This window comes from Topomyia yanbarensis, chromosome 2 (genome assembly GCF_030247195.1).
Source record: "Topomyia yanbarensis strain Yona2022 chromosome 2, ASM3024719v1, whole genome shotgun sequence".
NCBI classification, from domain to species: Eukaryota; Metazoa; Arthropoda; class Insecta; order Diptera; family Culicidae; genus Topomyia; species Topomyia yanbarensis.
This window is the reverse complement of record NC_080671.1, coordinates 462,047,084-462,166,144: the sequence shown is the minus strand read 5'-3', so window position 1 is coordinate 462,166,144 and position 119,061 is coordinate 462,047,084. Positions and strand designations below refer to the sequence as shown.

The window sequence follows — 119,061 nt, the reverse complement described above, 5'->3', positions numbered from 1 at the left end:
TTAAATTCGTCTATTTTACACGGCTCATAGCGGTAGCTTAACGGAGCCGTGGATCTTTTGTATATTTACAATATGTAAAAATAAAAATACAAACACAGGTCGGACTCGATTATCCGGGGATTCGATTATCCGGGGATTCGATTATCCGTGGTTCGATTATTCGGGGAAAATGATTCGATTATCCGGGTGTTTTGAAAAAAATCAAATTTCAATTATAATGTCTTATTATAGTGCTAATTCGATCATTGCAGTCCCTAGAACATTTCTTCGGGCAATTTGGGGGTCTAAGGTTAACCTCCTCTCAAATTTTAACCTGCTTCAAAAATAGCTTATATATGGGTTATTCCGCGCAAAGTGACCTAAAAAACAAAACTTGGAATCGACCTTCATGGATTGGAACCAGTTTTGAAGAAATTGTTCATTTAGAGCCAATATATAATAACCTAAATTGTTGTGTCGTTTAAACAGCCCCTCAGTCCATGGGAACACTCTTAACTGTTATATGTCCGACGCGGTACCCGCGGTTACAAATAATGAAATTCCGATGTTTTATCCGTAGCTGGAAATTGAAACTTTGTGACATCTTAGAACTTCACTAAGTCAAGCTTTTGGGGTAATAATATTTTTGATGTAGTAAGAAGGGAGTGAGGAGAGGCTCCTGAATTTTTTACTACGTCACAGGCCGACGTGGATACCTGGGTACCCCCAAAATTGAAATGCCAATAACTAAGGTAATTTCCAATCGATTTTGATACTTTTGGGTGTTTTGGATTCAAGAACTCATCCACTTTTAGACTTGCTAAAAATGAATCGGGTTATTTCAACCGGTTCCCGGGAATCCGGATTTCCGGAAGCATGTTCCAGTGCTTGTATACTATTTGTGAATTTCAATGGAATACTAGCAATATGGGTATCAAAATTCTTGGCATAGCATCAATAGGCTATATCTCGTCGTATTGGAGCCATTTGATGATTTCACCACGGAACGGACATTCCGGAGCAGGTTCCCGTAGGGCCGTGAATGTCCATTCCATTCCAATTCCATTTTTCAAACTACCATAGGGTCCCGTAACAATAAATAATAGACTTCCGAGACAATTTGAAGAGTTTTGCTAGGGCATGATTTAAATTTACAAGTCATACCCTAGTACTGAAACATTACTCCGGAAAATTCGGATTACCAAGAACCAGATCCATTCATCCGGTTCAATGTTACAGAGCCTAAAAGTGGACGAGTTCCTGAATATAAAACATCTAGAAGTATCACAATCGGTTAAAGGAAGCCATAGTTATGAGCATTTTAATTTGTGGGTACCCGGGTACCCTCGTTGGCCTGTTATAGGTGTTTTTTGTTGGACACATAAAGGTTAATTTTAACAAATTGTTTAAAAAATGTTTTTCATCGGATTATATCTCTGGTACTGTTTGCACTAGAATCAATCAGCGAGATATTTTTTTTAAGATTTGTTTAGGGATTCCAAAAAAATTAAAAGTTTAATGCCAATATTGCCAAATATGCAACTTTTTAATTTTACACTAAAAGTACATTTTTCTCGTAATACATTGGTTACTGTAGGCCACATAAAACGTCATTATACCTACATTGCTCGGTCGGTTTCTGGCTATCTCTTGGGATAATGATAAAATGCTTCTCAGGATTCTGTTTGAATACTTTTCAAAATTCTGTTCGAAGTTTTCTTAGCATCCCAATGGAATCTATAGAAATATATTTTAGAACTTCGATTCAATATTTATCCGCATTTCTACGGTTCTTTCTCTGAATTTTGATGCAGGATTGTAGAGAAAAGCTTCTTAAATGTCTAGTGGAATATTTCTGCAGATAGAATTCTGCTGAAGATTATGCTTTATTCCAGATACTGACAGAATCATGGTCCTAAACGGCGAACACGAAATTATTGCGACACCGAAAATGGCATGCCAATTTTCTTATAATGTTTAAAATCAAACCAAAATTTTAGGGTAGTTTTATACATATATTTACTTCAAGAATAAAAAGAAAAGTTAATCGATGGAGCCTTGAGTGTAAAATTGAACGCTTGATGCCCTCCATCAAAGTCTTTACAGTGTCATCCGGTACCAGTTTCTCAGTTTTTTTTCCATTTTCTTAACATGTCCTTCTCGTCTTTGACTGTCTTCTTGCTCTTCCGAAGTTCCCGCTTCATCATTGCCCAGTACTGCTCCACCGAGTGCAGCTACAGACAGTTTGGCGGATTCATGTCCTTTGGAACAAAATGGACAGAATTGGCCTCATACCACTCCAGGACACTTTTAGAATAGTGGCATGATGCCAAATCTTGCCAAAATAGCGGAGCTTCGTCGTGCTGCTGCAAGAACGGCAAAAGGCGCTTCTCGAGGCACTCAGATTTGTAGATCTTGCCATTTACTGTGCCCTTTGTCACGAAAGGCTCACTCCTCAGTCCGCAAGAGCAGATGTCCTGCCAAATGCGATATTTGGAGGCGAACTTCGACATTTTCTTCTTCTTAAATTTGTCGTCCACATAGAACTTGTTCTTGCCGGTGAAAAACTCCAGCCCCGGAATTTGCTTAAAATCGGCTTTTATATACGTTTCGTCGTCCATCACACAGCAGCCATATTTTGTCAGCATCTTCTCGTAGAGCTTCCGTGCCCGAGTTTTAGCCGTCGATTGTTGCCGCTCATCGCGGTTTGGGAAGTTCTGTACCTTGTATGTATGTAGTCCAGCTCTCTTCTTTGCATTCTGGACGTAGCTCTGCGACATGCCGATCTTTTTAGCCAAATCACGGCTTGAGACGTTGGGATTTGCTTTAATCATCCGCTTCTTTTTGTTCTCCGGTCTCGGTTTTCTTCCAGCTCCTTTGCCGTGGTCCAACGTCAACCGCTCCTGGAACCGCTTCAACACTCTGGAGACGGTTGAATGGTGAATGTTCAACAACGTTGGTTCACCTCCATTTTCGTTGAATCGAAAAACACGACTTCGAGTTTGACAGCATGTAAACAATACACATCAATGAGAAAGTGTGCAAAATTTGGTTGACTTTTACCCAATGGTAAAAAAGTTATGCCCTGTTAAATGTGTCGCAATAATTTCGTGTTCGCCTTTAATATCATTGGAATCCGGTGTAATGTTCTGATGAATATCCTGCTTTGAGTTCCAGTGGACTTTGACACAAACAATATTTGTCTTCTCCCATTATCCCCTTCAATAAGTGATTCCTGCTCAGAATTCCAATAGCATATTTCTAGAGAAAATTTTCAATAGGACGTAAGTAACAATGAGAGATTCTCTTTGGGGTCTTTCTCTTCTGTTCATTACTCTGCTATTTCAACATTTACTACTCTACTCTTTGCATAATATTCTAGTAAAAACCGTCGACTTTCGATATGTACTGGAAAATTAGTTCAAAGTGTTGTAATGACGTCGTAATAAACGAAAGAGAAAGTAAACAAAGAGAGGCTCTCAACGTTACTTACGTCCTATTGAAAATTTTCTCTAGATTTAACCCGTTCGTGCCCTTCTGGTTGATGAACAACCATGTTTCTATATGACTATAACTTTTGGTTTACACGTCAACGTCAAGTAAGGCTAATAACTGCGACTAAGATCTTTCATTTGAGCACTAAAAGTTATAAATATTAGCATTAGAACAGAAGTTATTACAATTAATCTGATTGGGTTCCGCTGAAGCAGTGCTGCCAGGGATAGTTTAGGGTAGTTTAGATAGCAGTGCTGCCAGGGATAGATAGCAGTGCTGCCAGGGACTTTCTAATTTAGATTGCCCTCAATTACCTTTTTCATGCAATTGGACTACATCGGAAGGTAAATATTGAGCAGCTGCAAAAGAAGCACCTATCTTTTTTAAACCAGGTTTTTCGTGTTTCTTGACGCCGTCAGTTTTAAGGAAAAATAGTTTTGGGACCCTATACGCGGTCGAAAAAAAAGTTGGTCAAGAAATGGTTAACGAGATTCTGAAAAGAGACCCGGCCGTCACTGGAGGTGATTTCAATTCTTGGGTAGCTCAAGCAAAGATGGATGATAGGCTATGTAAAGAGGGCGCCAGCAGTACTTCTCGCTGAGGCACCCGGGAACCTGGTAGTCCTTCGCTAGTGACAAGTATGAGTGGGAAAGTTTGCGAAGACTAGTAGTTATTACCTGACAATCCAGTATTGGTCAACTAAATGATGCTACAAGGACAAGGATCTCTTTGTGGGTGCGCAACACGCACTCTTCTAATTAGAATGACTAGACATGTTAGCTGTGATATGTGACACTCCACGTAAATTAAACTGGAGCCAAGAAACAGACGACCCCCAGTTTACTTACTAACTTTATTTTTTCTGGTATTCGAGTAATCGAATCAGTTACCTCGGAAAATCTAAGCCCTGGGTAATCGAGTTTGACTTGTATTGCAAAAGACCTTATTAAAAAGTTTATCTTAGAATTCTTGTACAAATAGCTATAAACAACTGATACATATCGTTAACTCGTTACCAATATGAATAATAAATGAAAACCAACTGAAAATACAAATCACACCCTGAAAGTCTGAAAAATCGACTAGGGCCAAAATAGGTACATTCATATTTACCATAATAGGAAAATGGTCATTTTATTTCCAATTTCTCCACGAATGAAGCTAAAATTCATGAAATAACCCAAAAAAAGTTTTATTCGATTATCCGGGGTGAGATTTTTTTCAAATCCACGGATAATCGCGTTCGACCTGTAAATATTATAGTACAAATATTGAATCTCATGTGCGCAACATTTTATTGCGAGCGGAGACCTTCTTTCACGGGGACAAAAAATTTGTCTGTTGGCATACTGCGTCAGGGTGGTCATTTAATTCTCTGTTACGTTTTGATTCAGTGTATCATAGTATAGCCCATCCCAGTCAAAAAGGGCAAGTTGCTGGCTAACGGGGGGCTATTGGCCAACTCGGATGCGCTAATTGCACTTCAATTTGCCAGCAAATTGCTGGCAATTAGGGGGCTATTTCAAATGCAACATTTGGGCGATTTGCCGCCGTCATTTTTAAGCCGCTCTACCCGCCCTTAAATCGCCCCCAAATCGCCCAGGGAACGCGCCATTTAATCGCCCTTAATTGCCTAATATGAAAATTACAAATATTTCTTATTTTAGGAATATCTCTACACCAGGTAATCACCACCAAACTATAGGAAGAATCAATGGTTAAATTGGCATTGCACACCAAAACTTACCACAATCTGACTTTTATTAAGAGTTTAGGTCAGATATCTTGTTCCACTCTATTTACACACCATTCCACAATTGCCCACATTTGTTGTCTAAATGAAGTGCACTAGACAAACAAAATACAAGCGAGAACATGCCAATCGTTTAAAAAAACAATTTTAAGCATAAGCCAAACATGAACCGCCAAAGCCAAACATGTTTGAAAAACGCAAATACAACCAAGTCCTGTTCAGCCGCCAGAAAATTTGTCTAAGTGTTGAAATTGCCTTTAAATCGCATTCACAAATTGCATTTGTTCCTAGGGGCAATTAGCACAGGCGAGTTGAGTTAAACGTCAAACTGTTTAAGTCGCCTGACCCAAAGAGAATAGGGAAAGAGACGAATAGTGTGAAGCCAAAAATACCTTATTGAGCAGACCAATCGTGCAATGTAAATAAACATTACTCATGCCTGAGTTGGAGGAGATAAGTATTGTACTTCTATCAAAAAAGAAATTTGAATTTTCATCAGAATTTAGTTCAATCGTGATTGTAAGGTGCATTCTAGAGTATATGTATGAGTAAAAATAAGCTTTAGAATTATTTCATCTCTTTGTTTCGAAATGCACATCGTTTGATAAACAAATCCATCGATCGACATACGGTTTGTTTTCAAAATATAATAGGAGTCATTTAAAGTGCTGCCTATAGAAGCGGTTGCCAAAATTCTAGTGTTGAAATCATCATAAAGGGCGTGTTGCCGTTTTGACTGATTTTCACTCTTCGTCTCTTTCCCTATTCTCTTTGGCCTGACCATGTTCGTCCGCATTTTTTTTGACAGAGATATAGCAGAATAAGCCAAGCACTAAAAAGCTGATTTGCGTGTAAACACCAAGTGAGTCCGTCGCTTGAAAATCAAGCAACACTTCTCTATCTTGAAAATCGGCAGATGTCAGCCCAGCTTCCGCCGAAACAAATAAAAGCAGAAAGTCGTACCAGCAGTACCTTGAGCAACAACGTTTTGAAACAACGCCTCCACTTTGACACAACCGGTAGTAAAAGTTTGCCCAAAGATCCGCCACAGAAGGCCTAGGACAACTTGTAATCGCAGCAAGAAGCTGTCGTGATGCAAGGAACGGGATTGGACTTCTGAAAACCGTAGGTAAATCTCCGGAAAAGCTAGTAGCATCATTGGCCGTGCCCGAGAAGAAACGCACGTGGTGCTGGCCAATAGAACATAGCCTACAACGGGCACGCCGTTTTCAGGACGAGAGAAACCGATACAGCGAGCGTAGCAGCTCCAGTTGCTGATAAAACGTCGCGTGTTGATGAAATACGACCAGCAACATCAGCCCGAAGGAATACCACCGGACAAACTGACGATAAAAATCATTTCGGTGGATACTCAAGCCCAGAACGGTTGGAACTCTCCTACGAAAAGCCGGGGAACGTCGGTTGGAGAAGCATACAAAAAGACCCTGAATAACGGGGTTCTTTTTCAGTTTTCTTTTCTTGGACGTTTCTTCTCGGGATTCGCTTTCGGAATTTGTTTTCTGGAGCACGGCTGTCGGTCAGACCAAACAACACAGTCGGGAGAGAAAGAAGTGCATCGCAATCGTTACCAGCGGTGCAGCTTGAGTGATGGACGCGAAAGGTCGGTGGTGGAAATGCACAGAACGCGTGAACTCGAAGGGTCTGACAGCCAGTCCACGATAAGGTGGTATACATCGCTCCAGCATCTCATCCGCTTAGTGATTATGTCCGTGCCAAGGCGACGGGCAGGTTCGACAAAAAATTCAAGTAAGGTAGATTTAAGTATGCCAGCTTCGACGAGGATTGTTGCCGTCGAGAGAGGAGATAGAGAATAGAGAGAAGCTCTAGGTAGAGTGGAATGAAGATCGAAGAAAAAAGGGCGATGCTGGAACAATAAAGTTTATGTTTGTGAAAATTTACGTTGTGGATCTTAGCTCCTTCAGTTTTGTGTGCTTTTTAGGAGCTTTCCGGGGCTGATCGAGGTTTTCATTTCGACCTCGACAGTCGCAAATGTAACATCTCTCTTGGTTTTAACGTCCAGGTCGAAGCTGGCTTGGTGTCCGCGATCAGATGTTCTTCCCTGCTTCTTGCACTTATTGTTGATTAGTGTAAATCCGTCGTCATTGTTATTACCACAGATAACAGACGTTTAGGCTCGATTTGAATCGTGTGTAAATACCCGCTGCTGAAATTCCGAATAAATCAGACATCTGAAACATGTTTGGCAAACGTTTGCAGATGGCGCAGTGATCACTACAATGCAGTTAGAGTGCATATGTCAAACACGTGTAGCAAACAGTTGCGCAGATGGCAATAGTGAAACACGGATTTTCAACGTATATCAATTTGAAAGTTTACACAGGTTTTTGAAGAAATTTTGTTCTAGCCTAAACGTCTGTTATCTGTGTTATTACCTTCCTTGTCGGTATTGCTGACAGTTGATTTTGGGGTGCTGAATGCATTTTTTTGCGTTTGCCATTATGGTCTCAACAGCTGCCACAAATTTGAAAACTCTGTTTTGGGTTGGTTTACCAACCGGAGGTCTCAGAGGACGACAGCTGGCACGCCTCGACAAAAAAGCTAACCCAACTATCGCCAAGCCCATCCCCGAGATGCTCGGGGTACCCAACCGCTTCCAGCGCAGAAAGCCTTCTCTCCTACCCCGGTTGTGGATGTGCCTGACACCTTCGACGAACCTTTCGGCAGCTCCCAACCCTATTCCAGGAAACGAACCATCAGCCAACACCCGGACCACCATCCTCCCTGGATGAAAACTTATCCGCGCTGACCCATCGTCACACTCACCGCGATCACTGGAAGGGCAGGCCGCCGGTCCATCACGCCTGCTACTCCAAAAAAGGCAAACGATAGGACCCGACACGACAATCAACAAGGTCAGGGAAAAAACCTTGTCTCCTGCACCGGTCCGGTCAGCAGACGTCCCGGCCCTCCTCCGCCGAGTCTTCGGCGGCTGCCGGTGTTGAGACAAACCTCCGGGTAATTCAACCCATATGCCGAGAACGGCGCAGCGCCTCCAACTTCTTTGAAGACAACGAAGCAGCAATCAATACACGTGCGACACCGCGCCTCCGAAAACAGATCTCCCCCCACCAAAAACAGATTCTATCGGAATTCAGTAGGAAACGAGCAACACTCGGCAACGCGGCCCCTCTGCCAACCCCCCCCCCCCCCCCCCCCCGAGGGGTCACTGGTAAGGCAGTACGCTAGCCCCTCTAGCAACCAACCCGAACAAGAAAGACTCGCTCCTAGAGGACCGGACCCGTGGTCCGCTAGTCCAGTGGCTGGTTGCTTCTGGCACCCTGCAACCTTCCGACGAGAGTACAAAGCGACACCTCCAAGACCAACGGCCCAATAAATGGCACGAAAACCAAAGCACGGAGGAGCGTTAGGGAAAAAGCTTTCTCCGCTGCACTGGCCCTGACCGCAGATGTACCGGCCCATACCGATGAGCCTTCGGCAGTTACTGGTGCAGGAAGCCCGGTTGTACAGCTCCGAACCGTAACAGGTAGCCTATCTCAGAGCCTACCCAGCACTCTGAACTTCGACAACACCGGGCCTGAGACCCCATCTTGGGGCAACCATCAAGCCCGACATCACACAACAGGCGCCCATCGCTGGAACGACGGAGCACAAAAATACGCGGACCCGATCAATATCAACCACCAACTCCAACACCGACCACTCCCTCGACCCGCAGTTCGCTAGCGCTTCTATGAAACGCCAACGGGCTAAGACAGAACCTGGAAGACCTCCTGGTCATCATCGGCCGACCTAAGCTCTTTGTACTGGCCATACAGGAAACCCATACCCCGAAAGCACTGACGACTCCCGGTGGATTGGGAGCTGCTACACATGGGAGTTCCGGACTGGAGATAATATATTCCAAACCATAGGAATGGCCAATCGAGACGGTATTCTCGGAGAAGGAATTCGGCTGGATACCGAGCTGCCAGCATTCGCGGATAGCATCCGCATATCTGTCCTGTGCACCATTGTTTCATTATACATTCCCCAAGAGGTTGGTAAGAAGTCAAACTACTTGATGCTATAGATTCCGCCCCCGTTTCTGATAATGGGCCACTTCAACGCACTCCACCCCACCTGGGAATCATTCCGCCCTAGCCATCGCTGCAACGAAATTCTGGAAGCCGAGAGCAACTGGGTCGGATTATCACTCGAGAAACTGTCCTGTCGCAGACTTTATAATCTGCTCTAGTTACTTGGCGGCAGACTGTCTCAGCTCCGTCCTGTCGGACTCATGCAGCAGCGATCACCACCCCATCATAATCACCCACAACGAAGCCCTCGCCCGACCACTTCCCGGCGGCGACGGTGGCTGTATAAAGAGGCTTATTGGTCCAATTTCGGACAACCACGACCCACAAAAGACCTACACGCCGGATGAGCTCGTGGGGACCATCCAACACGCCGCTGACACCAGTATCCCTCGGATCAGAGCCCCCTTCCCGCGGAGGGCGGTCTGCTGGTGCTTCTCCGAGGTCGCAAACACTATCAGAAATCGATGACGAGCACTCCGGAAAGCGCTGATCGACAGCCCGTTCTGGGTCACCAGATCGAACCTTTTCCACTAGCTCCGGAACGATGAACGGAAAGCAGTCGCCGAGGCCAAATGCACAAGTTGGAATGTAGATATGTGCGGAATCGACGCCGACTCGCCCAGAGGAAATATGGCGACGAGTAAACACGCCTAGTGGGAAAAGGCGCCATACCGGATTCTCGCTAGAAATCGGAGGGGTTGAGACCCCTGAGGCATGCAAAATTGCTGATGAACTGGGACGAAGTTTTTCTTCCCTCTCTGCGACCGCTTCACTGCCACCCAAGTCCCAGGCCCCCGATTCATCGCCCGGGTGGAACAAACGCTTCTCCGGACGAGACACCCTTAGCCAGGGGCGAGGAAAGGCCACGGGCATCGACAACATCGGATACCCACTTCCAAGGAATCGGCGGGTGAAAGAGCCTTTCTCCAATGCTGCAACCGAATCTGGGAAGGCGACTCTCCCGGAGTCACGGCACACGGTCCTTGTTGTTTTGATCCCCAAAAGGGCTCAGGTGGCCCAGATGGCCAAAGACTTTCGGCCCATTAGCCTACTCCTCTGCACCAGAAAGACCTTGATCGTATGGTCAACAGAAGGCTACTCAACCCTTGAATAACGCCAGCTACTGAACTACCAGCAACACGCCTTCCGAAAAGGCAAGGGCGCAGGGTCCTACATAGAATCTCTGGGAGAAGCCCTAGACCAGGCATTGCATAATGGTCTACACACCGACATCGCCGCACTAGACATACGGCCCTATTCTGCGCGGCGAGTGAGGTGAGACGCCAAAACTCACTTCACTGTCACATGACTTTTGTCACCCTATTCTTGGAGTCGAGTCGGGTGACGTGAGAGGTTCATTTCATGGTGAGTGACAAAATGAACCACAGGTGACTTCGTATTCATTTTGCGAAATGTCAAATCAAATACCGACAGAAGGGGCAGAAGCGAATCGTTTTACAAAATTAGGATTTGGTGCATGAAGAAATTGTATTTATGGTGCAAAGGGAAGGAAGAGCTCAGCGTCAGTACCGGAACTTCTCTATCGTGTGCCGTGAATAATAATTATTAATGTTTTCTCTTTTCCCTGTACTCTACAGTCTTGTTTCGGCGAATATCTTGGCCGATCTGCTGTCGAAGATCATGTAGAAAATAGTTCCGCTGAAAGTTTGGACCATGTATATACATAGCAGGAAGAACTGCTAGTCTGGTGCTATTTACATTCATCACATTAGTGCTTACTGAAGAGGAGTTGTTCTGATTACTTTCTAATCAACTGGACCCGCCACCACAATCGTCTGAACTCTCGATCGAAGCAGATCGTTTTCTTGTGCTGTGCATAGAGTGGATCAATATAAATATATACATTGTGAAGGCCAGTCATTGTTTGCGGCAGGCTTTGTTCGCCGGTGCCTAGGTTGGTGAAGTGAATAGTTCAATAACCGGACAAGCCGCTATATAAGCTAAGTATCTTTTTTTTCTCATTTCCCTTTCCCCCGATCTGTCGCTACTTCTTAGATCCCTTTCCCCTGAATATAAGTTTCATCTCTCGTTTACACCACGTGCTATCCTCGTGCCTAAATGGCCGAGGGCGAAGTACCATTGGATGGGAATGATATTCCCATGGATATACCGGATAAACCCGAAATTACTCCCTCCCCTGATTCCCCCAGTCCTCCTCGTATTAAAACATACCCACCCAGTTCAACTGGGCCCTGGGTGGTCTATTTCCGGCCCATTACGAAATCGCTTAATATTTTAGAGATCTCACGGGAGCTGACTGCTAACTACCCGGCCGTAGCTCAGATAACACGTGTTAGAGCTAATAAGATACGCATATTAGTGAATGACCTCGACCAGGCAAACCAGATTGCTCGCAGCGAGCGCTTTACAAAGCAATTTAAGGTGTATATACCTTGTTTGGCAGTGGAGATCGACGGGGTCGTTGCCGAACCGGGTTTGAAGTGCGAAGACGTGTTGAAGTATGGAGTTGGTTGCTTTAAGGACCCCTCACTTGAACATGTGAAGATTCTGGAATGCAAGCAATTGTATTCAGCAAAAACTGAGAATAATAAGACAACTTATTCATTGTCAGACTCGATTCGGGTGACTTTCTCCGGGTCTTCCCTCCCCAACTATGTCCTCCTGGATAAGGTTCGTCTACCGGTTCGCCTGTTTGTACCGCGGGTAATGAACTGCAGCAATTGCAAGCAGCTGGGCCACACAGCCACCTATTGTGGCAATAAGAAAAGGTGCGGCAAATGCGAGGGAGAACATGAGGATGACACTTGCAGTGGAGAAACTGAGAAGTGCATTTACTGCGGGGGCCTTCCGCATGATCTTAAATCATGCCCCGCGTACAAACAGCGCGGGGATAAAATTAAGCGCTCCCTTAAGGAACGCTTGAAGCGCTCTTATGCAGAAATTCTTAAGAATGCTTCGCCATCTGTCCCTTCCGAAAATTCCTTTGCTCTTTTGGCTGGCGTTGAGCAAGAATCTGACGACCCACAAGAGGGAACATCTTTGGTTAACCCAGGGGAGTCCAGGAAGAGGAAAAATCAAGCTTCCCCTAGATTGCCTCGTAAGGGTGCCAAGGTGTCGTCCACTCAGAGTGCGCCAACTACAATCAATAAATCCAACGGAAGTGATGCACTAAAGCCGAAGCAATTTGCTCCAGGACTTGGAAATTTTAATTCTAACAAGGAGTATCCACCACTTCCAGGGACGCCAAAAACCCCAAGTGTTCCCTTTTTTCAAACAAATACTCAGTCCAGTAGCGGACTAATGAAATTTTCTGACATAGTGGACTTAATTTTCACAGCTTTCAATGTTACTGATCCTCTTAAAAGCATTTTGATACATTTTCTCCCTATGGTGCAAACATTTTTGAAACAGTTGACTGCTAAATGGCCCCTCCTTGCAGCGATCGTATCCTTCGATGGCTAAGTCATCAAACGAGGTCACTGATTCGATCAATGTCCTACAGTGGAATTGCAGAAGTATCCTCCCGAAAATCGATTCCTTCAAATTCTTACTAAACAGTTTAAAATGTGATGTTTTCGCATTATGTGAAACTTGGTTAACTTCCGATATAAATCTCAACTTCCACGACTTTAATATAATCCGTCTGGATCGAGAAAACCCTTATGGAGGAGTACTTTTGGGGATCAAAAAGTGCTATTCTTTCAACCGAATTAACCTCCCTTCGACACCAGGCATTGAAATTGTCGCTTGTCAAGTTCTAATCAAAGGTAAAGACCTTTGCATTGCTTCCATCTACATTCCTCCTAGAGCCTCGGTAGGGCACCGAACGCTTTGTAATATCACGGAATCCTTACCGGCACCGCGGCTAGTTCTGGGAGACTTTAACTCGCACGGTACGGTATGGGGCTGTCTTCATGACGATAATAGATCAACATTAATCCAAGATCTTTGCGACAATTTCAACATGACCATCTTAAACACGGGAGAAATGACGCGGATTCCTACACCACCAGCACGCGCAAGCGCGTTGGATTTATCGCTATGCTCGACATCGCTACAGTTAGATTGCATGTGGAAGGTGATCCCTGATCCCCACGGTAGCGACCATTTGCCTATCGTGATTTCAATTGCTAACGGTTCAAGACCATCGGAAACAATCAATGTCTCGTATGACCTCACACGGAACATTGATTGGAAGAGTTACGCGACCGCGATATCCGTTAAAATCGAATCCACTCAAGAACTTCCTCTGGAGGAAGAGTACAGGTTTTTGGCTGGCTTGATTCTCGACAGTGCGAATCAAGCTCAGACTAAACCAGTACCCAGCGCGAATACCCATGGACGGTCTCCCACCCTGTGGTGGGATAAAGAGTGCTCAGAGCTGTACGCGGAAAAGTCCACTGCATATAAGGCCTTCCGGGAAGACGGGTTACCCGCTAGCTATCAACAGTACGCGTCGTTAGAAAGGCGAATGAAGAGTCTAATGAAAGCCAAAAAACGCAGTTATTGGCGCCGGTTCGTCGACGAGTTAACGAGAGAAACAGCGATGAGCACTCTTTGGGGTACGGCTCGACGTATGCGTAACCGTAATAGTACCAACGAGAATGTGGAATATTCAAACCGTTGGATATTCGCTTTCGCCAAGAAGATCTGTCCGGACTCTGTCCCGGTACAGAAAACGTGCCGCGCCGCGTCTCCTCCCGATACCGCGAACGAAACACCGTTTTCGATAGTGGAGCTCTCACTTGCTCTCTTATCATGCAACAATAACGCCCCAGGGTTAGACAGAATCAAATTCAACTTGCTGAAGAATCTGCCTGACACTGCAAAAAGGCGCTTGTTGAATTTATTTAACAAGTTTCTTGAGGGTAACATTGTCCCTCATGACTGGAGGCAAGTGAAGGTCATCGCCATCCAAAAACCAGGAAAACCAGCCTCCGACCACAACTCGTATCGGCCGATTGCAATGCTGTCCTGTATTCGGAAGTTGTTCGAGAAAATGATCTTGTATCGCCTCGACAATTGGGTTGAAGCAAATGGCTTACTGTCAGATACACAATTTGGCTTCCGCAAAGGCAAAGGGACGAACGATTGCCTTGCGTTGCTTTCTACAGAAATCCAAATGGCCTATGCTAACAAAGAGCAGATGGCATGAGTCTTCTTGGATATTAAGGGGGCTTTTGACTCAGTTTCTATCAACATTCTGTCAGAGAAGCTGCACCAGCATGGTCTTTCGCCAATTTTAAATAACTTTTTGCTAAACCTGTTGTCTGAAAAGCACATGCACTTTTCGCATGGCGATTTAACAACATCGCGATTTAGCTACATGGGTCTTCCCCAGGGCTCATGTCTAAGTCCCCTGCTCTACAATTTCTACGTGAATGACATTGACGATTGTCTTGCCAATTCATGCACGCTAAGGCAACTTGCAGACGACGGCGTGGTCTCTGTTACAGGGCCCAAAGCTGCCGACTTGCAAGGACCATTACAAAATACCTTGGACAATTTGTCTGCTTGGGCTCTTCAGCTGGGTATTGAGTTCTCCACGGAGAAAACTGAGTTGGTTGTTTTTTCTAGGAAGCGTGAGCCGGCGCAACTCCAGCTTCTATTAATGGGTGTAACGATCAATCAGGTTTTCACATTTAAATATCTCGGGGTATGGTTCGACTCTAAAGGTACCTGGGGATGTCACATTAGGTATCTGAAACAGAAATGCCAACAAAGGATCAATTTTCTCCGAACAATAACTGGAACATGGTGGGGTGCCCACCCAGGAGACCTGATCAGGTTATACCAAACAACGATATTGTCGGTGATGGAGTACGGGTGTTTCAGTTTCCGCTCCGCTGCGAACATACACTTCATCAAACTGGAGAGAATCCAGTATCGTTGCTTGCGCATTGCCTTGGGTTGCATGCACTCGACCCATACGATGAGTCTCGAAGTGCTGGCGGGCGTTCTTCCGCTAAAAAATCGATTTTGGGAACTCTCATATCGATTGCTCATCCGATGCGACATTCTGAACCCGTTGGTGATTGAAAACTTCGAGAGGCTCGTCGAGCTTAATTCTCAAACCCGATTTATGGCCTTGTACTTCGACTACATGGCACAGAGCATTAATCTTTCTTCATATACTCCCAGCCGTGTTCGTTTCCTAGATACTTCTGATTCTACTGTATTCTTCGACACATCCATGAAGGAAGAGATTCGTGGAATCCCGGACCATATACGCCCGCAAGTGATCCCCAATATATTTTATAATAAATTCCGAGAAGTCGACTGTGACAAAATGTTCTACACTGACGGATCAAATCTCGATGGGTCCACTGGCTTCGGTATCTTCAACAATACTATCACCGCTTCATTCAAGCTCAATGATCCCGCTTCCGTTTACGTCGCAGAGTTAGCTGCAATTCAGTACACCCTTGGGATCATCGACACTCTGCCCACAGATCACTACTTCATCATTTCGGACAGCCTCAGCTCCATCGAGGCTATTCGTGCGATGAAGCCCAAAAAGCAATTCCCATATTTCCTGGGGAAGATACGGGAGTCCTTGTGTACGTTATCTGAAAAATCTTATCAAATTACCTTTGTTTGGGTCCCCTCTCATTGTTCTATCCCGGGAAATGAAAAGGCCGACTCATTAGCAAAGGTGGGCGCATTAAATGGTGACATATACGAAAGACCAATCTGCTTCAACGAATTTTTTAGTATTTGTCGTCAGAGGACACTCAACAGTTGGCAAACCTCGTGGAGCAATGGGGAACTTGGACGATGGCTACATTCCATTATCCCAAAGGTATCAACGAAGCCTTGGTTCAGGGGGATGGATGTGGGTCGGGATTTTATTCGTGTAATGTCCCGACTTATGTCCAACCACTACACCTTGGATGCGCATTTGCGGCGTATTGGGCTTGCGGAGAGTAGTCTGTGCGCTTGTGACGAGGGCTATCACGACATCGAGCACGTTGTCTGGGTATGCGCCGGGTATTTGGACGCCAGGTCTCAGTTAAAGGATTCCCTTCGGGCCCGAGGTAGACCACCCAATGTCCCAGTCCGAGATATGCTGGCAAATCGTGATTTCCCCTATATGTCCTTATTTATACTTTCATAAAAACGATAAATATCCCAATTTAGCCCCTCTCTTTTTATTTCTCGTTTTAGAAGTTTTCTCCTGCCTTTTGGGACCGATCAGCTCCAGACTGCAACTATGTAACCGCCGTCGCACTTACCACTACGGAAACTGAAGCGAGAGCGACTCGAGGTCCGATGACTTTTGAAGGATTCCCCGCGGGTCCGAAGAATACCATCCGCCAATCCGACCTACTAGACTGAGGCGCTAATTTGTCTCGCTGATCTCCCGTTTGCCCGAATGTTGCAAGTTTTGCTCTTCTCTCCCGGTCACCATCTACGCCTTCTCTCCCCTGTTCTTGATACAACTACTTCTACACCGATTTTGGAAATGACCAAGCATAAGTCTCCGATAAAAAATCAAATTTGTATTCCGTATTCCTAGTTTTAAGATAGTTGTAATTTCTACTCTTTGTTAAAACTATTGTCCCCCATCTTGTAAATAGAATTGTATCCCTAGTTTTAAAACACCTGTGAAATTTTTCATAAATATTTGTTCCCCCTTTTGTGTACCAAACTATATTGTTAGTTTTAAGATAACTGTAAATATTTCCTAAAAAACTATTACTATTGAATTCCTTGTTTTAAAATTTTTCATAAAAAAAAATCTTTTGCTCCCTCTCTTGTATATAGAATCTTATTTCTAGTCTTAAGATAGCTGTAAAAATTTTCTTTTAAAAAAAAAATATTTCACCATTGTAACCTCCTAGTTTTAAAATATCCAAAATGTAAAAAAAAATATATCACCATTGTAACCTCCTAGTTTTAAAATATCCAAAATGTAAAAACAAAAGAATTTGGCACCGCCAAGCTAACGCATTTGTGCCTATCAAATAAACGAAATGAATAAAAAAAAACTGGACCCGCCATGAAGAGGTCTTCAAGAATTTATCGGTGTTTATCCCCACATACGGAATTCTTATCATTACAATCATCTGCACAATATTGCGTGGCATGTTGCCAAACATCTGCATAAGACATCCAGAACACTGCACGATAGAATGTTTGCTAAAATAGATGCCACAATGTAACCAATAAAAATTCGTCGGGTCGAATCCTAAACCATTTTTCAAAGTCATGGAAGAAATCGATGAGACAGTTCAAGTGAAAATTGGTCAGCTAATGACAACGTTATACGGAACGGAATTTTACTTTATGATATACACGCATATTTTGACAGCACTTATGTCGATTTTGTTCTCGCTTCTCTAACGGAAACAGAGCTTAATTTGATCGAAAGAAGACACCGGTTGTTAACCTGTGGTGGTATATTTCAAGTATGGGAGATGAGTTGTAGCCTGTCCGTGTGTGGGCAGTTACTGCAAAGTGGTATCTGCATAAATCACTGTTTTAGGATAAAAGCGGTAGTGCATTGGAACCTGCTGCATTGGTTGCTATAGAAGGTTGAGAGCATTTCACTATCGAATGCCTGCTACCCGCTGTCCCGATGCGATTTTTCGACATAAATCACTCAGGTTGAATCCTAAACCGATTTTCTAATCATTATGCTGCTACCGAAACTAATCATAGATGTTGTTCATGTACTACTACTCTTCATGATCAAAATTCTGGTTCTTCTGCTGGTGCTGCTGGCAGCTGTTGTATTTTTAGTGGAACACTCGAACTATACTTCAGACCGCTATAGAATCTTAGACGAAGCAATGATATAAGTAAGACCCAAGTGTGAGACGTTGAATAGAAATAGACCTAACATCGAATTTGTTTTCAAAGTCCTGAGACTTAACACAACCCACAGCTCACAGTGACCACTAGACCAGTAGATCAGCTGCGAATTCGATGTTTTCCAAAACGTACACTCGGTCGTATGGCAATTTATATTTGGTGGCATTGCTGCACTGCCGCTAGAAGCATAATTGTCCCATGTGTATAGGGATTCCCATAGCACATGGGACAATTATGCTTCTAGCGGCAGTGCAATGGGTGGTTAAATTGCCTGAGCACTGCTTTCCTAGTGTATGTTACGTTCAGTGACCCTTAACCTGTGTCGAGCATGAAACTTCATGGTTTAGAAAAGCACAAACAGCTACCCGATTTCACAGTGTGTAACATAAGATTAAATTTGTTTATCTCTTTAACTAAATAGAGTCTGTATAATAGCAGTAAAATTTAGTTGCATAGACAACATTATTTAAAAAAAATATGTGGGAAATGCAGCTTTATTTTTAAATTTGATGGAAAATACAATTTTATATCTCATGGGTATTATGCTTGGTTGGTGGTCTTGATGTGTATGAGACGCTGGTCTCTTAAACCGTCATATGCTCATGGTCTGACCAGGAAAGATTTTTGGTCTCGGTATGATTATTTCAGTAGATTCGTTATTCCTATACCTGAAAGTATGCCAAAACTAAATTTCGAAATTCCAGGGAATTGTAGTACGTGCAAGACTCTGCTTGGTCGTTGTCATTTTAATGATAGTGTGGATGTGTTAAGTACTTCGGTTTCGTTTATTGTGCAGCTAGCTAGCTAGAATAAGGTTTTCTGATTTGTGGTGGTACGGATTTAGTATGGGAATAGCAGACGATAATAAACTTATCTGCCGCAATATCCCAAACTTTTAAACGCTTCAAAAAAATTCAACGGTAGCGTTTTGTTGGCGGTGTCGGCTATTGGTTTCGAAGCATCAAGCACGATCGAGATTTATTGGGTTTTCTTCGTAATACTTGGATGAATGGCGATTTTCGTGGGTGTATGAGCAACAGTGAGTCTAGCTTATGCTGCTTATGCTAGGCTGGTTGGTGGTCCCGGCTTTGGATCGTATACATTTGGTGCAACACCAACTCGTATTCGACAATTTTCACGCTGCCACCCGCATCCCGGCTTGGTACGGCCAAACTGGTGTTGAAGGGTGTCAATTAGGGTTGCCTGGCGTATTCTTGTTGGTCATATCATTAGCGTTTCTGCAAAGAATCAGGAGCAAGACTAATACCTCTGTCCCATCCCAGGAGGACCAAAGGAGTGACATTAACCCTCTTAACCGTCACTCCCAACGATTTATAAAACCCCCATCAAATTGAAATTGTCGATGTTCCTTATTTAAATTTCGAAATGATTCGTTGATTAAATTCTTCTTTAAATAATTTGATTGCCGCATAGTTTCGAATCATCTTCATTTTGTACGCTGCACAGTTGGCCTGCCACAAACATTAATAGATTTGTTCCAGTACCAGGAAAAACAAGGTACTCCGGAGAAAACCGTTCCTGTACTCTCTTCTCATCTTTTTTCCTCGTCTGGTAGCAAATCGGAGAGAAAAGAGCAAGTATTTTTTGCTCCTGTTTGCTCTGGAGCAATGTCCGTATACTGCAACAAACCTAATATTGCCAAGAAAAATTGTAGGCGAACGTCTTCAATTTTCCAGGATCCCTTGTATTGGCTGTGTTTGTGTAGACTAGACTAGACTAGGATGTCGCTTTTAATATTGTTGAAGTTGGATATTTCTCACATTCTTTCGGTGGAGGTTTTTTTGTGAAGCTGGAGAATGCCTTCCAAATCTAGCTACTCGGCACAAAGGTTATAGAAAATAATCTTAGCACCTCTATTCATCTCACCCATTTGAACACATTAGCTTAGTGCAGGGTCTGCTATCTCTATTCAACGCATTAGTTCAAATGGTACGATGAATAATGGTGCATTGTACTCGACTTTTCGCTTCGCTCAAACGCGAATATTTTACATTTTCCAAGTCAGATTATTTATTGATCTGCTTCTTAGAAACGAAGCAAACATGTTAATACCTATTTAAGTGCAATCCAATCGCTGTAAGCCGAGTTTTTTTTTCAGTTCGTTTATTTGATCCGGCACGTTTGGTGCCGCACGTTTGTCCTTAATGGTGCCAAACTCTTTGCTTAAAATACATTTCAAAATTTTTATGATACAGAATTACAGTTTGGATAATATGTGTTATATATAAACTAAGAGGGACTATTTACGTTAAGCCGAGTTATCTGCGAAATAGTGTGACATCGTGACTAATGAGATGATTAAGGGCTCGTCTACCCTACAACCACAGCAGGGAATTAGGTAATCTTTTAGTAGAGAAGTAGTCAAAAGTTATGTTTTTGATAGTGTTTTCTTATATTTTCTAAAAAATATGAACATAAGAATTAGTATGCATTTTCCAAAAATTAGTTCCAAACCGATCTACAATTCGCTGGAGCTTTTACAGTAGCCCCACCTAAACAGCCTATAATCGGAAGTCAGTCCCATGTAGATATGGAATTCCATAGAACATGGGACTGACTTGCGATTATGAGTAGTAAACGTCTTAGCTTTACTTCTTTATGTTATAGTTATTTTCCGTCGACCTTTTTCCGCTGCGAGATCAAATACCGACGCCAGAGAGTGTAACCGTCGGTTACGATGAGCAATTGATGGCTCCGCCACAATAAATATCAATCCTTGAGCGGTTCAATATTTTGCCCTCCCAGCATGCAAATCCAACTCTGCCTTTTCCTGCTACGAGCTCCACTGCCACCCAAATGGTACCCACATCATTTCACAGTACTTATTTACAGCGGTACCTGTCTCATTTGGCTGCCGCTACACGCCACGGGTAGAGTAGCCAGTAAAAGGGTTAGCAAACGGATATAGCCGAGCTGTCAAACTTCGGAGGTGTTCGGTTCATCTCCGGTGCCGACTTACGAATACGTCACCGTTTTAGGCTCAGCTCCAGGCCCTGATCCTTCTTTCTGCTCTGACAATCAAAGGAATAAGAAGTGCGCGCGGTGTTCTTAATTTTCCAAAGTAATTTTTGTTAAGTGTTAAAAGTGATGCAGGTTAATTGATTTAATGCTTTTTTATAGTTACAGTTAGTAAAAGTCCAAACACAAAAGGACTGATTAATGGACTAGAGTAATAGAGTTTAAAAGGTATTTGTAAAATATTCATGTTAAGTTGATTGTCGTTAAAATATTTATCTAAAATTTAGTGGTACGCAAAGTAAAATAACGGTGAGAAGACGGTTCACAGACAAATTAAAATACCGGAAAAAAAAGGTAAAAATTGGGTACAAAAAAGTAGACGGGAAGGTGGTAGCGGGTACCACATGGTTGTATGGCTATGTAACTAATACCTCTGGGTAGGTCCCCAGAGGACCTTTTATTCTTGGATCCAGATTGTCATCTGGAACCTATTCCTTCGCAGAACGGGACCAAGAACAGGAACGGAAACTACCGCCAACATACGGCTCTCTGTCCGTCGCCACGTGCCGAGACCCCCCGGAAACAATCCCGGCAGCCACCACGCCATTCTTCTGCCTGCCGGCAACCCTGAAAACCGGCAACCACAAGCCGCAGGTCGAATCGACTCCCGAGAGCAGAAAATACCACTGTCCGGGCGAAGGACGCACGCCATACACGCTCCGACGGCTAACCGTTGGACCAGAGTCCCAGTTATAACCGACGCACCGCCACTGCCGCCATACACAGCCATTGTCACCGTAAACCACCAACATGTCACCCAGTCGACGATCCGGCCATCTTCCGTCTACACCCGTAAAACCAAACCGCAAGTAGCAAGTGACGTCACTTAGAATTAGGTTATTTATAAGTAATAAATAGAGTTAAGATGTTTAATGATGAAGATTAGTGATATTGTAACTTAACTGAGCCTTGGTTTAGTGAACTTGCATCACGTTTCGATTTTGCTCGAATTTCGGACTCAAAAGGAGTCGCCAGCCCTCGTCGTTGGTTGTCGTCCAGTAAGTCTTATCAGGTCGTAGCTTTTGAGCATCCCCTACGTAAGTACACCCGTTTGCTGGTCCTCGTCTGGTTGCATTGTCTGTGATATTACCGAAGGCAAATGGGTCACCCTCTAAATGAGTGCATATGATGGTGGGTGACATTTATATTCACCACCGACAAGCATAATTTCTCCTACCCTGAGCAGCTCGAGGTAACATATTGGCGCCCAACTTCAAAAACCCCACTTTTCAAATAAAATTTGTCTATCCCACGCGGGGAGGTAAAAATCAGTACGCTGATTTAGATTTCGCTTCATCCTCCAAACGAAGCAGATTTTGGTGTAGTAGAACTGTTCAACTTTCATTTACAAAATGGATGTAGAATTCGACATGCAATATAAAAGTCTTTTAGTCCACCACTTAGTCAGGGAAGAAATCGAACATGAACTAGCAATTCGGGGAATCGAGTTTACTGAAACGGAAACACGCGCTGCTCTCGCCAGACGTTTAAGAGAGCAAATCAAAGTAGAAAAAGAACAGGGTCATGCGGATTTAGATTTCAATAGATTAGATACCAGTGTCGACGCGGAAATTTCAATAATTGATACTAAAGTTAAGGAAATCAAAGATTTTCTCGGAAATTATAAACGACATGAAGGGACGAAGGAAAGCTTAAAAACGCGATTGGTTCATTGTTTCGCGCGCGTTAGACGCATTATGGAAAACGCTGAAGAGGAGAACGATCTCTCGGATATTGACGCTTTATGCACGTGCATTCGTCAAACTTATAACCAATATTTTTCTTTTTTCTCGCCGCTGGGTCAACAAGAAATGGAGAAACAAATCAATCAGAGTATGTCTAAATTAGCGATCGGAAATCAAAACCAGAACAATGGGAATAAATCGTCGGGGCTATCTAGTCAAGAAGACGGAAATGTATTCGTTACGCCAGGTCGATACCTAAAAAGGAATTTACAATCAGTAGATAATAATCAATCAAGTCAATTCCCAATACAGAACAATTTACTTCCATTCTTCATGCAGGCTGGGGCATACCCATGGATGTTCGGGCCCCCACAAATGCAAATGGGGGCACAGAGAATGCTTCAGTTTAGCTCAATTGATAACGCACATAGTAAGGTTGAGTCTTTCGGTGATCCTGAAAATTCAAATAAAGCAGATCGAGACAGTAAAAAGGCTAGGGTTCCGTCGCGACAACAACAGAAACAATCGCGTAATATCAGGTCGAGTTCAAATGCTTCTTCCGGCACGGAGTCCGGATGGTCGTCGGATAGATCGCGTCCGCAACCTAGGCACAGGGTTTATCGCCGGTCGGGTAAAGGAAGACCAGTCTCGGACTGGAAGCTAAAGTACGATGGCACCGATAATGGCCAAACGTTGATGAAGTTTATAAGGGAAGTAGAATTTTACGCGAAATCGGAGAATATGTCTAACAGAGAAGTATTTAGGTCGGCTATTCATTTGTTCAGTGGGGCCGCGAAAACTTGGTTCATGACAGGGGTGGAAAACGACGATTTCACCTCCTGGAACGAGTTAAAGGAGGAGCTCAAGCGTGAGTTTCTCAGTCCAGACCACGACCATACCAGTGAAATACGCGCGATATCGAGGAAACAGGGTCCCCGCGAAAAGTTTCAAGATTATTTTATGGAAATGCAGAAAATTTTCAACTCGCTGACCAAACCAATGACCGAGCGAAAAAAATTTGAAATCGTGTTTCGAAATCTACGCGCGGATTACAAGGGTCACGCGGTATCTTCCGAGATCGATAATTTAGCGGACCTTAAAAAGTTCGGGCGACGATTAGATGCTACTTTCTGGTACAAATACCAAACGTCGGGAAACGATACTAATTCACGGGGCAAAAACGTCCAGGTGAACGAAATGGATACAGGGGCGAAGCCCAAATTTCGGCAGAAATTCGAGAACGACCAATTTAAATCGCGAAATTTTTATAACTCCAAATCACGTGCCCATGTATCGGATGAGGAAGGGAAAAACTCGCGTAGAACCGATAGAGAGGATCAGGGTCAGGATTCACAGAAAGGTCTCAATGCGTTACTGAGAAATTATCAACCGCCAAAGGACGGTACGTGCTTTAATTGCCGGCTTCATGGTCACCACGCTCGTGAGTGTGACAGACCTAGGCATAGGTTCTGCCAAAGATGTGGGTTTTATAACGTAGATACGAATTCTTGTCCATTTTGCGAAAAAAACGCGTCAAAGACTGTCCCCGAGGGCCGACAAGTCGAGCGTTCATAAAGCCCCTCTCTAATATAGAACAACTAAAGGCTTTGCAAACCTATGGGTTTGAAAAAGTACTCCAGACCGATTATTTTCATTCTTCCCTATATGAAATTAATGAAACAATCATACACCTAGAGAATGACGAGAGACCATTCGTTGAAATAACCATTTTCGGTAGTTCTTTAGTAGGTCTACTCGATAGCGGAGCCCACCTGAGTATTCTCGGGATTGGCTCACTAAAGCTGATTGAACGATATAAATTACAACTTTTTCCCTCTGAGGTGTGTCTAAGAACAGCCAATGGAGAGGAGTTACACGTGAGGGGAACAGTGTTCCTACCAGTCACGTTTAATGGCGAGACAAAAATAATTGAAGCCCTAGTCGTACCTAGCCTCAGAAGACGAATTCTTCTGGGTATGAATTTTTGGAAATCGTTTCAAATTCGACCGACGATTTGCCACGCTGATGTTGAAAATATAGAAATAAATGAAGAGTCAGAAAATTACCATGCGAAAGACGAACGGAGATCTAAATTGAGTGAAGAACAACTAATAGAACTAGAGAATATTAAAAAGCATTTCAAAGTAGCAGAGGAAGGTATATTAGACACTACTAACTGGTTGAGTCACAGAATTGAATTAACTGATGAAGCAAAGCAACTCCCCCCCGCTCGAATTAATCCGTTCCCAACGTCACCGAGGAGACAAGAACAGATTAATGTCGAATTGGACAAGATGCTTCAGGCTAAAATAATAGAGCGTTCCTACAGCGATTGGGCCTTACGCCTTGTTCCTGTGGACAAACAAGATGGCACAGTACGTCTATGCTTGGATGCGCGAAAATTAAATGACCGAACCGTTAGGGACTCCTACCCTCTCCCACATGCAGACAGAATTTTGAGTCGGTTAGGAGCAGCACAGTACATTTCGACTATCGATTTATCGAAAGCATTCTTACAGGTTCCATTGCACCCAAGATCGCGTAAATTTACAGCCTTCTCCGTTTTGGGACGAGGTTTGTTCCAGTTCACCCGAATGCCGTTTGGCTTGGTCAACAGTCCTGCTACACTGTCACGGCTAATGGACCGAGTCCTGGGTGCGGGCGAACTGGAGCCAAACGTATTCGTCTACTTAGACGATATAATTATCATCAGCAATACGTTTGAGGAACATTTAACTCTGTTGGCTGAAGTAGCAAAGCGACTTAGATCAGCCAACTTATCAATTAATTTGCAGAAATCACAGTTCTGTGTACCTGAAGTACCGTATCTGGGTTACATTTTAGGACACGGAGGCCTTAAACCCAACCCAGACCGCGTATCAGCCATCGTTAACTATGAACGACCCACATCTCTTCGAGCACTCCGAAGGTTTCTGGGAATGTGTAACTATTATAGAAGATTCCTCATCGACTATAGCGAAGTTACACATCCCTTGACCGACCTCCTCAGAAACAAACCAAAAACCGTACATTGGAACGACCAGGCAGAAACAGCTTTCATCAAAATCAAAAATCTTTTGATTAGTGCACCTATACTTACGAATCCCGATTTTTCGCTCCCCTTTTCCATTCACTGCGACGCCAGTGATGCTGCAATAGCAGGTATTCTTACACAAACCCACGAAGGTGTAGAAAAACCAATTGCATACTTTTCCCAAAAATTAACGACAACTCAACAAAGGTACTTTGCGACTGAGAAAGAAGGCCTTGCCGTTCTCAAGTCGATAGAAAAGTTTCGGTGCTATGTGGAGGGCACCAAATTTACTGTATATACAGATGCCTCCGCATTGACTTACATCATGCGAAGTAGTTGGAGAACTTCCTCCCGTTTATGTCGGTGGAGTTTAGACCTTCAACGCCACGACATGATTATTCTGCACAGAAAAGGAGCGGATAATCTGATAGCAGATGCTTTATCGAGATCCGTAGAAGAACTAAATATAACAGAGGGGTGGTATGTGGATATGATGAGGAAAGTTGCAAAAATGCCTGAAAAATACAAGGATTTTAAAGTGGAAAAGGGAACACTAAAAAAACTGATTTCTGTTTCAGATGATCTCCTTGATTATCGGTTTTCATGGAAAACCTGTGTACCAGAAGCCCTTAGAGCAAAAATTCTAGTAGAAGAACATGACGATAGTTTACATTTAGGTAGTGATAAAACTTTAGCAAAGATAAGGCAAAAATATTTCTGGCCGAAAATGGCAGAAGATGTCCGAGAGCACATCCGTAAATGCTCTATCTGTAGACAAAACAAACCTGCCAATCGCTCTCAGATCCCCGAGCCCGGCAAACAACGTTTAACTACAAAACCGTTTCAGATTATCGCGCTAGATTTTATTCAATCCCTTCCGCGTAGTAAAACAGGTCATGCGCATCTCCTGGTAATTATGGATCTGTTTTCGAAGTGGTGTCTCCTAGTACCGGTAAAACGAATCTCCGCACCGCAAGTTACAAAAATCCTAGAAGAAGCTTGGTTTAGGCGTTACTCTGTCCCCGAATACTTAATCTCAGACAATGCGAGTACATTTCTCTCAAAAGAATTCAAATCTCTTATAACCCAATACGGCATACAGCATTGGACTAATTCCAGGCACCACAGCCAATCTAACCCGGTCGAACGATTGAACCGTACGATTAACTCATGCATTCGGTCATACGTAAAGCAAGATCAGCGACTTTGGGACACGCGGGTGTCCGAGATCGAATTCTGTTTGAATAGCACTCCCCATTCTGCCACCGGATACTCCCCATATCGCATTCTGTTCGGACACGAAATAGTAGGGAAAGGAGGAGAGCACAGGATGGACAGGGACAAGGAAGACATGTCGGAGGAGGAACGGGTGGAAAGGAAAAGGGAAATAGATCAAAAAATTTATTCCATAGTAGTGAAAAATTTGAAGAACGCTCACAATAAGAATATAAATACTTATAACCTTCGTTGTAAAAATTCAGCGCCGGTGTATTCCATAGGCCAACGGGTTTTCAAAAGGAATTTCCGCCAATCCTCGGCGGGGGACGCGTACAACGCTAAACTTGATGCACTATATGTGCCATGCAAAATTTTGGCCAGAATTGGCACCAGTTCTTACGAGTTGGCAGATGCGGATGGGAAACCAATCGGAGTATTTTCCGCCGTGGATCTGAAACCCGAATCCTAAGAAGAAGCACATCTTCAAAACTGAAGTTTTGAACATAGATTCCTTATCCATTGATGGTCCGGACATCAGTGGGTTTGCACCTGTTTGTATTAAGAAAGGGACAAAGTTAAATCAACAAATTACTTCGATCGCTCCATACATACGTTTAACAAAAGTAGACGACAGTACAATTGCCTCCTCCGGCAGAATCTTTCCTTTCGGTGGGGACGAATAAACCGTTTAGTGCCAGGAAAACCGATTATTGCCTCGAAACTCCACTGTAACCAGCGCGCGCGGAAACTTTCTGGTGGACAGACACAATTGATAGATCAATCGTTGAATAGTAAACGCGAAATTAACAATTTTTGCGGCAAAAATAATCTCGCGAGTTTACCACGCGGAAAAAAAAAATGTCGAATGTAAATAACCGAGTGAAAATGAAATGTTGACAGTTCTCAACACATTCGCATGTGTTGGTATGTAGGGGTACACTCATGAGTTCTTGCCTCCTTCACTGAGTGAAGGATGGGCACAGATAACTACTAGAGAATCACCAACCACTATTTCTGAAGTTAATTAGATATTTATGCTAGTCGATTTCCAGATAAGAATCTTATCAAATCGTTATGTTAATTTCCCTATTAGTCGAAAAAAATACAATTCTATAATTTTTCGGAAGAACGATGGGGCATTGTAACCGTCGGTTACGATGAGCAATTGATGGCTCCGCCACAATAAATATCAATCCTTGAGCGGTTCAATATTTTGCCCTCCCAGCATGCAAATCCAACTCTGCCTTTTCCTGCTACGAGCTCCACTGCCACCCAAATGGTACCCACATCATTTCACAGTACTTATTTACAGCGGTACCTGTCTCATTTGGCTGCCGCTACACGCCACGGGTAGAGTAGCCAGTAAAAGGGTTAGCAAACGGATATAGCCGAGCTGTCAAACTTCGGAGGTGTTCGGTTCATCTCCGGTGCCGACTTACGAATACGTCACCGTTTTAGGCTCAGCTCCAGGCCCTGATCCTTCTTTCTGCTCTGACAATCAAAGGAATAAGAAGTGCGCGCGGTGTTCTTAATTTTCCAAAGTAATTTTTGTTAAGTGTTAAAAGTGATGCAGGTTAATTGATTTAATGCTTTTTTATAGTTACAGTTAGTAAAAGTCCAAACACAAAAGGACTGATTAATGGACTAGAGTAATAGAGTTTAAAAGGTATTTGTAAAATATTCATGTTAAGTTGATTGTCGTTAAAATATTTATCTAAAATTTAGTGGTACGCAAAGTAAAATAACGGTGAGAAGACGGTTCACAGACAAATTAAAATACCGGAAAAAAAAGGTAAAAATTGGGTACAAAAAAGTAGACGGGAAGGTGGTAGCGGGTACCACATGGTTGTATGGCTATGTAACTAATACCTCTGGGTAGGTCCCCAGAGGACCTTTTATTCTTGGATCCAGATTGTCATCTGGAACCTATTCCTTCGCAGAACGGGACCAAGAACAGGAACGGAAACTACCGCCAACATACGGCTCTCTGTCCGTCGCCACGTGCCGAGACCCCCCGGAAACAATCCCGGCAGCCACCACGCCATTCTTCTGCCTGCCGGCAACCCTGAAAACCGGCAACCACAAGCCGCAGGTCGAATCGACTCCCGAGAGCAGAAAATACCACTGTCCGGGCGAAGGACGCACGCCATACACGCTCCGACGGCTAACCGTTGGACCAGAGTCCCAGTTATAACCGACGCACCGCCACTGCCGCCATACACAGCCATTGTCACCGTAAACCACCAACATGTCACCCAGTCGACGATCCGGCCATCTTCCGTCTACACCCGTAAAACCAAACCGCAAGTAGCAAGTGACGTCACTTAGAATTAGGTTATTTATAAGTAATAAATAGAGTTAAGATGTTTAATGATGAAGATTAGTGATATTGTAACTTAACTGAGCCTTGGTTTAGTGAACTTGCATCACGTTTCGATTTTGCTCGAATTTCGGACTCAAAAGGAGTCGCCAGCCCTCGTCGTTGGTTGTCGTCCAGTAAGTCTTATCAGGTCGTAGCTTTTGAGCATCCCCTACGTAAGTACACCCGTTTGCTGGTCCTCGTCTGGTTGCATTGTCTGTGATATTACCGAAGGCAAATGGGTCACCCTCTAAATGAGTGCATATGATGGTGGGTGACATTTATATTCACCACCGACAAGCATAATTTCTCCTACCCTGAGCAGCTCGAGGTAACAAGAGGTGACTCCACTATCTGGACTAGATATCGACCCATCAACTCATGACCGGCGACCAACGGCTTTATTTCCCTTCCGAAGGAAAGCGTCACCACAGATTTTTTTCACATCAGAAAAATCTCAACGACCTTGGCCGGGATTGAACCCAGACCAACTGGGGCGAGGAAAAATGGTTTCTTCGCAAAGGGACCGTACACAAATGATGCAGCTATTTTCGACCCCTCCCTCCCCCTTCGTAGCACTTGGTCACAAAATAGAAACCTCCCCCTTGTATATAACGTAGCTTTTACCAACGCCCCACCACCCCACAGCCGGCATGGTGATGAACAAAGTTAAATCTTGAGCGTTTTTTCCTGTTACCTGTTACATGTGTATAATTTAGGTCAAAAAAGTTACATGTTTTAATGCTAACAGGTGGAGAATCTCAAAATCACAAATCCAGTGCATTGCATTGTTTAGTTTGCTTAAGGCAGCTTTAAAGGAAGAAATGGTTGGTTTCATTTTAATCGAGAGCGGGAGGGCATCCTACAGAGATGCGTTGTATATCAGCACGCTCTTCCGCATAACGCTGGTGTGTGGTGGATTAGTTAAAAAACTGGAGCCATCATTTGTCCTCACTGTAGATTCTGGAGAAGGTAGTCCGGAAGTTCCTGCTGATATGCACCATGGATGAAGCAGCAAAAGCGTCAACAAATATTCCAACTGTTTCTGGTTCGTAAATTTCGACCTGGAATGTAATAGAAAAATATAACTTTATATTTAGAAAACGAAAATAATTTGCCAACCTTTTCGCCTCCATTATGCCATCTGCTATCCCGACCGATAAAGTAACAACTTCCTTTATTATTCCTAGGCCTGAAAAACATTTTTACTACCAGGTTCTACACTAATAAAATTAAAAATTGCAAAACAACTTCGACAAACAAATTTAAATTTTTCTTCACCCCGGCACTTGTGTCACTTGACTCATAGGTAGCGACTCGAAAAGTCACGGCGCATCGACTCTTGTCACTCAGTTGCGACTGCAAGAATAAGGTGAGAGTTCATCGGTGTTCATCCGAAGTGACTTCGCTCACTGCATTCGCCTGTCAGAATAGCACGACTCAAGTGACTCTCCGCGAGTCACCTCACTCGCCGCGCAGAATAGGGCCGATAGACAAGGTATACAACACCGTATGGCGAGAGAACGTGCACCGGCAGCTCGACCTTTGGGGCATCCGTGGAAACCTCGGTCATAACATACAACGTTTTCTCGGAATCCGGAATATTCTCATAGGAAAACAGAGTACCCTAGGGATCTATTCTAGCGATAACCCTTACTCATATTTATTACCGTGCATGCAACTGGGAGGACCAAATGCTGTACCCGCATAAAGTTGAAAACTGCAGTTAACGCCGTAAGCAGATGGACAACCTTCGTCGGCTTCCAAACAACAACCTTTAAGCCACCGATCGGCCCATCCGGATAGCGGACACCTGAATCTACTGCAAAAAGGAGCCGAAGATAATCGGGGTCACAGTGGACAGGAAATCCTCCTTCGCCCCTCACTTCCGGTATCTAAAGACCAACTGCGTCGACCAGAAAAGGCCAGACGATATGCGCCCGGAACCCGAGGTGCAACCGGAATATGGTACTCACCATCAGCCAGCCGCTAATTCATAGTCGGCTTTCTTACGGCATAGAGATCACAGAACGGAGCCTCGCAGGAACGAACAGCATATCGGACCCTCTGTACCACGCGTCCATTAGGACGGCAACTAAAGTACTACCCAGTACACCAGCCTAAATCGCCTGCTTTGAGGCCGGCGTCCTTCGATTTCAGTGCAAGACCGCCATGGTGGCCCTCCGGAGGGCACGTTAATTTGGTCTGACCCGACGCCAAGGAGCATTACTCACCTATTTGATTGAATTAACTATTTATCGATTTATCACAAGTTCCGGATTATACGGTGGCTGTAAATAGTAATGCGCGTAAACGGTGAATGCGCATTTTAACCGGTAAACACAAAACGCTCGCAAAGATCGCAGTTGATCATATTGGAGGCTCGAGATCAGTTTGCGGGATAGACTCGTTCTATTTCGCATCAACTTTCAATCAAGCCACACCCGTCGCCAACCCGTCCTTCCGGAATTCACCGAAGAAGAGCGACCGTGAGTGTCCGAGTGTGATTGCGTGCTCGGAGAGAACAGAGATCCGCGCGTCCAATGGCAGTAAACCTCTCTAAGGCAGTAGTTTAGGGAGCCCTCGAGAGAGTCGAAGGTGAGTCAGCAAGCTCTTATAAGTAAGAGAACCCTAACTTACACCCTACTATCTCCAGCCAGACTGCACCGGGTATGGTCTCGACCAAGGAACGCCAGATCCCTCCAGAAAGACACAAGCCTGTACCAGACGATCCGGGCTGAAGGAGCCCCTGAAATCATGAGTTCAGCTTACAATTAACTAGTGGAGCGGTGATTCTCGAATCATACTCTTATGGATCTACACCGACAGATCCAGGACGGATGGTGATGTCGGAGTCGAAGTCCGCGACGGCGGGATAGGCTCCCCGAGTAGCAATCTTTGTTGCCGAAACTACTTCATAACTAGTTCGCAACAAATGTTCTATACAATTCTTGTTGCAAACTGGTTATGAGGTGGTGGCCGAAACAAAAATTGCTACTCGGGTCATTCCTCCGCCTCCCGGCAGTGCTTGGTCTTTTCGCCGAAGCCGCAGCCTTCGCTCACTTCGGCATACAGAGGAACATCAAATCATACCACCTGCCAGTGCTGGGTCGAAGAAGCAGGAGGACTCTAACAAAGGAAGAACCAGCCATTCGGCACTTCGTCGAAGTCTTTAACAATAACTTGATCGACCACTGGCAAGCGTCCCAGGAACATATGTAGAAAATTAAAGGTATACTCGTAAACTGGGACGACCACCCGGATTGGAAGGAACAGAAAGTCCTGCGCCTATTGTGTACCGGACACACGAAAATCATGCACTTCCACACAATATCGAATGTATCACTTCCTATCTGCGCCACAATGCGCGACCAGGACAACAGTGTAACGTATCCTCTCCAACTATCTCGAGCTTGTAAGTGCCCGGCGGACCCTTCTTTTCAGGGCGGCCTAGGTGCCTCTACAAAATTTCGGATTTTCGTATAAAACAAATAAATTTTACCGTGTTTATTTCACTCCTACTCTCCACTGCTGCTGATGCGGGATCCCAATGCTGGTGGTGAGAGGAGGGCGGGAGGTCTCCTTCCGGTTTAGCTAGAGAAACCTTTGTCCGCCTTGTTTCATTCTCCTTGGCAATTAACTGTGGAGGAGCTTGGCTCGTTTGACTGATTCTCCACAGTGAGAACGGACGATGCTGCGGATCTTTAACAATTAGCCGAGAAGGCAAGTGGCTCCTTCACGATTAGCGTTCCAGTACGGCGATCCTACACCACACTTGTAACCGGACCATGGGCCGGCACTTTCGCCGGGCTTAATTGGCCGTCTCTCACGCGGACTTCACACTCGGTTACTGTGACGGAAAACTGTCCCGAAAAAAAGATTGTTTATTCTCGGCGTCTTCCTACTACCGTGGTCCGTCACTATCTAACTCCTCGATGGTTGCCTTCCTCACGACCAAAAAAGACGTTTAAACACTTCGCCTCATAACTGCCTTTCCGATCTGCAGCATAGTCCACACACTTTTTGCAGCAGAAAGAGAGCGGTGGCCTATCTAAGCCCTATGTTATTTATACACAAATCTTCAACAAAAATTACTACACCTATCTGTACAACCAAAACCGTTCACAAGTGCGAAGCTATATAAAAATTTACAAATTAAGCGTGAACGGTACAAAACAGCGGTGAGCATAATATTACGTAAACAATACACTCTACGGAGAGAGTACGCACGAATAGGTGTATTTCCACCCAGTGCCAAATTGTTACCCTGACGGGTTACAAGCTCCAGGACCTCCGTGTAAGACACGATACCCCGCCCTCAATTCACGACGCCTTGGCCAACGATCCCGTAAGGGAGGAAATTGTCCTAAGCTTCTTTAAAGATGCCGGTCTTCGACATCTAAAGCAGGAATCCATCACGACCGCACTAGCAATGGGCCCTCACCCGGTCTGAAGGTATCTTCCATGGCTCAATAAGACCAAACAAAAGGAACCGCAATCCAAGACCCACTGGCAGCCCCACCCACCCTCTTCCGTGATGCACCAAATAAAACCAGCAATTGTCCCTTTGCCACTTTCTTCCGGTGCCGGAGAGTTCGGCAATGGCCCGACACTATCAACGGCGGACCAGATGTTTACCCTGCGACAGCTCCTGGAATAATTGGTTGGCATACAACTTGCGACCTCACCTTCTGGTTGTGGATTTCAAGGCAGCGTGCGATTCAGTGCAACGAAACGAACTGTGGCAGATATTGCTTGAACATGGCTTTCCGACAAAACTGACAATGAATGGATCAAAATCAAGCATTAGAAAAGCCGAAGAGACCGCTCCGTTTATGAAGTTAAATAGATTAAAGCATTTTCTACCTCGTTATTCAACATAGCACTCGTAGATGCAATACAAATATGCCGCTTGGTTTCCCGAATGACACTGACATCATTGGAGATGATCCCAAAGCAGCGTACAAGGAAACTGGCAGACTGGCTTTCCAAGATCGAGCAATATGGAAGTATGAAATACATTTGGTTATGATTCGGAACATCCGGATTGTTCGGCCATGATAAAAATGATGACGATCCAATACATTGACAACATGAACGTCAATACTAGGTTTATTATTTGGCCGCAGAAAGAGAGTAATACCGTATACAGATCGCTAGTAAGAGCAACACCAAAAGATTTTTATGAAATTTATCGTCTACTCAGGCAGACACTAGAAGCGGCACGCTTTGAGCTTCCGTAACATTTCCTTCACCTCCCCGGGATCGGCTTGCTGGAGCGATTTGGTGAAAATTTTTCTTTTCAATGCTTCCGCTTCGACCGTTTTGGAGAGCTGTAGGGTAAAATGCAATTTGCTAGATTAACTTTAAAGAAACAGTACCCCGCGCATACTTACCTCATGAGCTCGTTTGATAATGCAAGCTGGCATGTCGGCTAATTTGGCTGCGTTGAAACCGTACGATTTGGGGCAAGCTCCGTCCGCGTATTTGTAAAGGAATGTGACCGTTTCCTGGGTGGGATCTTCATCGTCTTCGTTTTCTACCATACAAGCCTATCGGAATTTTTAAACCACGAAAAAAATTATGTTTTATTTTTAGAGAGAAAATAATTCAACTTACCATGTGACCCAAACTGATTCGTTTGTCTTCATTAAAATTGTCTACCAGGTTGTGATAGTGAGTGGAAAACATGGACCGACATTTCAGATCCGCTAGAAAATTAACGACAGCTCCTGCGATCGATGTGCCATCATAGGTGGCAGTTCCTCGGCCAAGTTCATCCAACAGAACTAAACTCTTCTCGGTAGCGTGTTTCAAAATGGTCGATGTTTCGTTCAGTTCCACCAGGAAAGTACTATGTCCTGCCATGATGTCGTCATTCGCTCCCAAACGGGTAAAGATTCGATCGATTAGTGTCATGCGGCAGCTTGTCGCTGGAATCCTGGATCCGATTTGGGCCATTACCGCCAGAATGCCAACCTGTCTCATGAGCGTGCTTTTACCACCCATGTTGGGACCGGTCAAAAGAACCAGGCGTGCTCCATTTGCGCCAAGACTGACACCGTTTGGAATGTAGTTTTCCAAGTCACTGGCACAGGGGTGAATTCCATCTTCAATTTCCAGAATTTGACCGTGTTCGTCACTGAGAATCTCCGGTACACACGTATTGCCCTCACTGCGGGCATATTCTGTTAGGGCTGTCAGCACATCCAGCGTCGCAGTTAATTCGATACAAGTTTTCCACATATCGTAACGTTTGGAAAACTTCTCAAAAATTCTCCGAGCTAAATCCTTCAAAACCAATTTACGCTTGTCTTCAGCTTGCATCATTCGTTTCAGAAAATCTCGCGTTTCTTCTGTGTGGTACCGTTTCGTTCCATTTTTACCCTTCTTCTGTCCTTCCAAAGTATATCCGCTGTTGGCCTTCTTCGCAGATTCTTCCGGGATTTCCAGCTGAAAACGTTTCTTATCCGTTCCGAAGTAATTTACTTTACAGCCAAAATACTTTTCCTGATCGTGCTTGTACTCCTCCAGCTCTTCCTGGATGTCCTTAATTTCTTGTTCGATGGCATCGTACTCGGCATCCAGACCCTTACCTGGAGCAATCAATCCTTCTTTCAGAGCTTCATCATGATCGAAAGCTTCTTCGAAAAAGCGAATTTTCTGCTTCATATCGGGAAATGCTCCGCCTTGTTTTTCGGTTTGAGTCAACCTGATCAGAAGTTTGGACGATACTTTGGAGAACAGATCCGACAGGCTGGTTAACGATTTGAACCCTTTCAGCGTATTGATAAAATCATGTATCTTCTTTTTACCGTAGGCGTTCTCCTCGTACAGAATTGCCCTTCCGTCAGGGTGATCCTTGAGTCGTTCGGCGTTCCCGAAGGTATGGATTTGTGCCAGCATTCGTTCTAAATCTGGTAACTGGCCGAGGATTTGCCGCACATCTTGAAGCAGACTAACATCCTCCAGCAGTTCCGTTATCGCGTCCTGCCGTTGGACAATTACCTCCAGCTCGCAGCTTGGTGAACATACCCAGTGATGAAGCAATCGCTTACCAAACTTAGTACAGCAATGGTCCAATCGGTCGACCAACGATTGTTCCCCTTCCGAAATTCGTAGATTGTTCAGTGTGACCGAATCCAAAACCATAAATCGGTGCACGTTAGCAATTTTCAAATCCTTTCGCATTTCGACATTATCTGGTGGAAAGTACAGTTCAAAGCTTGCCAACGAAATAATCTGTTGATCCAACAGACATCGCTTCAAGTACCAAATACAGCCTCCGAGGGCTTTCAGTGCCAGCTGAAAGTTATCGTCCGGCGTAAGACCGAGATGATCATTTTTGTCGACCAACGATCGAAAAATCGATGGCCACTTTTCATCGCTGAAGTTTCCGTAGTAGTTCTCCGCCAAGTACTTGAGAGTTTTTTCCGCTGGCCAAAACTGAGAGCCACTGGTAAGAGGTTCCTTTCGAATAGCTGCGAGAACGGTTTTAAAAATTTGCTGAGTTCCTGGTGACGATGCGCAGCGCTCGTGCAGTACTAAAGCCGGTCCATAATGGGACAGAAGAGTTAGCAGCCGCGATGCTTGAATATCATCCTCGAATTCCCCCAGATGAAACTGACCCAATGAAGTGTCTATAAAACAAACACCGAACCGGCTACCTACACCAGTTTTGGCACGCTCCGTTATAGCCAGCATGTATTTCGGTTGATGATGTACCGTCATCTGTACCTGTTGACCAAACACCTCCGTTCCCTTGAGCGTCACCTGACAAATCTCCCGTTTTACCACTTTGTCGTATTTGCTGTTGGATTTGGTACGCTTGCATCGTTCCTGCATCATCTCCGGCGTTTCGGTTTGTTCGACCCGCGCCACCATGTAGCCCTTTTCGATTAACGAAGTGGCCATTCGGTCGTACCCGGTTTCCGGAAAACCGGAATGGGCAAAATCACCTTTCATGTAGGAAAATCCCAGCTCGGTAGCTCCGATCATCGCGTCCATGTGGTACAGCTCGTAAAACTTACCCACCTTGAAGAACAGTATACAATCCATGTGGCGAGATTTGAGCTCCCACCATTGTCGCATTCCCTAAAACAACATATTTTAAAATCCAGAAAAAAATTCGTTAAAAATACTCACTGGTGTCAACGTATTCAGGTATGATTCCGGTACGTACAAAGTTCTCGGATCGTATTTTTCGCTTCCCAATTTGTTTCCATGAATGTCCTTAATTTTCTCAGGCTTCAGAAAATCCAGTTTTTGGTGAGTCCAAATTGTCGGTTCATCTAAAGCCGGTGCACTGGTTTCCTCTTTCTCCGCCAGGTTATCATTCTTTTCCTCCAAACTTTCCGTCTCAAGCTTAATTTTTTTCTGCGCCGGCGAAGCAGCCTCCTCCTTCTCGACCCATTTGAAAGAAGCTAGATCCACAACCTTGGGAGGAGTTCTTTCGTTCTTAGCTTGATTTTCGCTATCCGAATCGTCCGAAGTGTCGTTCATTACAATCCGGCGCCGTTTCATTGGTTGAATTTCTTCATCGTCACTAACTGGCTCCTTTTTGGCCTTCGCTGATGCGGAAGACGACGTTGGTTTTTCTGGTTTCGGAGTTTTATTGCTGTTTCCCACACCGACCGGCGTTCTAGCCGGGCTCGATGAGGGCAAAAGTTTTGCAAGTTTTGGAGTTCCCGGTGATTTGGCGAAATAATGTAGCAGCGTGTTCGAGCTGTTCAATTTGTCTTTGTTTTTATTCATGATAGTAGCAATGTAACAAACGAAAACAATCACTAATTAACAGTAAAAACTATTGACACTCTTCGAGATTACCGAAGACAAAAATTATGAATAAAACATAGCGTTCAGTATCGTCGAAATGTATTTAAAAACAAACACGCGCGCGCAATGTTTGCTTGACAGACGAACGTCGATGGCTGCGTGCTGTAATATTGTCGTGCAACGGTATGAAACGGTATACATGAGCACACCGAAAAACCTTTTATTAGCGCATTTACCCAAAATCCCACACGGCCAAAAAAGTCGGATCGCAGCAATCATCCGGCCAGCGTAGCAAGCAGAAAGTTAGCAAAAGTTGAGCAAAGCGAAATTGATGCTGGCAGAGTTTCTGCGAGGATTTTGCGCGATTTGTGCGAGAATTCTGGCAACAAATTCGCTCAAATGCAACAACCGTTTCTGACAGAAGCGATTAAACCAAACGATGCAGCCTAGGATGCACCAAAGAGAATAGGGAAAGAGACGAAGAGTGAAAATCAGTCAAAACGGCAACACGCCCTTTATGATGATTTCAACACTAGAATTTTGGCAACCGCTTCTATAGGCAGCACTTTAAATGACTCCTATTATATTTTGAAAACAAACCGTATGTCGATCGATGGATTTGTTTATCAAACGATGTGCATTTCGAAACAAAGAGATGAAATAATTCTAAAGCTTATTTTTACTCATACATATACTCTAGAATGCACCTTACAATCACGATTGAACTAAATTCTGATGAAAATACAAATTTCTTTTTTGATAGAAGTACAATACTTATCTCCTCCAACTCAGGCATGAGTAATGTTTATTTACATTGCACGATTGGTCTGCTCAATAAGGTATTTTTGGCTTCACACTATTCGTCTCTTTCCATATTCTCTTTGGGATGCACCTCACTTTTATCCGGAATCCAGCCAGAAATGTATGGCATCTTTGTCAGATGTTTTGCTCGATTCGTTTTAAATTCTACCAGGTAGGAATTGCCAGGATCTTTGCACAGTTTATGTCCGAGTTATGTCAGGATTTTGCTCGGTTCCTGTCAAAATTTGCCAGAAAACGCGAGCGAAACCGAGTTCGCCCTAACTCAACTAACCCGACAGGATACGCGCAGAAATCTGACAGGGCTGCCAAACCAAGACCTACAGAAATCTAGCAGCACGGTCTCTGCCAGAAAATTTGCTCAAGGGGCATCTACTGCGGACGCAAGTAATTTTCGCTATTCGTGAAAAATTTAGTTGTTATCGTCTTTCAATTGTGAATTTTTGATATTTTGGACCTTTTGTGGTTGTCCCGATTAAATAATAGAATCTGCCATTCCAAATTCTGTTTCATCGTAGTAAGCAGAGTTAAAAATATTCAAATTCATTGAATGAAAATTGACCATATTCAGCCGCATTCATTTTCAATATTCAGTGACGCAGCTGAAAACGTCAAACAAACAAACAGCCCATTCATCCATGCAGATTTTTGCTGATTTCGTTTTTAAATCAGAGTTGCTCTAGGTTCGCTCGGAGCTGTCACTTTTATATGGAAACTGTAAACATTAGAGCGAACCTAGGGCGACTCGATTCTAAAACCGAAAACAGCATTTCATTCGTCTCCTATTATTACACGAAGCGACCGTGCAGCAACGAATCAAACGCATCAAAGTAGGCCCTGGCACAATGTAAGCGATGATGATTGTTGTTTCATATGCTTTACCGGCATTTGAAAACATTTTCCTACATAATTAGTGCAATGAATATATTGTACGAGATTCAACTGAATGAATAACATGGATATTTGAATGAATTTTTTTTCTATTCACCGCGAGCAGTGATGCCACAAGTACAGATTTATCTAGAAAGGTATAGATTTTTGAGGCATTTTTGGTACAGATTCTGTACGGTACAGATTACAGATTTTTCTAATAAAGTACAGATTTTTTTACACGACAGCAAGGCAAAATAATTTAACCCTGCGATGCATCCCAGTAAACAACAGGTAAACGTTGACATTACCCAGTCAAACTCAAGTCTGCAAATTCGAAGACTTAATTTAAGCAGCAGATTTTTTCGATGACGCAAATATTTGCAGATTTTTTAGTTTGGTTGCAGATATTTACAGATTTTTTAATATAAAGGCTATTGAAAACAGTAGTTTTTAATATTTTAGTTACACTAGCTTTCCTGATATTTTTTGTTCTTCCCAGACTTTTAAAATTATTATTGCAGACATTTGAAAAAAGTATCTGGCATCTCGGTCTGGTAGTAAGATTCGCTTCGCAGTACGAAGTCAAGCGAAAGCTGCGTTCCAGTTATCAAATCGAGTTGCAGAGAGAGAGAGGGAAAGCGACGTAGAAAGTATTTTTGCAGTACACAGAATATAGAAATGATCTTCGCATACTGGATACCGGTGAGACCGTTTCTTTTACCTTTTCCACGTTTTTTAAATATCATTGCTATATGGCCTGTACTAAGCAATAACATTTTTCAGAGATTTGTATGATTTGAATTTATATAACCTAAACCTAACATTTATTTCGCCTTTTGATATCTCCGTCATCTATGAAAACTGTTTCGGTTCCGAGCGTTTTCCTTAAGTAGATGGTAGAATTATTATAATATAAAAACTGAGATAAAAATATTATGCTGTCAAACTGAGTGATAGCCCGCCAAGTCTGACGTTTCGTCTGGGACGGAGGGGTAACTTACGCAAGAATGCTCACAGATAGACGTTAGGGATACCACTTCCAATGGTTTGGCGTTGCAACTAATAGAAGGGTTGCCAATAATATCCTCTATGTCATAGCACTGAGAACTGACATACAAGTAAAGTTTTCAACTTGTGTAAGAAATTAAACTGTCGCTTTGGAATGACAACAGTAAATAGCAAGTTACCACCGGTCGGCGCTATGATCGGCCAGCAATCGCTATACGGGACTTGTATGCAAACTTGGATACAATGGTGACTCACGCATGCAAAACTGTATGCGATGGTGATTTTCAACGTATTTTCATTTAAATATTTACACAGGTTTTTCGGGAAAATTTGTTCTAGCTTATATGTCTGTTCTCTGAGGTCATAGGTCGTGTTAAATACGTATTAGTATTCTTTGTTTTTTTAGAAATAGCTTAGCAAAGGATTGGATCGACCTTTTTCTGTTCGCAACCGCCCAATGAGATTGAAGTGCGCGTTAAAGTAGTGTCTATAGAGCAAATGTGTGTAAGCGTTAATATGGTGTGTCATTGTAGGCATAGGAAAAGCTAAATGGAGTGAAGATCAGAAAGTGAAACTAGGATTAAAAAGTAAAGTTTGATGGTAAGAGATAAGAGGAAACGCAAAAATAGTGTTAAGTTATTTTAATAGATGAAAGCTGAAAATAAAAAAAAAACTCGTTAGATAAATATATTAGATAAGCACAATCCAGGCGAAAAGGTAATTTAATTAATCGGCTCAAGAGTATATATTTTCCTGAAAAGATGGCGTCACTGGTACTAATTCGCTGGGAAGGTCCTCCAGCGGACCTTTTTTTGTTTGGGCCGGACCACGTTCCGGAGAATTTCTTTCTCAGATCGCCATCGCCCCGATAGGCCTCTCGTCGGCCATTTTGGCCATAGCAGCTGCCATTTTATCGGGTGTGAGTCAGCAATGCCAAGAAGATGTGCCACCATACCATTGTGAACCAAAAAGGGACAATCCAAAACCAATCGGAGTCGTTCGTCGTAATACCAGATCTTTCAGAACCGAAAAACATCGTATCCAGCCATGATAGCCACCACTATCGTTACCAGCCAGCAGCATTACCAACCACTCCGGGTACCCGTCGCAGCCATCGCAACCGTAATCGCCAAACCGCAAGTACATCTGTGACGTCACGCCTAGATAGAAGCCTTGTAGGGGGAATAAAAATGTAATTTGTATCGAATTTGGTAGTTTACTTCAACTACAGTGAGCCCAATTTAACTCATATCCACGTGTTTTTCTGTCTCTCATATTTCCGTACTCGTTAAAGGAATTTCAAGGTGGCGAGAAACTGGTCGTTCCGAAATCGACAATTTATCTGTAATATTAGAGTCTTTAATTTAGCATTTCTTCTTCTCGGTTGAGAGCGACAGTCAATGGACCCGTTTCCACCTGTTCCCATTGGCGAGTGAGCTACCTGGTGAGTATCATAGTCTATAGGGACCATCCATAGATGACGTAGCATTTTTTGAGTAATTTTTAACACCCCTCTCCCCCATCGTAGCATTTCGTCATAAACCTCTAAATACCCCCTGGTAATTACATAGCTTGACGGAAACTCTCCCACTTTCCTTGTATTTTTTTTTTAAATAAAGAACGATGTTGGTTATTCCCCTTTAACAAAGCTACGTAGCCTGACATGACTGCCTACCCCACCGTCGTCACACATCATCACAAAATGCAAAACTCCCCCCTCCCCCATATAATGCTACGTCATTTATGGGTGATCCCATAGAGAACAGTTGCGCAAAGAGTGAAGTCAAAAATCCAACACAATTGGAATCCATCTCTGATACCTCTGCAGCAAGGTTGGATTCTAATTTTGCTCGATAGGTAGACTTTTTGCGGCTTCACTTTCTGCACACTCTTTGCGTACCTTTATACTAAGACCTTTGGTGAGTATGTATGAAGCATTGTATCGATACACAACAGCAATAATCATATTTTCCCTTCCAACATCCACTGAGAAAGTCGAAGGGTTACAATCAGTGCTACGAAAATTCAAAATCAGCTACCTATTTCTGCTTGCATTTACTGAAACCGACATTCAGATTCAACGCCTCCCTCATTCATTCACTTTCCAACTGACTGAAATTTCATGCAGAATCGAACGCTTGAGTGCAGAGGAAATATAAATTCATTCACCAACCAAAGCATTCATTTGTTATTATGTCGACAGTTTGAAGGCAGAAGTTACCATCTTCTACATTTTCGAGCATAAGTGAACTGCGTAATCTATATCTGGTGCACTTTTGCTCAATAATCCCTTTCAGAGCTAGCATAGAAATAAAATTCACTTTGCTTCTGAAATCGAACATGTCCGTACCTGAAAGCGCTGCGTCGGGAGAACGAATGACGATGGAAACGAATAAAAAAATTCATTCATCGCAGCGGGCATGAATTGAATTTCGTTTTCTTTCAAGTTCATGCAGCGATGTCAATTTTTTTGAGCTCTGGTTACAATTGTGACGAAATTCTGATGTGGCAATGGAAATGCTCAATTCTGCAACCCCATCTACGATTTGTGCAGGTGTTCATGCTATGCTATGGTATGCTATGCTATTTACTCAAAATTCCACGCGGCCTTTCCCGATCTGTCATAATATCGCCTATTTGCATAACGAAGGGCTGAATGAGAACACAAGTAATTCTAAAAATCAACCCTACGTTATGCAACGTTTTTTTACAGGTTGAGTATTATACTGGTATAATACCAGTAGCAAGTGGTGCCAAATTTACCACGTTCAGTAAAGATTAAGATTCTTTTAAGATTACAGAATTGATAAAATTGGTTTAATGAGCTATACTTATCAACCAAGCTCTATTTTAAATTTTTTCCTTGTGTTTAAACATAAATGGGAAGCTTATTACTACCGCAAATAGCAAATACAAGTACTAGCTTCACCAAAAACTTGCTGGCACCTTAGTGCTACCTTTAGTAAGCAGTTGGTGCGGCGTATACGTTTCGGCGAATGTCTCAGTATTTTACTTTAACACTTATTGTCTATCCCGAGATAAATTAGCGTTTCGTTGAATCGTTGCGGTAAACGCATCTGAGGATCCGGCAACCCTGACCACCGATAACAGTCAGCTCGCCAATCTATAGTGAAGGGACTTTAGCAAACGTGCATTTTGCTGCTAAAACCATTACATTCTGTAAAACATAACTTTAAAACACCTAAACTTAAACTAATTTGGTTTCTTTATAACATATAAATTTTCTAAGCTAAAATTTAGAACACCTCGTTTAATAGACCGTAGGAACAGTGAGGCCACTGAAAAGTATGTATATTAAAATGTTATTTTTTTTTTTTTGCATTTTAACGACATTCAATTAGCTAGAGATTACTGTGTAGGGAAAGTTATGAAAATTAGAGCCATAGTACTCAAGTGAGAGCAAGGATGTGAAGAAAACAGATCGGAAAACTAGCAGTGGCAGGGTCATTAGAACAGGCTTTATATCGTACGGACTTAATCTTTGTCTTCTGCTAATGAGGGTCGAGCTTAGGTAGTATAACTACGAATCACCCGAGTTCACTAACATGTGTCCTGGTATCGATAGACGTGTCCATAAAGATACGGCTCTCAAAAATCGGTGCTACGCTTTTTACTGGTCTACAACAAATAATAGTTGGTAGATTACGGTCGGGTCTACACGAAATATTACTGCACGGTTTCCTACTGCGCGATACCCGCGTAGTAGGAATCCCACAGCTTATGGGATTTTGACTAATTGGGGCTGTGTCCCACCAGGCGGCGCTAGCACAGACTTCAGCATCGCCCATGTTGAAAACAGTAGTTTTTAAAATGTTAGTGTGCAGGAACGCCACACTTAGTATGGCGTGGCTACGGCGCATTCTTAGAAGCCTCGACAATTGGGTTGAAGCAAATGGCTTACTGTCAGATATACAATTTGGCTGCCGCAAAAGCAAAGGGACGAACGATTGCCTTGCGTTGCTCTCAACAGAAATCCACATGGCCTATGCTAACAAAGAGCAGATGGCATCAGTTTTCTTGGATATTAGCGGGGCTTTTCACTCAGTTTCTATCTACATTCTGTCAGAGAAGCTGCACCAGCATGGTCTTTCACCAATTTTAAATAACTTTTTGCAAAACCTGTTGTCTGAAAAGCACATGCACTTTTCGCATGGCGATTTAACAACATCGCGATTTAGCTACATGGGTCTTCCCCAGGGCTCATGTCTAAGTCCCCTGCTCTACAATTTCTACGTGAATGACATTGACGATTGTCTTGCCAATTCATGCACGCTAAGGCAACTTGCAGACGACGGGGTGGTCTCTGTTACCGGGCCCAAAGCTGCCGACTCGCAAGGACCATTACAAGATACCTTGGACAATTTGTCTGCTTGGGCTCTTCAGCTGGGTATCGAGTTCTCCACGGAGAAAACTGAGTTGGTTGTTTTTTCTAGGAAGCGTGAGCCGGCGCAACTCCAGCTTCTATTAATGGGTGTAACGATCAATCAGGTCTTATCATTTAAATATCTTGGGGTCTGGTTCGACTCTAAATGTATCAGGGGATGTCACGTTAGGTATCTGAATCACTATCGTTGCTTGCGCATTGCCTTGGGTTGCATGCACTCGACCCATACGATGAGTCTCGAAGTGCTGGCGGGCGTTCTTCCGCAAAAAAAAAACGATTTTGGGAACTCTCATATCGATTGCTCATCCGATGCGACATTCTGAACCCGTTGAAAATTTCGAGAGGCTCGTCGAGCTTAATTCTCAAACCCGATTTATGTCCTTGTACTACGACTACATGGCACAGAGCATTAATCCTTCTTCGTATACTCCCAACCGTGTTCGTCTCCAAAATACTTCTGATTCTACTATATTCTTCGACACATTAATGAAGGAAGAGATTCGTGGAATCCCGGACCATATACGCCCGCAAGTGATCCCCAATATATTTTATAATAAATTCCGAGAAGTCGACTGTGACAAAATGTTTTACACTGACGGATCAAATCTCGATGGGTCCACTGGCTTCGGTATCTTCAACAATACTATCACCGCTTCTTTAAAGCTCAATGATCCCGCTTCAGTTTACATTGCAGAGTTAGCTGCAATTCAGTACACCCTTGGGATCATCGACACACTGCCCACAGATCATTACTTCATCATTTCGGACAGCCTCAGTTCTATCGAGGCTCTTCGTGCGGTGAAGCCTGAAAAGCAATTTCCGTATTTTCTGGGGAAGATACGGGAGTCCTTGTGTACGTTATCTGAAAAATCTTATCAGATTATCTTTGTTTGGGTCCCCTCTCATTGCTCTATCCCGGGCAATGAAAAGGCTGACTCATTAGCAAAAGTGGGCGCATTAAATGGTGACATATACGAAAGACCAATCTGCTTCAACGAATTTTTTAGTATTTGTCATCAGAGGACACTCAACAGCTGGCAAACCTCGTGGAGCAATGGTGAACTTGGACGATGGCTACATTCGATTATCCCAAAGGTATCAACGAAGCCTTGGTTATGGGGGATGGATGTGGGTCGGGATTTTATTCGTGTAATGTCCCGACTTATGTCCAACCACTACACCTTAGATGCGCATTTTCGGTGTATTGGGCTTGCGGAGAGTAGTCTGTGCGCTTGTGGCGAGGGCTATCACGACATCGAGCACGTTGTCTGTTTATGCGCCGGGTATGGTGAAGCCAGGTCTCAGTTAAAGGATTCCCTTCGGACCCGAGGTAGACCACTCAATGTCCCAGTCCGAGATATGCTGGCAAATCGTGATTTTCCCTATATGTCTCTTATTTATACTTTCATAAAAACGATAAATATCCCAATTTAGCCCCTCTCTTTTTATTTCTCGTTTTTAGAGTTTCCTCCCGCCTTGTGGAACCGATCAGCTCCAGAGTGCCACTATGTAACCGCCGTCGCCCTTACCACTACGCCTGCATTGAAGGAAACTGAAGCGAGAGCGACTCGAGGTCCGATGACTTTTGAAGGATTCCTCGCGGGTCCGAAGAATACCATCCGCCAATCCGGTACTCGACGACTTACTAGACTGAGGCGCAAATTTGTTTCGCTGATACCCCCCCCCCCCCTTTTGAGCGAAAGTTGCAAGTTTTGCTCTTCTTTCCCTGTCACCATACGCCTTCTCTCCCCTGTCCTTGATACAACTGCTGCTACACTGATGTGGAAATAAGCCACCCTCTGAATATCTTGACCAAGCAAAAGTTTTCGTTAAAAAATCAAATTAGTATTCTGTATTTCTAGTTTTAAGATAGCTATAATTTTTACTCTTTATTGAACTCTTGTCCTCCATCTTGTAAATAGAATTTTATCCCTAGTTTTAATAGGGTGACCATATCAAGCGAGTAAACAACCAGGACACTTCAGCGAGTAAAAAACCAGGACAATCACCTCTGTAACAAGTGGTTTAGTTTCGTCCAAGACTGTTGAGATTTTTGCGTTTCGTAATTTTTGTGTTTATTTGTGTATAGTGAGTGTCAAGAAAATAAATGTAAAATCTAACGGTAAGCAGCCCACCCAACACCCACATAGCACGCAGCCATCCATCACATGCAGCAGTTTCCACCACCCACCACTGGTAGCGCATATCGAAGGAAGTAGGCGGCCATGGAGGGTGGCGATAACCATACAACTATAAGGACAGAATGGGGCGGAATATGTGGACGACTGAGGGGTCAACGGTTGAGGTTCGAGGTGAACGACCAGGACTAAAAAACGCCATTAGCCTGGTAACCACCTAGCAAAGCGGTACGAAAAGTTGAAGTGGAAGATAAAGTTTTGAGCAGTGATTACATTTAAGTGACGAAAGAGGAAGCGAATAAGGAGAAGACAACCAGGTAATGGCCCTTCCAAGTAGAACTTCCCATACCAACCCGACCGTACCCACTGCAATATTTAAAGTCCTACCCCAACTGTTCCAACAGGACCCTTCGGTTTTACCCTAGGAAACCTCCAGAGCGTGCTAGACCGCCGGAGTTTCCCGACCCGTCAACCAGCATAAAAGCGCGATATAGTTGCGACCGCCATCGCGGAGTCAAGGCCGACGCCATTCCTATCGGCCTCCTAAAAGCTGCCTGGATACGTTACCACATTCAGGCCATCACAGCAGGGTTACCAAGGTCCTTCTGCAGGCAACGAGACGCCGTTAATAACCAGCGTAGATTCCGTGGCCGCCCCGCGAGCTACGACGGAAACTGTGAACACCACTGAGCACGACAGCGAAGCAGCAGTAGCAGAAGGGGCCCCGAAACAACAGCAGGTGTAGTGCCACCATCGGCACCCGAGGTAGGAGTAGCTTAAGAAAGTGGGAAAAGTGCTCAACCAACAGAAGAATAAAAAAGTGACATCGATATCCGGAAATATAGCGGGTTTTTTACTTGAAGGTCAAACAAGTGTTTTCTTGGCAATAGTTCGCGATCGCAAGCCTTCCCTGAGAAGTGTAGAGGGGGGGTCTCATAAGTGCTGGGAGTAACGACCCCGCCAGGTTACACCTCTTAATAGATTGTGCCTTCTTCCCAGATTTTCGGCAGCTAAAAAGTTCTAGGTTCTGGTCTGCCTGGCAGAACCTAGAGCTTTTTAGCTGCTGAAAGTCTGAGGAGAAAACACAGTAGTAAAACAGTTCTGGGGTCTGGCAGGCATAGCTCAGCCAAAAAGTCTTCCATGAGAATTCGATCACCGAGCTCTCTTTTGCGGATTTACACACACGCAGTTCTTGCTTCATAGCCATCAGCGAAGGCTACATGATGTTGTTGGGAAAGTCCGCAATCATGAGTTTAGCAGATGAGACGAAATATTTTGAAATCATCTGTGCAGGAGCGACGAGGAGTTATCAGCACTAAACACGTCATTGAAGTAAAGCAGAAACATAAATGGTCCCAAGTAGGTTCCCTACAATATTCCTGTTTTAAAAATAAGTACCTGGCAATCTCCAATGACAATCATTATATCTGGATCTAAGAGCTTGGATCGAAACAGCTGCAAAAACTACCATTGATTACAAGTTTTATCGATTGTTATATGAAAAACAGCGAATAGGTTGGTGTAAATAATATCAGTTTGAGTGGGACCTTCCATATCCGCTGTTATGTAGGATGGTAAACTCGGCAGGTTAGTCGCTGTTCACCGTCCAGCCGTGAAGCCATGTTAATCGTGGATTAGGTACTGTTTTCATTGACCCTGAAGTGGTTCCATAATCACCAAACAGAGAGAGAGCACTCAATGAACTTATTCCACGATAGTTATTCATGTTTCGTCATTTACCTTTCCTTGGATTGCAAAAATGTTCACGGATTTCCAGTAAGACTAAAAAATGCCACTGGAAAGAGAACTCAAGTAGAAGCAAAATCACCAAAACTTCGATTTGTCTTCTTAGCGGCATCGAAAGGAATTCTTCGGGTCCCGGATTGAAAGACGATTTAAGCCGGGAAGAATCTTTGGAAATCATTGCTTCATTGCCATTGATAGCGGGCAGTGTTTTGTCGACAACTGGAATCATTGAGAGGTTAAAAAAGACATCGGATGGTACAATTGAGGGAATCGAACGTATTAAACTTTGTGTGACGTATTCGTTGGAGTTATGGTTGCGATCGGTCGTAACTGCGATCTGAACCAGACGAAATAAAGCGAAGACTCAATTAAAATAAATACTATAGGCTTACAGGACAAAAACCAGGACAATTCAAGCATTTTGCTCGACTTCCCAGGACATCAGGACGATCAGTGAAAAATCAGGACTTGTCCTGGGAAACCAGGACGTATGGTCACCCTAGTTTTAAGATATCTGTGAAATTTCTCATAAATATTTGTTCCCCCTTTTGTGTACTAAACTATATTGTTAGTTTTAAGATAACTGTAAAATATTTCGTAAAATACTATTACTCCCCCCTCTTGTATATCAAACTGAATCCCTTGTTTTAAAATTTTTCATAAAAAAGTCTTTTGGCCCTCTTTTGTATATTGAATCTTATTTCTAGTCTTAAGATAGCTGTAAACTTTATTTTCTTTTGTAAAAAAAATATTTCAACATTGTAACCTCCTAGTTTTAAGATATCCAAAATGTAAAAACAAAAGAATTTGGCACCGCCAAGCTAACGCATTTGTGGCTATCAAATAAACGAAATGAATAAAAAAAACCCTTTCTTAACCAACTTTTTTCTACTGCGTATAGGGTTCCAAAGCTATTTTTCCTTAGAACTGTTGGCGTCATGAAACCAGAAAAATCTGGTTTAATAAAGATATGTGCTTGTTTCGCGGTGCTAGAAGCTGCTTAATATTTACCTTACGATCTAGTTCAATTACATGAAAAAGGTTGTTGCATGCAGTCTAAATTAGAACATTTTATTAGTTTTCTGCCACGCTACGAAAATATTCCAAAATTTCATTTTCACCATTAACCCTCAAAAAGGCAAGCTAAAATTGTGACTTCAAGAAGCATCGCTCCTAAGACCCAATAAATAGACGTTTCTTGTCAAAACATTTTATTTGCTAAAATGCTTCCTTTGTTATCCCTGAGTCGAAATTTCATATTGCCGCGAGTTTTAAGTGCCTCTAACTATTGAAAAAATATAAAAATCTGCGAACTGCTCATTTCACCCCATATGCTGATGACCTATCTTGCCTCATTTCCCCATATTTTTACACCATTTGGATGAATTTCAAGTGGGGAATGAAAAAAAAGATGCCACATCTCTAAATTTATCAGCAAATCTGCAGTTGTTTCAATTACACTGCAGATTTTTGCAGACTTCAAATATTTCCTAATACAAAGCCTTTATCATTAAATTTCAACAAGCATTTAACATTTTGGATTATTTAAACAATCATCGCACTTCTTTCCTCCCTCAAGTATCTTGCAGAAATTTGCAGACTTTGCAGATTTATACTGCATGCTATTGCATAAATCGTTCTGGCAACCGCGATACCACAATAATTCATTCAACACTGTCAAAACATCAGTCCTCAAACAGGAGAGTGTTGTGAATCGAGACGGTCAACACTCGGTTTCTCGTGCAGTTGTCGTAGAGTGTAGATAGCTGTAGCAAATTGACGTGAGTATTTTTTTAATTTGTGTGCTCAATATTTTGTAATAGTAGTCTATTTTCCCGCATATCCGTTTCTATTTTGTTTTGCTTCAAGTAGGACCCATTCGCGTTTTTCGACGGAACCGAGGAAATATACTAGTCGGTAAAGCAAGTTTTGCAGCTTTCGGACGGTAAGATGAATGTTTTTTCAACCAAGTAGAAGACGAAAGATGGTCATCCTTTTATTATTGCAGAATTTAATCCAATCAACCTGCTAACACGCTGCTGAGAAGGTAAAAAGAAAAACGTCTACTTTTGCGCAGATAATGAATACATCTAGCTTGGGGTGTTCGTTCAGTGTGACAAACGGAACAGATTGTTCGTCTTCTGCTTGGCCCACGAATGTCTCGGTAGTATAATCAGCTTCATCGGGAATGAAAGACGAGTGTCCATCGGAAAGGACGATCCGATCAAACTGCTGTCTTATAGCCCGACGAATCCACCGGTACTAGATGCGTTGAGCGAAACCTGTCATAAGGAGGTTGAAAATGTAGGTAGATAGTTTTAGATGTGCTTTTTGTTTTTATTAAATTTGAGCTTATTTTAGAACCAGGTAGCTCTATGCTGCAGTACAGAGCGGAAGACGGTTTGAGGATGAACATCGTTGATTGGCGTGTTGGGGCGTACGTCGATCACCACGACATGGTACACATGCTGCGGATGTGTCAAGATATGAACTGGCAGAGTGGACGAAAAATTAAAGGCGTTTTTGCTTGACCCCGAAACTGAGTCAGGTTCTGACCTCAACCGGTGTCAGTTCATACATTTTGACAACAGTTGGGGTTAGAACATGACTCAGTTTCGCTTCAAGCAAGAATAACGTAAGACTGTGTTCTATTCGCAAAGAAAAAAAGTTTGAGGAACGAAAGGAAGCTAACTGGATCAGATGACTTAACGATTCCGTTGTATACCTTTTGGAGACCGCTTAACATGTTTAATGTTTATGTTCTTTAAACAACATAATTTCCAAAATGAATAAATATATAGAAATCCATTCGAAATTGTTTAATATGGGTGCGGGCTAGCTGGCATACACTTATTTAGCATATCGGGCATTTAAAATAGTTTCGATAAGTGATTCTGTAGGTAGGTGAATGGACAACAATAACTTTAGCTAAGCAGTAGAGTATGCTAGCTAGGCTGAATGACGGGTTCTAGAGAACTTTGCCTTACAGTTTTGGAGCAGCATCGGATGTTGTAAATTGTTATAAACTCCTATTCGATTGTTTTCATGACGGTTCGGTAAAACCAAATCGTTGCTGAAGCCGATCAATCAAGATTGTCCAATTAAATGTCTCCGAAACCGACGATTTTTGTAATTGCGCCAGAACCCACACGGTACGATAATCCGGAACCGACGTGTGGAAGGTATCGCTATAAACCTTATGTTTTATAACATTTCTGATATCGTACGCATCCTCGTCCGTATCACCGACGTAGTTCTTTCCTTGATTTGAAAAACAGTTTTCACTATCAGGTACTCGTTAACACTAATAAAATTACGATGTAGCCCAGCTTTGTGTACATGTCGATTGCCACCTTATTGTTAACTTCTGGGTATTGTTGACAGCTTGATATAGATTTTTTATAAAATTCGTTAAGATAAATGTATTGAGAATTTTATTGTCTGTTTGCTACTAAATTATTTTGCAAGGCAACATGAAAGACGATTCACATGATACATCAGGCTTCCGTCACCGGTACAGAACGTCAAGATTAGTTACATGCAGTTAAATGGAGGTATTCACACACAATATGAACGGTACGGAACGTTTTGACGTACGGCACGTGTGAACGGGCACACGAGAAACGCAATTAACTTATCCTGACGGAACGGTGACGTTCCGTTGACGTTGACGTAAGCTGATGTATCGTCTGAATCGTGCTTAAAAAGCTGTTTTAACCTTCCGGCAGTCGCGCTAGTGCACTGAGTGCACGCTGCTTTGAAAATTTAGTGAAATCGTCTTCGGGCATCAGCGGCTGCTCGTCCAGTGGGCCATAGGCGCGACTTCCAGAGGGTTCAACAATATTGATAAACGTTTATATACGGCATATGAACATGGTGACCAGATCAAACAAGCAAAACCTGGACCTGGACTGTCCCAGTCCACCCACCATACCTCGTTCTTTTCAATTTTCATGTAAGAAAAGGAAATTGATAAGACATTACGAGGTTTCATTGTGAGATAGAACAGCTCATCCGATAGATTGGTCAATTCCAACCCCACTGAGAAAAGCCAATGAACCATGCAACCGGTATATTAACGAATGGGACTAACGATATGCGTGTAAACAGTACATGTTTTTCGGCTGCTGCAAGAATCATTGGCTTGGCTTCCCTCAGAAAGAATTGCGTAGGTTTGAGTCGAATAAACGATGACCTGAAGCGATCGATTCTCATAAACAATCCGAGGCATTATCATGTTTGGCAATCAGTCCATAATACATAAAAATGATGGCGTAATATGGTTTCGAATCAAATCTCGGTCTACGCACGACACCTGAAGCGATTACTGTTGGAAGCGCGTAGTGTATGCAATTATAGCCAGGAGAAGGCTAAGATATTTGGCTATGTAAATATGTCCCGTCATTTTTTTTAGAAAAAATGCACAATTAGTTTTTTCGGTTCGTTCTATGAGGATTAAATTTGATACAATCATGGAAAAAGCCAAAAAACAAAATTTGACAGTTTGAGATTTACTCTATTTGTCTCGATTCACTAGTGAATGTTGTACCGCATTTCACCACTTCATTTGCAGTGTTGCCGATAATATCATCAGAATATTATGCTATAGTGCTGCCGAAACGGATATTTGATATCCTACCATTCTTGATTTGGTGAGAAAGATATTCAACATTCTTGCATTTTTCAATTTTTAAAAAATCATAAAGAAATCAAGAAAGGTTCTAAAAAGCTGTTTCCAACAAAGTTGTTCTTAAAAATGAGAGCTCTTTTGATAAAAAATAAGAAAAATGGTGGTTAGGTCTGACAAGAAAGGTCTATTCAAAAGCTTCTTTTTTGTCGTTTTATCAGTGAGAGAATCGAAAGCCCGAAACGCCCAATCATTTGTATACCAAATTTCAAGTTCATTGAAACTGGAGAACTGTAACTAGCCAGACCTCTGAGACCCCAGCCATTTTGAGAATAAACAGGAACTATCCCTGGCAGCACTGCTTCAGTGGAACCCGATCAGATCAATTGTAATAACTTCTGTTCTACTGACAATATTTATAATCGTTAGTGCTCAAATGAAAGTCCCAGATATTAGCCGCCTTACTTGGCGTTGTAAATATATGTTGTATAAACCAAAATAGTCGTTTAGAAACGTGGTTGTTTATCAACAACATGGGCATGAAAGGAAAGGATGCCATTGGAATTGTGAGCTGGAATCAATTGTTGAAGGGGATAATGGGAGAAGAGCAATATTGTGTCAAAGTCCACTGGTACACTGAGCAGGATATTAATGAGAATTTTGTAGCAGATTTAATTGAAAATAGGAACATGATTCTATCAGCATCTTGAATAAGTCAGCAGAATTATATTTTTAGAAAGATTTCACCAGACCTCTAAGAAGCTTTTCTCTAGAATCCTGCACCAAAATTCAGAGAAAAAAAAAACTCGTAGAAATACGGATAAGGACTTAATCGAAATTCTGAAAACATTCCATTGGAATGCTAGGGAAACTTCAATCAGAATCCTCTGTAAAGTATCCAAACAGAATCTTGAGAAGCATGATATCATTATCCCAACAGAAACCGACTGAACAAAGTAGGTATAAAGATATTTTATGTGTCAAAAAGGCCTGCAGTAACCGATATGTGTATTACGAGAAAAACGTACTTTCAGTTTAAAATTAAAAAGTTGCATATTTGGCAACACTGCCGTTAAAAGTTTTTTTTTCTGGATTGCTTGAATAAATCCTTCAAAAATCATCTCGCTGATAATTCAGTATCAGAGATATAATCCGAAGAAAAACAATTTTTTTAAACAATTTGTAAAAGTAAAAGTGTTTCCATGGACCGAGGGGTGGTTCAATTGCCACAGTAATTTAGGTCAATAATTTAGGTCATTGGCTCTAGCTGAACAATTTCTTCGAAACTGGTTCCAATTTGTGAAGGTCGATTTCAAGTTTTAGTTTTTCTTGGGAACTTTGCCCCGCCTAACCCATATATAAGCTATTTTTGAGGTGGGCCAAAATTTGAGAGGAGGTTAACCCTAGACCCCCCACCATTTCCCGAAAAAGTTCTATTGCCTGCAATGATCGAATTACCACTATAATCAGACATTCTAGATGAAATTTGATTATTTTTCAAAACACCCGGATAATCGAATAATTTTCCCCGGATAATCGAATCACGGATAATCGAGTCCGACCTGTATTGTAATGTCGAATAACGAGGCAATGTTTAAAATTACACTTAATAAGAATATTATTTTAATGGAAGACAAATTAGCAAAAGGAAAAGCAACATAAAATTTCGAATGGACAATAAAAAGACTGGAAATCACACTGGGGCTTCAACTAAAAAATATAAATTATTTTCGCGACAAGAATATGAAAAAAAAATTTGAGCGGTGCCAAATTAACTGAACTGAAAACCTTACCTTATTTAAATTAAGTGTTGATTTTTTGTGTTTAGAATTCATCTCGTCAGTAACTAGCACCATCTGGATGTCTAGTTAGACGATGTATCTAAACTAGTACCCAAATTAGCACTACATATGTGAACGTCTAAGCAACTGAACTCTTGTCTTATGGCTAAGGTGCCAAATTAATAACCTTACCTTATTAATAGATTAATTATTACCCAACTACTAGAGAGAAACAAATAGGTTTATCACGAATAAAAAAGAAGAATGATCAGAATTAAACTGCAAAAGCATAAGAGATCGCCCATGTACGCCGCTCTGTTACCAACCAGAAATAAATTACTAATTTAGTACAAAAAACTAGAAGATGAAAGATGCATAAGATGAAGTGTAGAAAGTACTGTTTTTGTCGCTTCTTAGGACTTGGAAGCAGGAAAAACTAAATCACTAAATTGAAACAACAAAGAATCAGGCCCAGAAAATGCGTAAGATGCAAGAAACAAAGAGGCGATTCCTGGTTTTGTCACACATGAACATGTCATATGGTTTACATTGCAATTAATGATATACTGCATATACTACTCAAAACTATATGAAATTACTCAACAAAATGAGAAAAAAAATGTAATGAACATGATTTAACGAACTGAAAGCTAAGTTATTCTTCGTGCTGATATGACCGAAAAAAATTGGTAACTGGTTTTCGATCCTTTTCGCGAATTGTCAATTCTTAAACCTTATAAATGATTGAACTCATGATTCTACTCAGACAAGACCATGCGTATTCCCCACACACATGGAATACCCCGTGGATTAGTGCCCTAGTTGGTCAAATAAACAGTAACAAACATAAAAATTAGTTGCTGAATTTTCATCCCAAAATTTTAGCGTGTACATTCACCGCAACAAACTTAGGAGCTAAATGGTACGCAGAGACACACTAAACAGTTCTACTAGGATAGTTTGGAGTTGATTCGCGTGATGGCTTACAAGAGGAAGGAGACGTCTTCGTCCAAGCTCTGTCACTAGTGGCAAGCATAATGCGAGTGCTGTGGTTTCGGTAGAATCCTAGTGCGGTGTACCACACTTGGAACGGGCAGAGAATAACACTAATAAGGAGCTAAATGGCTAAATGGTCAGCACATACAGATCAGTAGACGACTCAGCCAGCTTCGAAAAATGAACTTCTGAAACTTTTACCGATTTCTAAAGCCAGAATGGTAACCGACTCAATGCAGGCGAAAGCGAAATCGTTTGCTGCAAGCGCTTTAAGCGGGACTATAATGTGTACATACCCGCTCTAAGGGTAGAGATTGAAGGTGTAGTCAACGATGAGAGTTTGACATTGATTGCAAGCGTTAGCATTCAGTATTAGTCGCAGGGGTTCGTCTATCTGATTGTACCGGAAGTCGTGTGGGTGATTCGTGCAGCAAGAATGTTTAGAATTTTACATTATGTGAATAGATCAAACATAATATCTCGATATGTTCAATCTACTCGGGGATGAACTAAAGTACTATTGTAAAAACGATATAAGAGAGTGACCTAATACTGCACTCAGTTTTCCAACAACAAATAATAACAAATGGCGTGTTGATTTCAAAGCCCAAAGTTTTACTTTTATTTCATGTTTAATTCCATAATCTCTATATAAAAATCCAAACATTCCTTACAGATAAACGCTGGAGTAAGGTTAAATGTGTGTCATTTATAAGATAACGTTGCGTTCAATGTCGGTTAATTTCACTAACACAGTGTGAAAAAAGAGTGGCTCTGTAACATCCGTAAACCTTCATACTTACTCTATCATATTTGACCACTTAACACACTATTTTTAAAGAAGATTAGAATATTGTTTAATAATTTAATAAAAAAGAAACAACGAAAACATTCAAATGTCCTACTCGGTACTGTCTTTTTCAAGTTTCACATCTCTTTTTTCACGATAGTATAGTACGTTATTTTTGTTTACTAAAGTTAAGAAATAACTCTCTTTTTGTGCTATCATTATTATCAGCAAATAGAAAGGCACTGGTACACGAAAATTTTTATCTGCTAGGGGTTATCCTCATTCTTAAGGCACTTTGCTTAGTCGAATAGATGGGGACAGTTTGTGTCTTTTACAAGTTTTTGGTCTAAAACAGGTATATTTGTTGATGGGTGCTGTAATTTTGAATCATAATTCCGAAAGCAGTCAAGTGTTAACAGTGGAAATAATCTCAATTTGTTGAAATCTTTTAAACGGTTTGTAGGAGAAGATATAGAATCCAAGGATTGGTATGAATCTGCTTTGAAATTGTTGGTTCAATTCAAGTCTGTACGATTGATTGACTATCACAGCTAGGGAAGTAGATTAATGTAAAAAATAGGGTAGAAACACAAAAATGTCATATGAGGGGTTCAGTTATCTTCACCTGGTTTATCTGTGTGTAAATAGCTTAAACGTTTACTTTAAATTAATGTCTTTTATAAAATTGGTATTGCTTCAAAAAATCTTTCCGCTACTTATGGCTAAAACAGTGACGTTAAAGATGGTATTCCAAGAACATGACTAGTAAAGCATTTCTGTCACGATTTAAGGCATGACTGGTTTGGGCGCGTCATTAGAGTTCGGATGTTCCCCGCCAACAGTCTCCGAGGAACCGTTGTTCACTTTGGCGGTGCATGTTTCCATCGGTGAAGGACTTCTGGCATTGGTATTGTCTGGATCAGTCGAAGATACCTCTTTCGGTTGACGAAACGAGTTGGTCTCCGTGATCGCTGGATGTTGAGACAGGGATGTTGCCAAGGAGGTGGGAATCGGTGATGTGTTGAAAAGCATTGACTTAGTTGAAAAGGCCGATTGCATCGATGCCGCTTGCTGAAGGAAACTAGGAATCGATACTATCGAGTTTGCCTGAGAAGTTAGATTGACTAGAAGTTGATGCTGCTGCTGGGGGCTCATAATCGATGGTGACTGTTGATCATTCAGATTCTCCTGTTTGATCATGTGGCTTATAGCAGCTTGGTCTCCGAACAGCTCTTGCTTGATCATTTGGCCCAGGTTCGCCTTGGAACGTTTCCGCTTGGTGTCCGGATCGCAGGGGCTGGGTGTTCCCGGGTGGCGATACGAGACGTGTTTCCTCAGGGCATCTTTGCTGCGGGACACGTGTGAACAGACGGTGCATGCGTATCTGAGAAAAAAATATGTTTTGTTTTATTGTTTTCACTAGTACATTGTGTACGAAATCTCCACGGGAAAACCATTCAAAAGGATAAAAATCTTGCAACACATCAACAAAATCTAAGCTACCAGTGAAAAGCGGTACTGAAAAAAGGACTCGTGACATATTGTCGACAGTAACTAGTTCGTTTAGTCTAGTGCTCCTTGAAAAAATGGGAAGAATGTGGACAAAAGTGTCAATCTTCAAAACACGTAGTTCTTGCGAATTTCGAAAGCAATATAGCCGATATCAATGAAGCAAAATATACGAGGATAGACCAAAAACGACATGGATTTTCGAACCCGTATGATTGATTGATTCCCCAACCCAGTGCGGAAAACCAAGCGTCTCCATTGAAATAAGTATAAAGTGAAAAAACTTACCGAACATTCTGATGCGTTTCCAGGTGCACCCGCAGATTGTACTGATTGCTGAGCTGTTTGTTGCATATGGAACATGTAGCAAAAAGTTTCGTCGGTGGCTTCTGTAGCGACTGCTGCTGCTGCTGTTGTTGCTGCTGTTGTGATCCAATGGGGCCGCATGGACTGAGGTAATGTGCTGCCGCGGCTGCTTTTAGCATACTGTTGGCACTGAACGACGATGCCATGTCCATTGCCATCGAGGATGTCAGTTGTGATGCGGACGAGCTACAAGCAGCGGTTGACGGTGTCGGTGATGAGTTGGAGTGGTTCAGAGCTCCCGCTCCCGGACTTGGGTGGGATGATTCGAGGATCAGATTTTCCGGTGTTTTGGATGCAGTTTCATTGGTGAGAAAGTGGTGCGACAGAAAGGACGGCTGCTGGTTGCTAACCGGGGTTACGGTGGGTGGCTTGCTGAAGAGATGCAGCGGTGAGAGAGATTGAGAGTTCGGTGGGAATTTTAGAGACTGCAGCAAGTGCTTGTTGAAGGATGCTGCAGCAACAGCGGCCGCCGCTGCAGCTGCCGATGCTGTGTTCTGTGTTCGAAGGTTCTCTGCTATCTTGTCGATTTTTTTCCGTTTGTTTTCCTGACTGATTGATTTCTTTGCAGAACAAGTGTTCTGGGACATTGGTCGAAGCTGCTCGTCGGGATTGCTGGAGGGTGTCGACGGTGCGGAATCATGGTGCTGCTGTGGTTGCTGTAAGTGGTGATGAAGATGGTTACTGTCGAGATTAAATTTAGATATCCCCCCAGTGATAGCTTCCGTGTCGTTTCGGACTGGGCTTTGTTTCTCAATCGGCTGCTGGTGGCCGGCAGCAACATTCTTATTATTAGCATTGACAGACTGTCGATCCTCCGAGCCGAGGCCGCTGGGACCGTTGTTGCTGCTGTTGACACTTTTGTTGTCTCTATTTATAGCCTCACTTTCCTCATTCATCTTCCAAAGTGTTTCGTTTGGCATCATATCACACTTTTGCGGAAGGAATCTCGAGAAAAGGTCTGTCGATTTATTTGCGCTTGAGCAGGTGCTGTGGTTATTGTTGTTGTTGCTGTTGTTGCCACTATTGTTGCAATTGTTGTTATTTGTCGCTAGATTGAGCGCCTGTGGGAAAAGTGGCGAGTGAAAATTGAACGGACGTGGAAAGAATGGTTCTCCCGGGGATTCCATTTTGATGCCTTGGTAGGGTGATGGAATTTCCGATTCCCGCGAAGAGGCCTCAGTCGTTGGGGTGCTGGATTTGTGTGAGTTCTGCAAATATATAAATTTTTTTTAGAAGATTTTAATATTTGTCATTAGCACAATTGAATGGAACTAGTTCGAGAATAGTATCCAATTCCAAAGAACAATTTTTATTTTTTCTCGCAATTTAGACAAAAATAAGTAGAACTACGGAAACGTCATTTAGTGGGCAGATAGCTTTGAATTCAAAGAGATGATATATACCTCTACATGTACCAATCGATTGGAATTGATTTCGGCTACAATTCCTAAAGTTACAATTTTTATATTTCCTCAAAAAATAGACAAAATACATAGAATTATAGAAAGTTCATTTAGCTGGCAAATAAATTCGAAGTAAAAGTGATGACCTATACTCTAAAAAATAAATCGAAACCAGAATAATAGTTAACTTAGACTTTTTAAATATTTTGCAAAGAATCAATTCCGAAAAAAAAAGAAATTATGCTTCTTCCCACCAAACCCGGAGAAATAGATGTAAAACCCGGAGGCCCGGAGATCGCTCTCGAAAACCGGAGTCTCTGAGTCAAAACCGGAGGGGTGGCAACCCTACAAACACCTAAGATGTGGCGAGTCAAAGTAGCGTACCCATTTTTTTCGTTGACTTTATTTTGCTCTTTTCACTATAACTTACGGTAGACAACTCTATTCTTCTATTTTTTAGTGTGTGTTATCAAATACCATACCTTTCCAGTAGTGAAGACAGATTTAAAATCGATTAAGTAACAGCTGAAATAAGAGCGTTCCCATTTTTTTTTGATCCCCTTGGTATTCCGAGTGTTAAAGTTATTATCAAACTTAAAATTTATTACAATTTTGTTAGCAAATTCCCACCCATTTTGAAAAGCTTCAAATCTGGAAGTAGAGTTTAGCATTACAGTCATCAATTAAAACATTGATTGCTGCAAAAAATTCAATTTTTCTTCCGTGATACTACCTAGATTGGTTGAAGGAAAGCAAACGTTTTGTAAGAACGAAACGTCATCGTTCTTTGAGCAGTGCTTCCTGCCACTGAAAGATGATGAAACGGAGATAGAAAATCCTTGTATAGGTAGAGAAATCGTAATTCTATTTTGAAGCGGATAAGCATAAATTTATATCTTTACTCGAATAGAAACTCGATTTATAATTTTCACTGGAATCAGCGCATTTGAAACTTTCTGTCGCTTCTTTCACCGGACAAGCGTCCTTCGTGTGCGATTTATCACCACACATCATATATTTGGAATCCAAATGACATTTTGTGTGCCGTGCCTAAAGCCTTGTCATCTGCGACACTGGGTCTAACACTTTCAAATTATTAATCTGATTACGATTAAAATGAATTAAATGAAGCTTCTGGATAATTTCAGAGCGTACTGGCGTGTTAGTGCCGTTAGTTTTTCTCTTCATAAGAATAATTTGTGAGGGAAAAAAGCCAAGTAAATTTTTCAGTTCGTTGGATAGGAAAACTGGAACGACCACTTTGTTTCACGAAATGAAATTTGGCTTTTTGGTCATGGATTTCGTGTAAAAATATTTATTTTGCGTGCGTTTCCAAAGATTATCACTTCATCTTCAGGGCTAAAACAACTACAAATATTTTGCTTTGTCAAGAGGGATGCAGCATTAGGATTGTTTCCACGGTGTCAGGCCATTAGCCGTTAGGCCGAATGCTGCAAGGCTGAACGCCATTAGGCCGAATGGGTCATCAAGCCGAATATTATTAGGCCGAATGGGTCAGTAGGCCGAATGACTCATTAAGCCGTATGTACCATTGGGCTGAATGCCAGCATCGTTAGCTATCATAAAGTAAATGTAATAATTTCACAGTTGATATTGCCACGTCTTTGGGCTATCATGGGATGATTTTCGAAGCATGATGTAATGTAGTGCTTATCACATAATTCATGTTGTTAAATGAAATCTTGAAAAAAAAAAATAATCGTGTACTTTGCCCTTTTTAAACATTGCCTTGGACTGGTTTATATTAGGGTCTTAGGGTCTAAGGAAGAAGCGGTAGCGACGTCAGATAACCGACTGATTCAATGGATTTTTGCATTACGCCCTGCCAATTGATGGGCTTTAGATATTCAGTCTTTCTTGTACACCCCTTGTCTACTTTAATAGATAAGATGATCTAAGTGCTTTTGTTGGATTCAATATCTATCAATGAAAATATCATAATTTTTTTCTTCCAATCAGCATGAACTGTTCTTATTTTTTGACGTATTTTAAATTGTTTTAAATAATCGCTCCCCTATGGCATTATTAAATTGGATTGTTAGACGGCAGTGTTCGTATATTCGATCCATAAATAAGACGAAAATAGTTGTCGTATAAGTGTCGCTAGTCATAACGATATATTCCAAATAACCATCAATAGGACAAAGAAATAATATTCCATTCTTTTTGACCACTTTATAACAAAAACTATCGAAAACGAATGAACAAAAAATTGAGATTTTCTGCATTATACAACACGAATAACAATGTTTAGTGGGATGCACATTTTGAAACTTAAATGTAATCGGACCACAAAGAGAACTAATCTAAAATGTTTTTCTTTCGAAACATGGGGAAAGAAAAAAATAGATCAATTGAAGACATTCCCCCTTAAGCTAAGATTTTTATATAATCATCATTTTAGTTTAGTTAGTGCTTGATAGCCACATTTCAACACTTGTTACTATACCGATGCTAGGCAACCACCATATAAATCAAATCAAAGTAGGCTGGTAGAAAAAAGTTTTCACTTCTCTTCCGGTTCACTTTTTGTTCAGAAGCCTCAAGATATAGACGTGTCATAATGAGTGTGACTGATTCCGATCCGGAAATTTTGAAAAGTTCCCGTGGCGGAGATGTTCTCCTACATGCTGGTTACCTTTATCACAAAAACAAACGCGTAAGTAACCCTTGAAATGTATTTCTAACAATACTGAAAAAAGAGCTTATCTATTGTATAGGTTGACGACCATTTTATTGGGAATGCCGTGAGAGGAAACACTGCAAGAATAGCGACCAAATGTGTTCATCTCGAATTTCCACAAAAGCTACTAGAGGTAGCCACACCGTGGTCAGCGCTGTCCCAGACCACAATCATAAACCGGACCCAATGGCTGTTGAAACAGTAAAGTTGCGGTGCAACATCAAGCGACGTGCCGCTGAAGACAGTGGACCTCCAGCTAGAATTCTCCAAAAAACGGTAAGGGACCATTGCATTGGAGTTCAGCACCGATTGAGTCAGAACGTCCAAAGGAAAATAGTGAAGCGCTCGCGTCCCACAAACGTCGCAGAACCAGCTGCACTCGATGAATTTGAACTTCCGGAAAACTTGAAGAATACGTTGGATGGTGCTCGATTCTTCCAAGGAAAAGTGACAGCTGATAAGCAATGATTTTTTCTTCTTACCAAGATCTAAGAAGGCTGTCTCTCGCACGATACTGGGTGGCAGATGCCACCTTTGATACGGTACCTGGGGTACCTTCAGGCAGTTGTTTTCTGTCCATGCAAGTGTTGGGCCCTGTCACACAAACACTATCCCTATGGTTTATGTTTTAATGACCAACAAAACCGAGGTTCTGTATCAAAAAGTCTTAGGAAAATTGGTGGAAGTGTCTAACCAGATCGAAGTAGAATTGGCCCCCGAGCTGATCTTGACGGACTTTGAAAGAGGAATGATAAACGCTGCACAAGTTGGATGTTTTTTTCACTTGTCTCCGAATCTCTGGAAAAAAGTTGAACAAAGCGGTTTTGTCCCATTATTTTCTAGCCCTAACAGCAAGATGTACGAAAGCTATAAAAAACTTCAAGCTCTCGCTTTCTTACCTCCTGACGAAGTAACACGTGGTTATGAGATGATTTCGGCAGATCTTTCCGAGTCAATGCTGCCAGTAATCCAGTACATGGAAGAGACGTACATCCTCGGAAAGAAAAAACACGGAAAAAAGCAACAGCGCTGTCTCCCTATGTACCCGCCATCTTTTTGGTCTGTATATGCCAATGTAGTAAATGGCCTGCCAAGAATAACAAACCAGGTCGAATCGTGGCATAGTCGGTTGTCGAAACTTGTTGGAGCGTCACATGTTGGAACATGGAGGATGATTGACCAACTTCGTTTGGAACAAAAATCTGGTAGTGCGCGGGCGGAAGTGTTCATTGCTGGAGGAAGAGCCGCACAGAAGGATGACAGACTCCGAAGAGTCGTTATCAATTTTAAAACCTATACCATTAAGGATTACATTACTGCTATTGCAGCAAACTTATTCAACCAAATAATTATTCTCCTTTCCTATTTTCCCCCAGAAAATACAATTACCACCCAAAACCATGCTGCTTATAAAATCAATATCCGAAAATAATTCCTCGGAATGTATCGTTCACTAAAAAATCAACCCCGAAGTTGTACATGATTGATAATTTAAATAAAATCACATTTATAAAAAGCATATGCAATAAAAGAAAATTCAATAAAAAAAAATCATCGTCGGAAGCGGCGGCCTCTCGCAAGCAAACCTGTGATCCACTCGTTTGCCTGGATTACTCAAACATAGGAGCTTTTTTTAGTTTAAGTAAGAAGGAGAGGAGCGATGTTGGACAGCACTTGGTTTGAAGCGAAGTGGCGTAGCCACTTTCGGCCTCCCTGTTGTTTATTTATTCTATTACAGCGGAAAATATGCAACGAGAAAGGTGCCGTACACATTTAGAAAAAATGAAAATTACACTTGATGTAAACAACATTGCGACGTATTTTACTGTCTAATAGTGGAATTTTACATGTTTTGACATGTGAAGTAAAATATTGTGTCCCTTTTGATGTAGAACTCGGTTGAATGGAGATGGAGAATTGTTAACAAAGCACATTTTTACATGTTCTTGAATGTAAATTCAAGTGAATTTACGGTCCTTTTATGAGCATCTTGCGAGATGTAAATATTTTTAAGTATGTAAATATTCCAAACATTATTATGCTAAGTTTAAAAAGAATAATAAAAATTAACTCTGCATTGAAAGTTTTCAGTTCCAACCGCTCTATTTTTGGTCCATTCGGCCTAATGGCCCATTCGGCTTAATGACCCATTCGGGCTAATGGTCCATTCGGCCTAATGGCCCATACGGCCTAATGACCCGTTCGGCCAAATGGCCGTCACAGAATACGATCACGCATGAAATTCCCATATAAATTATTATCAGCATGTTATCTAAATGATGCAAAATCTCATACAATGTTTCTAAATTGCTGGGATTTATAGTTTCAGCGCATTGGTTCTCAATCAAACAAACATTAACCTCTTTGGACACCTTCGGTGGAACCGGAAGCTTCGGGAAAGTTCCTGATGTGAATTCACATCCGCTTCTTAGAAATGTCTGACTCTCTTTTCCCAAATTTAGTCTCAAATAAAAGTTACAGCATTCCTATGGGCTGCTATTAAATTTCATTGTAATCGCACCGCTAAGAAGCAAGCCCGTAATCATGCTATGGGCGGACCTTCGTGTCCCTTCGGTGAGGCAAATAAGATACTGGTGGAGTGCCGAGATTGCAGCTCTACGATCAGCCTGCCTCAGAGCTAGATTTTTTTTTTTTTTTATTCAAATCGTTTATTTGATAAGGCACGTTGCGTTAGCTTAAAGGTGCCAATTTTGTTTTGTTTTACATTTTAAATTGCTTAAAACTAGGGGATTACATATTGATTTTTTTAAAATGAAACTAATGCGATTTTATAGCTATCTTATATATCTACACAAGGGGATAATATTGTTTTCGTAAGATTAGGGGGGTCATTTAGTTTTTGTGGCAATATGGTTTGACATTTTTATCAGTGAGATTATTGGAGCAAATAATGTTTAATTAAGGGGGACAATTTTTTACGACTAACTTAAAACTAGGCATAACTAGAGGGCATGATTGAATTTTGTAAAGATTCGTAATTATAGTTATTTTTGTGGGTAGTAGAGTTGGGCAATTTCAACGAGATTATATAATATAATAGTTAAAACTAGAAGAGACAAGAAGAGCTAAATGCTTCGTGATGATATTGGGGGGGGGGGGGTAGGGGTGTTACTTCTGGGTATAAGAGTCAGGGGAGGGAGGGTAGACAAAGATGGCAGGGAGAGAAAATTATTTCAGTTTCAGGCATCGTGAGATCAACGGATGGATTACAAACTCGGGTGGCCTTCATCAGGGGAATCATGTACTGGGACGCCGGGTGGTCCTTCTCAAGATGGCAGGGGTTTTTCCAGACGATTTCGTAGTACGGCTCAGATGTGGATCGGCTACATTTCGAGTTAAGCGTGTTATGTTCGTGCCGTAGGTCCCGTGTTTGTTGGCTCATTCGATACAGATGGTTTGATACAGGTGGAAGAGCGTTCTGAGAATGATAAGGAGATAACAAGGAGCAGTTAGACTTGTATATTGATGGTTTTCAGAAAGGTGTATATAAGGGACATATAGAGAACATCGCGGCTTGCCAGCACATCTCGAACCGGGACGTTGGTTGGTCTTCCTCGGGCCCGCAGGGTATCCATTAGCCGAGACCTGGCGGAACTGTACTCGGTGCACGCCCAGACAATGTGCTCGATGTCGTGATAGCCGTCGCCACAAGCGCAGATACCACTATCCACGAGCCCAATACGCCGGAGATGTGCATCCAGCGTGTAATGGTTTGCCATGAGTCGGGACATCACACGAATGAAGTCACGACCCACATCCATCCCCTTGAACCAAGGTTTCGTCGATACCTTAGGGATTATCGAATGTAGCCACCTTCCCAGCTCTCCACTGCTCCACGAAGTTTGCCAACTTTCGAGGGTTCTCTGATGAGTAATACTGAAAAATTCGCTGAAGCAAATTGGTCTTTCGTAAACGTCTCCTTCTAAGGCACCCACCTTAGCTAAGGAGTCTGCCTTCTCATTGCCCGGAATGGAGCAATGAGAAGGGACCCATACCAAGGTAATCTGGAAAGAGTTGTCAGATAAAGCACTCAGTAGCTCCCGTATTTTCCCCAAAAAATACGAGGAGTGCTTGCCTTGTTTCATCGAGCGAATAGCGTCAATGGAACTGAGGCTATCCGAAACGATGAAGTAATGGTCTGCGGGTAATGTTTCAATGACTCCAAGGGTATACTGAATGGCAGCTAGTTCTGCGGCGTAAACTGAAGCAGGGTCACTGAGTTTGTAGGAGGCGGTGAACTTTTGATTGAAAATACCGAAGCCAGTGGATCCTTCGAGGTTTGATCCGTCAGTATAAAACATCTTAGAACAGTCGACTTCTCGGAATTTATTATAAAAAATGTTTGGAACCACTTGTGGGCGTATGTGGTCCGGAATTCCACTAATCTCGTCTTTCATGGATGTGTCGAAGAAAACAGTAGATTCAGAAGTATTTATGAAATGCACACGGTTGGGATTGTAAGAAGAAGGGTTAATATTCTGCGCCATGTAGTCAAAGTACAGGGACATGAAACGGGTCTGAGAATTGAGCTCAACAAGCCTTTCGAAATTTTCAATCACGACCGGGTTCAAGATATCGCATCGGATGAGCAATCGATATGAGAGTTCCCAAAATCGATTTTTCAACGGGAGAACGCCCGACAGCACTTCGAGACTCATCGTATGGGTCGACTGCATGCACCCTAAGGCGATACGCAAACAACGATACTGAATTCTTTCGAGTTTGATGAAATGTATGTTCGCGGCGGAGCGAAAGCAGAAGCATCCGTATTCCAGTACCGACAGTATCGTTGTTTGATACAACCTAATTAGGTCTCCTGGGTGGGCACCCCACCATGTTCCGGTTATTGTACGAAGAAAGTTGATCCTTTGCTGGCATTTCTGTTTCAGATACCGAATATGGCATCCCCAAGTACCTTTCGAGTCGAACCAGACCCCTAGATATTTTACTGTGAAGACCTGAGCTATAGTTTGACCCATTAATAGAAGCTGTAGTTGTGCTGGTTCACGCTTCCTAGAAAATACAACTAGCTCAGTTTTCTCCGTGGAGAATTCGATACCCAGCTTAATAGCCCATGCAGACAAATTGTCCAGGGTATTCTGTAATGGTCCTTGTAGATCGACAGCTTTGGGTCCCGTAACAGACACCACGCCATCGTCTGCAAGTTGCCTTAACGTGCAGGAATTGTCAAGACATTCATCAATGTCGTTGACGTAGAAATTGTATAACAGGGGGCTTAGACATGAGCCCTGGGGAAGGCCCATGTAGCTAAATCGTGATGTCGATAAGTCACCATGCGAAAAATGCATGTGCTTTTCCGACAACAAGTTTAATAAAAAGTTGTTTAAAGTCGCTGAAAGACCATGCTGGTGCAGCTTCTCTGAAAGAATGTTGATCGAAACTGAATCAAAAGCCCCCTTAATATCTAGGAACACTGATGCCATCTGCTCTTTGCTAGCATAGGCCATTTGAATTTCAGTTGAGAGCAACGCAAGACAATCGTTCGTCCCTTTGCCTTTGCGAAAGCCAAATTGTGTATCTGACAGTAAGCCATTTGCTTCGACCCAATTGTCGAGGCGGGATAGGATCATTTTCTCGAACAACTTCCGGATACAGGATAGCATTGCGATCGGACGGTACGAATTGTGGTCGGAGGCTGGTTTTCCTGGTTTTTGGATGGCGATGACCTTCACTTGTCTCCAGTCATGAGGGACAATATTACCCTCAAGAAACTTATTAAATAAATTCAACAAGCGTCTCTTGGCAGAGTCTGGCAGATTCTTTAACAAGTTAAATTTGATTCTGTCTGGCCCTGGGGCTTTATTGTTACATGATAAGAGAGCAAGTGAGAACTCCACCATCGAAAACGGTGTTTCGTTCGCGTTATTGTGAGGGGACGCGGCGCGGTAGATCTTCTGTGCCGGGGCGGAATCCGGACAAACCTTCTTGGCGAAATCGAATATCCAACGGTTTGAATATTCCACGCTCTCATTAGTACTGTTTCGATTTCGCATACGTCGGGCTGTTCCCCAAAGAGTGCTCATCGATGTTTCTCTCGTTAATCCGTCGACGAACCGGCGCCAATAATCGCGTTTTTTGGCTTTCATCAAACTCTTCATTCGCTTGTCTAACGTCGCGTACTGTCGAAAACTGGCGGGTAACCCGTCGTTCCGGAAGGTCTTAAACGCGGCGGCCTTCTCTGCGTACACGTCTGAGCACTCTTTATCCCACCAGGGATTGGGAGAACGTTTTTGTATGTTCGCGCCGGGTACTGGCCTGGTCTGAGCTTGATTCGCGCTGTCGAGAATCAAGCCAGCCAAAAAGCTGTACTCTTCCTCCGGAGGAAGTTCTTGGGTAGATTCGATGTTGTCGGATATCGCGGCAGCATAGCTCTTCCAATCGATATTTCGTGTGAGGTCATACGAAATATTGATTGATTTCAATGGCCTTGAACCGTTATTGATTGAGACTACAATCGGCAGATGGTCGCTGCCGTGGGGATCAGGAATTACCTTCCACGTGCAATTTAACCGCAGCGATGTTGAGCAAAGGGACAAGTCTAAGGCGCTCGGGCGCGCTGGAGGAGCAGGAATCCGTGTCATTTCACCCGTGTTTAAAATTGTCAAATTGAAGTTATCGCAAAGATCCTGAATTAAGGAAGACCGGTTATCATCATAGAGGCAACCCCATGCTGTACCGTGAGAGTTAAAGTCTCCTAAAACTAGTCGCGGTGCTGGCAGGGATTCTAAGATGTCTTGTAGCCGTCGGTGCCCAACCGCGGTGTTGGGGGGAATATATATGGAAGCTATGCAAAGGCTTTTGCCTTTGGTTGTTACTTGACAAGCGACAACTTCAATACCTGTTATCGAGGGAAGGTTAATTCTGTAGAAGGAATAGCACTTTTTGATCCCCAAAAGCACTCCTCCATAGGGGGTGTTTCGATCCAGGCGAATAATATTAAAGTCGTGGAAGTTGAGATCTATGTCGGAAGTTAACCAAGTTTCACATAATGCAAATGCATCGCAACTCAAATTATTTATTAAAATTTTGAAGGAATCAATTTTCGGGATGATACTTCTGCAATTCCACTGTAGAACAGTGATCAAATCCGTGACCTCGTTCGATGAGTTAGCCATCGAAGGATACAATCGCTGAGAGGAGGGGCCATTTAGCAGTCAACTGCTTTAAAAATGTTCTCACTGTAGGGAGAAAAGCTAACATAAGAATTTTAATAGGTTCAGTTATATTGAAAGTTTTTATTATCCAGTCCACAATGTCCGAGAGTTTGATAATTCCAGTGCCGCGATTATTCTCGAACTGAAACAGAGGAACACTTGGGATTTTTGATGTTCCGGGAAGTGCTGGGAACTCCTTCTCTGAGTTTAATCCTCCGAGACCAGGAGCTAATTGCTTCGGTTTGATTGCAACACTTCCAATAGATGTGACTTTCGGAGTCCCGTCAAGGGATACCTTCTGGCCTTTACAACGAACTTTAGGAGAGGAAATGTTCCTCCTCTTCCTATAACTTCTAGGCGCCCTAGTAGATGTTCCCTCTTGTGGGTCATCAGCCTCGCCCTCGTTAGGAGGCAAGTGAGCATAGATGTTTGTTGAGGTTGGTGGCGTAGCTTTCTTTAGCATTTCTGCGAAAGAACGTTCGGATCGTCCCGCAAGGGAACGTTTTAGTTTATCCCCGCGTAGTTTGTACGCGGGACATGCCGAGATATCATGCAGACTCTCCGCACAGTAAGGACACTTTTCGGCTTGCTTACTGCACGAATCATCTAGATGATTCTCCCCGCATTTTCCACAGCGGGCCTGGTTGCTACAATGGGTGGCTGTGTGACCCAATTGTTTACACTTTGTGCAATTCATGACCCGCGGCACAAACAGACGCACAGGCAGACGAACCTTGTGCAAGAGGATGTAATTTGGCAAAGCGGTACCAGCGAAGGTCAACCGATAAGAGTTTGATTGGGGGTACGTTTTTGAACCATCCCCCGCAACTACTACTGAGTGCAAACGCTTGCACTCGAGTATTTTCACTGGCTGAAGTATGCGGTCTCTAAAACGGCCAACCCCGTACTGCAGCAGATCCTCGCATGTCAAACTGTCATCGGTTACGACGCCTTCGGATTGTACTCTTACAGCCGGAATATACACGTTATAATCCCGCGTAAAGTGCTCACAGCAAGCAATATCGTTTGCCTGCTTTGAGTTGGCTAGCAACACCCTTATCTTGTCCGAGCGGACCTTTGAAATTTCGGTCACAGCCGAGAACCGTTCCGTCAGGTCTCTAGAAATCTGAAGAAGATTCAATGATTTAGTCTTGGGCCGAAAGAAGACCACAAATGGACCAGTTGAGAGTTCTGGATAGCATTTGGGCCGGGGGGGAGCCTTAGAAGTTGAACCCGATTCAACTTCCATTTGACCATCCGGAGAGGGAACCATAGAAAACGTCAACGCACGGGGTCAGCGCCCGCGCAGACGGAAGAAAGCAATAAATGTGTTACAAAAGACAAAAACCACTTAGCTTTAAACTGGTGTCCAACGACGAACCGATCCAGCTTATACAGCTGGCTATTGTTTAATCCTCACACGCGAACAAAAGACTGAGGACCGAACCGAACTGGCAAAATAACCTTGAATGCGGATTAAAACTATTCTTTATCGCCTCACACAGCACTACGGACTAGAAAAAAACAACCTCTGTCTCGATGGAGAGCTCGAAAACGAATGACTCAGAGCTAGATGTAGGATGCAAAGAGCCCACATCGAGGATGCAAGAGAGAAACGCCGTGAAGTGTTTCGAGCTGCGAAATTGGCCCTTAACAAGGCCATTAAAAGCAGCAAGAGAGCGTGTTTCGCAACCTGTGTGAGAGTGCCTACGCGAATTCGTGGGGTGACGCCTACAGAATCGTGATGGCCAAGACCAAAGGGGGCTCCTCACCCCCAGAACGGTCTCCGGACCGGTTGGCAACGATTATCGAAGTACTCTTCCCGTCTCGAGCCACAAGCCCCTAGCCACCTGCACTAAGAGACAGTGCGGGCACGGCCGAAATGGTGGCTCCAGTGACGAACGAAGAACTACTCGCAGTGGCTAATTCCCTAGCAGCGAACAAAGCTCCATGGCTGGATGGAGTTCCAAACTGCGCTCTCAAGGCAGCGATCATAGCGAACCCGAACATGTTGAGGCTAGCTATGCAGAGATGCCTTGATGAGTGCCGCTTCCCCGATAGATGGAAAAGGCAGAAATTGGTGCTGTTGCCGAAGCCCGGGAAGCCGCCAGGCGACCCATCGACGTACAGACCAATCTGTCTGATCGACACGACTGGCAAACTGCTTGAGAGGATCATCCTCAACAGGCTAACCCCGTACGCGGAAGGTACGGACGGTCTGTCAAGCAACCAGTTTGGCTTTCGGAAGGGTAAGTCCACAGTGGACGCTCTCAACTCAGTGATAAATACTGCCGAGATAGCGATCCAACGAAAAAGGCGAGGCATTCGATACTGTGCGTTAGTGACACTTGACGTGAAGAACGCATTCAACAGCGCAAGCTGGGATGCCATCGCGCTCTCGTTACACCGGCTTAGCCTACCGGTGGGTCTGTACCGGATCCTGGAAAGCTACTTCCAGAACCGCGTACTGCTATACGAGATCGATGCCGGTCAGAAAAGGGTTCCGATCACCGCCGGAGTCCCGCAGGGCTCGATCCTAGGCCCGGTGCTATGGAACCTCATATATGACGGGGTTCTGAGACTGAAGTTCCCTCCTGGGGTCAAGATCATCGGCTTTGCCGACGACGTAACCTTGGAGGCCTACGGGGAGTCAATCCCTGAGGTAGAACTAACTGAAGAACACGCGATAAACACGGTGAAGGAATGGATGAGCGCGAAAGGCCTGGAGCTCGCTCATCATAAGACGGAGGTAGTTATCGTCAACAACCGCAAGTCGGCACAACATGCAGTTATCCATGTGGGAGAAGTCGTGATCACCTCACAGCGCAGTCTGAAGTCTCTCGGAGTCATTATAGACGACAAGCTGACCTTCGGCAGCCACGTCGACTATACGTGCAAGAGAGCTTTGACTGCTGTTGCGGCACTATCGAGGATGATGTCCAACAGTTCAAAGGTGTGCGCCAGTAGACGTAGGCTACTGGCAGGCGTTACCGTATCTATCCTCAGGTACGGCGGCCCGTCATGGTTAAGAGCACTGAGGGTAACCAGTTACCTACAGAAACTGGAGAGCACCTACCGCGTGATGTGCCTCAGAGTGATATCTACCTACCGCACGGTATCACACGATGCATCCTGCATTATAGCGAGCATGATGCCAGCCGGGCTGGTCATTCGGGAAGATGAGGAGTGCTTCGAGCTACGTGGAAATAGGGGAGCCCGCGAGCGCACCAGGGTGACCTCGGTCGCCAGATGGCAGCGTGAGTGGGACAACTCCTCGAAAGGTAGGTGGACCCACCGGCTGATACCTAACATATCGAGCTGGGTGGGAAGACCCCATGAGGAAGTTCACTTCCATCTGACACAATTCCTGTCAGGCCATGGCTGCTTCCGACAGTACCTCTACAGGTTCGGGCACGCGGAGGTCCCCGCCTGCCCTGACTGCCCAGTTGTTGACGAAACTGCCGAACACATACTGTTCGTATGTCCTCGGTTCGACGTCGAAAGAAGAGCAATGCTTGACGTCTGTGGCTGGGACACAACCCCTGATACCCTTATTCAGCAGATGTGTCAAGCGGTGGAGAAGTGGAATGCAGTCTCGACTGCAACCACCCAGATTGCCTGTAGGCTACAGGTAATCTGGCGCACCGAGCAACAGACGACGGGCACGACTAACTAGTGATTGGTTAGTTTGATCGAAAAGGCCGAGCGCAGAAAAGTGAGTGAATGGTCTGTTCATGCTGAGGCAGGTTTGGCGCAGCGACTGGCAACCGCGTAAGGGGTAGACTCAGCCACCCCGAAGCAAGGCAGAAGAGCGAGTGTATAGGCGTATATGTGGACTGCCTCATGCCAAGATGGGAGGGTCGTAGCGTAGTATGTTGGGACTTAGCAATCGATGCCTCGTGGTGTGGCAGAGGAGTCAAGGGTGAGCACCCAAGTAAGCCTCACATAGTATGCCAGAAGTGGGGCCTAAGAAAATTGTCCCACATGGGATGCCAGGAGGAGCGACAGGGGTGTAATAGAGTGGTACGATTGAGAGTGAACCAGGTGATAGGGTGAGCATCCAAGTCATTCTCATACAAGACGTATGAACGCGTAAGCGAGAGTGAATGAGTACATCAAGTACAGCCATCCCCCCAGAAGTAATACCGAGAGGTAGTCCCTGGGGGGAACAATGGCGGAGCCCAATGGAGTTTAGTCGGTATTAATGGCTGCGTCACCATTTAAGCCCGACACACCCCCAGTACACCCCGTGTGGTAGCTTGGCATCTAGTAATAGCACGTGTACTGGGCTAGTACGTAAATGTATTCTCCATTGTAAAAAAGAAGGTCTTAGCGCTTATAAATTTTTAAACGCGGTCTCAAGCGTGAACCTAAAAACTCCCGCGTTCGCACGATCATGAATCGGTCACTTCCGGAAGCCTCTATCCTTGGTATCAGCAGACTAGGTACATTCTTTCAATTGCACCAATTAAAAAAGAAAGCTCTGATATCCACTGGACAGCACGTTCCATGGCGACATGATCGGGAATTCTATATAGAAGATCTCACTTCACTTCTAGCATCTGAGCCGTATGGCAAAAATTGAGTATTAGATTCACGGTCTGCGCGCGATCATCCAAGAACACACGCGAATATGCGAAAGGCACACGGTTATAAAATAGAAGTTATACACGCGAAGTTACATACACATTAACACAGATGACACACAAACGCACACGAGACCGAACACGTTAATGTACAAATGCTCGAGCCCTTCGCGATGATACATGCAATTGCGAAGTCTCTACCTCCGCACATATCTGAACCTGTACGGTGTGAATATCACATTCAGAATCACGGCCCGCTGCAATTGACCTTAAGCAGTGTTTTAGTGGGCGACATTGATTCTGACGGGGAGCCCGAGAACCTAACTATACAGCTCCAGTAGGACAACTCTCGAAAAAAATCTCTATGATTAGCGCAATAACTAAATATGATTTCTTCTTCAACCTTTCGCATTTTGCCAATGTTCCAACGAGAAAACCCAAAACCTGCTAATATTTTCGAACTTTTTCTCTACACTGTAGCAAGCCAAACAACAAATGATTCACGCTCATACTTACTCCACTAAAGTCGGCTAATCCCTTAATGCCTAGTGTCTCGGCCAGCGAGAGTAATGTTGAGATTTGCTCCTCGTACACGTTGACTTCCCCGGAGTACATGAAGGTGAGCAGCGCTACGACGGCGTGGAAGGATGCGCCCGGCAGTACAACCACCGGATACAGTGGCCCATCAAGGGTTCGAAAAAGTTCCGAGAAGAAGGTACTACAAGCACTGAGTACCACTCGGTGTGCTTTTATGTTGCGACCTTCCGCAATAAGCGTCACATCGGTCAGGTGTGACTGGTCCAACAGAATCGGTAACGAGCTTAACAAACTTGCCTGCGTGAGAAGAAACAAACAAATGAATCATTTGGACGATCAAGTGTGGAATTTTGCTTTAATCCATTTTCTCACCTGATGATTATGCCATCGAAGACAAAATTGCTGACTACTACTACCGCCAGTACCGCCATTGGTCGTCGTTCCACCACCGTGCGAATGTGTGTCCATGTTGATGATGCTACTGCTGCTGGTGCTGCTCGACTGACTGGGACAGCGGTTGTCTTCGGGTCAAACTGAAATAGAAAAGAGAACCAATTGATGTGCGCAAAAAAAACACATTTTTATCCGTTTTCGATCATGATCCTTCGTCCTTGATCCGGCTGTAGAAAACAAATGGGAGCCGAGCGTCCTGCCCACTATTTCCACACCACCCACACGCACCGCGCAAAAGATCAACCATCACTTTACAGCAGAGGTACTTATTTATCTTTGCACATGCAGTCCGTTTCCGAGATCCGCGAGGAAGAGAAATAAGAAAAGCAATAAAATCAGTCCGACCACTTGTTACACACCCATCATCATTATAGCGATCGGTTTTCTGGCGAAGTGATCTGCTGCCGTTGACTGAGGTGAGAGAGAGAGTGAGGTCAGAGGCATTTGGGTTTGATCGAGTGGTTTTTCTCCGCGTCGTGTCGTTGCCAATCCATCCATCAGTAGGAACGACGAAGACGAAGACGACGACGACGACGAATTGGGTTTCAGGAAAAATAAAAATAAACGCATATCTAGTAGTCTGATCTTATCCCCGGTCAAAGCTGGCCAGGCCTGGCTAGGCCAGACCAAAGACAAAAGGAAGATCGAGCGCGATTGAGCAAACAATAATAAGAAGCAATGAAAATTCTCCACACGAACGACGGAAAATTGTTGTCACACGTACAGAATCGTCATCGGGAAGGAAAGTGTGAGCGACACAATACCACTGCCGGCTATCGTTTTTTTCCCTCTATGCTTGCCTTGGTGTTCATCAGAGGTGGCGGCGGCAACCACTTTGGCCGCGATCAGAGAGAAAATTTAGAAAGTGCGCGCTTCACTGCTGGTGGAAAAATAGCGATCGCTAACTAGTAGTATTAAGCGCCCTATGCCAGGGCGGAGAAAAGCAACTAGAAAATAGAGAAAGTCGATCCAAGCTAAAACCAAGGCATTATATTTTATACGCATTGTACTGTAAGCGCGGATTGCGCTATTATTAGAAGATTTAATTATATGTACTAGTTGAGGCCATCGCAGTCTAAAAAGGAGAGCTCCGACGATCGTGCGGTCAATTGGACACTAGGAGAAATTACGATACGAGAAGCAAAACAATTAGACCAGGTGAGAAGGATGACACCACCGAGTGAAATATGCCGGAAAATGATGATAGAGCTAACGATCATTCGAGACGGTAATGAAGCGAGGAAATTTTTATTCTCTTTTGATGGGTTATGAAATGTCTGGCAGAGAGTAGTGTTAATCGTTCCGCCGGTTTTACAAATTTGACAAATACTGTACCATTGGATTGGCCGATTCTGGGACAACAGCGATGAAAGCTAATCTTTTTCAAATATTTACTTGCGTGAATATTGTAGTATTTTATTGTTGGCTCAAATGAACGGTATAGTATCATTTCTTGGATTTGCGGGTTTAGATCAGTAATGGCCAATCAAAGTCGCTTTGACTACATTGGCCACCTATGACAGTCCTTGATGCCCCTGGGATACTTGCCAAGTTCCAAAGTTATTGTCAAACATATTTTCTAAGCCTTGACCGATTTTTACAAACCTATTTTAAATGAACGATACAATACATCCATGAACTGCTATTGAATTTCATTCAGATCTGAATTTTGGTTCCGGAGTTACTACGGTTACATAGAAATTTTTCATATAAGCCGAATAAAATAATCAAATGATCAAAATAAACGGAAAACTAGAAGTGGCAGGGTCATTAGAGCAGACTTAATAGCTTACGGGGTTAACTTTTCTCTTCTGCTTATGAGGGTCGAGCATATGCAGCATAATTACGAATCACTCGAGTTCACCAGCATGTCCCCTGACATAGACAGACTTGTCCAGCTTTACCGTGGGAACCGACAAGTTACCCTTCCTGGACACACTTGTCATTCGAAACGCAAACCAACCAATCACCACACAATGGTACTCAAAACCTATATCATCCGGACGACTTCTAAATTATCATTCCTTCCACCCGTTGTCAATGAAAATAAACGTAGCAGCAAACTTCATCAACCGAGTTACGCAAATTACCACCCACAAACCAATAGACCAACAGAAACCAGCATTCCAGCATCTTCGTCAAAATAATTACCCATCAGCTCTAATTAACCGCTTGATAAACCGAATACACTCCAATGTATCAAAGCCGCCCACCAGTATAACACCTAGCGAAAACCCGCACAACGATGATCCTGATACATTGTCAAACATAGTCTAACATTCAACACAAACCACTAGCTCCAGTCCATCACGCAACAGCATCATGTACAGGTATTTTCCTCACATTCCAAAGGCTTACTCCCGCAATAATCGGGATTTTGAAAGAAGACTATCCATCCATAAAACTGGCACAAAAATCTCTTCTATCCACCAACAGCCTGCTCCGATCAATCAAGGACCTTGTACCACCGCTCCAACAGTCACGGGTCGTCTACAGCATTCCGTGTAAGGGATGTCCAATGGTTTACATTGGGATGACAAATAACCCGTTACAAATACGGCTCAATGAACACAAATCCAACATCAACAAAATATCCAGCACAGGATTCGACAGGGAAAATATTCCAACAACACACTCAGGTGAAAAAATAGCTCTCATTGATCACAGCATACAGAAACAACATAACTTCGATCTGACCAAAACGAAAATTATTGATCGTAGCTATCGTACCACGGCTCTACCAATGTTGGAGATGTGTCATATTACCAACATATCCAACACCGTAAGCTACCGCAGAGATGTAGATGGCTTGAGTACTACTTACGCTGGAATGCTCCACACAGCCAAAGCCTAAAAATCCGTCAGATTGCAGAGACAACACACAGACAAGCCGACATCTCAAAGCTCACTCCTAAACGTACTCAGCCAAAATTGATTACCCCAACCATCTTGTAAAGTGTCTTTAAGTAGTGCACAATGGTTAAAAAAGAATAATGGGATAACTGAACAATTCTACCCACCAGTATGTTTAGCAAAATAATATTCATTTATTTCAATTTTAACCCACTAACTTGCAATTGCTTAGTAACGGCATATTTGAAGCATATTTAAAAAAAACCTCCGATCGTCGGAAAACGACGCTCAAACGAAAAACGATAACGTAGTGAGTAATTAATTGTATTTCCGTTTTTTTAAACATGTTATTTGTAACCGTGAATAAATTACAGTTTCCCTTGAAAAACGCCATAAGCAGTGGCCGAAACATCGGGCAGCATGAATCACCCGTTCTAATAATTCAGACCGCAAAAGCCGAAAATCCTAAAAACTACAAGGGGCAGCCCTATGAGGTCGCACGAACTGTAGACGTAGGACTATACTACTTAATGTAAAATATTTATTTTCTTAGTACTTAGTGTGTGGGAAAAAACACCCGGACCGGTGAAGAAAAATCAAATTTTAGACAATATAATCACATCTCATGTATAGAACAAGCTTTCTAGTTGCTCTCAAACAGATCCTAAAAGTTCAAACACCCATGGATAACCCCAAGTTTGTAGATGTGTTTCGTCATGAAAATTCAATTCTTCCGTGACAATTTTCTTTGCCTGCAAAATGCTCTGTGTGTATGCAAAGCTCAGGATTTGTTGGGATATAAGCATTGATCGGAAAATGCTTTCCAACGCTGCGCATTGCATACATACAGGATATTTTGCAGGTCACCAGAAGTTGTTCATTTTATCACCGCCACATGTTCATTTTACCCACTCGCTATAAACATGTCTCATTTTTGGACATGCTTAGAAATCAAGAATCATGTTTGAAAAAATGTGTTTGTGACGAAGTATTTTTACCAGATATGTACAAAACATGTCTAACAAGAAATATAAGGTGATTGTAATATCTCATTCACTTATTAGTTAGAAAATAATGACTTTGCTTAACGTGTTCATTTTACCGCCAGTTCCCCTACCTACCAACACATTCGCCCCAAACATTAAACCCAAGCGTACAATGCAAAATGAGTCAACGCTGATGATGATGGGTAGAGCGAAAAAGACAACTAGTACCACCACGACACTATTAGCGCGTTTCACCAAAATTCCACGCGGCCTTTACCTCTGTCATAATATCGTGATTTTGCATAACAAAGGGCTGAATGATTTTGTTCCAAAAAACAGCCCTGCGTTATGCAACACTTTGTGCAGGTTGATTATACCAGTTGCAAGTGGGGCCAAATTCACCAAGTTCCGTAAAATTTCTTTTAAATTACAAAATTGATAAAATTGCTTAGATGAGCTAAACTAATTAATCAAATCCTGTTTTAAAAACTGTCCTTGCGTTTAAACCAAAATGGGAAGCTTATTACTACCACTACATTACTGAATTTCAAGCGAGCAAATACATGTGCTAGTTAAACCAAAAATTTACTGGCAACATTACAGCGGCATTTAGGAAGCAGTTTGAGCGGTCGCCTGTTGGACGACACAGGGTAGCGTCCCTCCACAGCCAGTGTAACGGACTTCTAACTCAGCTACACTGGCTGTAAAAAACACAACGCAGTGATCTGCTTCGCCAGCCGTTCAACAGGGAACTGAGCGTGTCTGGCCAAGTCCGTTCTTTAAATAGTCGATGATGATGTCATTCATAGAAGCGTTGCGCGCTAGGTACACCAATCCGTCGTACAGGGCTTGGGAAGCGCTATCTTCTGTATGTTAATGGGCGATATTTTGACAAGGTTGTATATTATTTAATTTTTTAATGCTATGATATCAAAAATCTTTGGGTTTATCTATTGGAATCTATTCTTAGAAGTATTTCGGGGCGATTTGTGCAGAAAAATTGAAAATTTATCGTGAGATGGCTGAATTATATGCGTTTAAAATTGGACCACTTTTCGTTACATGCCATTTTTGTAGAATTTGCAGAGTGCACCCCCATATCGAAAACAAAGACGTAGTCCTACGTCAAAAAAATAAACTAAAACTTTAAACGGTGCCAAAAAAGAATGAAATGAAAAAAATGAATGACCGAAAATATTTGTCAGATTATTACAATGAATAAATTGAATAAAATGTGGTCGGTGTTAAGTCAGACCGGACTAAGTGACAAAATATTGATTTCGAGAAAAACGGGTTTAAAGTTTGAATCGTAGCATCCTCTACGTTATAATTGAAAATTATTTTTTGCAATAGATTTTGTTTATGGTTACAAATTTCAAATTTGGCAAAAGTCGAATGTGGCTGAAGAAATTCTTTATCCGGGGTTATCGTTACCTCATTTTTTGATGTTTTGCGACTTAGTCCGGTCTGACTTAACACCGACCATGTATGAACTGTAAAAAATGAATAAAATGCATAAAATAAGAACAGTGAACGAAATAAGTTAAATGAAAGATGTGAAAAAAATGCATGATCAGAATGTATCCAACCAATGAAACGAACAAAATAGATAAAATTGACCCAAATGAATAAAATGAATACGAAGAATACTGAAAGAAAAAAATGATTCAAATGAAATGATCATATATTCAAAATTAGCCAAATATTCAAAATAAATAAAATAAATGAATAAATTGAAAAAAAAATTATATAAAATGAATATAGATTGGAAAAAAGTAAATGAATAAAACGAATTTGATAAACATTGCTTCAGAAAAGAAAATCTGAAATGTTTTTGAAAATCCCATTATTTCAAAAATTATTAATCAATAAACAATACATTTCCTATTGTTTTTTGTATTTACTTTTTCGTTCATTTTTCTTGATATTCAAGATTATCTGGAGTTCCTACATTATTGATGGATCTTTATTAGTTACTAGGAAACTGGAATGTTCAATTTGCTTTAGTAGTGAAAGATGTCTTTTTGGTCACATATTTCTGAAATAATTTTTTTTGTGCCGAATAGAATTTTCAGGTCCAGTATTTCAACACGCAATTGGAAGCAGTAAACGGAGATAAAGTCATATGTGCTTTCAAGCCGCTTAGACAGAGAGCGGCAGAGAGATAATGCGATTCGTGCATGACATAGGTAGATATTTCAAAGAATTCATTTGAATTTAAGTGAATAGAGGGTAGGGGGGGGGGCGTGTGAAGTGTCTCGGCTATGTTGGCGATTATATTGTTGTCGATACCACAATGGCCGTGAAGTCTCTTTCCAGAGTTACCTATAGCCCGCAAATTGTTTCGTTTGGATTTCTCGATCCGGAGATATGGATTAATTAGTCCTATACAAACCAGTACCATGAAAGAGGAATGGTTCAAACGATGTCGGGCCATTAGGCCGAAAGCCGTTAGGCCGAATGCTGCAAGGCCGAACGCCATTAGGCCGAATGGGTCATAAAGCCGAATGTCATTAGGTCAAATGGGTCATTAGGCCGAACGGGTCATTATGCTGAATGGAACAGTAGGGCCGAATGGCTCATTAGACCGTATGTACCATTGCGCTGAATGTTAATTGATTAAAAACATCGTTACAGAGACTAATTGAGATAACGGGCTCACGAGTTTCCCATGGCTCGAAAGTTACTAACTCATGTTGTACTAGAGGGTCCCTCGAAATGTCAAACAGAAAACGCGTTGATAATCGAAGGTGCTTTGCTTTTCTTTGGAGTGTGTTGTATATTCCTAAACATCGGTTGTGATGGGTTTATTTATATGTATTATATTTAGAAATTTTTTTTCTAAATTTGTTGATTGAGGATATCAATACGTATTCAAGGTCGCCAAAACTGAAGGAACCGTTCTTTTTTCTTTAACTCAAAAGATCTAGTCTACGATGTACCATGGAAATTGGAGTACTTCTTCGTGAGTTGGTAGTCTCGATTAATCTCTGATCGTTAGCCAGTTAGTCTCCGCAGCGCAGTCTTCCTATGTTCCTTCCGACTTTTTGATCTGTATTTTCCAATGAAGTGAATGACCAAGAACAACAAACCAGGTCGAATCGTGGCGTAGCCAGTTGTCGAAACATGTTGGAGCACCACATGTGGGAACATGGAAGACGATTGGCGAGCTTCGTTTCGAACAGAAATCTGGTAGTGTGTGGGCGAATGTGTTCCTTGTTGGAGGAAGAGCCGCACAGAGGAATGAATACGCTCAGACGAATAAACGAATCCGCGAAGTCGTTAAAAAAATTAATACCTAAGCAATTGATGATTAGATTATTGCTTTTGTAGCAATCATTCCCGAAATAAAATATAAATACCCACTAGTTGTTAACTGCAATCAGATGGAGTCCAACGGGGTTCTATAAATTTTAGCTAAACTTTCCCTAGAAAATACAATTACCAAACAAAACCATTCTAATTATAATATCAATATCCGGAAAAAATTTCTCAGAATATACCGTTCACTAGAAAATCAACCCCAAAGTATATATCCAATGATTGATATTTAAAAATAAAATCCCATTTAAAAAAAGCATAGATAATCAAAAAGAAAATTAAAATAAAAAAGTCAGTTTGGCTTAAGGGACCACTTCAATGTAAAAAAATACGTTGACTGCGAAAATATTCTAGGAACACTGTTAGTTACTTTGATGGTTTTGACAAGACATGCCAAGCAAAAATCTAGCGTGTCATTTCAAAAAGTCGCTTTCTACAATTTATTATATTATGTGCTACAAAAACATGGTTTGTAAAAAAGACCACAACCTCTACAGACAGAGAGTACAGCATCGCTAGCACTTGTCGAAGCATCAACTGGTGCAATTAGTAATTTTTACGAGCATAAACACGTCAATGAAATGGTTAACAGTATACTGCCGTGAGACAGATGATGCAATCAATGAATGCATAGAGACAAATGACGTTTTGTTTTCTCTAAGGAATGTAATCTCTATTTTATAACTACTTTGACATCTGTTTCGAACTGTATATTTTTCTACCCTAGGGAAAAAAATCACAAAATTCATAAAATTACGCGAAATACCACAGGGTGTTACACTCGAATGTCGAGTGTAATTTGAAGAAACATTGGTTTGTATTAACCAAATCCACTAAAAGAACCAAGAATTGAACGAAGTGGTGCCAGGAGGTTAGTCACGATTTTCGCAATTTCTAATTACATTTGTTTTGTTCAGTGGCGTAGTAAGAAAATTTTTCGGGGGGGGGGGGGGATATGAAATTTTTTTTATTTAGATGAAAAAACACATTCTGAGCAGGAAAAAAATGTTCAAAAACCAACAACTCAGGGAATGAGTTTGGATAGTCAAGGAAGGAAAGCTAGCTGTTGGTATAGAATAAATGCTCTTCCCCTACGAAGACAATCTGGGCGGCAAACTTCAGACTGTCTAATTTACTGAGCCCTTCAGTTCCCTTGTGCCATTCAGTACCACTTCGTCGTTGAGCTTCCGACTGGTGCGCGAACTATTCGGTCTAGTCATCAACGATAGATCTAGCCTACTCCGACGAAAAGTTCCCCGGCGAGAGAAGCTCGAGCCAACCAGCCAGGTGCTGCGGTGCCCCGGCGCGACTGGTGGTGTATCGTCGCGGTCTACGCGGTCTCGTTCCCGGCGGTAAATCTGACTAAGCTGACGGAGAGGTCCCAGACGAAAGAAGTTCTCCCGATACCGATTCTTATTTGGTTTCAGTACCACAACTTCTTGAGCCCTTTGACTCCGTAACCGGTGCCATTTAGCACCGCAACTCCTTTAAGCCATTTAGTTCTCTTCTTGGACCATTTAGCACTACTTCCTTGATGGTCCATTCAGTCCTCGACTTGTTCCTGAACAACTTGGTCTAGTCCCCGACGATGGACCTGACCTACTCCGACAGAGAATTTCCCGGCGATTATGGTGAAGTAGTGTATCCGATGCACTGGTGCGCCGATGACCCGCGAATAGTGGTGTCTCGTCGCTGTCTACTCAGTCTTGTCCCCAGCGGTGAATCTAGCTTACGCTAACGGAGAGGCCCCTGGCGAAAAAAGTTTTCCCAATATCGATTCTTCTTTGGTTTTCGCTATTTTTCTATCGGAACAACCGGTGGGGTGCAGTGGTCGGTCTGGCGAATCCGCATGGAGCGTGACGTCCGGTTCGCTGGCGTTTCGACGACTCATACTCGCTGCTCTGTTGCAGTCTATTTGACTAGTCCTCGGCGGTGGATCTAGCTTATACCTGCGGAGAGTTCCCTGCCGGGGATTGCGTTGTTCGATGTCTTTTCCGATGTAAGACGTTCATGATCTACATAAGCGGTTCTCAACCTTTTTCGTACCACGGACCCCTTCGATATCACACTGGGTTGCTGCGGACCCCCACAGATAAACATCAATTTTGTATGCTATCAATATGTTATTTTCAATTTATTAGGAAACAAGATTTGAAATTTCAATATGCACTTGGAAAATATATTTTTCTTCGCGGACTCCCAGCAATGACTTCGCGGCCCCCTAGGGGCCCGCGGACCCCAGGTTGAGAATCACTGGTCTACATCATATCTCTGTTTACTGCGTTCCACGTCTCTACGTCGCTTGTCATTCTGTAGGCTACATTATCCGGGTTGATGTCCGATCCTCCCGTTTTAAGTAGCCCCCTGCACGTCACTTCAAACCTCGGACATTCAAAGACTTTCCTCGGACATTCAAAGACTTCAAACCTCGGACATTCAAAGACGCTCCAGGCATAGTGTTGACGTTGCGTACCCACACCGATGAAAATACTCCTTAAGCAGCCGTGGCTCGGTAGGAGCTGTTTCAGGTGGAAGGTCATCTCTCCGTGGTTTCTATTGACCCACGTCGACAGGTTTAGATGACTCGGTAGGTCCACTTTCCTTTCTCCGCATTATCCCATTCCTGCTGCTACGTCACCATCGAATCGATTCTCATCATCTTCCTCACGTTTCATTGATTGTATCACTTGATATCCTCCGTCAGGGTAATGCAGATGGGAATCATCTCGGCGTCAAGGCATACTCCCTCCGGTACGCAATCGCAACTCGTACGACCAGCAGTCGAAGCGTCCTGTTCAGCTTTTCGCGGTTTCACTTGGTTTTCAGCGCCGCACCCCAAGCAGGAGCCCCATATCGCAGTATCGATAACGAAACACTAGATAAAGACCCGACATTTCACATGTGTAATCAACGTGGTTGTTTAAGCTCAATCAGTCGTCGATTATCACTCGATGGTGATCTGTATCCGCTGAACCGCTTTGCAGTTGCTGTCCAACAACAAATCCGTCTTGTAGTGAGCTATTTGCAGCTTGACCCGTTCATCCAGCTCTCGATCGTATCTATTGTCTCCGTCACCGACACCTCCATTTCTTCAAGCGTCTCACCGTTATTGACACATAGTCCACGAAACCAACGATTTTCACTTTCCTGGGCAGCCGCAAGACCCTACACTGATTAAGACCCCACACTGATAGAATATATTCGTAAATCGCTAGGAATTAATTTCGTACAAACAACGTTCATAACATATACGAATTTTTCGTACATATGATGAATCGTTTGTAGTTCTATCGAAACACTTTTATTTTTTATTACGAGTTTTTCGTGAAAACCACAAAATGAAGTTATTGGCTTATTAGTCGTTGGCTTATTACGAAACAGCAAACAACAATTCAGCAAACGAGTCGTTCGCTGTTATATACGAATATCTTTATAATATTTACGAGCACCATTCGTCAAACCATCCACGTCAAAAGAGCAATATGGAGCCATTGTTGCTGTTCGTCAGATAATTGTTGTTGTCTGACTATTTAGTAGTCGTATCCGTGTCCGCTGGTTGCAGGAAGATTTCCTGAACCTCTTTCGCTTCCAGTTGATTCAGAATCTGGAACAGTACAGAATCAGTTGAGCCGTCGCGAACTGCTCGTTGATTTTGTATGAATAATTTTGAGTTTTTCTCTGTCAAACATCGATCCTAAAAGATCGAATGCGACCAACGAAACCGTTTGTAATATACATAAACGTTTATTAAAATAAACGAAACATTTCGTTTCTTTCACGAAAAATAATGTCGATAACTTTCGTGCAATGTAAACTAAATAAGTAAAGTTTACGAAAACTTTCATTCATCAAGCGGCCATTTCTTCGTACCACAATAAAATCGATTTGGCCACATCGATTTTTTTTAAATAAAAAAAAAACGATGTTGTCAAACATCGATCCCAAAAGATCGACTGAAAACAATAAGAGGCTAATAAATACGAAAACTTTTCTAAGATAAACGAAAAGATTTTGTGCGACCAACGAAATCGTTCGTAATATACACAAACGTTTATTAAAATAAACAAAACATTTCATTTCATTCACGAAAAATAATGACGTTATCAACGATAACATTGGGTGCAGTGTACATTAAATGTGTAAAATTTACGAAAGCTTTCGTACACCATACGGCCATTCTTGTTAATGAAATGAACGAAACTTACTATTCACAATGCACGAAAATACTTCGTTGCAGAAAACGACGAATGAATTCGTGCATTGCATGATTCATTATATTCACGAATTTATATTATCAGTGCATCGTACCTCCCATTCCAAAGTGTTGGACAGAGAATGGAGCCCTGAGTAACGCCCGCTGCGACTCGCATTGCCTTCTGCCCTTTTGTTGGTCTGGTACAGCAGTGCTGTACTCTGGAAGTAGCTCTTCAGGATCTGGCTCATTCTTTTAAGCGCCGCTGCGGCATTGGTCTATTCGAGGCTGGATGGCCCGTTGACTTCCCTGACTTTGGCAGCAACATCAGTTTCTGCACCTTCCTCATTTCGGGGATTACCATCGTCTAAAGACTTCAGCAGTAGCATCCTGAATATGTCCGGATATGCCAGGATCGCGGTTGGTATTCCATCCGGACCGGGGGTTTTCTTTGATTTTAGTCACATCGACGCGTCTTTGAGCTCATCGTTAGTCACTTGCCACTTGACTGTGTTACCTCCTTCTTCTTCGCCGTACGGTGTCGGTGACCAGGTAGTTGAATCGTGATTCGGGAAGAGACCCTCAACGATTATCTTTAGCTTACCTGGGCATATTTCAGCTGGTGTCGACGGACCCTCGTCTTCGTCATGACGACTCAGTACGCGTCCCCCAGGGATTGGCGTTTATTTCTCAGCACAGCTACTTATGGCAATTGGCTTGCTAAGCTTGATCCCCCGTTTTAAAGAGTCCCTACCTTCTAGATACGTCGCTTGCGCTCCTCTCTCACTCTCCGATCTTACGCTCTGAGCCCGCCTTATGGCTCTAAGACAAGCAGCGTGTAGCGTACTGAGTTACTCATTTCTTGAGCGTTTTTTCAAAACGTCATATCTGCAATGAGTTACTCTCTTTGTTTACTTTCTCTTCTGTTAATAATTCGGTCAATTTAACATTTATCCCTCAACTCTTTACATAATATGCTAGTTGAAACCACTGTCTTTCGATCTGTACTATAAAATAAGTGAAAAGTGTTATAGTGTGTAAGTAGGGGTTTGCCCACTACTCGGGTTCTTGTTTGCCCGGCGTACCCTTCTTTTCAGGGCGGCCTAAGTGCTTCTACAGAATTTCGGATTTTCGTTTCACAAGAAAAAAAAGTGTAAACAAACAAAATAAATTATTAAATTTACCGATTTTTATTCTCCGCTACTCTCTCAACTGCTGCTGCTGCTGGTGATCTGCTACTGCTGTTGGCGGGAAAGACGGGCGGTTTCTTCCGACCAACCGGGACTACAACGGCCGAGTTCTCCCGGAATGGCGTTGGCTGCTCCGGCAGCGGTCCTTGGCGTTTAGCTAGGGAGGTGAGCTTGGCTCCTTTGTCGGAACCTCCCTAGCGACGTTGGTGACTAATCACCGGATTCACTTGCTCCCAGCAAGGAATCCCAGAAGACACCGCAGTGTTCTTCCCAGGTGGAGCCGTTGTCCTACCTGCTTCCCTCTCCTTGGCTGTTAGCTGCAGAGGAGAGCAAGGCTCGTTCGACTTATCCTCTGCAGCGAGAGGGGCGGGTGCGTCGGATCCTTAACGGTTAGCCGGGGAAGCGAAAGCTCCTTGGGAATTAGCTTCCCCCGACGGCGATCCAGCACCACTAAACAATTGAGCACCCGGACCACGGACCGGCACTTTCGACGGAAATCGACCGTCGCACACGCGCACTGAACGTTCGTTACGGTGGCGGGAAACTGTCCCGAAATAAAAACAATAATTTTCTGGACGTCTTTTCGTTGCCGTGGTCCGTCACTTTCTCAAAAAAACTCGATGGCCGCCTTCCTCATTCGACCCAAAACAAACACCAAAACCAGCACCAAAAAAACGTACCGCCGCATAGCTGTCATCACCTATGCGCAGCATAGCCAGTACCCTTATTTCAGCAGCAGGAGAGCGGTGGCCTATCTAAGCCCTATGTTATTTATACATAAATATGAAACAAAATTTTCTACACCTATCTAGACCAACAGAATCGTTCACAAAAGCTAAAACAAACAAAATTTACGAGAAAAAGTGAACGATCATAAGGAACAGTGGTGAGCATTATGTTACATAAACAATGCACTCTACGGAGAGAGTACGTACAAATAGGTATATTTTCACCCAGTGCTAAATTGTTACCCTGACGGGTTACAAGTGACGCCGTAAAAATCGAAAGAGAAAGTAAACAAAGAGAGTAATTTATTGCAGATATGACTTTTTGAAAAAAAACGCTCAAGATTTAACCAGTAAGCTGCACGCCGTCTACTGCATGGCCCTATTTTTCGTGACATTGTAACGTCACAAGCCGTCACAATCCTTCTTGTTAGCCGTCATCCGTTTCAACGTACTTGATTCCGTTGATCGCCGAAGTAACGCAACAAAGAGGTTTTCGATAAAGGCTTTCGTCTTCCACTTTAGCTTGTCGCCCGTCCTTCTTCGTGCTGCAACAGGGTTCCATTGGCCGATGCGGTAGCGAATCGCCTGGTGGTCTCTATGGGGATACTTCTCTCACACTCTCCAGTCCATGTTCGCCATCAGTCAAGGACTACAGAATGTGGCGAAATTTCTCTCGGTACCAATATCCGTTTCGTGAACCATTAAGCTCCTAGCTCCTCGCTTCGCCGCGATCTACTCGTTATAGTCCTTGGCGGTTGAGCTAGCCTCCATAACGTGCCCACAGGTAGGTGTCGAGTCTGCAGCCAATTTTCACTACAAGGAAATATTTTCACAAGATGAAATTGCAAATGAAACTTTGACAATTTCATTTAAAATATTAGGCATATTTTTGTTTAACATATTCAATTTTTTCAAATTTCTCCAAAATATTTCGGGGGGGTTCAGTGACACAAATTGTGACTCTGTGATGTATTTTTGGAGCTCAGCGTAGTTTTCGTTTTCTTATCGGTCATCACACTGAACCTTATCAAATAAATAACGACGTTCGAGAACCTTATAGTTTTCTTAGATCTACTTGTACCTCTGACTGGTCACTAGCAGCTGGATACAACTATGTAATTTTTCATGAACAGTTCACGAAATGAAATGAAATAGTATATTAAAATTTTAGTTCGCGTGAAAATTTCAAGGCTATGTGCAGAGTTGCATGAAAGTGAAAATGATCTTCTAAATTTGTGAACTTATTCACCAGCATGCAAGCACCAGTTCACGGATCCATGAGCAAATTTGAGTTGTGTGAAATTGCTCACGTGAAAATGGCAATATCATGCACAAAACTACATATTTTATTAACTATATCATGAAAGTGAAAACGAATTTTCTGATTTTGTGATTTGATTTACGAATACGAATGGTGAATCGTGACTGATTGTATCAGTTTACGTGATATGAATGAATATTATTTCGAGTTTCGTTCACACCACTGAATACGAAATCGTTGTTTTCTTAGGCAATGTATGTTAAATTGCATTGAAATTTATCTGCTGATACACCACCACTTCCTGGTCTCCTGCTCATGTAGTTTTTTACTGTTATTTATCTGCAATGCCATGGTGTATATACGTTGGCATTCACAGCTTGAGATTTTCACGGCAGTGAAATTTACCATTTTCCACGGAGTAGTGAGCGCTCAGCTGAATGCATGTATTCTACAAGGGCTCCAAAACTGGTTCTAGATTGTTGGAAACTGGTCAATATGGCTCTAAATGAAATCAGAATGTTTACATATAAGATTTGATTATAATCATGTTATAATTTCACTAAGTGCCTACGTTGGAAAAAAAAACACTAATATGGCTCAAGAGACGCTTGGACACAAACCCCACAGCATTTCAGTGTAAATCCGGGACCAGATACCTGAAATACTGATAACTGACATCTGTGTCAAGATTTCAACATGTGTAACAAATATATCTGTCGTTTTTGAATGACATCAGTAAGTATCAACATACCACTAACAGGCGCTATGGTTGGCTAGCAAACTTTCAGCAGTCGGTATATGGACCTTCCCAATAAACAATTTAGCTGTATAGTGGTTTTTGTTCAGCTCATTCCCTCGTTATATTAGCGCGTTCAGCTTTCGTTGTTTGCTGGGTAGTATGCAAGGATGCATACAATGATTATTCTAGTACATATGCGAAATTGAGGGAGTTGGTGATATGGAACGAATTTTTATTCAAATGCTCACACAGGTTTTACGGATTTTTTTTTTTGCTTATATACCTGTCTGAGCTGATTCATAAGTAGAACTCGCATTTATTATTCGCAGCATTGGTTTTCTTAAACCCTTTTCAATTAGCATGCTAGATAAAAAGATTGACGTCAATGGAAGTCATGTCATTTGAGTCAAGTCAAACTGAAGCTAGTTGGCCATGGAATATCATTTTATGCAAAATGTTTTCACAATGTAACAAATATACCACTATGTATGGCCACGTTTTCATAACTTTCTTCATTATAACATGCCAAAAATGCATATCAATATTGATAATCACTATGAAACACACTGTTTGTAGCTTATTTTATATGGATATGCGATTATATTCTAATTTGTGCGTTTTAAAAAATTCGATATTTGCTTTTGACCATATTTTATCCGAGTTCACATTGTGCATGCAAACTATTGCAAGCACCATAGGGGCTTAAATTTGTTTAAGTACGACGGACCGGAGCGAAACTTCAGCAGTCATCTAGTGTCCTTATGTGGGAATCTGGATTAACAGGATTGAATCTATACAAGCAAGGTGTCTTCGTTATGCTCTCAAACAACTACCAAGTAAATGTGCCCCTAGAAGTTTGAGATCGTGGTATTTTTTAAGACTTCACTATTAGAATACTGATTATGGACAGAACCAACCAATAGGGGCGATGTTTTACGCTTAGATGACTATGAAATCTATGAAAAAAGTGTATGCCCGGGTATACTTTCGATGCGAGGCGCTCGGCAAAGGATGCCATGATTTGTTTTGACAACTATAAAGTTTTCGTGTATTTTCAATACAGTAGAAATTTAAGGTAAGGTCATCAACATTGAGTCGTGTCATAAAAAAAATAAATAGGTCCAACCTATCTATGACAAAAGTATTTTACAAGATAGGAGATGAAGGGGAATTAAGGTCATCCAAAATTTGATTATTATCCTTCCTGGAGAACAAGAGAAAAAAAGGGAGAAGAAAAGGAAAAACTATTTTCGCGTATTTAATTATCCAGTGTTCTGAAAAAGATTTCTAGTTTCGTTGAAATTTTGACCATTCTCTATATTTCCACTTTCAAAAACATTCTTAACGCAAAAAATAAATACTATTTTGCTAGCTTTTCTGGATCGATTTATTGTTTTTAATAAAGTTTAAGACAATGAAATTGTGAGTTAGATTTTTACTTTTAGTGTAGTTCAACAGTCTAAAGCAACACCTAGAGTGAAAAACTTTAATTGCACGCTACAAATAAATAATATTACAGGTGGCGTATATAGCACTGCAACGTAATTTTTCATTGGACTGTAGAATTAAAAGGTTTAGATAAAGAGATGTGTAACCTGTTTGAAGCGTACATAACTCTCTCAAGATCAACGCCAGTCCGACCGATTGTTTCACTTCCGAGAGGCTTTTTGGATATATAATAAAAAGAGCTGATCGAATAACTTTTTGTTAAGTAATGTAGGACAATTCGTACCAAAGCCGAAAATAGGGCTAAAAAAATTATTCATATTTTTCATCCGTTATGACTGCTAAGTTGCCAGAATAGATACCATTTGCGAGAAAAACAATGGAAGGTTCTAGGTTATTATACATTAAATGGAAATGACCTAATCACACCAATTGGTGGATCGTGGTAAATAATGTTTGTTTAAAAAATTTAAAGTTAGAAGCAAGAAGAAATCGATAAATCACTCGAAGTTTAGATCCTTCACATAATCGCGAGCGAACAAGTTCCCCACATTTGACATGAGAGAAATGAAGGACCCGTGTTCAACAAGTGGACACGATAACAATCACAACATGTTAAACATTCATGCGATCGACTAATTTCACAACAGCCAACTAGATGCACGCAATCTGTCATTCAGTTAGTCAGTCATCTAGCGCAGCAACGCGTCATGCCATGGTGGAGACGCACGGTGACCCGCTTCATATTCAAGATCAATGCACCGCGCCTGATTAGAGGAAGGAGGCCTGCTATTTATACGTAGGTATACAATGAATAAATAAACTATATGGCATCTAACAAGTGTCACACCTTTCTGTTTACAATTTTGTCGTTTTGGTTATGGGAGGTGGTGTCATTGAGTTATGTTATAGGATACCCATGTTTCGTTCGAGCGCTGACTACATGCGGTTGTTTAGGAAGAAGGAAGTCGGTGGAAAACTCGCGTCTTCGTCGTCATTCAGTTAAAGTTTTTTTCTGTGAGAAGGAGGGGGTCGTGTAAACGCGTTTTTGGGATTTGTTGTGTTGATGTTTGTAGTGGGTGTTTGCGGCTTCCGATAGCTTTTTTTTTCTACTCAATTCAAGCCGACTAAACAAGTGTAAATAAAAACATACCTCTCTCGTCGATCGCACCGACAGTGTGTGAGTGTGAATATGTTCGTATTTTTCGCGGTGATTGCGAGCAGGTCTCGTGTTGGTTGTTGAAATGTGAATGAATATATCGCGTTAAGCTCATCCTGCAGCAAGGCGTCCAGATCATCTCAGAGTCATTTTGTTCGTGTGTTGTCTCCTCGCAACGTCGGCGGCGGCGACTCGATCGTGGAAAATGTGATTTGCTAATGATCCATCGACTGTGGCAATGGCGATCCTCGATCATGTGTCATGTGACTGCTCTTTCGGACAGGGCGACGATGATAGTCGGCCACAGTACCGATGCGCACAATTTAGTCACCCAACTAGTGGATCAAATAACTTAGCTGCTGGCCAAAAGTATGTTAACGATCGCTACACCGCTGATGGCATATTGTGTCTGTGGTGTTTGGTGTATGTAATGTGTTGCTTTTCCCTTTACGATAGGCACACAGCACCGTTTTGTGACAGTGGTGAGACAACGACGACCAGTTGACGAAAAAACACGGACAGCGGAACGAAAACATTCGGTATCTCTCCTTGGCTCTGCTGTGTCGCTCACCAGTATAGCGCGAATAGTATTTTTAAATTTTCCATACTCTCACTGCTGGTTACTGTAAAAACCATCGGTACCACTGCTGATAGAATTTCTTAAAATAAACCATTTCAGACAAAAGATGGTGATAACTGATGGTATGTGGATGGTCCGCCGAGCTCCCGGTTCTATAGAATACAGATACACCCAGCTCTCCACAATCGAGGAAGTTGTCTTTCTTGGCTGGTATTTTTAGGGACTTCCAATCGCAACCACTCGCTAGCCAGTAGTGCAGGAAAAGGTGATCAACTTCGACACTTTGGTTTTATTTTTCGCTTTAAACGGCGAAGATTGATGATCGTACAAAGTGGAGGCGATGGGATTTACACAATGAAAAGCGGTGTCAGATATTGTGTCGGATATCTCCGTTCCGCGGTGCGGTTGGCGTCGCTGGGACTGTACTGAGAATTTTAGAATAAGAACGAGGTGGACAAAATAAGCGTAGTAGTTTGACCAGCATTCAGCGGGGGACCATTTCTTATTGGCAACGGTGGAGTGTTGTATGGACGCACCGTGGGTTACAATTCTTTGGACATATGGAATAAATAGTATGTGACTGTTCAATGCAATTTTTGATCCGGACGAAAAAAAAGTTCTTCTTACTGACAGCTGCTCTTCGTATAAATGGAAACAACGAGTTTATCATCTCATTAGGTGCTCTATATTTTGACACTTTGGCTGACTTTGAAGAGATTTTTTTTACATTCTCTTGCGAGAAGAATGTTTCTTAGAACAAGCATTTCTAAGAGTTTATCAGCTTTTGGCCATAAAGATATACGGAAATGTATCATTTTCCAACAAAGTGTGAGTCCAGTGGGTCTGAGTTCAAAGCTAGGCTTTTGTATATATATATATATATATATATATATATATATATATATATATATATATATATATATATATATATATATATATATATATATATATATATATATATATATATATATATATATATATATATATATATATATATATATATATATATATATATATATATATATATATATATATATATATATATATATATATATACACTGCTGGCCAATAAAATAGGTGTGTGATAGATTATTTTGTTTTTCTCTCAATTACGCATACCAAGTTGCACCAGTCTCAATCACACCTACCGCACACAGAAGCCTTGGGATCTGTCAAGTTACTAGTGGGTTGTTGGCGCTGATTATATTTGCAATCTTTGTCAAGATGCAAAACAAGACTACCGTAGGCTTTTTCGTGTGGTCAATATAATAGGTGTGTGAAATATATTACGTTTTATTATTTTACATAATTCCATTATACTTTTTATTTGGTGAAATTTGAATTCTGCGTGTCAATAAATGTATTTAAATGTTGAATAAGTCAAAGATTTGTTGTGGAATGGGTCGAGCATCTCACTGTACTCAAGTGGAACGAGTTTTGCTAAGAAATTTTGTTCAAGAAGATAAGACGTATAAATAAATCGCGAATACATTGCGGCGTTCCGAAAACTTCGTTACAAAGGCCTTAAAACCTTTGAAAAAGGGAAACACGCAAAAAAACCCAAGAAAACATCTACAGCAGCTGACCATCGTATTGCAATTTTAGCGAAATCTGATCCATTTGCGTCATCCAAGACCAATTCAGCACAAAATGGAAAAGTGGTAGGTCCGAGAACAGTTCGCTGTAGGCTGTAAAATTCCAATCTTTCAGCAAGAATTGCTAAGAAGGTTCCACTATTTCGAAGCCAAAGCCTTTGAAGAAAAATGCAATTTGCTATTCAACAGCGTTAATGGGCCTGGTTCAGAAGGAATAAAAAAATGGCGACATATCCTTCGGAGGGACGAATCAAAGGTAAACCTGTTTTCCTCCGATGCACAACGAAACGTTAAACGTCCAAAGTGCAAACAGTTTGATCTGCGACACACGCAAAATATGCTAAAGCACGGAGGCGAGAACAATGAGGTTTGGGGCTTGCTTTTCGTGGAATGGCGCAGGTCCTATTCTTCGCAACACCACTATAATGGCAAGATTCGAATGCAACGCTAAAGGATGGACACCCTAAAGGATGTCATGCAGTCCTCTGCCAAAGATAACGTGCCTTTACATGACAGTTTCAGCAAGATATTTACCAAAAAGACACATCGAAGTATGTAAAGGAATGATTTCGAGATAATAAAGTGACTATAATTTCGAACCATGCCTATCTCCTGTCATCAATCCCGTAGAAAATTTAACTAATGTACTTAAAAAGAAGTTATTTGATCGAAATTTCACAAATAAGGATCGTTTGTGGGAAGCAGCTTAAAAGGAATGCTACCCTATACCAACGGAAACTTATCAGCGTTTGAATGACTCAATGACAAGACAAATGGATAAAATTTGGTTGAATTAGGGAGCATACACAGATTACTAGTTGTTAAAAATGTTGAAGTCTTAAAATCATTGGATTTGAAAATTTTTAATGCAATGGATTACAATACACCTATTTCATTGACCAGGTACTTTTTTGGATTTCATGGAGAAGAAAGAGTTACGATAAAGCATAACATTTAATTTACAAATAAAAGTGTTCTTTTTCATTTTTACGATTGTGCCTAACTATAAAATATTTGAATATAAAAATATTTTTGGAGAAAACTCAAAATTTCATGTATTTTTATCTCACACCTGTTTTATTGACCAGCAGTGTATATATATATATATATATATATATATATATATATATATATATATATATATATATATATATATATATATATATATATATATATATATATATATATATATATATATATATATATATATATATATATATATATATATATATATATATATATATATATATATATATATATATATATATATATATATATATATATATATATATATATATATATATATATATATATATATATATATATATATATATATATATATATATATATATATATATATATATATATATATATATATATATATATATATATATATATATATATATATATATATATATATATATATATATATATATATATATATATATATATATATATATATATATATATGTTTGTTTTAAGGAACCAGGAAGTTGATTTCGCCATTGATAATTTTTCACAAATATTGCGCAGTAAGTGATTTTGTCTTGTTCAAGGTAGTCGAACTAACACAGCGAGGGAAAACAGTAACATGATATTTCTCATATGATATCAGCCAACGAAAGTATGAAGAAGCTTTTTCAGGCCGAGGAAGTAATGGTTAAAATGGACTACAGCTTCAAATCATCAGCGTAACCACTTAACGCAATACAGCAATCAACCGATCGCAGTAGTCCATGCGTTTCGAACGCAATACAAAATTTATGTCGTCAATTTTGTTGAAAAGTTTAGTGGTTTTCCATTAAATTCTGAATTATATATCCTGTTTCGTGGAAAGGCTTCATTCGTGTTGTATTTCTTGGATCATCCAGTGTTTTTTTTTACGTTTTGTGTGAAATGCGACAGTAGGCGCTGTTCCAGCGTCGTTGAAACGGATTCATTAGATAAGTGCCTAATATTTTTATTTTTATTTTTCTTCCGTACACAATTTTATTGTTATCTTTTCTGACAGCTCGGGCTTTGATCCCATGCAATGGCGACTTCCATTTTCAATGTCCAAATGGAGTTAGAATCGACTCTTTGGCCTCAGTTTGTCACTGCTGGTAAACCCCTAATTAAGATTTCGGCCAATAACCAGGTCTTTAAATTTATTTCAAAAGACCATACCGACCATTTCTCGGTCGTAACCGAAATTTCAAGGTTCGCTCGACCAAGATCGGGTTCGTGTTAACCAGCTTAAAACAAGCAAAAGAGATTGCTTCTTCCGAGCGTTTTCCGAAGGAATATTTTGTGGGCGTGCTCAACGATAAGAGTTCTAGTCTCTCTGTCAGACTGTTTGTACCGCGGGTCATGAACTGTCTTAACTGGAAACATAGCCACCCATTGTAATAATAATACCTGCAGCCGAATTCCGGTTGGAAAATGTCTTTGAAGAGAAGAAATTTTCTAAGAGATTTTGTTATTTGTCTTTAGGGTTGGGAGTACCGGTTTTACCGTTACCGAAAACCGGTAAAACCGTCCACATATCCTATACCGGAATACCGGTTTTATAAGAATGAAAAACCGGTATTTTCGGTAATTTGTTAGGAAGAACTATTTAATAAGAAGTTTTTATTGTTGCACAGCTATAAAACTTGTTAAAAGATTTTCACTTGCTAGTGTTTTCAAATTAGGTCTTATGCACAGTTGGTTTGCCTGTTTCGGGACTCTTTAATAATGATATAACCAGGGGAATAGTGCTTAGGTAAGCAGTGGGCTACAGCTTAATTAAACAACCCGAAAAAACCCACATGTGAAATAAAACTTATAAAACTATGGAGGAACAGGTAAATCTGCAAGACAAAATCAATCAACTCCATATTCTCACATATGGAGCATGTATTTGTATTAAATTTATTCACTCTACTGCAAATCTATAACGCACAGACCTATCATAGAACTCTGACAATAGATTCTACGGTTTTCATCAGCAATACTGCCGCGGGGTACGTTGGAATGAAATTGAAAGAAAATTGTTACAAAGCACTGGTTTTCAAGACAAGGCGGAATTTATACTGAAGCGGTTTCAGTATGAGTATTCGAAGTTTTGGATACCAGTGAGAAATCTGACCTTGATCTACCTGTCCTATAGCGTTTTCGTTTTCGACAAGCTGAAACCCGTTCCACTTTCTGGTGAACATCACCTTCACGTCCGAGTATTTGGATAACCAGAAAACAGTAACTTAAGGTCTGATTTTCCATATATTTGTTTTTCAAATCTCGGAACGCCAACTGCATCTAGCTAACCAGTGTACTTTTTAGATTAATAAGCGACGGTACTTTCATACTATGATGCAGAGACCAGCTGCTGTCATTTTTTATTTTGATTATAGAGGTTTTTACCTTAGGGTCGAGTTAGAAAAATATCTGGAAAAATTTCTAAACCTATTAGCGGGATTGAGAATCGAACCTAGGTGAGGCAATCGATTTACCAATTACGCTATTCCCTACCCTGGACTTTAGAAAAGATTCACAATACCATAAGAGTAATCAAATCAACATTCATAAAGCTTTTTCGATATTGGAGCACTTTGAAAGCAATTCATGTTCTCTGTTAATTGATCAAATGCCCAATGTGCTTTGTATGTTAAGCGATTATTTTGTTAACACAGTTTGTAATTTTTTTTAAATACCGGTTTTTACCGGTTTTACCGGTTTTTTCATTTCCAATACCGAAAATACCGGTTTTTTAAAATCCTCCGGTTTTCCCAACCCTATTTGTCTTATTTTACAATTCCCGTACAGTTCGCTAAGAAATTTTTTGACAATTAAAAAAGAAAAAGAAAAGATTGATCTCTTCGGGATTTTTGCGGTAGAAAAGCAAAAGAATTTTTTTGTGTTATATCCTAATGATCCGTCCATTTTTCAGAGATATCAGCAATACATTTGATATATCGGACGGTGATTTTGAGAAATTGTTTCGAATTGAGGGATCAGCCATTAAATGCGATTTCCTTGAAAGATGAGAGAACGACTAAAATCTCGACATATTTACAGGTTCTTTCTACGTTTAGATATCTTAGCTCAGGTAATTATTTAATGAAATACATTGTGAATCGAAATTTAACGTAAAATGCACATTGACACACGATAATTTTTAAATAGTGTTTAAAAATAATGAAAAAAACAGCAGTAGTCTTTAGTCTAAGAGCAAAATTTTTCTATCATAATATATTCATCATCACTTCAACATCATCATATTTAGGTTCCCATCAAGTGACAATCGGCCAAGGCAACGTTGCCGATTTTACAATCAACCTGTCATCCTAATTTGAGGAACGTAATTGTGGCAATGGATAAATACCTTTTGGGAAAATTTTTTGGTTCTCCAACAAATGGTGCTGAGTTAGGGACCATTCATAAATTAATTTAACGCAAAAATTCCCCGAAGTTGATTCTCCCCTCCCCCATGTAACAAATCTTCACAAATTTCTCTATCCCCCCTCCCCTATTACGTAACAAATTTTTAAAAAAACATTTTTTTTTCTTCAGTAAGAACATGTTGCGTAACGTTCTAACTTACTCCCCCTCCCCCATATGTCACAATTTGTCATACCCCCTCCCCTCCTAAAAGCGCTACGTAATTTATGAATGGTCTCTTAGCTCGAATCAAACTACACACCAAAAAATCTGAATTTTGTCGTTAACGTAATTTCAAACTTGCCACAATCCAAAAAACCGTAATTGATGAAATGACGAAATATAACCGTGTTCTGATTAGTTTTACATGGAGGAGGTGGGCGTAGCGTAGTTGGTAAATCGATTGCCATGTACGCAGCGCACCTGGGTTCGATTCCCGATCCCGCACATAGCGTTAGAAATTTTTCATAAGAGATTTTTCTAACCCGAAGTGTCATTCCAATCGAGCACAAAACTTATCAAAAACACTCAATCCGAAGAAAATCGTTTCAAATCCTTCTGGCCAATGACAGGTCTCGTACTCGATTGGAATGACACTGACAGATAAATGGTAAACAAACAATAGACGTGTTGAGTCTCTATCCAGAGGGATTCAGCCGTGTTAATATGTATCAGTTACATATTACTATAAAATACATCTGGCGGAGGATAGTTGAACTACATTTTCTCTTTGCTTAAAGTTTCTCTTTCTCTTTGAATTTTCGGAAGAGAAGAGAATCTTTTTAAGAAAAAAGACGTTCATAAAATTTCTTTTCTTGAAGACTATTTTGATCGATTTCTCATACGCTCGGAATTCGGTTGCTGTTGTGTAAAATGCGGCGAAAATCATCTTGCAGTAGGAATACTTAAATGTGCCCTTGCTGCGGAGAAAATTAGCATGATCTCTCGACAATTTCCGCGTACAAATTACGCAATGATAAACTTAAACGTTTCCGCAAGGAAAATATAAATGAACAAAATCATATTGAATTTTTGCCTTAAATTCTTTTGTATTTTGAAGACTTTATTGTAGATATGTAAATTTTTACATTACAGCAATGTTTCGATTATATCACGGTCAGTCTGTATTTTTGCGTGATATATTCAAAACAAAACAAAAGATTACATTCAAGCATTAATCCATGTATTTCTATAAACAAAAAGTAATAAAAAGTTAAAGTTAGTCAAAAAGAATAAATTATGGTAGGGTAATAAGCCTATTTTTGGCATGTTTCTATTTTCATATTACCTATTTGAAGCCGTTGGTTGGAGCAGCGTTCGCCATCTTTGTTCAACGCATTGGGTCAAATGGTATGGCATCAGCGGATAATTTTTCTCCACACAGTTTCACTTTACGTATCCCGTACCGTTTCTTAAAATTGTTGAACCACCCAAATCTAAACTTGAAGGAATCTGGCACGTTAAGATGTATTCGAATGGACTACGATTCAGTTCTCGTTGTTTCAACATCCATATAAATAGTCCCATATCCAATCGTTGATGTTGTCCTTCCAAAAGAAAAGGTTTCACATCCATTCAAGAGAAAATGCCATATCTCGGCATACCTAACATATCTTTCCAATTTTGTTTTTGTTAGATTTTCCTGCGGATAAGAAAAAAATAAGCAAATAAAATAGAAGTCGTTTTTTTACCCACTACACCAGACGCCTTCTTAAGGACACGGCACCTAAGTTACGAAGAATTTAAAACAAAAACTACTACTGGACTGCTGTTTCTACTACTTAGACATCTAAAAATATTTCAGATTCATTCTTAAGAATCTATTCTTTAAGATAAAAGAATAAAAAAGTTCGACTTTTTGACCGACCCCATCATATATAAACCCTTAACGAAATAGTCCGAAACCCAATAACAGGCTCATTACCCTACATGTAAATAAGCAAATTGAAAAAATATCTTAAAAGTATCAGGACATAATAGTTGGCCTAATTGGATCACAACGTAGTGTGCCTTGTCTGTTTTTCAAAAAGTGTGATATAATCAAGACAAAACCGTGATATAATCGAGGGTGATATAAACGAGTGTTGATATAAACGCATAGTGATATAATCGAAACATTACTGTACTTATAAATGAACTCTCATTCGTGTTTCTCAGCAACGGCTGAACCGATCTTATCTAAACTAATTTCAAATGAAACGCCTACTACCCAGATAGAATTATATTAAATGTTTTTGATTCTGATGTTTAGTTTCCAAGAAATGGATTTTTGAATGTGGAAAAAAGAGTTTTTTTGCAGGTTTTTGGAAATTACTGTCGAAAAGAACTATATAGATAAACATATTATATATCTTCAGATAGCTTATAATATGTATCCCACTTCCTACCTTTTTCCTTTACTAACATAAGAGGGGAGCAAGCCGCCCCTAAATACGCCTTTCCCTTCCCCCACTAACATGTGTCATGTAATTAAAAAACCTGTTTTAATCCACCTAGAGGTGCAATTGTGCCTTTCTCATTTCTCCAAACTATGATTTAGTAGCTGGTTCGTACAATATAACATTATGGTAATGTTTTTCATTCTTATTACACTTGGTAAGTATATATAAGAGCACCTTTTTGCATTCATCGCGGTATCGGTTTGAATCGGAGTTTTCTATGTGATCGCACTCCACAACCCGTAACTCCGGAGCCGGAAGTCGGATGGAGATGGAATTTAATATCGGTTTCCGGGGACGCAACACCTTTCATTTGAGACTAAGTTGATCAAATCGGTCTAGCCATTTTCGAGAAACCAATATAACCGTTATTCTGAATTTGGATGCTTCCGGATCCGTCGATGGTGGCCAGTGTGGCCAAAGAGACTTTGAATGACTGTTGGTGACCTAGATCTACAAATTCAACAAATGTGTTTACATTTTGGAAAAAAATTCACCTTTTTACATTCATCACAGAATTCGTTAGAATCGGGATTTGCTGCGTGATCGTACGTATCACCCTGTAATTCAGGAACCAGAACTCGTATCCACACAAAATTCAACAGCAGCTGATGGACCTTTCATTTAAAATCAAGTTTGTCAAAATCGGTTCAGAAAATTCCGAGAAACCGATGTGGACAAATCAACAAATTTTGTTTTGTAACCATACTCTTCAACTCGTAATCCGGAACAAGATGTCGGTTGAAAATGAAATTCAATAGCGACCTATGGAAATATTATACCTTTCATTTGAATCTTAGTTTGTAAAAATCGGTTCAGTCATCTCCGAGAAACCGATGTGGACATTTTGTTAACAAATCCGCACATACACACATACATACATACATACATACATACATACATACATACATACATACATACATACATACATACATACATACATACATACACACATACATACACACATACATACACACAGATATTTTGCGATCTCGGCGAACTGAGTCGAATGTTATGAGTCGGTTAGAAAGTCGGTTTTTGGAGCAATTGCATAACCTTTCTATATGAGAAAGGCAAAAGAATAATATTTAGCTTAATCAGCATGAGTTCAATAGTATTTTCATGTGATTATATTTTGAAATGATGGTGGAATGGGTTTGAAAGTGGAGGGAATGGGGGGTTAGTAGAGTGGGAGTGGAGGATGCGTCAGAAATCCTTCATCTTATTTCGGTATACGGGATGGATGCAGGAAATGCGGGCGTGAGGGTGGTCCAAGGGGAGGGGAGTGATGAAGGATGGAGGTGTAAGGGCAAGACGGAGGGAGGGAGGGGGGCGGCGACGCAATACTCAACTGCATATTTTGTCTTCCATTTGAGACTTGACTTTGAGAAAATCGGTTCAGTCATCACCGAAGAACCGATTTGACTTTAATTGTGGAATATGCCCGGAATTCCGGACTTCCGGAATCGTCGATAGTAGGCAATATATTCAAAGAATGTTTGATTGGCAATCAGTGATCTAGATCTGCGATTAGAAGTAATTTGGTGACAATTTCAATAGTTTTTAGCCTCTGAGGTATTACGATTGTACCGATTTATATGGGAAATTCCAGTGTATCCTTACTAACACCCCTGTAACTCCGGAAGCAAGAGTCAGAACCGAATGAAATTCAGCAGCAGTCAATGGCATTACTGTATCTTTCATTTGAAATCAAGTTTGTAAAAATCGGTAGAGAATTCGTTGGGGAATGGGTGTGACATTAGCTTAGGAACTTGGCGAGTTCCCCGGGGGCGTCATGACCTGTCATAGGTGGCCAATGTGGTCAAAGCTGCTTTGATTGATCATTAGTGATCCAGACCCGCAAACTAGAGTAATGTTACATCAATTTTAATATGTTTTACATCATTTGAACATCATGGTGGTACCAGTTTATATGGAAATTTGCTGTGTGACCGCACTCTTCAACCCGTAACTCCGGAACCGGAAGTCGGATCAACTAAAAATTCAATAGCAGCTTATGGGAGCGTTATACCTTTCAGATGAAACTAAGTTTGCGAAAATCGGTTCAGCCATCTCTGAGAAAATTGTGTGAGTTTAAATGACACACACACACATACACACACACATACACACACACATACATACACACACACAGACATTTGCCGATCTCGACAAACTGAATCGAATGGTGTATGACACTCGGCCCTCCGGGCCTCGGTTAAAAAGTCGATTTTTACAGTGATTGCATAGCCTTTCTTTATATGAGAAAGGCAAAAATGAATTATCGGTCTCGTTAAGCTACCGCATTTGGGCCTAATTAAAACGCATTTAAGATAAAAAAAATTAGCAGTTGCTTCGAAAATATTGTGAACCTTATCTCATTCGTTCATTTGTTTGGGTAGTTTGTGTTAAAAAAGTGTCCTAAATTAATTGGTACAATTAAGAGGGTGGACTGCTTTAGGAGAGAAAAATAAAACCTGTTTTCGTGATTTCGAGAGAAGGAAGAGTTTCAGCTATTTGAAAATGTATGTATATTTGTAAACACATTTGAAAAGTTAAATTCAATTTTTTTCTTGACTATTTCGCTACTGTTCAACTAATTGGCAGATAAACTGCAGTTCGTAATTCTAGTTGATATTAATGGAACAACAAAGATTTGATTTTCCGTAACTTTTGTCCGCGTTTTTCTAAAAAAAATATATAGGTATTTTTGGTATGAATTTTTGATTTTAACGTGCCACAGAAATGGTTAAAACCGGTTTGCTGGTAATATTGTTTTGTTAGAATCTTAAAAGGGCTGTATTAAAGATTGTTGTGATATATCTTCGATATTTTCGATCTTGTTGGCAGGGCGGATCCAGAAAAAAGTTTCGAAAATATCTGTGTGTATGTATGTGTGTGTATGTGCGTGGGTGTGTATTAGAGTGACACTGTTCGCATCGTATTATTGCTGTAAGTGAAAACAAGAAAGATAATTTAATTGTCTACAACTTTGTCGAAGACTGCTAGTGAATCCGGATTTGTTAAAAGAAGTTATTAAACTTTCAGCGAAGTGATGGCTGAGTCAGTTTTCCATGGGGCCTAGCAGTGCATGGTTGTGTATCAGTACTCGATTCGCACGAACTAAACATTTTTGTGAAATAACCGTTAGATTTAGCTCAACAGTATGTTCAGAAGATTTGTAGTAAATAATCGGAGTCATGTTTCGGTTAGAAAAGTTTAGTTCCACATTGTACCGCATAGAGGGCGCCAACACTAACTTTTCAACGGAGTGTTGCCAACACTGCAAGCACCTAGTTTTGCTCGGCTTCCAAGGAAACAGCAAAAAACAAACCGCAGGAGGCGAAGGTGAAAATTTTTCCTATTTTTTTCATTCTGGAGAAATAATTCCTTCGAACAAGAAGCCAATTTGACGGAAGATTTTAATATCTATAATTTTAATAAAAAGTAGAATTGTATTATTAATTCACACTTTTATTGCACCAGTACGTGTATGTACTGATCGGGAATAGAGGAATCTGGATTTGGAGTTCCGTTCCCAGCACGCAGCTAAACTGAGTCTGGTCCTTCTTCCGCAGGTGAGCACTGTCCCGCTGTTTGCTACCAGGAAGTAGCCTACATTTTGGTCCTTCGAATGCCAATTGCCAGTTTATATGGAAGATCAATTACGTCGCTCTAGCAGGAAAAACCAGCCCGGGGACAACTTGACAGATAGTGCTTGTTTCATATATGTACCACCGATTTGATGGTGGCACTAGTATGCCTTTTCTGTACGACTACCACGAACAACGACACGAAAAAGTTTCAAGAGAAAAGCGTGTTTCGTTACGTGTGTTATGAACGCCGTCAATGCGGCTAGAACAACATTTAGAAAAAGCGTATTCCAAAATGTGGATAAAGAAAAATATTATTAGAGAATAAATTTATCCCTGATAGGAAACCGTCAGCAAAGTTACATAAATCTTATTACAGATTTAGCTGGAAGGTGTTGTTTTTAGCAACCGGCTCTCTTCCTTCCTAAAAATGTTTTGGTTTTCTTGTTGTGTGAAGTTTGTAATCGGTATATCATTGGTGTTATAAATGAAATATAAATGTAAAACTTTTTGGCCAATGAAAGTAAATCACCAAGCTTAACAATTCGTGAACCTGCGACATCTTGTTTCAAGTTCATTAAGAACGTCAAGAATTCTAGCATTTTGATTTTTACACATTTAGCAAAATTGGTTTTGAATAAAATTTGTGTGCTTTTATCAGAATTCTGGCATCAAACCAGTAGTGCTCGGTTTCAGCAAGAATGCTGCCAGGAATGTACAATTTTGTTCGACTTCGGCCAGAGTTTTGTTCGACTTTTGCAATAATTCTGTCCGGAAGATGTTGCGATGGTTTTGGTATGGATCCCTTCAGAATTATTCTGACATTTTCCTCGGCTCTACCGGAGGATTTCATGCCTTAGGAGATGTTGATTAGTTTCGGAAGATTTTCGGAAATTCCAATATAAGTGGTAGTGGCTTGATTTTGAAAGTCATCTTCTTGTATTTCCGAAAATCGATTTATTTTTTTCGGATTTTTTAAATTCCAAATGGAATCTATGTTTCTGTTTAAGTATGGGGGAATGAGGACAGTTTCAAATGTAAACAGCGAAATAAATTTGATGAAAGAAATGCTTAAATTGATTATTTTTTAGATATGGAAAATAGTAAATGGGATGCGCCTTTTTCAAATTTTGCTCCATTCGAGCCGCCATGACATCACCAAATCACCACAAAATTTGCTTATGAGTTCAATATATGGGAGCTGTCAAGTTGTCCCCGGGCTGGGAAAAACCAAGGCGCAATTCCCAAGCGGTTAGAAAGTTTTATAGTTGAAATTCCGAAGCACAGCAACATGATACGCACTCCACCAAGCCAACTGAATCCAAATATCCAAGACGGGGAAAAAGGTGCAGACAATCAGGACAAAGTACCAGAAAATGAATCTGTTGTCTCTGACGTATCGAAAAGAGGCACATCGCGAAGCAGCATAACTGACAGCCAAATCAAGCTCTTAGATCTTGAGGAGGAAAATGAGGAGGCGGAACTGCGTGCTTCTATTGAACAAGACAGGATTGTAGCCGAACAGAAACTAGCCGAATTGCAGATTCAGCATGACCTGGCACTGAAGACGGAACAAAGGAAAGCTGCGTTTCTGAAGCGACAACGTGAGCGAAATTTGAGAAAGGTTGAGCTGCTGTCTAGATCGAGTACCTCGAGCAGATCGAGTGCGTACACTAATGCGTCTAAGCGTGTTGAGGAGTGGGTTGCTGAGGCAGAAAAGGTAAGGCCACACAACGAATATGAAGAATCATCCCACCGGATGAATCATGCATTTTCACGAGAAACCGTAGTACGGAATACGTCGACACCTGGCGTAAGAAACGCGACAGCACCCGAGCCTGGGGTGAACGAAATCTTGTCTCAGGCCTTTAAAGCGTTGCAGAGTCGAAACATGAAAGACCTGCCCTCGTTTTCGGGTGACGTAATGGAATGGACGATTTTCGAAAGCGAATTTAAAACGTCAACTAAGGAATATAAACTAACTGATCGCGATAACCTGAGACGGTTGAACAAAGCGTTGCAAGGTAAAGCGCGCAAGACTGTGGAATCACTGCTTGCATCCCCTGAGAATGTGCAGCAGATTATACGAATGTTGCAGTCAAACTTCGGACGCACCGAATGGGTGGTGGCAAATAGACTAGAAGCGCTAAGAAACCTGGAGATCGTAAAAGAAGGTAACATCGAATCTTTCCGTGCCTTTTATAATGCGGTAATTGGTACCAAGGTTGCGATGACCAACGCGAAGGCGGATAACTACCTGATGAATCCCGAACTCATCTCTCACCTGGCTGATAAACTGCCTGCTTTCAGCAAACAGATGTGGATTCGGCATAAGGCCGCTTTGATGAAAGAAGGCGTTATTATCGAGTTTAACACTTTCTCGCGTTGGTTGGAGGATGAAATGGACAACCAACTTGCTAGTCTCAATCCTGTATTTAGCGCCAAGAAGGCCAACTACCAGCTCAAGCCGAAACCGATGGTTCTGAATGTCAACTGTCGCGACGATGAAGGAACAAAGATTTGTCCTTTGTGCTCGGCAAATTCTCACGTTGGTCTAGACAAGTGTGAACAGTTCCATAAGCTGTCTGTTGCTCAACGTCGGTCTGCTGCTAATTCCTGCAAAGTCTGTTACATCTGCCTCAAGTCAGATCACTCCAGAAGAAACTGCAAGTCCGAGAAAAAATGTTCAATCTGCAAGAAGAATCATCACGAGTTAGTCCACTCCGACGATTCTGCGAGGAACTCGAAGTACACCCGTACGAACACGTGTAACAGTCAGCAGAATGTATGCAATGTCCATGGCAAAAATATGAATACACTGCTCCGAGTAGGAAAGGTGAGGATCCAAGGTCCGAGAGGTACAGCAGAATTATTTGCACTTTTCGATGAAGGTTCGTCTCTGTCGATGATGGATGCTGCAGTTGCGGAGAATATTGGATTGCGAGGACCGATCGCTCCTGTGTCCTATCGTTGGACTAATGGTATTTTGCACAAGGAAGAACAGTCGATGATGCTGTCGTTTCGCATTTCCGGACCATCGGAGCAAGCGAAATGGTATAACGTTAGCAATATCCAAACTGTGCAGAATATCGCTCTACCTCCGGTGAAATTCGACGTTGCGAATATCAAGCGATTGTATCCTATGTTAGACGATGATAAATTAGTTGCGATCCAGGATGCCTGTCCCTGTATACTGATTGGCTCGAATAATGCGGGCCTGATTGTACCTCTGAAGACGGTGCAATATTCGCTTCAAGGCTTGCAATTGACTCGTTGTCACCTGGGATGGACGATCCATGGAGTAATAGATCCGACCATTGCTGGATCGAATAAACATCATGCATTCCTGTGCTCAGAAAATGATGACATTGAACTTACTGATCTGGTGAAGAAAATGTACAAAGTTGAAAATTTTGGGATTTCTGGTCAGATGGCGAAAATAGCCGATGAAGATCAGCGTGCACTAGATATCATGAACCGCACGATCAAACGGCGTGGGGAACGATTCGAGGTAGGCCAGATTTACAAATACAACAACTTTGACTTCCCGGATAGCAAACCACAAGCGCTACGTCGGCTCCAGATTATCGAAAAGAAAATGGACTCAAACCCCGAATTCGCTGAGCGATACTGCAACAAAATTCAAGACTACGTTGATAAGGGGTACGCTAGGAAATTGGAACCTGAAGAAATAGCTGAAACATCGAACACCTGGTACCTGCCACACTTCAGTGTGGTGAGCTCCGAGAAGTTCCGTTTGGTCATGGATGCCAAAGCAAAGTCACATGGGTTTTCTCTGAACGATCTGTTACTGAAGGGTCCCGATTTAGTTCCACCACTGATTGCGATTCTGATCCGCGCCAGAATGAAAAGGATTGCTTTTGTCGCGGATATCAAGGAAATGTTTCACCAAGTACTCATCCGTAGAGAAGATCAAGACTCCCAACGTTTCCTGTGGCGTGGTATGAACCGTATGGACCCTCCCAGCGTGTACGTTATGATGGTGATGATATTTGGCGATGTTTCGTCTCCATCGATGGCGCTATTCATTAAGAACTTCAACGCGAAAGAGCTTGAAGAAAAGTACCCTGGTGTTGAACGAGCTGTCGTCAAACAACATTATGTGGACGATTATTTTGATTGTGCTGACACGGAGGAAGCGGCAATCGAAATGGTTCAGCGTGTGATAAAGGTACACGAACAAGGTGGATTCAAGCTGCTAAAGTTCTCGTCGAACTCCAGAGCTGTGTTGGATTCACTCGATCCTGAAATAGTAGCGGAACAGAAACAGGATGGTATTCGTGTCCTCGGAATCAAGTGGGACCTGCAGTCCGATGAATTTGTATTTCCATTGAATTTTCCAAAACTGGATGCGTTGTATCGGACCGGGAAAGCGGTGCCTACGAAGCGGCAACTGTTGAAATTTATGATGGGCATCTTTGACCCGCTAAGTTTACTCAGTCCTGTTACGATTCAACTGAAGTTCATCTTTCAAGAACTGTGGCGGCTGCAGTCCGGATGGGATGATGAAATTCCGGACGGTCTTGTTCCCAGATGGATGGAGTGGTTAAATGAAACTGCAAAACTAGGAGAAATACGACTGCCAAGATACTACTATCCAACGGTACCGTCATTCGATAATGTGGAATTACACGCTTTCTGTGACGCGAGTGATAAGGCCTTCGCTTGTGTGATCTACATGGTTCATCGTCGAGAGGGTAAGTCACACGTTGCTTTGGTTTATGCAAAATCAAGGGTAGCGCCCCTGAAGGCACAAACCGTGCCGCGATTGGAACTGCAAGGATGCGTTCTGGCCAGCCAAATGATCCATGTACTGCAGTCAGAGCTGACGATAGAAGTCAAGAAGATTTTCTTCTGGAGTGACTCGAAGATCTGTTTGAGTTGGCTGAAGACAAATCAAAAACTGACGGCATACGTTGGTGCTCGCGTTATGCAAATCAAAGAGAATGGTCACGGCGTAGAGTTGTGGCATTGGCTTCCGTCGCAGCTGAACGTGGCCGATTTGGCTACGAAGTGGTCTAAGTTTGGCAGCATGCTAGAATGGGTTCGTGGTCCAGACTTCATTTATCGTGATAGTGTCAACTGGCCGAATTACGAACCGTTGGAGATGTCTTCTGCAGAGCTTGTGAGTTTCCACTCGGAACTGGATTGCACGGAGCAGGTTTGTTGCGGTGCATTCGCTGAAGAATTGATTGATCTTCCTGATATTGCGCGGTTCTCTGACTTCAATCGATTGGTTAGATCAACCGCATACTACCTGAAGATGAGAAAGCTTTTAGCATTGCCGAAATGCGAAAAGCCCGAACGATTGATGATAACTATGAAAGACATAGTAGATGCTAGAAGTGCATGGTATAAGAAGGTACAGTCTGAAATTTTGCAGAGTTGCGCAGCCTGATGAAGATCGGTTTCGTGAAGAGTAGCAGTCGCCTAAGAACATATTCACCATTTCTACACGATGGAATCATTCGTATGAAAGGCCGTATTCAAGATCACAACAAACCGTTCGAAGTAAACAACCCTGTCATTCTTCCTGATAACCACCCGTTCTCAACATTGCTCATCCGTATGTATCATATTGCCAATGCACATCAGGGATTAGAGACCGTCGTTAACAGTATTAAAGAACGTCACCGCATTTTGAAGATTCGTTCGCAAGTAAAGAAGTACACGATGTCCTGTGTGAAGTGTCGAGAGATAAGAGCAAAACCAGCCGTTCCGCAGATGGGCATCTTGCCAATGGAGCGCACAACGCCGTTCGTGTATCCGTTTACCTGTACGGGCATCGATTACTTCGGGCCGATGGCTGTGAAGGTCGCTTTACATTCCATTGGTCAATACAATTCAACTAGAACATTTACAACTGTATGGAAAACTTTGCTCGATGAAACATGGAAAGCACTCCACGTATTTTTTGGGGAAAATACGGGAGCTACTGAGTGCTTTATCTGACAAATCATTCCAGATTACCTTTGTGTGGGTCCCTTCTCATTGCTCCATTCCGGGCAATGAGAAAGCGGACTCCTTAGCTAAGGTGGGTGCCCTAGAAGGTGACGTTTATGGAAGACCAATTTGCTTCAACGAATTTTTCAGTATTACCTCGAAAGTTGACAAAACTCGTCGAGCAATGGGGAGCTAGGAAGGTAGGCTACATTCGATAGTCCCCGAGGTATCGACGAAACCTTGGTTCAAGGATAAGGGCGTGGGTCGTGACTTCATTCGTGTGATATCCCGACTCATGGCATCCTACCATTACACGCTGGATGCACAACTCCGGCGTATTGGGCTCGTGGATAGTGGTATCTGCGCTTGTGGCGACGGCTATCACGACATCGAGCACATTGTCTGAGCAGAGTTATTTGGGACGCCAAGAGGAACCAAACAAGTGCTGTGCCCGGCTGATGTAGTTATGATTACGTTTTTCCATATAACAATGCTTCACCCTATTGTATATTAGTGTAGTTCGTATTCGCATTTCGTGTTATTGGTGCTAATATAGTGAGGATGGCATATTGTTCTAAATGACTCACCCATTGAGTAGATCAGAAGTGTAGTTCTGTAGAGACCACAGTAAAAAAAAGAAACAAATTTCACTTTTTTCTTCATCGTTTACAAAATCGGGTTGTTTTTTAATAAAATTTATTGAAATTAGGCATAAGTCATAGGAAATTTTATCTATTTTAATAAATTTTATCAATTTCTCATTTCGGTTAACTACGAGATGCCATGCACTTGATGAAGTAGGACGATGTTTCGCGCGCAGAGGCCGACGAGATCCGCCAATTTGAAGCCGCCATTTTGAATTGTCGGCAAAAAGTAAGCATTTTCTAATTATCGATAAATAACGAATAAAAGATCAAAAGCAGAAGTTCGTATGCCTTATCGTTTAGTCACAAAAAATTCGAATATTGTTGATTTTCCGCCGAATCCAGGAGAAGATTCCCTTATTGTCTGTATGTACTACAGCGGACTCGAAAAGTGTAACGGGAGGAAATTGTTCGTTAGTAAGATGAGGGATTCGATTAAATTGCACTAGAATTCGTTACGCCGCGCGTGAATTTATCTGGACATAAATAGGAAATCGTAGAGAGCGACTAAAATGTTGCTACTGGTCGCAACATTAAAATTCTCGTGCGAACATAACCAAAGAGCGAAAACTGGAAGCCAAACTTGATACTTGTGTGGTTGATCTACTAATATGTGATTTAGCTGCAATCGATATTCGATTGAAAGAGATGAAAATATTATCCAGTAACCCTACTGCCAATATTTACTACATTATAGCGACATTCAATTACCAAGGAACAGGAAGATTTGAAATATTTTTTAATATTAGAAGCAATAGTACTCAAGAAAGAGCAAGGAGGTGAATTTGGAGGGTTTAGAAAAGCGTGGAATAGGGTCGTATGAGCAAGCTTAGAGTTTCCCGATGGCTTAACTCTTTGTCTTCTACTGTGATATGTCTTGACAAGTGTAAAGTTCCTTAGCACTGTGAGCTGTCAATTGCGCAGTAATAATAAAGCCCCGGGCCAAATAGTATCAAATTTAACAAATAAATTGTTGTACTCTTTACCTTAACTTCCCGATCATCCTTTAATGTAAGATAATCGAGGTCAATTTTCAAACTATTTTTCAAGTGCAACAGAAATCGTAAATTTTTCCTTCACCTGATTGTTCTGAAACATATTAAATTTGTTAAAAACAACGGTTCTTCTCCATCGCATTAACCTCCATCAACCATACCACCCTCTAACACTAGAAAAATCCCACAAACAAGCATGCTTTGTTTGAATTTCCATGCATCCCGCTAATGAAAATACGTTTTTCTTTTGTCCAGAGAATCACACCCCACGGTGTCCAGTGTCCAACGTGTTTGCGTGTGTCTGTAGATATACCACCCATGCAGCGCTTCTGCCGCGGTGTCCACTCTTCACACCGTTGTCCACTGTGCTGCCTGATGGGAGGAAATTTCAATTGTTCCCAAAAATATCCAACCGCCAGCTATAAGAGGGTACCTACTGTACACACATACGAAGATTCCTTCGCCAGCGCGATATTTTCCACCTCTCCTGCGACTCTGATGGCTATTTTTCTTCGGCCACAGATATTGTTGATATTATTATTCTTACTATTATTTTCCACCGATGGAATGTACTTTTGCGACTCGCGATGCATGACGATGCGACTTGTCGCTGTCAGTTTTGATTGAGTAAAGGAGAAATTTATTTATAAACCCGTATTGAATCGAAAGATTAAAAGCAAAAAACCTAGTGTCACCTCGTCTTGTTCTTGACTGGCCAGCACGAACAAATCACTCCGGTCGTGGCTGGGAAATTCGATTATCGTTCGTTGGTCCCCGCACCGTGCACGCTGGCACCAATGGTTACGCGTTCGCAAAACACTATGTCTCTGGCTACTGTGATTCGATTGGAGATTGGAACGGCGTGAGCAGATCTGACATTTCTCACCCTTTTCCTGTTCGGTCCGCAAACGTTACTTGAAAGGTGGTTTGGGGTGGTACAAAATTACTTGGCTCGTTCCGTATTTTGTTCGGTGGAAATCAATTTGTAGTTTGTTCACTTAATGCGCTTACTGACGATTCGAATCGGTACAAGACCATCAAAAGCAAGAGAGAAATTTAACACAACGTGAGACACACGCACTTATCACAGCATAGTTATTCGGTGACTAATTAACCAGTGAGCTCAGGATCCACATGCTTCGTTTCTTCCCTCGCACTCGTCAATCTACACGATCGGTTTCTCACTTTGAAGAGGATCTTGATTCACACACGAAACACACTACGAGGATTAAACGCGACAGAAGCTAGCGAAAATGAATGTGGATAGGGCTGATAGTAGCAACACTTGAGTAATTATTTGCACCCTTTTTTCACCTGTTTTGTAAATCCGGGAGCTGATCCAATAAACGTGATTATGTACGGGTACAAGTTGATTGAAGATTAATTTCCTTGGAATGCTCTACGAGCAAAGTAGGTCCGTCGCGACGATCACCACGTTCTGCAATAAATAGATCTGCCGAAAAAGTGCCAATGCTACTACTGCTGCTGAGTCGCCAAACACCGCTACCGCGCTGAGCTACGATGACATCTCCCAAAAATCCAGGCCGTATTGTACTATTTTTAGTCCCTGATGGCCTGGAGAACTACTACCACTACTACGATGGCTGGCGCTGCTTTTGCTGCTGCTGCTAGTGCCAGTGGAAACGCGCGCGTGCTCATCTGCCAAGCCGAATGGTGTGTAGTTGTGCACGACGCGGAAGAAGAAGATCTGCGCGCTGCTCCGTAATCGCCGCCGAAAAGTTCTGAAACTCGCCACACCGTACACTAAAACCGCGATCCAAGAGTGCTTTTCCACACCATTCTCATCGTGGTCGTAGTTGCCGTTGACAAAAGAAGAAATAGCCAACAGATGATGATGGTGATGACGATGCTGTTTACGCTTCGCGCTCACCCACGTTCCAATTTTGCCATGCTTGATCCTCGTCGCGTTCAGCAGTTTTTCTCGCTCACGGGGTGGCGTTTTCCACCAACTATTGCACAAGAGACCGGGATGATGATTTACGGAGTCGACGCGATTTACACACGATCAAGCTTCGCCGACTGACCGAGACTGACTGACGATTTTCCTCTAGGTTTGCTGCGATCGGACTTTTGAGAAATTCCGAAAAGTCGCGACTAGCGAAGAGAGAACGCGTTTCTGGGTGGGTATTCGGCCGAGAATGGACACATGTTGCACTGCATGTACTATGTTGCTGTCTCTATTGCAGATGATTCAACCCTGGACCGTGAGACCACATGTCGACTCGGTGTTTTATTTGACTTTGATTACTGCACGAAAGCGAGTCCTTTCAAATGCACGGCTTTCTGAGCAACAATCAAAATTTTATAGAAACACTTTGTGTGGTCTTGTTTACATGCACTTTGCGTTTGCACTTTTAATTGTGTTATTACAGTTTTTCCTTGGTAGACATTTTAATGCAACACTTAATAAGAGAATTAATAGACGTACGAAGCGAGCAGCATGTGTAAATCAGTTCTTGAAGTAATTTTGGGTCGACTAAACTAATAAATCGATACGGATGAAATTTCGAAAAAAACGAGGAGAATTCAACATAAGCATGTTAGATCCCCCGTGTTTTTCTGTTCCGTTGTTGAGCAAGCTCAATTGAGATTGCAAAATAATCATTTTAAGAAAGACAACATGGATAGAAATAGTATGTTATTACTCATTATACTGTCTCCAGTTACAGGTCATTTTTTTTTCTAGAGGCTTGCCCGGCGTTTTGAAAAGAATATGGCATCCATGGTGCGCCACAATGGATTAAGAGATAGCTTGATAAGCTCTATCGGGTTGAAATATCACATTCGGCTTCGGCCGAAGGATATAGTTAAAATGTTGCTGTAAACCTCCGTATTTATTTTATCGCCTTCAAGAATGAACTCCGTGTTTATTCAATATGATCCGAAATAACTACCCCAAACACCATAAAGTTATTCACACACGAGGCGACAGAACACATGCCACAAAATATATTCAACGTGGATTTTGTTCCACCTATTCCAACGCAGTTGCTGTCGCTTCATTGGAATAGCAAGAACAAAATTCATAGTGAATATTTTTTGTTGCGTGTCTTGTCGCCTCGTATGCGTACAGCTTAACACTAGCGGGATGCTTTGTAAAGTACACGAATTCGACAAGGTATCGACAGTAAAGATACTTTCGTCTGTGAACGCTTAAATTTTTTTTTCAGCACTCGACTCGTTGCTTCTGGATGCGGCTAGTGATAATACGCGATTTTTCCGTTTCCTCGACTTCGGCTCGATCATCCGTGCAGTAAAGTCGCTGATCCCATGTTCCTTCGCCATTTCCACAGGATCGCACAGAATTAACCAGAATCTTCCGTTTGATAGCAGCGATAACTCTCGGAATCTGAGGTGGCCTCGAACTACACCTTCGCATTCTTTTCTCGTTCTAAAAACCTTCTAACAGTCCGCCGGGAAACTTCTACGGCGATTGAAATATCTTTTTGTAACATTTGCACGCGGAACAAAACACGAATACGCTGTCACTTTGTCATGATGCAGCTGTCAAACTCAGAAAATAGTTCTTCTATTCTCAGTCTACAGGTAGGTAGTAATGCCTACTATTTTTTTTAATCTTTGTTTTGCATTACACTGCCAGAAGGATTAATACGATAATTATTTATTCGTACATTGTCCAAAACTGTAAGAAATCATTTTTTACTACTCTTTCACATATAATAAAGCTTAAAAACGTGCAAAATAATTTTGGCCAGGGATTTGGTCTAGTTACGCCACTGTGCCGTGTATCTAATTCACGCAACACGAGCGAATTCTGCAATAATATAGCATACCTATTTGACCCCATTCTACTCTACGGATGGTGTATGAGACCAGCATAGGCGTGCGCAGGCTTTTCCATTAGCGGGGGCTAATAGCTCAAAAACTTTCAATTGTGTTAAGCCGTCATTATGAGTTAGATTTCTTGTTAGATTGTAAAACAGTTATTTTATTTTGTTATTGAAATTTACGTTGTTTCATTTATTTCCTAAATATAAAAAAATATCATTAAACATTTTTAACTTCCTTGAAAAAAATGTATCATGGTCTCCAGCGCAAAATAATACTCACGTTTTTTGCAACATAATTTTTTTAAAGTTTATAAAATTGATGTTTTTATTTTGGATTTTTTTTACAGATAATTAAAGTTTTTTATGAGCTGATTGGAAATTTTTTTCAAAACATTTAAAACAACAAATTTAGTTGAAATCAATCAAAGATTCTGTTGGGTTTTAACTAAGGGAACAGTTAGATCTAACAAATTTTATTTTGTTTCAACAATGTTTCTATTTAAAATGCAAACAGAAGTATTAAACAAAATTTGTACTTTCGAGAACATTTTGAAGTTTAAAATTTAACTAGACGTTTTGTTGTTTCAAAAAGGCCTGATTTTTCTGCGTGTATGTATTTATAGAGTGTATAGATATACTTCGATTGTATGGAATCCCGGGCAGTTTAGGGAGTTCAACCCATTCTCATGGACGTTGATGTCATTATCCTGGCACAGCTATTGCACATTCTTTCTGTAATGGCTACTCGCAAAATCTGGCAAAAACTTGGGAGGGCCCTTGTGAGACCTAATTAGCCACTGGACGCTTTTCAGACCATCGTTGATGTATAATTCGGTTCACACTGTTGGTTGTGATGGAAATCGGAGTCTTGCGGCCATAACTGCAAATTTACTGCCAGATTACAAACTTTGTCCGGCAAAATTGTCCGCAACAACAATTTTTTACTTCTTGGGAACATCTCAGTGATCTTTGGAATCATAAAGCTTCTGTTTCGGAAGCTGTTTAGAGTCAAATT

General features: G+C 41.9%; 3 protein-coding genes and 3 long non-coding RNA genes across 13 annotated transcripts; 4 read left to right on the top strand and 2 right to left on the bottom strand.

Annotated features, from left to right (window-relative positions):
* The first annotated feature begins 20,790 nt into the window (after positions 1 to 20,790).
* LOC131686026 (uncharacterized) lies at positions 20,791 to 22,708 on the top strand. 2 transcript variants are annotated; one of them, XR_009304909.1, is made up of 4 exons: positions 20,791 to 21,187; positions 21,247 to 21,312; positions 21,372 to 21,438; positions 21,526 to 22,708. It is a non-coding gene; the product is annotated as an uncharacterized LOC131686026 (long non-coding RNA). The 2 variants fall into 2 exon arrangements; XR_009304908.1 differs by having other exon boundaries at positions 20,791 to 21,312.
* Positions 22,709 to 28,149: 5,441 nt separating this feature from the next.
* On the top strand, positions 28,150 to 30,424 carry LOC131686027 (uncharacterized). 2 transcript variants are annotated; one of them, XR_009304911.1, is made up of 4 exons: positions 28,150 to 28,622; positions 28,682 to 28,747; positions 28,807 to 28,873; positions 28,961 to 30,424. It is a non-coding gene; the product is annotated as an uncharacterized LOC131686027 (long non-coding RNA). The 2 variants fall into 2 exon arrangements; XR_009304910.1 differs by having other exon boundaries at positions 28,150 to 28,747.
* Positions 30,425 to 34,516: 4,092 nt separating this feature from the next.
* LOC131686022 (probable DNA mismatch repair protein Msh6) lies at positions 34,517 to 38,334 on the bottom strand. The gene is made up of 4 exons (XM_058970133.1): positions 37,586 to 38,334; positions 35,060 to 37,534; positions 34,837 to 34,992; positions 34,517 to 34,773 (listed from the first exon to the last, which is right to left on the bottom strand). The coding sequence occupies exons 1-4, from the start codon at positions 38,192 to 38,194 to the stop codon at positions 34,654 to 34,656; spliced, it is 3,360 nt and encodes a 1,119-aa protein (XP_058826116.1). The 5' UTR covers positions 38,195 to 38,334; the 3' UTR covers positions 34,517 to 34,653.
* A 12,507-nt stretch (positions 38,335 to 50,841) lies between these two features.
* Positions 50,842 to 51,964, top strand: LOC131686025 (uncharacterized). Its single transcript, XR_009304907.1, has 4 exons — positions 50,842 to 50,985; positions 51,077 to 51,149; positions 51,213 to 51,508; positions 51,566 to 51,964. It is a non-coding gene; the product is annotated as an uncharacterized LOC131686025 (long non-coding RNA).
* A 5,255-nt stretch (positions 51,965 to 57,219) lies between these two features.
* Positions 57,220 to 116,273, bottom strand: LOC131686023 (protein tramtrack, beta isoform-like). Of its 6 annotated transcripts, none has more exons than XM_058970134.1 (5): positions 115,549 to 116,273; positions 76,072 to 76,232; positions 75,679 to 75,996; positions 59,196 to 60,481; positions 57,220 to 58,782 (listed from the first exon to the last, which is right to left on the bottom strand). In XM_058970134.1, the coding sequence occupies exons 2-5, from the start codon at positions 76,165 to 76,167 to the stop codon at positions 58,185 to 58,187; spliced, it is 2,298 nt and encodes a 765-aa protein (XP_058826117.1). In that variant the 5' UTR covers positions 76,168 to 76,232; positions 115,549 to 116,273; the 3' UTR covers positions 57,220 to 58,184. The 6 variants fall into 6 exon arrangements, with proteins under 6 accessions (XP_058826117.1, XP_058826121.1, XP_058826122.1 ...); XM_058970138.1 differs by having other exon boundaries at positions 116,126 to 116,273; XM_058970139.1 differs by lacking the exon at positions 115,549 to 116,273 and adding an exon at positions 114,930 to 115,314.
* Positions 107,923 to 115,960, top strand: LOC131681183 (uncharacterized). The gene is made up of 2 exons (XM_058961894.1): positions 107,923 to 111,813; positions 115,799 to 115,960. Exons 1-2 carry the CDS (start codon positions 107,923 to 107,925, stop codon positions 115,958 to 115,960), a joined length of 4,053 nt encoding a protein of 1,350 aa, XP_058817877.1.
* Positions 116,274 to 119,061: the final 2,788 nt, after the last annotated feature.

Coding starts and splice junctions, on each gene's coding strand:
- LOC131681183 (XM_058961894.1), top strand. CDS start 107,923: ATGATACGCACTCCACCAAGCCAACTGAATCCAAATATCCAAGACGGG. Junction 111,814..115,798: donor AACTGGATTGCACGGAGCAG/GTTTGTTGCGGT, acceptor TACTATTTTTAG/TCCCTGATGGCCTGGAGAAC.
- LOC131686023 (XM_058970134.1), bottom strand. CDS start 76,167: ATGGACACACATTCGCACGGTGGTGGAACGACGACCAATGGCGGTACT. Junction 60,482..75,678: donor GATTAGCCGACTTTAGTGGA/GTAAGTATGAGC, acceptor ATATATTTGCAG/AACTCACACAAATCCAGCAC. Junction 58,783..59,195: donor GAAACGCATCAGAATGTTCG/GTAAGTTTTTTC, acceptor TTTTTTTCTCAG/ATACGCATGCACCGTCTGTT.
- LOC131686022 (XM_058970133.1), bottom strand. CDS start 38,194: ATGAATAAAAACAAAGACAAATTGAACAGCTCGAACACGCTGCTACAT. Junction 34,993..35,059: donor GAATCAGTTTGGGTCACATG/GTAAGTTGAATT, acceptor AAATTCCGATAG/GCTTGTATGGTAGAAAACGA. Junction 34,774..34,836: donor TTATCAAACGAGCTCATGAG/GTAAGTATGCGC, acceptor TTTACCCTACAG/CTCTCCAAAACGGTCGAAGC.